A 139,293-nucleotide genomic window follows, 5' to 3' on the forward strand; every position below is an offset into this window, starting at 1 on the left:
TGATGAAGAGTGTTGCCCAAAATATACGAGGAACTCAAACTCAACAATGAGAAAACGGACGCTTCCGGGCCCCACTTGTGTGAAGGTTATGAGTGTCTCCCTCTAGACCCCACCCCAGTCCTACTGGCTGCGAGAGTTATACGCTGTCAAAACTCATCAAATCCTTAAAATGGGTGAAGCTTCTTATATATACATTGTACCTCAACGAAGCTGAATAAAAAAATGTAAAATTCAAGGATATACATCAGCATTCGTTATTATGCACAGAGAATGCCGTTACGTACAGCTCCATGTAATCTGTGCTACACGTTTGGCAGGATTTTTTATTAAAAGAAACTATGTCAAGAAAAAAAAGAAAAAGAAATAACAGATCAGATGCACACATAGCAACCCAGATGGATCTTTAAGAAAAGAAGTGCTTAGTGGAAAAAAAGTAAAAACCAGAATGAGATATATAATTTAGATAAATTTAAAATATATCCCCTTGGTCATTGTACTGTGGTTATAGAAGATGCTCACATTAGACGAAGATTGCGAAGGGTGTAAGGAAACTCTCTATACTATCTCTGCAACTCTTCTTTTTTTTTGGTTAAAGAAGAATAGTTTTTAATATTAATTAATTAATTAATTTTGCTGCATTGGGTCTTTGTTGCTGCGCGCGGGCTTTCTCTAGTTGCGGCGAGTGGGGGCTACTCTTCGTTGTGGTGCGTGGGCTTCTCATCGTGGTGGCTTCTCTTGTTGCGGAGCACGGGCTCCAGGCACGTGGGCTCAGTAGTTGTGGCGCATGGGTTTTGTTGCTCCACAGCATGTGGGATCTTCCCGGACCAGGGCTCGAACCTGTGTCCCCTGCATTGGCAGGCAGATTCTAAACCGCTGCACCACCAGGGAAGTCCTATCTCTGCAACTCTTCTGTAAGCTAAGATTATTTCAGAATAAAAAACTTTCAGAAAACACTTCTTTTTTTTCCCCAAGAGCACTTACAAACCAAAAAAGGCACATTAACTAAATTAGGATAGTTGCTTATAGGTTGGTGGGAGGATTACGGGGATAAAAGAGAATAAATAAACACATAAATAAGCCGGAATGGGACACGCGTGGGCCAACGGTGATAACGTGCCAGACTCCAGTCCTCTACTTGCGGAAAGAAGAGAGCGTTTACCATCAACAGACTGAAGGACTCAGAAAAATGCACTTCAGGAAGAAGGAAGGAGGCATGAGATGTATCAATAAGATGACGTGCTGTGATACGGTGATTTATAGTAAGAAACATATATTTGGTCTTCCTCCTTCTCCTGGCACAGAGTTCCCCAAACCCTTGGAAATTACTAAGTGATGACAGCTTAGAGGAGTCTTTCGTATGCTAAAGAGGTGACTTTTGGACCACCAGAGGATGGGGCTGGTTGCCAGGAGAACTAACCTTGGTATCAGAGGGCTGGAACTTTCAATCCCACCCCCACCTCGGGAAGGGAGAGGGGCTGGAGGTTGAATCTTCTGCCAAAGGCCAGAGAGTTAATCAGTCGTGTCTCTGTAATGAAGCCTCCACACAAACCCAAAAGGATGGGATTTGGAGAGCTTCCACGCTGGTGAACACGTGGAGATTTGGGAAGAGCAGGTGTTGAGAGAGACCTTGAGAGCTCCAGGCCCTTTTCCCGTGCTTTTCCTCTGCATCTTCCAGCTGGCTGTTCCTGAGCCTTTCCCTTTTATCACAAACCAGTGATCCAGCAAGTGAAATGTTTCTCTGAGTCCTGAGAGCTGCTCTAGCCCATTAATCAAACCCGAGGTGGGGGCGTGGCAACCCTCAACCTGTAGCCGGTGGTCAGAAGCACAGGTGATGCCCTGGACTTGAGATGGGCGCCTGAAGTGTGGGTTGAGGGGGCAGCCTTGTGGGCCTGGGCCCTTAACCTGTGGGAGCTGGTGCTATCCCAGATAGATGGTCAGAACTGAGTTGAATCAGGACACCCAGCTGCTGTCTGGAGCATAGCTTGTTGGTGGTGTGGGGAAACACCCCCCTACACACCCGCAAATCGGAACTGGGTGCAGAACCCGGTTAAATGGTGAGCAAAGAAACTGTTACACACATAAGTAAATATAACCAAATGTTGCTTATTGTTTTACAAAGATGATAATAGTGTCTAACTGATGGCAGTAAAAAAAAAAATACAGGACGAAAATCATAGAAAATGTTACCATGTAAGCCCCAAGAAAATTATTTAAATGTTCTGAGGTCCTTGTATTGTATGAAAGGGGGTAATATATTGATAAATTTTAGTCCTTGTTAAGTTATATAACTGGTTAAATTTCAAAGGTAAGCTGAAAGGGAATAGAAAGAATCTGTACAGTTTACTGACCAATAAAAAAGTGGATTCAAACTAAATATTTTAAAAATGTAATCACTTCAAAAAAATCAAGAAAGAGGATTTTTTTAAAAAAAAGGTAGAATGAGAGCAGGGCCAATATAGAGCACTAAAGTAGATGGGACACAAGCCCAAAGAGGTCCGTGATTATAAAAAAATAAGTGAAACACCAAGCCCAGAGTTTGTGCTTTATAACTGAAAAACAAGAACAAAAGAAAAGAGAGGGCGAAGGTGCGATTCAGACAACGAGGGGTGACAAAGGGGACCCAACTACAGACACGTCAGAATCAAAAAGCAACAGGAATATTATGGGCAATTTAATTCCAATACATTTGAAAACTTAGTTGAAATAGATGAATTTCTAAAAATACCTGCCTTACTAAAAGTGACTCAGGAAGAACCAGAAAGCCTGAATAGTTCTGCAATTAATGCTGATGAGCAGGACTAGTTAAGGGAGACGGAGAAGAGAGAGGGGGAGGGGGAGGGGAGGGAGAGGGAGGAGGAGGGGGAGGGGGAGGGAGAGGGAGGGGAGGGAGGGGAGGGAGGGGAGGGAGGGGAGGGAGGGGAGGGTGGGGAGGGAGAAAGAGAGAGAGGGAGGGGAGAGAGAGGGAGGGAGGGGGAGAGAGAGAGGGAGGGAGAGAGAGGGAGGGAGAGAGAGAGGGGGACAGAGGGAGGGAGAGAGGGAGAGTCAAGAGAGGCAAATCCCTGGTGTAAAGGGCAGACAGGCGGAGTGGAGGGCGTCCGGGCACGGGGAGGGGTGCGGGGAGGGGTGCGGGGAGGGGTGCGGGGAGGGGTGTGGGGAGGGGTGCGGGGAGGAGTGCGGGGTGGGCAGGTGGAGTGAAGAGAAGCTGCTGTTGCCCTCCGGCCTGAGACCCGCATCAGGGCCAGGCTTGGGTGCAGGCGAAATGCACGTTCAGTTGTGCCCAGATGGCCAGCACAGTGTTGTCACTCCACTACCTGCAGGCCAGTCTTCTGTGAAGGCGGATGATAGGAGCAGCATGTGCCCCGCTGCCACCACCCCTCAGTCCCAACAGACGGTCCTGTGATGGCTCTGGTCCTCGTTGAGGTCCACCCGCTCCAGGAGCCTCTGCCAGGAGCCCTGCACCCACCGTCACCGCCCCTGCAGGCCTGGCGCACAGCAGGCACCGCGTCGATGGGCCAGTGAGACCAGCGGAGCAATTTGCCTGGACTGAGGCTGCCTTGGCTTCGAATGTCCGGAGCAGCCCATGCCCTGGAGGCCTGGACGCCGGCCTCTGCCTGTCCTGCCTCACTCTGCTGTCCCCCTCCTCTGGCGCACGCCTGGAGGCAAGTAAAGGTGGTCTGGGGACCCTCCCCAGCAGGCTCCAGGGGCTGCTCCCCCAGGTCCTCTCAGGCCCCCGCAGCTGTCTGGAGAGTGGATCCCGGCTGCCTGCTGGGGTTTGGGTTGGCCCCTGTCCCAAGGGGGACCGGACGCCCAGGCCAAAGCCTGATGCAACACGCGGGACTCTGGAGAGACTCAGGACCAGGGAGGGGCAAGGACGGGAAACTCCAGCGAGACTGGGCCAGGAGAGCGTCTGGCAGCCGAGGGCGGAGACTGCTGGGGGCTGGCCCGCCCTCCCGGCGTGGGGACGGGACTCAGTGTTTCTGGGGCTGGCCGAGCAGCAGTCCTGGACCCAGCGTGTGACCCGGGCCACACCTCCCTCTTAGCCACTAGGTGGTGACCTGGGATGGGCCCCAGAAGGCTCCTCATTCCCCAGGGCCGGGGTCCAAGAGTGGACTTTCTGTCCTCCCAAGTGCTTGCACCCACCAGCGGGCCCCAAGTCTGTGTTCAGGCGGCCCACCTGGGTGTCCAGCTCCCGCCCCACCGTGCTGCGGGCTCAGCCTGTCCCGTCCTCCAGGAAGCCTTGGTGGCTCACGTCCCTGTCCTGGCTGCCCCCGCCGGCTCTCAGGGTCCCATCACCAGCCGGCCTCCCCTTCCTCTCCTCTGAAGAATCGGCACCCCAGCACCTCTCCGTCCCTCCTCTTTCCTGTCCGGGACCCCTGCCCCCCCACCCCCCTCTGGCGCAGAGGCTGCCTTTAGGAGAGACTGGGGTGGAGTCTGTCAGCTGCTTCCCCTCTACGGGTTGGGGGACGCTTAGCCTGGAAAGGATCTAGCAGGACACAGGAGGTAAGGCGTGGGGATGGCAGATGAGGACAACTGCGAGGGGACGGGGCCCCTGAGGCCACCACCACCCACCATCTGCCACCCAAGGAACTCGCAGTGGCGGAGGGAGGAGGGAGCTGCCGGAGGAGGAGGGAGCTGTCGGGGCGCTGTCTTCTGCCTCAGGCTGACTCCCGTTGGGGCGGGGTCCACATAGCTCCCGGAAAGCATTCTGAGCAACACCTCCTCCGCCTTCCTGGGCCGGCTGGGCCCCACTCCCCCGCGGCGGGCCGTCTCCATCCCTAGTCGGGGTCCCTGCTGGCTGGGAGGGCGGCTGGGGCTGTGGGTGTGGGGAGGGGGCAGGAGAGGGGCCCTCCTGTCCCCTGAGCTGGGGGGAGGGGTCTGAACTTGATGGTGCTAAGATTCCACAGTGTAAAGGCAGGTTTCCAGACCATTCAATGTAGGTTCTGTGTTTTAAATTCCGGGAGCCAGTGCTTTTTCATCAAGCAGTGGTGCCCAGCCCAGGCAGCCTCTGGGCATCCAGCCTGAGCCCGACTTCCAGGACCCCTGGGCCGCACCCCGCCCCAGGCCTGACCGCCTTCTGGGAGAGCCCTGGGGCTGGCATCCCTGGGAGGAAGTTTCTGGAGCTGCACAGCTGGGAGCTGACGTGAGCAGTGCCAGCTGGGGGCTCGCTTCCGACTCTGCTGAGGCCTTATTTGGAGGTGCTTCCGCTCCGAGTGGGGCAGCGACTGGCACAGTCAGGAGTGTTCAGAGACACCCCTCCTCTCCTGGTTATTTTTAGGGCCTGACAAAATAACTCGGGAGCTGCTGCTACCCACGCGCGGAGACGCATGGAGTCAGACTGCGGGCCCGGAGGGGTCTCAGCAGCTCAGCCCTGCTCCCCACACCGCTGCGGGGGAGACCGGCCTCTCTGAGCAGACCCGGCCAGGGGAACGGACGCCCCAGTGGGCAGCGGTGCAGCAAGCGGGACGCATCGGAGGACGTCCTGCAGGGGTCAGACTCACCCCCACCATCTCCTATGGGTCTGCAGGGAGGGGGCTGCGGAATCCCCGCTCTGCGGGGCGTGAGAGACCTCCCCGGCCGCAGACAGCAGGTGGCAGAGCTGAACCCTCACTTCCCTGACTGGTGCACTCTGAGGTCTGGGGGCAGCTCCAGGCAGGGCCTTGATGCCCTCCCCAGGGCCTGGGAGTGAGAGGATAAAGCCTTGAGCCAGGACACTTGTTGGGGCCTGGGAAGGATGGCAGGCAGCTCAGGCCTCCAATCTTACGTTTATCAGAAAGAGCGGCCTGGTCGCCTCCCAGGGCGGCAGATGGCCGAGATGTGGCACTTTCCGGGCTTCTTCAGTGGGACCCCAGCTGCCTTGTCACCTCGGGGTGTCACACAGCGAAGGTGCAGGGAGGTGGCAGCTCTCCCAGCCCTACATTCTCCGACACAGGGCCTGGTTTCAGGAGGTCACGGTGAGCTGGGGACGGATGGAGCAGGGCTGGGAAGGACACTCCCAGCTGGTGGGAGATTCTGGAACAAGTCCTGGAGCATGAAGCGCACGGTGGATTTGCTGTGGGAAGCCTGGGGGGTTCCGTCTTTCCTCTTGAATGAGACCTAGAGGAGCCAGCAGAGGCTGTGGGGTGCCCTACTGGTGGTCACGGAGCAGCCCAGACGGCACTGAGGGACTGGTTGCCAGGCTGCAGGGAGGGTGAGAACTGAGTGCATGTCATCTAATGCGGACACGAAGCTTTCCCACTGCGGCATGAATTTAGACACAGGAAGGACTTCCCGACAGAGAGTGTGTTTGTGACTGCGTGAGGCCAGGAAGTAGGCGCGGAGAGGCGGGTGACCAGGTTTGGCCAGATAATGTCTCTACCTGCCTGAAGGGAGGGCCGCCCCAGGGAAGCGGGGGGGACTTCTTGGGTCTCCCTCTGCTCCTGCACTGTTGGCGTCGGTGACACAAAAGGGAGTGAGCAGGTGGAAGCCAGGTGAGGAGCTGCCTCCCGTCTCAGGAGTGTGGGTGCTGATGGAATGCCAGCACCTGGCAGCTGCCACTCCTGGTGGCTCCACCCCCAGGTGACTCAGAGGCTCTAGGCACTGTCCTTATGCATCCCTCCTTCCACCTACCAACCCATTCACCCTCCACATGCTCCCAGTCTGTGGGCGTTGGGGACAAGGTGACCTGGTGAGATCCTATTTTCAATCCCAGAAGCCTCACCATCAGCAACATAGATCATGGTGGCTGCCATCTTAGGCATAATCAGCACCAAGATCACTCAGCACCATCACTACTTCCATCTGCAGCTCCACCAGCACCATCAGCACCACCAGCACCACCACCACCATCACCACCACCACCATCACCATTACCACCATCACCACCACCACCACCACCATCACCACCACCATCACCACCACCACCACCACCACCACCACCATCACCACCACCTTCACCACCACGACCACCACCACCATCACCACCACCTTCACCACCACGACCACCACGACCACCACCACCAATACCACCACCACCATCACCATCACCATCATCACCACCACCACCACCACCACCACCACCATCACCACCACCACCACCACCACCACCACGACCACCACCACCACCACCAACACCACCACCACCATCACCATCACCATCATCACCACCACCACCACCATCACCACCACCACCACCACCACCACCACCACCACCACCATCACCACCACCACCATCACCATCATCACCACCACCACCATCACCACCACCACCACCACCACCACCACCACCACCACCACCATCACCACCACCATCACCACCACCTTCACCACCACGACCACCACCACATCACCACCATCACCATCAGCAGCATCACCACCACCAGCATGACCACCAAGACCTGCAGCTCCATCCACAGAACTGTTACCACCACCCTGGACTGCACATGTCCCTGCTCGTCATGGTAACCACACCACACTCAGCCCCCACCCCCCCTTGGGCATGGTGGTGCTGCTGATGGCAGATGAAGGGTAGCAGAGGACGTGTTCTCAGCTTCACCAGTGACAGGTGGCGTGGCTGCCCTTGGGTAGTCTACCCATTGAGGGGAGGATCCAGGAATTAGAACCAGGAGAGCTGGGTTCAGACGCAGTCCCACCCTCACTACACGTGAAGCACCGGCAGCATCCCCTCGCCGCCATGAGTTTCAGCTTTCCCATCTGCAGATCCATCAGGACCAATGCCCTTGTCCTGCGTCGGGAGCCCAGCAGTCTGAACAGCTGGATGAATACAGAGGCAAACCTCAACCTGCAGTGGTCCCTGCCCCAGTTCTGAGCACCTCACTGTCTCTGGCCCGAAATGCTGCCCAGCACAGGGCTCACCACCAGAAGGTGATGGAGGACCCGAGGCAGGGCCCGAGGGTTTTGGCAAGTCTTGTGGGAACATCCCTGGCAGGCTTCTTGCAGTGAGAGCAAGAGAGCAGAGAGCAACTTCTGTGACTGGTCACCATGCCAGGCTGTCACAGAGCATTGAACCGCTGTGAACGTGGGGCCCAGGCAGAACAAAGTGTGTGGCCTATCTCAGAAAGACACAGTCTTCTTGCAAAGAGGACCTAGGATGGAGGGGAAATTGGAGTCTGGTCACAGAATGATTCTGACCTGGTCACACCCTGAGCCCTGACCCTGGTCACATGCTGACCCTGACTTTTGTTCCATGCTGAGCCCTGACCCTGGTCACATGCTGAGCCTGACCTTTGTTCCACGGTGAGCCCTGACCCTGGTCACATACTGACCCCTGAGCCTGGCCTCTCACTAAATCCTGAGGCTGGTCCCACGCCAAAGCCCTGACACCAGCGGTTCACACCACCAGAGTCACTCCTTTTGGAGGCAGGGAGTGTGTGGTTTGGGTGCCTCTTGTCTTTTTTGTTTTTCTTTCCGTTTTTCTTTTGCACGTGGTGCTGGGCATGAACAGGGCAAGGGAGGTCAGGGAGCTGGCAAGACCTCGCGCTGGTCACTCCGCAAGGACGGTGGCGAGCCCTCTGCAGGGAGCCAGCCTCGCAGACCCTGGCCTGGTGCTCTGTGCTACCTTAGCAGAGGGCGTCGCTGGGGGCTCGGGACATCGTCCACCTGGACCCTCTGCTCCTAGGTACCCTCTGGCTTCCTTCTGTAACAGCCAGAGGACGAGGAAGCCAGCGCAGGCCACGGCCCTCATCCGAATACCCCAGACCAGATGGGCTCGGGTTTAGAGCTAGTACAGCGCACATGTGAGATTTCACCGAACACCCCGGGGGACACGCTAAAATGTGCATGCGTGCGTTTAGTGGTTCAGATGAGCTGTAACAAGCTTCAGTTGGGGTCGGGTCTTGCTGCCAAATCTCACCGATTTTGGCTTTTTGAAGTGTTGAGAATCGGACTCAGACACCATGTGCCCTCGTGAAGCGCTGGTTCCCGAGCGCTGGCCGCGTGACCGGAGGGCTTAGCATCACGTCCTCCTGCTGCTGCTGCTGTGGCCACACTTCCCTCCCTCGCTGTTGTCCACTCATGTAGGGCCACTTGTGGTCACGGTCACTCAGCCCCTCCCAGGCACGCGTGGTCACCAGTGTCTCTCTCCATCCTCGGTCACTCGTGATCACCCGCGGGCACTGTGGTCACTCACACAGGAGGCAGCACCCAGCGGGCCCCTCCCCATCCCATCGTCACCTGCTGGTGAGGACTCTGGATGGGGGGTGGGTCACAGGCGCATCCACGCCCGGTGAGATTCCCTCAAGCTGAGCCCTGAATGGGGAGAGCAAGGCCGCCATGGGAACCCCGTGCTAGGCAGTGGCCCCGGCCTTTCTGCTGGGCCTGCCATCGGTTTCATCTTGGATCACATGGTTGGGGGCCCATAATCTCGGGGTGCTGGGCCTCCAGATGGCCCACCTGCACACCTCCTCTTTGGACAGGCGGCCTCTGTCTGTTGCCTCTCGGAGCCCAGGGGTTCTGTCTGGCTTCCCGGGGCGGGGTGCACAGCCTGAGGGGAGGGGATCTGCATAGCCGCCCTCCACCCCCAAGCCTGGAAGTTCTCCAGCCAGCTCCCTGCGGCGGCTCCGGCTGCCCCCTGCTGGAAGCACGGAGGAGAGGTGGGATCCCGCACTTGCACTCTCGGTGAGCATTTCAGAGCTCAGGCTCAGAAATGGGCCTGACCGCAGGCGGGGCGCAGTGCCCATTAGGCCTCCCCAGCACCCCCGGACCCAGGGACCGAGGTCAGCAAAGACCACCCCCAGCCCGCCAGGGTGCTGGCTTGCGTGCTGGACAGAGGAGGGCCACACAGTGAGGACGTGGGTTTTTAATTCTTTTTATTGAAGAAAAGAAAAGGAGAGAAAAAATAGATTCCCCACCCCTGCTTCTTCCCGGAGTGGGCTTCTGGTCCTGCCCCTGGGGTGGTGTAGGTGGGAGGGCTGTGCTCTCCGCCTGGGTCTGGGGAGGGGCCCCTGGGCCCTGGAAGGGTGCAGGGGGGCTGGCTGCTTCCCGAGGGGTGGGGGGGTCTAAAAAACGGTGCCAGGCTGGCCAGGCCAAGCAGGCTGGTCCTCTGCTGCAGCAGCTCAGGTGGGCACCCCAGGGATGCTGGCCGCACCCGGCCTGGCCATTGTCCACGGCGGCCTGCCCGCCCGCCGGGGCTGGGCCGGAGGAGGGCAGAGTCTGAGGCACCTTTGGGCCTCTGGAGCCCTGTGCCCACCGGAGCCGCCGCCTCCTGTCCCGTCTGGCTCTGGTCCCAGCACTGCGGGCCTCTGCCTGGCCGCCGTCCGAGCGCCCTGAGGCCGGGGCGCGGGTCTTGCCCGCCGCCCGTGAGCGTGTCTGTGCCCGTCCTGTGGCAGGAGCGGGCAGAGCAGCATCCCTCCTCCGTGGCCCGGTGCGTGGCCGCCGCCCGCCCGCTCAGACCTCGGTCTGGAGGTCAATGATGTCCTGACCCACCAGCGGGATGGTGGCGCCTGACTTCTCCCACTCCACGCTCCGCAGCTCTAGCGGTGATGGCGGCAGCGGCTCCAGCTCTTTCTTCACCCAGGCGGGGGGCCCGTGCGCTTTTCGGAGACTCTCCCAGGGCCGCTTGTTGGGCGTCTGCTGCTTTTCTGGCTGCTGGCCGGTGGGCAGCGGAGGGGGTGAGGGCCCCGACGTAGAGACACAGAGCAGAACAGATGGGGAGTGGAGAAAAGAAGGCGAATAGTGAGGAAGGGACCAGACAGGTAGGTGCGGGCGGCAAGGAGACCCCGGCACGGACGGGTGAGCGCAGGCGCAGAGCCCTTCCTGGACCGCGCGAGGGTCGCGACCCCTGCCGTTGGGTGAGTCGGGCTGGCCTGCAGGGAAGGGCAGCTGGAGGCCGCCTCCCACCCAGCACCCCTCGCTTGGCTCTGAGTCCAGCTTACCCAGGCTCCCCCAGCCCAGCCACAACCCAGCTTCTAGATGGCCCCTGGGACAGACCCATCCACCTGCCCTGTCCCTCTAGGGTCTAGCATGGGCTGGGTCAGGCCAGTCCTTGGGAAGGGTTGAGTGAAGGAACAAATGAATGAACGAAGTAGGGCCGGAGGAAGGAGAGAAGAGCTTACCTAAGGGCTGTCCCACAGCCCCGCCCAGGCTCTGCCCCTGAGACCCTGCCCCCCACCCCTCCCCACCCTCAGCCCCGCCCTCCAGACCTTGCTGTCCGGGCCCAGCGGCGCATCCTTGTCCTTCTCCGCGGCGTGCTGCAACTTCCGGTTCAGGTCCTGGAACATGTCCTGGTGCCGCTTCCGGGTGTGCATGATTTTCTGCAGGGGGAGGGGGGCGGCGGTCCTGAGCCAGGAGAGAGGCTGCCCTGCCCCGCCCCCGCCCAGCGTAGGCTCCTGGGGACTGGCCTCCCCGTCAGGGCAGGGTCCTCCTCCCCAGCCCCTCCCTGCCTGTTGGAAGGCCTGGGCCCAGGTAATCCGGACAGGGCACACCAGGACCCACCTCGAAGTCCAGTTCCGCATAGCGCGATTTCCGCCGCTGTGGGGAGAAGGGTTCATGCACGCTCGCAAGCAGTTCCCCAAATCCCCCAGCCCACAAGCTCCTGCCTGAGGATGAGGGAGGCCAGGGCCCCCTCACCCCCGCCCACCCTTGGTCCTGGCAGACACACCTCTGACTACACTGAAGCTATCGGTCTCAGTGCCCAAGCCCCCTGTAGGCCAGCCCTGCCCGGAGACACCGGGAACCCAGCCGGGGGCCCTGGAGGAAGAGGGTGGATAGAAAGAAGGGCCACTGGACGTAAGGAAACAGAAGCCCAAGGACCCAGAAGGCAGGGGCACCCTGTGGGCGAACCCTCATTCACCTTCTGTGCCACCCTGAGGCCAGTGCCAGGGCTGGGCAAGGGTGTCCAGCTCAGGCGGCCCAGGACACGCTCCCAGGCACAAGGAGACCTGGACAGAGGGCCGTGGCACTGCTGGCCGGCCACAGAACTGGTACCCGGGGCTGCATTCACCAGAGGCCATGAGCCAGGAGGTGGGAGCCCAGCCTGGGGAGGGTGGGGCTCCCCGAGGGTGCTGGGTCTGGCTGCTCCCCACCCCGCCGTCTCCGAGCCCCTGTCCTACAGGCTGAGCAGGGCTCGGGGGTCAACTGCAGGTTTTAGGTTGGTCTAAGGGAGCCTTGCTGCCGCTGAGTGCCCAGCCATGGAAGGAACTAGACTCAAGCCGCTTCAAGTGTAGCTCAGTGTCCAGGCCGAAAGCTCTCGAGCCCTTAAGTGATGGCTGAGACCAGCACCGAGGGCAACCACCTGACAAGTGGCCATTTCAGCACAGGCGCAAGCTCCCAGTCACGGTGGCCCAGCAGGCCCGGCGGTGCGGGGAGCGTGGCTGGAGAACAGGCAGATGCTGCCCCCTCCAGGCAGAGCCCTGCCACTCGCCCGCAGGGGAAGGGGAAGGGGAAGGGGAAGGGGAAGGGAAGGGAAGGGATGGGGAAGGGATGGGGAAGGGATGGGGAAGGGATGGGGAAGGGATGGGGAAGGGGAAGGGGAGGGGGAGGGGGAGGGGGAGGGGGAGGGGAGGGGGAGGGGGAGGCAAGTCCTCCCCTACACAGGCCTCAGGTTCCCTTCCTGCCAACAGGACTCATTCCAACAGGGGTGATGCCGGCCCCGGGCTTCCCAGGCCTGGGCTCCTTGAGGGTGGCTGCCAGCCCCACCTGTGGAGCCACCGCCCAAACCTGCAGTGCCCACAACGCACCTGTCCCTTGTCCACTAGCCCCCAAGGCTGCCCTTACCTCCAGGGAGCTCGCGGACAAGGTGGAGACGTTCTCATTCTTCGTCCCGGCCCCCGTGCTGGGCCCCGGGTGGGCAGCGGGGTCCCCAGCCTCCCCCAGGCTGGGGGGCGCTGACTCCAGGGCGGGGGGCGGGGGCAGGGGCTGCTGAGGGGGCGGGGGCGGCGGGGGCGGGGGCGGGGGGGGCTGGGTGGGGGGCGCCTCGGGGGGCTGGCGGGAGGGCGGGCTGCGGGCGGGGAGGCCGGCGTCGGGCGCCATGTTGAGGTGGATGAGGCGCGTCTGGGGCATCTGGTCGATGTGGATGCTGTACTTGGGCTCCTCCTGGGGCTTGGGCCGCAGCACGGCTGTCGCCGTGGGCAGGATCACGTAGCTCGTGTCCAGGGCCTTCTCCTGGGCTCGGCTCAGCTCCGAGTCCAGCTTCTTGAAGATGTCCCCATCGCCGACAAAGGACGACTTGGGCACCCTGTCCTTCTTGAGGGTCAGCGAGTGGTTGGGGAAGTCGGGCAGCGGGCCGCCCGGGCAGCGGGGCGAGCCGTGCAGGTGCAGCTTGGACACGTTGGCCGGCAGGCTGTTGAAGTTGGGGGGCGCCTTGGCGTGGGCTAGCTTCAGCTTCTCTTCCTCGGGCACAGATGGTCGCTTGAGCGTGCCCGTGATGGTGGCGGTGCGGCAGGCTGCAATGTCTTTGTTCAGCACTGTAGGGACAGGCGAGGGGGGTCAGGGCGGCCGGAGGCGGAGGGGCTCCGGGTCCCGCTGGGTCTGACCTGCTGGCAGCTCTGGGCACCCGCCCTGTGCTCGGTGCTGCCGCAGCTTCTCTGTCCTTTCAAACAAGGCTGGGACGCAGGGGCGCCTCTCTGTCCTCTCCACAATCCACAAGAGGACAGATGACCTCCACCCGCAGTAGCTGGGAAGGGCAAGTGAGAGGCGGCCCGAGCCACCTGGAAGTGTGGGGACCCAGCCCCTCACTGTGGGCGGGACAGCCGTTCCCAGGGGCTAGCCTCTCTTCTGTTCAGCAGTGGGGACCAGGCTGCCTGGACCTCCGACCTGGGCTCAGGCTTGCCAACTGCCCGGCTCGCCCCTGCCAGTCAGTGCAGCCTGCACTGGCCCACAGAGGGCCCAGAGCTGCAGTCCACAGCCCACTCGGGGCTGATCCTCTGGAAACCCTCTCACGCTGGCACTGCTGGGTGGACAGGCCCCCACGTCACACCCTCGCCCGGCCTCCAGAGCTCACCAGCTGCTCCCCACGGCCCACCTCCTCAGCACACACCCTCCGAGCTGCCCAGGCTGCTGGTCACTTGCCCGCCCTGGTCCTCCTCCTCCGCCTCCCCGATGGCCAGAGGTCTCGGGCCCCTTCTCTTCTCCACCCTCCGGATGCCAACACCAGCACCCAGGTCTGCAGTCCTGCTCTGCCCCCAGTCCCCGTGGCCCAACGAACCTACCATCTTCCCTGCCAAACCTGCTTCCCACCCCTCGCATCAGGGTCAGGGTCAGGGTCAGAAAAGGCTCCCTCCCTCGCTGCCTCTCCCTTGTGTGTCCCTTCCCGCTGGCTGTCTAAGTCGGAGCCAGTGTCGAGCCCCGTGGGCCTTCCCTGCTCAGATCCAGCTGCAGGAGGCCTCCTGTGCGCTCGCCGGGGCCCCCAGCTGCCCCGTGCCGGTCCCTGCCTTCTCTCCACCCAGCACCACCCACCCACAGCTGCAGGCCGCTCACTCCTCTCAAGCCCAAGGGCCAGGCTGGGCCATGTTACTAATGACGAAGGAACTGGAGGCTCAGAGAGGCCGGTACTACAAAGGGCTGTGCCCAAGCCCCCAAGGCCCCTAAGTCTTGGGGTCACCTCTCCTCTCAGGGAGGTTGGCTGGAGCACACAAGACTAAGATGGGGCAGGAAGGATGCTCTGTTCACCTCCTGTCCAGCCCAAGCCAGAGGTCACCTCCTCAACGAAGGCTTCCTGGGGTCCACCTGGCAGCAGCAGACACTCCCCACCCAGGGCTGTAAGCCCCTCCCCACGGCTATCTCTAGGAAAGATGCTCCACAAATATCTGACAGAGCAGAGGAACCCAAACCAGCTAGTCGTCCACAGCCCCAGACACGGCCTTCCACTGCCGCAAACGCCAAAACCAGCTAGTCGTCCGCAGCCCCAGACACGGCCTTCCTCTGCCGCAAACGCCTGACTCATAAGAAACGACGCCTGCCAGCTTCCTGCTATTAGGCGGTTGATTCCCTTTTTGCACTTTCTTCCAAGAAGCTCATGGCTAGCCTGGGGCTCAGCAGCGGGTCCTTCTCACTGCTCTCCTCCTGCTTCCACTAACGGCCCCCAATCTGAAAGCTCGACCAAACCCTCTTCCATGGCTGGAGTAACAGTGAAGAAAAGGAGGCAACACAGAACATGGGCCCTTGAGGGAGGGCAGGCAGGGTGGGGGAGGCGGGGCAGGGGGCAGGGCAGCTCCGGGACTCACAGAGCTGGCCCAGCCTCACTGTCCCTACAAGGAGGCTGGTGGGCTGAGGGCTGGGGCGTGCTGAGGGAGAGGAGAGGGCCAGGGCTGGGGCGGGGGAGGCCCCAGGTGGTTCCTTCCAGCGCTAAGGGCTCCACCACCACTGGACGGGCCGCGCACCTGCCAGGCCTGAGCCCCAGGACAGTCTTCTGCTCCTGCCCCCACAGACCTGCCGGCAGCCTCAGGGGAGCGGCTGGGGGATGGGAGGCATGGAGGTGGTTGGCGGGGGTGGGATGAGGACAGACAAGCAGACGGACGCACGGAGAAAAGAAAAGGCAGGGGGCCCGGGGAAGGGCCACCTGTCGCTCTCACCTGTCAGGCGCTCACCTGATCTACAGGCCAGATCCACATCCTTCTCGAAGTCGGTCTGCAAGGCAGAGACGGGGCAGAGTGAGTCCGAAGGCGAGTGGGCAGGGCTGGGCTGCTGCCCCGCACACCGCGCTGCCTGTGGGCTGCGGGCAAGGGCCGCCCTGGAGCTGCAGCCACGCCTCGGAGCGGCGCGTATGATGCCGTGTGTGGGCGCGCGCGCGCACGCTCCTGAGGGCCGAGGGTGCCCACGGGCTGACGTGTTCACCCACAGCGAAGCCCCGTGCGCCGCGTGTGCACAGCTGTGGGCGTGTGAACGTGCACGCACGTGTGAGCACGCGCTCCCTCCAGTGCATTCGTGGATTAGGCAGAGCTCACTCATGCCCTTGGCCTCGAGTCCCTCCAATGGGACGGGGCACACAGAGGGCCCCACGCCAGAGGCCCTGCTGCCCAGGCCACCACCACCCACTGATGTGCCGGGAGGGGGGGCCTGTCCCACATCACCCCTTTGGTCCTCACCACAGACCTGGGGACGAGGAAATGGAGACCAGCTGGCCCAGCAGAGGCAAGTGTCCAGGGCCAGGGTGGGACCAGCTACCCCTGGAGCAGCGGCTGCAGTGCCTGCTGCAGCACCCGCCCCGTCCCAGGCTAGGCGCTGCGGGAGGCGGAAGTGGGTGACCTCGGCCCCGCCCTCAGGGAGCTCGGCCGCTTGGGGAACCCAGCTCGGGCCACCCCAGGCTGGAAGGTGGCCTTCTCCAGGGACTGTGGGGCCTCAGGGGATGGTGGGGCCCTCAGTCAAGCCTGGAAGTTCCTTCCTGGCAAACGCAGACGTCAGGTTGTCGGGAAGATCACAAGATCTTTGCCCAGAGGCCAGGGATCAGGCCAGGAGAAGTGTCAGGAGGTCCAGAACCTGGCTTCCTCCCACCGTGGGCCCCCGCCTCACCCTTGAAAACGCCTCCCTGAGCCTGGCTGCCGGCTTCTGCCAAGGCCCTGCCTGTGACCCTCACAACTGTCATGAGGTGGCCAGCAACCTAAAGACCGAAGGAGCACCTCCCACCTGTCAGGGGGCACCCAGCGGGCCGCAGGCATCAATGACAGCACAGGGGATTCCCCCAGCACGTTACCAATGTCTGAACAGGTGGCCTGATGGGGGTCAGGGAGGGCTGCCTGGAGGAGGTGACACCTACAAAGTGGGCAGCAGGAACAGACAAGGGTGTGCAGTGCCTGGGGCTGGACAGTGTGTGTAATGCCAGAAGACCAGGGAGTCAGGTCCTTAGAGGATCTGGTTGAGGACGAGGCCATGGTGGGGTGGGGAGTGAGTGGACAGGCTAGGGCCCGTCCCGGGTGGAGCGCAATGAGAAGTCTGGAAGACGTACAGAGTGGGGCAGGAGCCGAGATGAGGGCCGGACACCCAGAGAGTGGTGTCTGGCCAAAGGGCACAGCTGGTACCAGGGGGTAAGCTTGGGTGGACGCCAGCCCCGCCCAGATCCCTCGTCACCTGGACCCTGCCCATCCTCAAACCCTGGACTGGGGACTTCACCTCGGCGAGCCTCCGTTTCCCCAACCTTAAACTGGGCTTGGAGGTCCTCCTAATTGGGCTGCTGGGGCCTGGTGGAGACGCCCAGTGGGGGTGCCAAGCAGGGGCAGCCTGCGTCCCGGCCCCGAGCCCTACCATGAGCTGGGCGTGGCCATTCTGGAAGGAGCCCCCCGAGTCCCCGTTGCCCTCCTCCTGGCGATCCACCACGCGGCACTTCACAGCGTCCTGGACCTGCGGAGCAGAGCAGAGGCGGTCGATGGGCAGCCCGCCCCCCGCGACCGCGACGGCAGGAAGGGGAGGCTGAGTCCCACCAGGGCAGCATTTCAGCGAGGGGCAGCCCTGCCCCCCGGACGCACACGGGCCCACGTGCCGTGGGGAAGGGCCTGCAGTGTGGGAGGGGGTGCTCCCAAGAGCACAGGCTCATCAGCGAGCTGGAAAAGGGACAGCGGCTCGGGGCAGCCTTGCCAGCAGCCAGCCTTGGGGCCCAGCCTCTCCTCTGACCTTTGACACCTTCTCTATGCCCGTTTTGGGTGAAAACTCAAAATCATGGAGCTCTGGGCCCCTGATAATACGCTGCAGGCCCTCCTAGCCGGAATCTGCCGTTAAGAGCCCACTGTTGGCCTAAGTGGGTCACCTGGTGTCCAGACCTGTCCTGAGTCACCGTGACCTGCACATCCCTGAATGTCCGGGGCAAGCTGGGTTCAGGCCCCCACTCCCTTATCCCTGAGACCAGCGTGCTCCACCAAAGGGAAATGAACAATTACGGCCTCGGACTTTTCAGAGGGGATGGTAAGGGAGGCTCCAAGCGAGGGGCCGCGCAAGCAGCCAGCCCAGAGCTGGTCAACAGAAAGGAGCTGCCAGAGGAGGAGGAGGAGGCCCGTGTATCCAGGGACGCTGCCGGTCAATGCGGGCAAGAGCCACGGGTGGCACCTCCACCTGCCATGGAAGGCGCCGGGCACTGGGGGCAGCAGTGAGCAAAGTGCCCGTTCTCAGGGAGCCGATGCTTCAGAGGTCACAGAGGGAAGCAAAGGGAATAAACGAAGGGGCAGCCTGCTCAAGCACGGAGGGTGGGGTGGGCTGAGCACAGAGGGCTTCCTGGAGGAGGCGTCCTGAGTGAAGGTGGGGAGAGCTGAGAGGAGGGCTCCCAGTAGACCCACCATGGACCCCCGGACTTGGTCCCACTCACCCCGGCCACTGAGTCTGTGCTGCTGTGAGGGACTTGGTCAGAGGCAGGGCCAGGGTCTTGCCGGCCTCAGAGCTCCGGACACTCAGAGCAAACCCACCACAGGTGTGCCTTCCTCCCATCCTCGCACTTGCTGACCCGGCTGACAAACACCCGCTAAGCCCTGCCACGCGCCCAGCAGGGGTGGGCCTGCACCCAGGGGACGGCAGACGTGAGAGCACGTCCTACGCTGGCCTGAACAGCAGTTGGGGTTCCCCGATGCCTAGCGTCCCCACTCTGCCCCCCTCAGGACATCCAGGCTCTGCTGGCGCAGACGAGGACCCTGCTTGTCCACCTGCTGGAACGCTCCATGCCCCCGGGGCCGGCCTCTGTCTGCCCCTCCTGGCCCATCTTCCCCGGCATGGCCGAGCTGGCCCAGGCGGCAGGGCCCCTGAGCGTGGCCCCTGCACACAGGACCCTAGAGCTCACAGAGGGCAGACAGAGAAGTCTGGCCCGCGTGTCCTCTGGCCCAGCCCCCGCGGGCGTGCTTGGGGTCTTTATCCCGACCCCACCTTCTCGTTTCCCGATGGAGCGGCCCGGTGCTCCAGACACCCCCGCGTCCGTGCTGGCACCCGGCAAGCCCTCCCTCTGCACCTCCTGTTCTCGCTCGGGGCTCCTTCACCCGACCCCACCTTCTCATCACTTTCCGTTTTCCACCTTCCCTCCTTTCAGGGACACGGCCCCTGTCTGCCCCGTCTACTGAGCATTTCCATTCCTGCTCTTGTAATTCTACAGGCTCTCTTTCCGTTCTCGGGGTGTCCTTTCGTCCCAGCTGTGGGCCTTGCTTCACAGAAGCGAGGCAGCTGAGAACCACGAGCCTGGGTCAGCCCCCCTCCCGCCCCGTCTGTCCAAGGGGAGCAGGCAGTAGCTGCTTTGGGGGGCTGTCCTGAGACTCCCTAATGCGAGGAGGTCGGGGGCCGGGGGCACGAGGGCGTCAACGTGGGTCTGTGAGGTCGCCTCCTCCTGGGCTGTCTCCGTGACTCCAGTGCTGGCGGATCCGCGGCTTTCCCGGGGAGACTCTCCTCAGGCCCTCAGGACTTGAGAGTGGACGCTCGGGACCGGCTGGACATTCGCAGGTGGTGGAAACGCCGTTTCCACATGAGAAATGTCAGGTCTTCACTCCTCCTGTCTTTCCTGCAATGGGAGCCCCTGGAGAGGGGTGGCCCGTCTCCTCCAGGTGTGAGCTGGGGGGACACTCAGCTGTTCCCAGCGTGGCATCCCCATCTTCAGCTGTGCAGGCCCCCAGGCCAGGGCCCTGGTGTCCACCCCCTGGACAGGAAGTTCCAGGCAGGGGAGGCTGGGTGGGCAGCGCTGCCTCAGCAGACAGATGCCCAGTCGTCCACTCCAGACTCTCCCTTGGCATCCGGGGACGCTCCGGCCTCATGCCCCTCGGCTGCCCTGTGCTCCCCGCTGCTCTCCCCACGACCCTGAAGCGGGCTCCCACGCGCCGACGTCCAGAGGCGTGGTTTTTCACATTCCCACCCGCCTCACATAGGGGCCCATCCCGAGCCATTGCTACCGGTCAGGGAGCAGTCGGGATGGTTTGGTAAAAACCTTCTCTTGAACCTCCTGGAGAAGCCCAGAAAACGCCAGAACGGGAGTCTCAGGTGCCACAAGAGCTGTTCCCACCTCCGGCGGCTCCCATGCTCCTGGGCCCCGGGAGGACAGAGCCCACCCGCTACCTTGGTCTGAGCCAGCGCGGGGCACCAGGGCGTCTTCTAGAAGAAGCTGTCACCTTAATGAGTGACCATTCCTGGCAGCCGTGGCCGCGTGCTGGGCCCAAGTCCAGCCTTGCGGAAGAGTCTGGGCCAAGGAAGCAGCCCCTCCCCACTAGCGGGCCTCCTCCCAGAACCTTCCCGCTGCAGCACGTGGGGAGGTGGCGCCTGGAAAAGGCTGACTGCCCGCCCGTCGGCCCACCTCTCTCCGCAGGATGCAGTGCACCATCACGATGACGAAGCCCTCCAGTGAGTCAAAGACGGCAAAGAGGATCTGGAAGAGGGCGGATCGGCGGTCGGTGACAGCGAGCACGGCCGACATCCAGGTCAGCGCCAGCAGCGGCAGCACCACGCAGGAGCTCCACAGCGAGGCCCTGCGGACGGGGCGGCGGGCGGGCGGCATGAGGGCTGCCCTGGGCCCTGCCACCCACGCCGTGCCCCTGGGAGGGGCCACCCAGGCCGGGACCCGGCCTCAGCCCGACTCCCTCACCAGGGCCGGGGCCAGGGCCAGGCTGCCCGTCCCACCTGGGGCACATCTCCCTTGGGGCCCCACTGGGCCTTCCCTGCCCTGGGCTGCATCCTCTCCTCCCCATCCCCTTAGAGACCCTCTCCTACTCAGTCCTGCTGCCGCCTCTCCTGGGGAGCAGAGTTCTGCCCCAACACCCCCAGCTCGAGGGCTCCCAGGGCGGCTGGGGACTCAGGACGGTGGTCCCAATGGGCTGGGCAACAGTGAGGGTGGGGGTGAGATCTCTGGAAGACGAAGGTTCCTGACTGTCCAGGAGGCCCCAGGGAGCGAGGCACACTGGAGGGAGGGGGGACAGCTGGGGGAAGGGGGAAGAGGTTTCTCCTCCCAGAGCCCTCAGGCCCCCAGCCAGGGGTCCAGGTCCAGAACTGCAAGATGGCCACAGGGGAGGGCGTTTGGTGAGGCCTCTGAGCTCTGGACAGAGAGAAGCGGGGTGGGGGGTGGGGAGAAACCAGAGAACTCCTCAGGGAGAAGGAAGGAAGAAACCTGTGAGGAAAGAAGACAGATGACAGACAGACAGGGCCAGGCAGGGAGGGCATGGGGCGGACAGACAGACAGACAGGAACAGAGACGACAGGCGCTTCCTCCTCTTGGCGGGCCCTGCTCTGCCCTCCCCAGGGGAGGACCTGCCTTTGCTCCGAAGCCTTTGCCCCTTCTTCCAAGTAGTGCTCCAGGAGCACCCCCAAGGCAGGCATGGCCCTCTGCAGTCGGCCCCTCCCTGCACCGCCCACACACATGGCCACTCTGAGCCTGTCTCCTGGTCCGCACAGCAGGGACACTACGCCAGCCAAGGGGCTGCGTGGGGACAGAAAGCGCACCCGCAGGATGCCTGAAGTACAGTGTCGGGAACCTGCCTGACCCACCCCAACCCCATCCCCGCCGCTACCACCAGTCTCAGGGCCACTGCGGCCTGAGGACCATAGCCAGGGTCAGCTCTGCCCCCCGGGCCGGCGACTGCCTGCAGGGGCTCCCGGTGTTCCTGCCACTATCACCGGGGGGGGCATCGGGACCCCCTCCTCCCTCATGGATCACCCTGGTCAAAAGGAGAGGCAGGAACAGGTGGGACAGAACCTCAGGGAGGCCACCAGGAAGGAGCTGGGGGCACCGGGGCTGGGGGGAGACAGGCTGGTATCCGGCCAGGTCAAGGACCCCCAAACCAGCGGGGCCTTGACCGGGGTGGGGGCAGAGGTCCCCCCCAGACTGTACACTCTGTTTCTCCACCCTCTCCAGCCTGGCTCAGCCACTGAAGCCGTGTCACCCCTGCAACTGGACCTGCAAGGGGCCCAGCCCCATGGGGAACTTCTGCCCTCCCGCCCCTAGGCAGGGCCCTGGGCCTCCACGTCCGCCTCAGCTCGTCTCTGTGACCCGGGTCCCCCGTCCCAGGGCCAGCCCCGTATCTCCTCCAGGACGCAGCCTCTAACCCTGCCCCTCCCAAGGCCTGCCCCAGCTCAGGGGACAGCTCTCCAGCCCCTGCCCGGCGGCTCAGGCCAGAGCCACCGCTCACCTTGAGGCACCCACGCCTCTTCCCTGGGCACAGCACGGGCCCCAGAACTAGACCGCGGACCGCTCTCCTCGCCTCCCCTTCCAGGGCCCTGCTGCCCCCCGGCACTGAGGACAGGCGATCCAGGCGGAGGCCTCCGGGGCGGGGTACCTGCACCTGCGGGCGTTCTCCCCTCCATACCTGCTGTGCCGCACCTGGCACAGGGCCTGAGAGAAGGGGGCCTTCCCGTGACGGCAGCCTGGCCTCAGTGTGCCCACCACGGCGGGTGGGGCGCTGCAGTCTGTCTCCTCCCTTCCAAAGCAGGCCTGCTCGAGCCAGAGCCCTGGACACGGCTCCTCGTGTTCTGAGCAAGAGGCGCAGACCCCCCCCCCCCACCACCGAAACTTCCCATCCCACCGTGAGTCATCTTCCCTTGGGCCTGAGGCCTGGCATTTACTGCCTGATGCTGCAGCAGGCTGGCAGATGGCCGGGGCTTGGGGACCGTAAATTATTCAAATTCTTGCAGCCCAGCCTCTGCAGTTTCTGAAACATTTCTGCAGAGAGCCTTGTGGAGGGGTCACGCAGGTCCAGGCGTGACTGCTGGGGAGGACAGGAGGCGGGTGGGGGAGAGGCCCGGCAGCTGCACCACCCGCCCCCCTTTGGAAACTCAGATGCCTCTGGGGGAGGGGCTTTGAGTGTGGATGGGGGCAGGGGGGCGGGCAGGGCCGCTGGGAGGCTGTGTCCTCCACCCCACAGGCCTGCGTGTGTAACAAAGGAGACCCAGGGCGTCTGGGCCGTGGACCCCAGCACGGAGGAGCAGCCCGCCCTCCCGGAGGTTTCTGGCTCCACCGGACAAGTCCCCACCCCGGAACCGTGTCCACCTCTGCTCACTCGCTCCCCGCGGCCAGAATGCCCTCTCCACGGGGCCCCTGAATCCCAGGAAGCAAACAGGAGGGTCCCAGGGGACCTGTGTGTCTGGGGACAAGACGACCACTCTCGGGTCATCTGAGCCAAGGTCCCTCCGGATTTGGCATCCACCCTGGACCCCAGGTCGCACTGGCCCTGCCCTGCTCACAGACCCCTGGTGGCGGCCCGGGCTCAGCGAACAAGCCAGCTGCCCCAGCACGTCCTGTTTCCAAGGTCACGCCTGCCTCTCGCGCTCCCATTCAAATTCGTGACCGACACGCACACGCACACACGCCGCACCCCTGCACACTCATGCCGAGCGCTGCGACCCCAGCGTGACCACACGCTGATGACGGCCACCAGCTGACCGTGTTCTCGCGGCCCGAGGCCTGGCCCGGCTCCCTGCCCTCCGGTCAGTCTGATACCGCGAGGCCCCGGAGGATGGACGGGGGGAGCCTGGCCGGGGAGGGGTGGGGGCAGGGCAGGAAACGAGGTGCCAGAGCATGGGGAGGGTGGGCAGGGGCTGCCTAGGCCCCCTGGGGTGGACGGCAGAGATGACAGAAATGACAGAAAAAGCTTAAAACAAACAAAATGTAACTGAGGCGAGCAGAGCCCGGCGGGCGGGCGGACGGGCGGGCGATGAGCGGCACTAACATGGCGTTACTGGCGGCTTCGGAGGTGGCGGCGGCCGCAGAGAGGGCTCCACACTCGGCACATTTGAGGGCGCGCCCGAGGGGGGCCCGGGGCAGCTGACTGCAAGTGAAATTAAAAGACTGAAACGAAAGCAAAACTGTTCTCGCAGACACGGGGTGGGGGCGGGGGGCGGGGACAGCAAAAGCAACCAGATGGCGTCCAGCCCGAGCCTCCCCCGGCGGGGACAGGGTCCCGGGGCGCTGTGGGCGGGGACGGGGTCCTCGGGCCTCTTTCCACCTGACGCACCCGGAGCCCGGCGGGGGCAGGGGTGGAGAGCGGGGCGCCAGCTCTGTGGCTGGACGCGGCTGGCCTGAGGGCAGGGCAGGGCTGGGACCGTGCGCGTCCACGTCCAGCGGGAGGGTGACACTATCCGCCCACATTCACACAAAAAAGCAGGACATCTGGGCGCAGCCACTGTCCCTTCCCTCTGGTCGGCCCACATCTGGTCTGACCAGGCACTGCCCCCGCCAAGGAGCGAGGGGTTCGCCAGACGGTCAACGGGGGCGTCTGTGAGCTACCTTGGCAGTGGCCTCCCTGCCAGCCCTGAGCGTGTGCCTGTGCGCGTGGGCACAGAGAGCACGGGGTGCCTCCTGCCTGGGTGGGAGCAGGGCTGCTGCGGCCTCACGGGCGGGTCCGCGCGAGCTTCCGCGCCGTGGCACCGCTGCACCTGGGGACGGGGCCCAACGGGGCAGGGGGCCGCCCGGACACACTGGGCTCTGATTCAGCGCCCAGCCCTGCTTCACCAGCCGCTCCCAGGCCTCAGCCTCCGTCTGCTCGGCTGTGAGTGGGCACAAGACAGCAGACCCTGCCTCAAGAGTTACCGCAGGGAGCAAATGAGACGGTGCTGCGGGGTGGGCGCGCCGCGCCTCACTGGCGCCCTGACCCCCTGCGCACCCCGGGGCCTCCTCCGTGTGTGACCCACTGTTCTGGGAGCACGTGTGGGTGGCAGTGTGCGCTGGGCTGGGGGGGTGGTGAGCCTGCCAATCCCCACTTCACAGACTCAGAGAAGAGGCCCAGAGAGTGTAGGACCCAGGCCCACAGACGGCCAGGACAGGCTCCCAGCCACCGCAGGCTCTCCAGGGTCACACTCCTCCCCCAAAGCAAGTTTCTAACCAGGACAGAACCCACCAGGGACCCAAGGGGAAGGATTCCAGAAGCTCTCGTTCCCGGGGAAAAGCAAGAGCAGGAAGACAGGGGGAGGGAGAGAGACAATGAGAGACAGAGACCAAGCAGGACTGGCACGGAGGGGTGGTGGAGGAGGGGGTGGGGACCCCCACGCAGACACCAGTCAGGGCAGAGGGACAGACAGAGCAGCGGGCAGAGGCGAGGTGAGGACGGCTCAGTGCTGGGGCAGGAGAGAGGGGGCCTGTCCCAGCCCACAGTTGGCCCCACCCGTGATGGCAGGGCCGCCGAGACCAGGGTGCTCCTGTCCCCTGGCAGCCGGAGGAGAAGCGCCCTTCCAAGCTTGCTCCTCCCCCAGGGCTGGGCACCACAGCCACTCAGGACCGCCCACCTGCAGTGCTGTGCGCCCTCTGGCCAGGCACTGCCCTCTCTGAGCTCAGCCTCCCAGGTGGGAGGAACATCCGGCCCGGCCTCTGCACTGTCCCCATGCTGAAGGCATCACAAGGATGGGCAGGCCACGTCCTGGTTCAGGGTCATCCAACCCCACGGTGGGGAAGGGAGAAGCCCGGGGCACCCTCTCCCTACTCTGGTGGGCCTGGGGTCTCCAAAAGTGATCAGTTCCACCGTTTCTGAGAACTTACGGAGGCCCTGCTCTGTCATGGGGCAGATGGGGAAAGTGAGGCACAGAGCAAGGCGGGGCTGGCCACGCAACCCTCCGCGCCTCCGTTTCCTACTTGCTTGGGAGGGGGGTGGGGCTCGAGGGTGGCTGGGCTCTGGGTCGTTTCGACTGCAGGTGGGGCGTGGTGCGGCGGCCCCGTCCTACCCTGCTCTCTCCTTCAGCTTCTTGTCAGTGATGCCGTCCTTGGACACGAGCTTGTTAAACACCAGGATGCCGATGACCATGTTCACCTGCGGGGCAGGGAGGGGCGGCTGTGGGGGGCCCCCGGGTCAGGAGAGGGACCATGTTCACCTGCGGGGCAGGGAGGGGCGGCTGTGGGGGTCCCCAGGTCAGGAGAGGGACCATGTTCACCTGCGGGGCAGGGAGGGGCGGCTGTGGGGGGCCCCAGGTCAGGAGAGGGACCATGTTCACCTGCGGGGCAGGGAGGGGCGGCTGTGGGGGGCCCCCGGGTCAGGAGAGGGACCATGTTCACCTGCAGGGCAGGGAGGGGCGGCTGTGGGGGGCCCCCAGGTCAGGAGAGGGACCATGTTCACCTGCGGGGCAGGGAGGGGCGGCTGTGGGGGGGCCCTCACGCTGTCGTCCCTTTACCCCGCCGTCTCCTCCCACAGCCCCAGCCGCTAGGTGGGGTTCTCCGTGCCACACGGTCCCCCTCCACCCCGCCCAGGGCTGGGCACCGCTGCTCGAGCCTCCCACATGACGGGTCCCCAGGCCCATGGCCATCGCCACTGGGGTCGGCAGTTTATGAAGCTGGGATTCCATCAGGGATGGAGTCCAGAGGTCAGAGGTCGGGCTGGGGTCACGGTGAGGCTGTCCCTGCCCGGAGTGGGACTGACCAGAGCAGTCAAACAGGCGAGCGGGCTGGCCGAACCACGCTGCTGGGGCACTTGTCCCACTCAGACCACAGAAGGGACCTCAGGGGACCTCCAGTCCAGCCGCCGCCCACGCCCAGGCTCGCCCCGCGTCCCCTCCTTAGCGCCCCTCGTGCGCCTTCCACACACGAGCTCGCCCAGCTCAAGCGGGACCTGACGCCTCGGGACACCTCCTGTCTGGCTCTGCCGGGGCCACACTGCTCTCCGCACCGCGCAGCCCTTTCGGGACCTTAAGCCAGGGCTGCCACCCCACAGGCGTCTTCCCTCAATCCCCCACCGCGGGGCATCCGGCCCTGGAGGTGCTTCTGGGTGTTGAGGCTACTCTCCTACTGCCCCCCAGACTGCCGCCTAGACAGAGAAGCTGCCCCAGCGTCCCAGCCATCCAGCTCCTCCACGGCCTGCAGGCCCTGGTCTCCCCTCCCCTCTGGCCTCCTCGCCTGCGTGGAGGGGGCTCCCAGCGCACATCCTCACTCCCCTAGGGCTTCCACTCTGCACAGAGGCTGCCTGACCCCCAGCCACGTTCCTGCGTCTCAGGCGGGGACGGGGACTCCATGGGTCCCTGGACCCAGAGGTCTGGGGAGGCCGACTCCCCGCAGCCCCCCAGAGCCAAGCTCGTGGCCGCACACACACCCCAGCCCTGCCTCCTGGCCGTCTGGGTGAAAGCAGCTTTCCCGGGTGGCAGCGCTGGGGCGGGAGAGGGCAGGACACCAGTGGCCGCCGCCCCGCCTGCAGCAGGCTCTGTGCCTGCCTTTCCCTGCATGTCCCCGTGTTACGGGAGGAGCCCCGGGCAGGAGCGCACGGCGGGTCAGGACCGGCCCTGCCCTCCAGATGCTTTGTGGGAAGGGACCTGGGGGGCTCCTGCCTCTGACATCCCCCCTCCTGCCCCTCCTGGGGCGCCTGCCCTTAGAAGGCCCGGCCCACTGCCTAGTGGCATTCAAATGCCCGGCCCACTGCCGCTTCCCTGCCCGCCGTCTTCTAGGAATAAAGGAGCTGGTTCCGGCTGGGGCTGGCCCACGGATTCTGCCCACTAACGCCACCCCCACCCGGCTCCCCCAACTCATGCCCCCTGCAGGCTCAGCCTCCCCTGGGTGCCCTGGGCTTCTCTTTCCTCTGCCCTGTCCAGCCTGCGCCCAAGCCTGGCTCGGATATAGCAACAAGGAGGTGTGGCCCTGCCCGGACAGCAGGACTCTGCAGATGTGATGCCCTTTCCTGGGGGCAGGCAGCAGGGGAGGGCGAGATGGGCTCTGAGCCAGGCTTGGCAGAAGCCATCGATCTCGGGATACCCCCCAGCCTCGCCCTGCTCATCCGTAACCGGGTGACAATAACCCCGTGTGCGTGTGGCACCGTCTCTCAACCCTCGCTGAGCGGACGTGGGCACAGCAGAAAAAAACATCCGCTGAGGGTCAAGCAAGGGGAGGTGCTTCCCTCCTCCGGGGGTGACGGGCTCCCCATCGAGGGAGAAGTCCCAGGCCCAGCCGCGCCCTGCGGCCCCGGTCGTCCGCCTGTCCGCCTTCCCCGCCCTACGGTCACTCGCTCATCAAATCCGGAAGGCCTCCTGGCAGGTACACCGCCGGGGTCCAGCCCTCAGGCAGAACGTGCTCAGAGAAGCACAAGGCTGCCAGCCCAGCCGCGCCTCCGCACCCCTGCGGCAGGTCGGGGGCGATCTGTGGACACCACCCACCCCTGGTGACCAGGGCAACCCTGATGGGGCAGCAGGTAAAACCCAAGTCCGACCCAGGGGGAGGCGAGGGGCTCAGCCTGGGATGTCGGGACGGGGGTCAGTACCAGCACGACGGCCGCGGCCGGTCCCACGAAGGCATACAGCAGTCCCCCCTCCAGGGAGAGCCAGCAGCTGGGGAGGGAGACAGGCTGGTTAGCGGCCAGGCGTGAGCCCCCATCCAGTCACACCCTGGGCACCACCAGCTTCCCAGGAGGGCGGCGTGACGCTGAGAAGCGGCAGGAGGAAGCCAGGTGACCGCACGTTCTTTAGCTTCAGAACCCACGGGAGCCCCCAGGCAGCTGACAGACGAAGTTTACGGATGAAGAAGCAGGTCCAGAGCAGGGGACCACACAGCAGAGGGCCAGGCCGCCAGAGGAAGGGACCCTGACCGTCCCCCTCCCCCGACTCTCCCCCCAGGCCTGGGCTCCCCAACTTGCCTCACAGACCCTCCCCGATCTCACGTGCAGACCCTCTTTCCTGACGTGATGCCAAAATGTTGGGCTGGGTCCCCGGCCTGGACTTCCACCCACCCACTCAACCCAGGCCCTCTGCATCAGGGCCCCTGCTCACACCATGACCTGGGCCCTCCACCAGACTCGGTCACTAGCCCCAGCCTTACTTCCCCAAATCTCCTGGGCACCACCCAGGGCGTCCACAGGAGCCCTGAGCCCAGTGAAGGCTGCTCGGTTTCCTGCACGGCCACACCACGTGCCAAGTGCACAGCTCTCCACCCTTCAGAACCCGGCTGCGACACCCCGCCTCCTCCCGATGCACCCCTGAGCCCGGCAGGCTGGGTGCTCCTTCCTGTCAGCCCTGGGGATGGTGTTCGTACTTCCTTCCCAGTACTCACCCCACGGGTCCTCATTCGAGTGCAGGGGGCGCCTCAGGGCCTGGTCACGTCCTGTCCCCCTGGGGCTCTGCAGTGGGCCAGGCCTGCGCAGCCCTGCCGGCCCCTCCTCCTGGCTCTCGCTGCCCGTTTTTCCCCACATCCACAGCCATGGCCCCCTAGGCTTTGGCTCCTTTCCCCCCGTCTTGGGAAGCCACACGGCCTCCAGGATAACCCTGAGCTTCCTGGCTTGGCATTCGAGGCCCCTGGAACTGACCCAGCCGACCCTTCAGGGCCTCAGTGACTTCATCTGTGAAACGGGCACCCCCACCTGCCCCGCCTGCCCAGGGGCCATACAGCCCCCCTTATCCCCACACCGGCGCAGGGGCGCATCCCCTATCGTGCGGATGGGGAAGCTGAGGCTCTGAGAGGCTAAGGCATCTGTCCAAGGCCATGGAAGGAGGAAATGAGGCTCCAACCGCCCCAAGCCCTGTTTCTCTTCACCCCGCTGCCCACTGCCGGGACGAGCTGGCTGATGGGAGGCAGGTGCCTCCCCAGGGCCCGGCCTCCAGCTCCCGGGGCCCTCACTCTCGCCCAACCTTGACTCTCTCATCTGTGAGATGGGCGCCCAGCCAGCCCTCACCTCCTAGGGCAGGGGGAGGGTCTGGGGGAGCCGTGCGGCCTCCACCACGTCCCCACCGCCCCGACTCACTAGTTCATCGTGCTGTACCCTCTGGCCTTGGTAAATCCCACGGAAATGGCCACGACCAGCGCAGGAAGCCCTAGGGGAGGAGCAGAAAGAAAGGGTCGGTCTCCCCACTGCCCAAGGCCCCGCCCGTCTCAGGAAGGGGAACAAAACGCACCTCTGAAGCCCCTGAACAGAGGGTGACACTGAGCATGTGAGAAAGGGGACAGGAGGTGGACAGGATGAGGACCCACAGAAATGGGGGGGGCGCCGGATCAGCAAGTAAGATGGGACGCCTGGCCGCGTCTGAATTTCAGATAAAAAATGGGAAAACTTTCTATCAGAAGTATAGCCCCAATACTGGATGGGGCGTCCTCATACCACAGAGTTATTGCCTCACCTGACATTCAGACACAACGAGGCAACCCCTTGGAGTGGAGGCCTGGAGGGAAGCTCAGAGGAGAGAGAGCTGCCAGGGGCCAGGAGGAGGGCCGGGTCAGAGAGGGGGGCCCCGCCGCCCGTGGGCCCCGTGGCGCTCACCCCAGCCCAGGCACAGGAAGCGCTTGCGGACCAGGCGGTTCCGGAGGCGGCCCGTCACGGCCATGTAGGACTGCCAGGCCTCGGTGAGCACCCAGCAGAAGGAGGACAGAAAGAAGAAGTGCAGGAAGGCGGCCACCAGCGTGCACACCACCTGAGCGGCGGGAGAGGCGGAGAGGTGCTCGCTCACCCGACCCCGCCTGCCCCGGCGACCCCGCCTGCCCCGGCGAGGGCCCAAGTCCAGCGTCCGCACAGTGACCAAATCAACTCCCCAGGTAGGACGCCAGCCAGCGCTCACCCGCTCCACCACCCTGCGACGGGCTGTGGTACATCGCGGTCCTGGTGGGTGCTTGAGCGACTCCACCCACCAATGCCAGGGACAGACACCCCTCTCCCCGGCTTCCTCACCCACTCACACATGCACCGAATGCCGCAGGAGCCCACCCAAAAGCCCCGGTGTGAGCCCACCCGCTCAGCAGCTGGTCCCCCGGAGGCCACACGGCGACAGCCTGGTACTGATGGTGTGCCGGGGCCGGGGCTTGAGCGGGCTCGTGTCAAAGCGCCAGTCCAGCTGGAGGCTCCAGACACCGAGTCCCCACCCCTGGCCAGGTGACGGGCCCCTCCGGACTGAGCCACGCGGCTGCTGCGGCCAAAGGACAGCAAAGGGGTCCGCACGGCTGTGGCACCCTCCTCCCTAAGCTTCTGCGTGGAGGCTCACATCACCGCCACCGGCGCCCCCCAACCTGGGACGCGGGGCGCGCGCCGCACAGCACAGGCCGCTTACCTTATTGCGGGTCTGGGTCTGCCCGATGAGGATGAGAGCGTTGGAGGAGATGATGGACAGGCAGAAGTTGATGAGGATGACGGACCGCTCTGAGCGGATGTACCTGTGCGAGAGGGTGGGCGGCCATGATCGGCGCCCGGAAGGGTCTCAGCTTCACAAGAACCGGGGTGCTGTGGCCACTAAGGCCAGCGCCCCCTCCTCCCTGCAGGCACCGCTGCCAGTACCAGCACCGTCATCCCCACCATCTCCAGCTCCACCACCACCACGTTCCCTCTCAGGGTCGCCGACTCCACGGGGTCCCGAACACAGCTCACAGGGAAGGAGGTGTTTGAAGACCGTGGGCCAAAACCTCAGAACCACAGCTGCCTCGGGGGAGGGGCTGGGCCAGGGGGCCAAGCACGCCTCCAGGGGATTCAGGACGGATGGTCTGGGCAGGGGCTGGTGGGGGGGGCACTGGATGTTTCCGGGTCGCTGACCCTCTGGTGCCTCTGACCTTGGGCAGGATGGGGTGGTGGGGGGCAGGAAAGCAGAGGCCACCCCTCCCCCAATGGCCACATCGACCCCTCCTCGCTGGCCTCTGGCTGACATCGTGCTGCCCTTGGAGCTGACACACTGGGAATCCGGCTGGGCCCAGCGGGTGGCTGCTGGGCGGGTGACCTTGGCTTGACCCTCCCTGTCCTACTGTCCCAAACCCCTGCTCCTCCGGGCCCAAAGTGGGACGCTTGGGGGAAGGGAGTCTGTGCACACGTGTCCCTTGCCCCAGGGCTGGCGACCGGCAGCGACGGGGTCGCCCCACACCCCAGGGGCCAACACTGGTCAGACAGCACCCAGGGCACAGGGGTCTGTGAAGAGGCCTTGTGGCCTGGGGGAAGGGGTGTGGGCAGGCGGCCCAGCAGAGACCCCCATCCTGACACTTGACCCCGGGCTTGGGGAGTGACCCTGCACATCCACGTGACGGAACAGACAACAGGCAGGGAAGTCATGATCTTGGGGTCCCCGTGGTCACGGGGCAGGGTGCTCAGCTGGGGAGTGGGCTCGGGGCGCACCTGCCAGCCCCTGTGAGCGGTGGTGCGGGCCCAGCGCCATGCAGGAGCAGGCAGGCCTGGCATCCCTGGCCTGCACCTGTGCCCCCGCCATCAGCGCCACGCAGCCTCCACGGAGCAGCCACCAGGGCGGGCGGGGTGGTGGCGACGACGGAGTGACAGGTGCTGCTAACTGGGAAGCTGGGGAGGAAGGATGCTGGGTCCCCGCCCCCCACGGCTGCCCTTGATGGGAGAAGGGATGCGACTCGACCCCAGTCAGCCCCTTCCTGGGAAGTGCCTGCACCGCCCGCTCCCCTCCCCCTCCGCTCCCCTCCCCCCTCCCCCTCCGCTCCCCTCCCCCCTCCCCTGGCCCGCCGGAAGCAGCACCTCCACACGGACACGTAGATGATGATGAGCATGAGCAGGGTCAGGGAGGACACGCCGCAGCCCACGATGAGCGCCACCGACGGCACGATCGCCTTCTCCATGTTCTGGTGGGTTCCGGAGCCGGGGACAGAGAACAGGGTGAGGGGGCCCAGGCAGACATGCAGACTGAGGGTCCTGCAGGCCGTGGGGGACGCCGGGGGAGCCTTCCCCCTCCACCCCTGCAGCCTCCGCAGGCGCCCCTGCCCAGCAGCCCTCGGCTGCCCTTCTGCAGCGCTCTGAGCCCCCCCCAACGCCAGCACCTTCTGGCCTGGGCTGTCCCCGGCGAGGGGTCTCATCCCCTGCTGAGGGCAGGGTCTTTGTCTGTGCCCCGCCCCGGCCCCACTGGTAGAATGAGTCGTGTGCCCAGCCTGGCAATACGCCCCCCTACCAATCCCAGGGAAGGACTCCCCCACCCTGAGTCACAGGTGAGGTCACGGAGGCAGCAGGCCCAGCGCCCCGCCACGGACAGCTCTCCCCGGCTCCGTGGCTCTGCAGTTCTGGCCGCGGGCAGAAGCCACCGCTCTCTGAAAGGGGCCCAGAGCTCCAGCTGCATCTAACGGGGCACTCAGCGCCCACCCCTCCAGACCTGGCCCCTCCCTGACAGCCGCTCCACCCACAGCCTGCACCAGGCGCTCATCCACCTCCTCCCTCCAGTGGGCCCCTTCCGTCTGGGCTGGGCCTCTGCCCTCCATGCCCCCAGGCCAGCCCCCGGGCTCTTCCCCAAGCAGGAGCCAGTCTCAGAGTCTCCCATGCCACCCCACCACGGCCCAAGCTGTGTCCGAAGGCCCCAAAGGCCACCAGGTCTGGCCCTGCCCCCCTTCAGCTCTTGAGACCAGCCCCCCGCACTGGGCTGCCCCCTCGTTCCCACTCCGCGCCTGGCTCAGCCATGCCCTCTGCCAGGAAGCCCTGCCCAGCCATTGCGTGGCAGTGCCTCGGGCCATTCTGGTCTTGTCCCCTCTCAGAGGGGCCAACGGACCCCACTGCTCCCCACCACGTGGCCCAGCGCAGCCCTAAGCACCGCTGGTCCTTGCTTACGCATCCCTGTGTGCCCCCCGACGTGACCGCGGGAACCACGGCCACACCACAGCCCAGTGCCCGACACACACGGCAGGCGGACCGCGTGTGCTTGCCGAGGAATGACCCAGGTCCCTCTGTGTCCAAAACCCGAAGACAAATGGAGGGACTGGAGAGAGCGAGTGCCCACCGCTTCCAGGGCTGGAGATGACGGGAAAGCTCGGCCAGGGGACAAGGGGCTGCTCGTGGGCTTCCCCACCCCAGAGCTGACACCTTCCTGCCCGTCCCAAGTCTAACTTGGCCGACACCCTTCAGACCCCCTGCTGACCCCAGCACGTGGCAGAGCGAGACTCCCACCCACTTCCTAAAGCCACGGTGGCCCTTTCCGCCCTCAGATGCGACCTTCCACCTTCCTTGGGAGCCTAAGGTCCCGGGGCTCCTGCACAGGGCACCCCAGGGCCCCCCCCACTTGACACAGCTGCCTCCCCCCCCCCCCACGGTGACCGTGCTGTGCTCCCCATCCGAGGCCTGGACTGCCCTTCCCCACACCGGAGGTACCACCTCCCGCCCCAGGTCCCTCTGCTGTCCCTCTGTCCCAGCCGTGTCCCATGGCTGGGGGTGCCTGTCTGTCCCTGCAGCCCCGCCTCCTCATGTCTGTGAGCCCCCCGTGGGCAGGCCTGGCGTGGACGCTCGGTCAGTGTGACTGGCTGGATGAATGGAGACCAGGAAGGCAGCGGCTCCGGGAAAATCGAGAAAGTCGTTCAAGGTCACCCAGGCATCCGCGATCCCTGGGGGCCTGGCCCGGGTGAGGCGCCAGCACAAACTTCTGCGTTTCCAAACAGGCAGCTGGAGGGCGCCGGGTTGCGGCCAGCACCCCTGCACTCACCCGGTAACCTCAGAGGCCCGGCCAGCCATGCAAGTCATGGGTGGCCGAGTAAGTGGCTCAGGCCTGCTTCGTGGCTGGCTCCGGCCCCGACCTCCGTGGCCATCTGCCTCCATCTGCCCTCATTAGGCCTGGCAGCCGCACGCCCGCCAGCTCGCCCACCTGCCCTCCTGTGCCCTCCTCCTCCTCTCCGCCTGGCTCATCCATCACTCCTGATAGGCCTAGCCCTGCAGGTTCTCAACAATGTGGACAGGGGTGTCAGGGATCTCAAGGTCTTGTTCGGAGGGCTGGACCGGAGACCTTAAGGGTGAGAGACTGGTCCCAGTCCACACAGAGATCAGGCAGAAGCAGGCCGGCCTCCTGCTGGAGACTGGCTCCCCAGCCAGGCTCCGAGCCACCCCAGGGCCTTTGCACATGCTGGTCCCGCCACCCAGCGCTCTTGCCCTGACCTTCACACGGCTGGCGCTTCTCTCGCCTTGGCTGTCACCTCCGCACACAGGCTCTCGCTGGACATTCAAGCTGAGCCAGCCCCTCATCTCTCTGCCCGCCCCCTTGTCTTGAGTCTCTTCAGGGCACCAGCCCCCCCCCCCCCCGCCCACCTTTACTTGTTTGTCATTTACGTGGTTGTTGTCAGTTTCCACCACGTGAATTCCCTACCTGCAATCTTCTCCCAACTCTTACATGTCTCATGTGCCCTAAACACTGATTTCCTTCCTATGGTGCTGTCTTTATCCCGTCTCCGCTCCAACACCACACGTGGCTCACAGCTACCCACGCGAACGAGCCCTACTCCACAGTGCCTGACCCCTGATCCCGGGCACACGCTGAGCCTTGATTCTGGTCAGATTAGTAGCCCAGTTTGGGGCACATCACAGAAGCGATGCCTCCAACAACTACGCCTTACAGACTGTTTACTACACGCCAGGCTGTGTGGATGCTGTAAATACCTCACCAGGTTCGGTCCCCACCAGGCTGAGGCAGGTGGCCTCGCCCCCTCAGATGTGACTCAGAGCAGTTACTCAACCCTCCGTGGTCACAGGCCTGCAGCGGCACAGCGGGACCTGACACTCCGGCTGCACGCAAGCGGGGGCTGCCTAGGCCTCATCTTCCTCCACTCCATGCCCCCGGGTCTAGCCCTTCCCTGGCTCCTGGGCTGTGACCACAGCACCCCTTCCCTTCCGTCCTCTCTGGGGGCCTTGCTCTGGACTCCCGTCCCGAGACCACTCCATACCCCGAGATGCCAGCGGCCTCTGCCTGCTCAGACTGAATCCCCACGCCCCACGCACACACCCGACTCTGCGGGTGGAGACGGGCAGCATCCGCCCCCACCCACAGCCCAGCTCTCTGCTGCCACCACCCCACCTGCTGGTGGGTTATTCTGCCCTCACGCCTGCTGGGATCCCTCCAGGACCCAAGCCCACCACCTCCCAGCCACCCAGCTCCCCGGACCTCGGGCTGAAGCTCTAGCTCGCCGGGCCCCCGCCCTGCCTGCCCGCCGAGCTCCACCCGATCTTCCGCTTGCATCTTCGCCCCGTCCCTGGGGCGACCATCCCTCCTCCCCGCCAAGCCTGCTGGGAACTCCTGCTCACCCCTCAGGGCCCTACTCCACACCTCCTGCTCGTGCCCGTCTCCCAAGCTACCCCTGGAAGGAAGGAGGCTGGCGCCGAGCCCCCAGAGCACCTCCTCCCTCCAGCCTGGGCTTGTCTCCCCGTCAGGCCCCGTGCCCCTCGAGGGCCCAGCCGCAGGCACTCAGAGGGGTCGGCACAGCGTGATGGGCTGCAGGCCAGCAGTCTCTCTCTCCCTCTCGGCCCTTGCCCGCTCAGCATCTCTGGGGCCAGAGCTGGCTGGGAGAAGAGAGGAAGGTGGCGATGGCTCTGAGAGCAGGTGAGCACAGGCGAGCAACCCAGCACAGGCCAAGCCCCCCCCCCCCGCCCCGCGCCCTCCCAGCATGCTCCTCTGAGCCACGCCCAGGCCTTCAGGGGGTCACAGGGTCAGCCAGAGCCCACTACTGTGCCATCGCACAGAGGAGGAAACCGAGGCTCCCAGCGGCCAGGCAGCCTGCCCTTGGTCCCAGGGCCAGTGGGTGGCTCTGTGGCCACTGACGGCTCCCGAACCCTCAGACTCAGCTGCCTCTTCTGGGATGTGGGGATGGGGTGCCCCGACCTGCCAGCCTGCGTCTCACCCTCCCGTGCAGATCAGGCTGACACCAGATGCCCCTCTGACTGCAGCTACTGAGCGCCCTGCCAAGCAAAGCCTTGAACCCTTCAGAGACCAAAGCTCTGCCGGCCCATCCTGGCACAGGGCTCCCGTCCGCGCACCCTCAGAGGCACCGCTACAGGTCAGCCCTTCCGAGAAAGGCCCCCTGGGCATCCCACTCCTCCACCCCCGAGTTCCACCAGCGTCAGCTGCTCACCCCTCACCCAACACGCTCTCCGTGCCAGGTGGCCCTGGGCTCAGCCCCCGAGCGGGATGCCACCTCTCGAGGATGCAGTGGCCCTGCCACGCTCCAGGCCCCGTCCAGGAGGGTCCCTGTCAACCGGCGAAGCCCTCGCAGCCACCCGGAGCAGCATGGGGCCATTTCCATTTTACAGGTGAAGAAACCGAGGCTCAGAGAGACTGAAGGCCAGTCTAGGGTCACCGTGTGTAAGGGACAAGCCTGCATTTCAAGATTCGACTGGCACTGACCTCCTACAGGCCAGACCCTGGGTTGGGAGAGGGGATCTGGGCATGTGTCCCGCTCTGGAGCCCCCCCTGCCCCCCAAGGAAGGGCAGCCCCCAAGGCGGGCCCTGCCCTGCTTGCTCCGGCCTCGCAGGGGACCCAGGAAGTCCCAGCCCCACTGGTTGCTCCCCTGTGCAGAAAGCCATCTCCTCTGGGGAGCCCCCAGCCTGGCCCCGGCTGCTGCCTTCAGGGGCGGGTTCCCAGAATCAGTAACACCGACAGTCCTGTCACAGGGACAGCCTGAGGGGGAGGGCACACTGGGATCTGGGCCAAGACCACAGACCCCTCCAGCAGAGTCACCCCAAGACTCTGAGCAAGCCCCCCACCCCAAGCCTCGATTTCCCTGCCTGTCGATAGAAGGGTTAGTGGCAATGACCTCTAAGGTCCTGTCCAGCTCTGACCCTCCAGGGGATCCTGGCTGACAATATCGCTCTCTCCCCCCACGTCTCAGAGGACAAAGGAGGGGGGCAAACTGTTCTCAGAGAGGCCTGGGACCATCTTCCACATGGAAACTGGGGTTCCATGAGCAGAGAGCTGCGCTACCCCCATCTGACGAGGGCCAGCCACCCCAAACACCCCCAGATCGGTGTCCCACTCCCAGTCCGCCCTCCATATCTGCCGCCTGAGGACACTTCCACACCAGGCCGGGGCCAGGGGCCTCAATGAGCAAAGACCCCTACCCTTTCCCTCCTCGGGGGGCCTAGTGACCCGGCTGGGGGATCCGGCTTTCCTAGATCCAGCGAGTGCGGCTTGGCCCTGGGCAGGAGCGCCCACCAGCCCCAGTTGGCCGGCCCCGGCCAGCAAGCTGGCCCCAGATGCTGTCGCCATAGAAACTGGCAGCCCCCACAAGAATCACGAGAACAAAAAGGAGGCCCCTGAGATGATGGGGCCTTCCTGGGGAGGGCTGCCAACCTGGGCCAAGCCCAGCACCCTCTCCACCCCCGGGACCCGTACTTGGGGACGCAGCTGCCTCCAGAGCCCACGGTCCACTTGGGGTGGGTGGGGAAGGACTCCAAGGAAGGTGGCAGCTCCTCCCCCTCCGTGTCCCAGGCAGGCCAGGAGCCTGCAGCCAGCTGGGGGAAGGAAGCCCACTAAGTGAAGGTGTCTACCCGCCTCTGCCAGGCCAAGCCTTCCTCCAGCCCCTAGGGCCGGGGGCCCAGACTGCCCGGCTCCCCTGAGGATCGGCTTCCTCCAGGGTCCTAGGCCCCCAAAGAGATTGGGTGGGGGACTCACTCACCCATCAGTCACTCTCTGGGCCCCGGCCTGGCTCCTCCCAGGTCAGTCCCCAACTCCACATCGCCACCCACTCAGCTCCCACCCGCCCTCTCTAGAGGCCCGGGTCCCGCCGGCCAAGCCACGGGGGGCGGCGGGGCGCAGCCGCCCTTCCCCACGCCGGCCCCGGAGGCGACAGTCGGCCCCGGAAGCCCCCGCCCCGCGCGCCCCCGCCCCGTCCGCCCGCCCGCCGCGCGCCCGGCTGGGGTCTCACCGCGTCGGCGCTGAGCTGGGCTAAGATGGCGAAGGTGGAGAGCCGGTCACAGAGGCAGCGCGTCCGGAGGGCATCGAGGGGCACCGTGCGGCAGCCGCGCCACGACCAGGGCCCGAGCTGCGGGGGGGCGGGGGAGGAGGGTCTGGGGGGCGGGACACACGGGGGGAGGGGAGACAGGGGCGGCGTGAGCGGCTGCCGGCCGCGCCCGGGCCCCGCGTCCCCGGCCCGCGTCCGCACCTGCGCCCGCCGCCGCGCGCGCCCCGCCGGCCCTCGGAGCCCTGCGCCCCATGGCCGCCGCCGAGCCACGGGAGAGCGACTCGCGGGAGCGCGGGCCTGCGGGGCCGGCGGGGTGCCGAGCCCTGGCCCCGCGCCCGGAGAGCGCCCCGCCCCAGCGCTGGGCCGGGAGGGGCGCGTGGGCGCACGTGGAGCCGGGCGCCAGCTGGGGGGCGCGGCAGCCTGCGGTGCGCGCGCGGGCCGGGGCGGGATGAGGGGCGCCTCTGCGCCTCCGCCCCCGTCCCCCGCGTCGCGCTGGTGACCTTGGGACCACCCCGCTCCCACAGCCACCTCCCCCGGCCCCGATCGGCCTTCTTCCCGCTCCCCCCCCACCCCGGGGGTTCGGGGAAGCAGCCTGAGCGTGCCCCCTGCCGTCTGACCCAGGGCCCTCCTGCTGTTTGCCGCTGGGGTGGCTCTGGTTCCCTTGAAACCAGCGCTTTTTAGGGCCTCAGTGCGCCGGACTGAACTACTCTGCGAACCAGTCGCTGTTGATCTAAGTCCCCCACCCCCATGCCGGCCCACTTGTCTGGCAGCGTCCAGCCAGGCGCGCCCGCAGAAGGTGCCCATGGAGTGCCCTCCCCAGGGCCCTGGGCCTGCAGGCTGGAGGGCTCCAGGCTGGAGACTGAAACCGCTGTTCGGGAGCCACAGCTGGGAGTGGTCTCCTTCTGACCCCAGGGCCGAAAAAGCCCCCTCAGCCCCCAAATAACTCAGACCCGGTGTCTGCCCCGGGACTTTGGGGGGGAAATTCCAGGTCTCTGCGGCAAGGGTCCACCCCCCGCCCGCCCTAGATCCCTCAGCCCCAGCCCCAGAAGGAGGGAGCTGTCAGCCTGTCTCCCCCATCCCAGGCCCTCTGTATGGAAGGCGGGCTGGGGGTGTGCACTCCCAGGGGAGCCCTGACCCCCACACTCTGAGCGGGCGTCTGCTCAACACCTGGATTTGCAAGCAACCATCCTGGGCTACCTCCTGGCTGTGTCACCTGGCAAGTCAGCTACCGGCCCTAGCTTCAGTTTCCTCATCTCTAAAATGGGGAGGAGACGGTCGGGAGGTTGACGGTGGGACACCGTAAAGGCCCCCCTGCCCCCCAGCCCAGCACCTGCAAGAACGTCTTTAGGAAAGCTTAGGGTCTCAGCTCTGGGCATCCCAGAACCCAGAGCTGCTTCTGTTGAATTTGGGATGTTATACAATCTCCTCTCTGAGCTTCAGGCCCCAGGGGAGAAGGGACACACTCTGGGCCGGTCGAGTCTGCTTTTCTCTCTTCATTTTCCCCCCAAGGGAAGGGCCTGCCCCTGTGTTACAGAGGAGAACTGAGGCCCAAGGTGACAGCTAGGCAGAGGCTAGGCCCTGGCTCCGTGGGGTGCATCAGGGCTCTGTGGCATCCCTCTCACTAGCACTGGCCCCTGAGCCCATGGGGGCCAGGGTTTGGGGGGCCCAAACCTCAACCATCGCAGGGGCCCTCATAAAGAATGCCACGGGAGGGCCCCCGGGGCTTCCACCTCTTCGGCTCCCGACCATGCCTCCACCTGAGCCTTCCCACCTTGGCCCACCTGAACCCGTGCTGGCCCCGGGAGGAGCCGAGGTGTGCCTGACTACACAGCACAGCAGTGCCCAGGCAGGGCCAGGGCCAAGGCCACAGCCTTGACCGCAGCCCCTGGGATGGAGGCCAGGGGCTCGGCTGCCTGTGTGGTCCCACCTCCTGGGCCGCCATCCCGCACACCCGGCGTCCCTGGCGTGGAGTGGAGCAGAAGTCAAAAGCTATTAAGGGCCCGGTAGAGACCTCTTCTCCCCTTCCTTCCTCTGGAAAAGAAGACCCCAATGACCACAGAACCAGAAACAAGACCTGGGGGATGGAAGGATCAGGAAAGGGAGTGCGGGGCCCTGGAGAGTCCTGGGAGATCCAGCGTGGTCCCCCCGCACCCTCAGCTGTGCTGCGCACATCGCACTCCTGTCTCCCCTCATCCCCCAGCACTACGCAGAATGGGCACAGAGTGCTGAGCCCCAGCTGCCCTTGGTCCCTCCCGGCCCCAGAGCACCCCATTCTCACTCCTGGGGTGCGCGTGCAAGCCACTGACCAGACGCCAAGATGGCCAAGGAAGTGCAGGCCAGGAGTCCCCAAGACCCAGGACGCTCCGGGGAGGAGGCCTGTGGGCTGTTCCGGCCTGGAGACAGCGCCTCCCTCTCTCTCAGGCTTGTCCACGACATTGGCCACGTGCCCGCTCCTAAGAGCAGGAGTCTGTGGCCGGCCGGTCCTGGGTTCAAATCTCAGCTCTAGTGTTCTCACAGTCCAGCCACGACGCTGCCTCAGCCCTCCTACTCTGAGTGGGGGGGGGACCCCGAACCCATCTTTTCCGCCTGCTGAAGGCTGCTGGGAGGGTTGGGAAGGGACAGCACCCCAAGGGCCGGGGTGAGGGGAGCCAGGCTGGCTGGGGCCGGTAGGCTGGCAGGTTCCCAGGCAGTGCTGGCGGGTCTGCAGGGCGCCAGGCTGACGGCTGCTGGCCACCTCCTGGGAGAAGTCCAGCCCAGCCTGCTGGTTCGCCCCACAGGACTCCTGCTATGGGCACCAATTAGCTTATCAGTCTCCCAGGGGAGGCGACAACAAGGAGCAGGGCCCACCCTGCTAACGGGTTCGCCGGGGCCTGCCCCTGCAGCCTCAGGCCACGGAGGGCACGAGGAGGCGTCCGCCCCTGGTCCAGAGGACCAACTGCTGGGGCTGGCAGCCTGGGAGGTGGGCAGCTCCTGGGCTCACCCAGACCCTGCAGGACCTCTGCAAGCTCCCTGGCCTTGGCCCCTCCCCACTCCATGGTCCCCCTGGCTCTGGCAGGCCATTGACACGCGACACAGGGACAGGGACCCTCTCCTCGTCCCCTCCCCCACCTCACCTCAATATTAATCGCTTCCTGTGCATTTTATCATTTAATCTTTGCAATAATCCTCAACTCAGCTGTGTAGATAGAGAAACTGAGGCTCTGAGAAGTGGTGTGATTGCCCGAGGCCATGCAGCAAGACAGCAGGAGGGCCAGGATTCCAGTTTTTTATCTGTCTGACCAACCTACAAGGCCTACAGTATTTGAGCCACTGAACTCTGCGGAGCAAATCTGAAAGGGACCCTCAAGGATGGCCCAAGGCCCAGACCAGGCGGAGGGGGGGGGGCCTGCCTCAGGCCCATCCCACACCAGGGCAGAGCTCGGTCAATGGAGCTCTCCCAGGCCATTAGCTGTGCTTTCTGTGTTGCGCCGGGCATCAGTTGAGGGCTGGCTGGAGCAGGACGGGTGGTCCCTGACCCGTGGACCCTCGCTTGCATCGTAGGCACACCCTGAACTGGGAGAGGTCGGGGACCCTCAGCCCTCTTTCTTCAACAAAACCTCTAGGACGTATCCTCTTATACCCACAACATCTGGAAGTTCTTCACCGTGTCTGACCGAAATCCCTTCTGCTGCAGGTGACACCTGTTACCATCTCTGCAACACAGGCAGGCTGTTCCCTCCTCACACACACTCCCACATGTGGGAGACCATTGGTCGCCTCTCAACTGAGCTTCAGAAACTTGGAATATCTGGGGCACAGAGCCACGCCCCCTCCCAGGCCCAGGCCCGAGGAATCTGGGTCAGTGACACCCACCTGCGCCTCCCCACCCCCAGGTCCAGGGCGAGAGAAGGAGCTGGAGCCGGGGCCCCTGCCAGCACGAGGAGGGCGGGAGCCCCTCCCTGCCTGAGTTGACGGGAGGTTGCAGGGGGCCCTGGGCCCCTCAGGTCAGAGCTCCCAGAGAAAGCCTGTGCCTCCCCCATCGACCAGGGCCCCCAGGAAGGTCCAGCCATCACCCACCCCTCTGCAGGCCACCAGGTCCTCACCACAGGCTCCTCCCACCCTGCTCCTAGCAAAGCCCCCGAGTCACCAAACCCAAGGGACAATTTCCCGTCCCTTTTGCTCCACTTCTGAGCTCTGAGCTGGCACCCCTCCACACGGGCCCCCACTGTGCGTCCTGACCCCGAGCTGAGACCTGAGTTTCCTCTGCCACCCCCGACCCCTTGGACGCCTTGGGGTCAGTCCTGAACACACGGTGCATCCTCCCTCCACCACCACGCCACCCTCACCCACCCACCTCGCTCCCTGGGCAGCTGCCTCCTGCCCCGGCCTCCCCGGCCCCAAGTGCTCCTTGAGAAAGTGTTAGGCCAGTCACCGCCACGGTGAGCACGGCCCCACCGGTGGCTGTCCGTGCCCTGCACACCGGCCAGCTGGGCCCGGCCTGGACGGCTCCGCCTCCACGGCCACAGCCACGGGCCAGCGCCCTGGCTCTCACGGCGAGGCCGTCCCTGACCCGTGGCCTCCATCCGTGGGTCCTGCCGCCTCGGCCCGGTTCTCCCGCCACGTGTGATGGCCTGATGCTCCCACCTGCATCCTCCTCTGGGAGGGCAGGACTGGGGCCTGGCTGGCTCACCCCGCTGCCCGCACCCCAGTGGGGTCGGAGTGCTCAGCCAGGACTTGCTATGGGTGGACAAGCAAGGCCCCTCTTTACCGCTCCAACCTGGCGGCCGCCTCCAGGACCCTCCCTCCCTCCTTCCTTCTCATACCTACAGACCCATCTGCAACTGACCTTCTTTGCACGATGCACTGAGAGTCTCACTTCTGCTCCCCACGCTGTGGCTGCCACCCTGGTGGGACCCACCACTGCCAGCCTCCGCCCTGCCCTCCACCGCCTGTCCCCGCGCCACCATTTGAAATATCCCAGGACGCGTCATCCTCTACTCAAGACCTTCCCCCGGCTCCCTCCTCACTCAGGGACCCACAGCCCCTGGGGACTGGCCACCCCCTCCCTGAGCCTCCCCGCTCTCCCCCTTGAGCCTCCCCTCCAGCCACGCTCAGACCGCGAAGCCCAGCTCCCCGCAACTTGCGCCCAGTGCAGACCCGCCTCACTCAGCGCCTGTCCCAGAGCCACAGCCGTAACCTGGTGCCCAGGTGAGTGGCTCAGAGCAGGCAGCCGGGCCCCCGCCCCGCGCAGGAGACCCCGCAGGGACCTCCCCTGGGGCCCAGGCTGGGTGGGGGCCAGGGCATGTCGGAGGCCCTGGGAGGAGGCTCGGCCTATGGTGCCCCTCCGTCCCGGTCCCTGCCGTGCCCGGACGTGCTCGTCCATCCCCGCCCCGGGAGGAGGAACTGGGCACCTGAGGCCTGTTCCCACCTCTGGGCCAATTCCCTACCGGCCACTCAGAGCTGAGCTGCCTCCCCTATGAAGTGGGCATAAATCCTCCCCCACATGCTGTCCAGGGAGACCACAGGGACACAATGCCCAGCACAGGCCCCAGCACACTCGTGGGACATCAGGGGACAGTAACAGAGGGTGCGTGGAGAGCCCCCCGCCGGCCCGCTGAGCCAGGGCCTCCGCTGCATTCAGGATGCCTCCTGTCGGCCCACGAAGCAGGTGCTATTATGGGACTGTGTGCATCAGGGTCCCCTGGGGTTTGATGGGCTAATTCACACTGGAGTGTGAGTGACTCAGGTGTCCCCCCACACAGCAGAGAGAAGCCAGAGTGGGCACAGCTCACCCCAATGAGGGAACAGGGAGTGGGCAAGGTGTCTCTGCAGGCAGGGGCTTCTAGGAGCCCCTGAAAACTCCTCAGACTGGCCGTTGTGCTCCCCAAACCATGCATTCCAGGCACAAGCCCTGCTGAATCACACTTCACACATCCAGGGTGCCTACCTCCCACCTCCGCCTACTGACCTCTGACCCACAGACCAAGGCTTGTGCTGAGCCTCCTCTTCCAGGGAGCCTGCCTGGATAAGCCGTGAGTTCCTGAGTGCTGCACCTGGCTCCTCCAACAGGTCCTACCCTGCCGCCGTGCTGGGGCTCCCTTCTTGGGTCCTACCTCACCCAGCGGCTGGAGCTCATCATGACTCCCAAGCACCCCCTCACCCCCACTATCCCAGCCCTGGCAGCCCTGCCTCCATGCGCCAGCCCAGAGGAACCACCGGTGACTCAGAACGCAGGCGCCCTCTCCTGCCTCCAGGCCTTGATCTTGACCAGTCCCTCTGACCACACACCCGCCTGCCCCCTGGCTGACTCAGCCTTGTCCTTCGGGGCTCCCCCGGGGCATTGCCATCTCCAGGAAGTCTCCTCAACCTCCTGCTCTGTGCCCAACCCCCTGAGCTGAGACCTGAGTTTCCTCTGCCGCCCCCGACCCCTTGGACGCCTTGGGGTCAGTCCTGAATACACGGTGCATCCTCCCTCCACCACCACGCCACCCTCACCCACCCACCTCGCTCCCTGGGCAGCCAGAGTGGGCACAGCTCACCCCAAGGTGAGCTGGTCACTGGCCTGTGAGAACCCCCAGGGCAAGCCCAGGTCAGCTCCATCCCCTCTTGGCTCAGGGCCCGGGGGCAATGCCTGTGGCCCTGGGGACGCTGGGGGATGGATATCCACCTGCCCTGGGTCTTGCTGAGTGCATCGCCAGGTGAGACCCATGCCCCCGCAGGCCTGCGTCCCTGCGCATGTGGGGCTGGCTCTCGCGGCGCTGATAGTGTCTCAGGCTGGCTCAGCATCTGTGGCGCTGTGACCAGGGCCTCCAGGGCTTCTCACGTTCCCCACGATGCCAATCTCCTGGCTCCCACCTGGCACCAGCCACGCTCTGAGTCAGGGCTTCCGGCCGCAGGCCTGCCCCCAGGCTAGCAACCTGGCCATCCTCAGGGCTCAGCGGCTCTTCGCCTGGCCCACCCCACCCACCTGGGCAAGGCCCCTGGGGCCCCTGAGCTCCCCAGCCTCGCAAGGAAGTCATCTGGCCTGGGAGGGCCAGGGTCCCGCTAAACCCCAGCCTACCTGCCACCTCCTCCCATCTCAGAGCCCGGCACCCCAGGAACCCTCCCTGAGCCCTCTGCCCCTCACTCAGACCTTCGCCTGGTGCACCTCTGGCCCAGCTCTGTCCAGCCTGTCACCTACCCCTACCAGCTGAGGGGCCAGCGCCTCGACACCCCACCCCCTCACGCTCCAGCCGCTGGTGCAGCTGGGGCTCAGGCTGGTCCATCACTCACTCATTCAGCAAGCGCGTCCCTCGCCCGCCTGCTCAGGCCCTGTGCTGGGCACTGGGCACCTCCACAGGCACTTCCCTGGCTCCAGGAGACCCCAAACCTCACCACCCTCAGCTGGCCCAGCTTTGCCTCCTCCAAGACACCCTCCCAGACTGCGTGGCCTCGCGAGCACTCCCCTCTACCCTCCACCCCGCCCTCTCATCTCCTCGGGCTGGCGTCTGACCCTGTCTGCTGCAGTCTACCTCCAAAACTGTGCCATGGAAGCGTCCTGGTTCCCATGGGGGGGCTTCAAATCCCCCAAAGAGCTGAGACCACCACCACCTTAACTGTCACCACAACCTCCACCCTCATGGCTCTCACTGAAACTACCACCAACATCAATAACATCACCATCACCATCACCACCACCATCAACATCAATACCAGCACCACGTACCAGAGAAACGCAAATCGAAACTACAGTGAGGTATCACCTCACACCAGTCCGAATGGCCACCATCAAAAAATCCACAAACAATGCTGGAGAGGGTGTGGAGAAAAGGGAACCCTCTTGCACTGCTGGTGGGAATGTGAATTGATACAGTCACTGTGGAGAACAGTATGGAGGTTCCTTAAAAAACTAAAAATAGAGTTACCATATGACCCAGCAATCCCACTACTGGGCATATACCCTGAGAAAATCATAATTCAAAAAGAGTCATGCACCCTAATATTCACTGCAGCACGATTTACAATAGCCAGGACATGGAAGCAACCTAAATGTCCATCGACAGATGAATGGATAAAGAAGATGTGGCACATGTATACAATGGAATATTACTCAGCCATAGAAAGGAACAAAATAGGGCCATTTGCATGGGCTTCCCTGGTGGCGCAGTGGTTGAGAGTCCGCCTGCCGATGCAGGGGACGCGGGTTCGTGTCCCGGTCCGGGAAGATCCCACATGCCGCGGAGCGGCTGGGCCCGTGAGCCATGGCCGCTGAACCTGCGCGTCCGGAGCCTGTGCTCCGCAATGGGAGAGGCCACAACAGTGAGAGGCCCGCGTACCGCAAAAAAAAAAAAAAAAAGAAAGAAAAAAAATAATAAAATAAAATAAATAGGGCCGTTTACAGACATGTGTACGGACCTAGAGACTGTCATACAGAGTGAAGTAAGTCAAAAAGAGAAAAACAAATATCATATAATATTGCTTGTATGTGGAATCTAGGAAATTGGTACAAATGAACTTATTTGCAAAAACAGAAGTAGAGACACAGATGTCCAGAACAAATTTATGGAAACCAAGGGGGAAAGAGGGGGTGGGATGAATTGAGAGATTGGGATTGACATACACACACTACTATGTATAAAATAGATAACTAATGAGAACCTACTGTACAGCACAGGAAACTCTACTCAGTGCTCTGTGGTGACCTAAATGGGAAGGAAATCCAAAAAAGAGGCGATATATGTATACGTGTAACTGATTCACTTTGCTGCACAGCAGAAACTAACACAACAGTATAAGCAGCTATACTCCAATAAAAATTAATAAAAAAATACAATTACTACATTGAAAAAGAAACAGCATTACATTATCAACAGCCCCACCACCAGCATCAAGAATGACACAATAATACCACCACCATCCACATCATCAGACCATCATTACCACTGCGTCACCACCATTGCCACTACCAACACCACCAATATCATCAATACCACCACCACTTCCACTCCATCGCCACCATCCCCACTACCAACACCACCACCATCACCACCACCAACACCATCAGCACCACCATTACCACCATGTCACCACCATCAGCAACATCATTAACACCGCCACCACCACCAACAGCACAATCATTACTACCACCACCACCACCACCAATGTCATCAGTACTGTCATTACCACACATCACTGCCATCGCCACTCCCAACACGATCAACTTCAACACCACTATTATATTATCAACAGCACCACCATCGTCAGCATCAAGAACGACACAGTCATACTACGACCATCACCATCATCACCATCACCATCATCACCATCACCACCATCATCACTAAGACAGTCATTACTCCCACCATCACCATCATCACCATCACCAACATCACCACAGTCATTACTCCCACCATCACCATCACCATCATCACCATCACCACCACCATCACTACAGTCATTACTCCCACCATCACCATCATCACCATCACCATCACCACCACCACCAACATCACTACAGTCATTACTCCCACCATCACCATCACCACCACCACCAACATCACCACAGTCATTACTCCCACCATCACCATCACCATCACCATCAATATCATCATAAGTACCGCTACCATTTCCACTCCATCTCCACTATCCCCACTACCAGCAACACCATCACCACCACCACCACCACCATTATGTTATCAATAGCATCATCATTACTACCACCCTCACCATCATCTCCACTACCAACGCTAACAGCAGCAACAATAACACAACCATTATTACCACCATTGCCACCACCACCACCAATCACACCATCAGCAGCGACACTACCATTGCACCAACATTATCATCACCACCACCGTCACCATCTTCACTACCATCAACAACACACCATTTCCAATGCCGTCACTCTCACCACCAATACTACCACCACCAACAGCACAATCATCACTGCCATGTCACCACCATTTCTCCATCTTTTTGGTCACCACAATTACATGATCACCATGGTCACCAGCCTCACCTCCGCTGTTAGCAATACTACTCTGACTGCCATCACCTCTGAACCGGCACCATGTCTGTGGACCAACACTAGGGTGATGGTAACCCCCATCACCAACACTCAACCCGCCACGTCCAGGGCACCGTGTAGGCGGGACCCGTCTTGCAGGAGGCCTCACCACCAGCCCCATCAACCATGATGGGCTGAACCCAGGCAACCACGCCATTGCCATTATCCATCCCACCCGTGTCCACACCCCACCCTCCAGGCATCTCCTAGCTCACCTGCCCCCCAGGATGAACCTCAAGTTTGTTTCATCATCCCCCATTTCCAGGTGCCTCTGCACCAAGGCCAAGACACCCACGGTCACCCTGCCCTCTCTGCCAAGTTTTCCTGTGTCTACCCCACATCTTGCCCTCCCGCATCCCTAGTCAGCTCCCTGCAGAGATGAGGACATTAGTCCCTGCCCTCCCAATACCACACCAGCAAACCACTGAGCCGCCTGGCAAGCTGGTTTTTTTTTTTTTTTTTTTTGCGGTACGCGGGCCTCTCACTGCTGTGGCCTCTCCCTGTTGTGGAGCACAGGCTCCAGACGCGCAGGCTCAGCGGCCATGGCTCACGGGCCCAGCCGCTCCACGGCATGTGGGATCCTCCCGGACTGGGGCACGAACTCGTGTCCCCTGCATCGGCAGGCGGACTCTCAACCACTGCGCCACCAGGGAGGCCCCAAGCTGGGGTTTTGATTAAGACTTTCCTGCCTCAGGAAACTAGCAACTGCACACCCCGAGCAGAGGGGAGAAAGTGTCTCGAGGGAGGAGGGTCACCATGCGCCCTCCAGGCCCGCCCCAGTGGCAGGGACCCTGCAGTCCCCCAGCCCTGTCCTCACCAGGCCTCTTCAAGATCACTGGGGCCATCCGGGTTCAGGGCTTTGCAGGGTCAGGACCCGCAGGCTGGCTGTGGGACCCGCGCAAGCACTCTGAACCTCAGGCCTCTTGCGTGAGGTCTGGGGCCTGGTCTGAACTTGGAGTGAACTTTTGGCAGAAGGACCAGGCCCAGAGCAGGTGCCCAGGAAGTGTCACTCTGTCCTTCCAAAACCCAGTCCCATTCTGCCTGTGCTTGATTACCTCAAGGCCAGAGAGCTCACCCCTCCCTGCTCCTAAAAAGAGGAGCTGGCGGAGGCCCCCAGGCCCCCTCTCACTGGACCACTTGTACCCCAGCACCCCAAATGCTCTGCCTCGGTGCCTTTGCACATACTGCGCCTTGGGCATGGGGGCCCTCTACCACCCTCCTGCCCCGGGACTCCAGCTCATCCTTCACCATCAGCCCAAGCTCCCCCTCCCCAGGAAGCCCATTCCTAGAGGTGGCCCCTTATTCCCAGCACGTGGGGCAGCCGTGCCCCTCCCCCCCGCCCCCGAGGGCACGTGCTTTGCCTGAGTGGCTCACTGCTGTCCCCCCGCAGGCTTCTTGGAACGGGGCTTGGGGGGGGGGCGGTAACGACAGCGTCTACTTGCTGAGCATTTCCTGGTCCAGCTCCTTAACACAACAGCTCATCAAGGAATCGCAGCCGCCCCTTGGACAGATGCAGAAACTGAGGCTCAAGGAGGCTAAAGGGCTCGCCCACAGTCACCCGTCAGTGAGAACAGGGCCAGGACTGGCGTCCAGGCTGGAGGTTAGAGCTCTGCCCCGCACCTCCCATCTGACACAACCGCGCAAGGAGCGGATGGAACGACCCTGGGACACTGTGGGAAGAGCAGGGGCCAAGGCCTGGCAGCCCGGGTGTGCGGGGGACTCCGGGAGGATGCGAGGCAGACGGGGGCCCTGCGGGAGGTGGCAGGGTCTGGGCAGGGGCAGCCCCCGCACTGACCCCTCCTCCTGGGAGGACGAAGGGGGCCCAAGTGCTGGGCGTGGGTGAGTGCTCAACCGAGGGCTGACTATGAAGACACGGAGCTCGGGAACATCGAAAACAGAAGGACAGACAGACAGATGAAATCCCTGCCAGGAGCAGCCTCAAGTACCTCTGTCTCCAGCCAGGCCTGGTCCTTCCCGGAGAGGCCCCTGCTCTGTCCTCACCTGCGCCCTCCCTGCACCAAGTGGCCCAACAGGCAGCTGTCCCCCTCCCCCTAGGCGGCCCCTCTTGGAGCCCCCAGGTCTCAGTGGAGGAGGGAACTGAGCACTTCCTGGCACTGCCCCGTGCGCTCAGGGCCCGGCACTGACCTCCCTGTGGGCGCCCCCTCCTCCCTGAGGGCAACGCCAGGCTCTCCTCCTTGTCTCCCCAGCGCCGCCATCACCAGTGCGGGCACAGGAGGCAAGGAGGAGGCGAGGCTTTGAAGGGGCCCCGCCCAGCCCCAGGCCCCGGCGGTGCCACACTCCGCTGACCCCTCGGCCACTTGACCAGGGAAGACAACGTGGTTGACTCAACCTGCCCCCACCCGCAGCTGCCCGGGGCACCCTGGCACCCTCCCAACCCCAAGCCACCCAGCACTGCCCGGCGTGGCCCCTGCTCCCATCCAGCAGCCCCAGGGAGCTCAGGGCTGGCCACATCCTGTGCCTCCCCTGACCCATCAGCCCTGGCGCCTCACCCTCGAGTCTCCATGGACACCACACTCATAGGGGCGCACACCCACACCACTGATACAGGGGCACCCAGACACACGGGGCCCCGCATTGGTGGGAAAGCACAGGGATGGGACGCAGCTGGACACGCCTAGCAGGAGACTCGTGGGCCCTGACTCCGCCCCGGAAAGCCCCCCACACTCAGGATTCCCCCGCCCCTGAACCTCGAGCACACGTCTGTGATGCTCCCAGCCTTCTCCTGGCACCGGACCCTGCCCCCCTCCCCAGACGCGCCTCACCAGGGCGCCACTGGCCCAGCAGTGCTCTTTCCAGCAGGAAGAAGAAGAGGGCGAGGGCAGGGGCCGTTAGAATGAGCCCTCCCGAGGGCTTCCTGTGTGCCCGCTGGGCGGAGGTGGCCGGCTGCATGAGGAGACCCAGGCCCTGCGCGCGGCGGGCCTCACACTCTGCGGATACACGGAGTTGCTGCAAATGGGGGTCGGAGCTGGGAGGAAGGGGACAGGGCTGGGGATGCAGAAAAACAGGCAGAAAGGCCTCCAGGAGCAGGTGGCTTTTGAGGCTGGAGAAGAGCGCACGGGGACCACGGACAAAGGCGCCAAGTGTTCCAGCGGCACCAAAGCGGGGAGTGGCGAGGGGGCCTGTGGGGCGGCCGGCGGTGGCTGCGGAGCTGGGCTGCCAGCAAGGCAGTGGGGACGCTCACTGCCCCAGGTTCAGAGCACAGCTGCTGTCCCTGGGCCGTGACCTCATGGCTGTCTGTCCCTTCCAGCTCCCAAACCCGGCAGGGAACACGCAGGCCCGGGGCTCAGACGCCCCTCGAAGAGAGGGCAGGCCCACCGTGGGCCTCTGCCAGCCTCCCTGCTCCCCAAGGACGAAGTAGGGGGCGGCTCAGAGAAGGGACAGGCACTGGGGAAGGGGCTGGGCTGAGTCCAGAGCAGAGGCTAGGACGGGTGGGTGGTCTCGCCTCTGGGAGCAGCTCTGCACCCCTCCCCCAGCCCCAGCCCCCATCCAGGTGGGGGGAGCAGAGCACATCCCCCCACCTCCCTCCCGTGCTCACTGGTGACGTGGATCCCGAGGCCCTACCCAGGCCACCAGGGAGGCCTTCTGTGTCGAGCCGTCTCCTACCCCATCCCCCTCCGTGTCCCCCTCTGCCGGCCTCCTCTGCCCCCATCAGGAACCAGCCGGCGTGGGAGAAATTGGGCTGGGAACCGGCTGCTGACAGCGACCTGGGGACCCTGCCAAGACTCCCTTCCGCTTGCCCCCCTCGTCCTGGCCCCTCACCGCCCTCTCCAAGGAAACCAAGGATGGGGGAGGGGCACGGTTCTTAAAGGGACCAGGACACGTACTTGGGCAAGGACCCCGGGGAGGGGGCTGGGCCTGGGTCCTCAGCGTCCCCCAGGACAGCTGCACCCAGCAGGGCTGGGGGTCGGCACGGGCAGGGAGAGGGCGACCCTGGGCTTGTCACTCTGAGCCCCGGTCCTCAGCCGGACAGAAAGCTTGTGTGAGTAAATGAGAGGGTTCCGAAGGTGCCTGGAGTGGGCTCAGGTTTCGGGAAAGGACCCCACAGACTCTGCGGGAACATCATGCCCTCCACCAGCCTGTCCCAGCGTCTGCTCTGCCGGCTCAAGTTACAGAGTAAGGGTGCCAAGCGCCCCACCCGACTGAAGAGGCTGTTGCAGGACTTCTCAGAGCCTTCATAGCTGACTTGAGTGTGGGCCCGGGAGCCCAAGACACAGTGGGCATAGGACCTTGCCCTCCCTGGAGCCCACGCGGGACTGGTATCGGGCGAAACACCTCCCGAAAGAAACGCTGGCGTAGCAGGACGAGCACCGTGGAGCGCGTGTGGCCCAGGCCTGGCCTGTCCTGACGTCCCCACACCGGGCCTCAGCTACACCATTTTCAAGCGAGGGCAGAGCAAATGATTTGAGGATCTTGCCAGCTCTGACTTTTATGCTCTATGTAACACTTGGCTGTTTTTAAAAAGGAAACTGCAAAACATTTGCAGCTTCTACCAGTGAGAGATCCAGGGAGCTGTCCTTTCAGAACCACAGAACTTAACTCCAAGGATGTGCTCCTGCCCTTCATCAACCCCCGTCACCACCAGCCCATCCTCCCTGCACCCATCCTCCATCCACCCACCCATCCACCCTCCATCCATCCATCCACCTACCGACGCCCCCATCCTCCACCCCCCCATCCACCCCTCCATCCCCCTAAACATTTGAGAATTCTGCAAAGTCCCCCTTTCCCTCCTTAACAGCCCTGCTCCCAAGGCCCTCATTGCCACTGGTCAGGCTGGCGTAGGGGTGTGGGGGTGGGGAGGGGTGGCCTTGAGCCTCACTGTGAGCAGTCGCCTCGGCTGTAAATGTTGTCTGTGTGTGTGTACAGCTGGGGGCGAGGTAGGAGGGGGTCTGCCCTGTGGGTGGAAGCCTCTGACTCAGACTTTCCAAGACGACTGTGTCACATGCTGGACTGTTACGTGTGGCTGGAAGAGGAGGCAGCCCTCCACGCACATGACACGTGAATGACTACACGTGAACATGCGTGATGACTCCAGATGAGACACAGGGTAGGGCTCAGCGTGGGACCAGGGTCAGGGATCAGAGTGTGACCAGGATCAGGGCTCAGCGTGGGACCAGGGTCAGGGATCAGAGTGTGACCAAGATCAGGGCTCAGTGTAGGACCAGGGGTCAGGGCTCAGTGTGGGACCAGGCTCAGGGCTGAGAGTGTGACCAGGGTCAGGGCTGAGTGTGACCAGGGCCAGGGCTCACAGTGGGACCAGAGCCAGGGCTCATAGTGGGACCAGGCTCAGGGCTCAGAGTGTGACCAGGGTCAGGGCTCAGCGTGTGACCAGGATCAGGGCTGAGAGTGTGACCAGGGCCAGGGCTCAGCGTGGAACCAGGGTCAGGGCTCAGAGTGTGACCAGGGTCAGGGCTCAGAGTGTGACCAGGGTCAGGGCTCAGAGTGTGACCAGGGCCAGGGCTCAGAGTGTGACCAGGCTCAGGGCTCAGCGTGGGACCAGGTTCAGGGCTCAGAGTGTGACCAGGGTCAGGGCTCAGAGTGTGACCAGGGTCAGGGCTGAGAGTGTGACCAGGCTCAGGGCTCAGCGTGGGACCAGGGTCAGGGCTCAGCGTGTGACCAGGGCCAGGGCTCAGTGTGACCAGGGTCAGGGCTCAGAGTGTGACCAGGTTCAGGGCTCAGAGTGTGACCAGGGTCAGGGCTCAGAGTGTGACCAGGGCCAGGGCTCAGAGTGTGACCAGAGTCAGGGCTCAGAGTGAGACCAGGGTCAGGGCTCAGCGTGTGACCAGGGCCAGGGCTCAGTGTGACCAGGGTCAGGGCTCAGAGTGTGACCAGGGTCAGGGCTCAGAGTGTGACCAGGGTCAGGGCTCAGAGTGTGACCAGGGCCAGGGCTCAGAGTGTGACCAGGCTCAGGGCTCAGCGTGGGACCGGGTTCAGGGCTCAGAGTGTGACCAGGGTCAGGGCTCAGAGTGTGACCAGGGTCAGGGCTCAGAGTGTGACCAGGCTCAGGGCTCAGCGTGGGACCAGGGTCAGGGCTCAGCGTGTGACCAGGGCCAGGGCTCAGTGTGACCAGGATCAGGGCTCAGCGTGGGACCAGGACAAGGGCTCAGCCTGGGATTGGGAAACTAGGCTCCTTCAGTGACTGGGGCCCAGTCATGGGTCAGAGATCACTACTTCTCAGCTGATGGTCACTGACGGCTCTCACCCCCCACTGGCACGCCCCCCACACACAGAATTCTGCAGACACGTGAGACCCTTTCTCATCCAAACACACACAAACACAAGCCCACACCAGCACAGACCTGATCCCTGGGCACACTGGTGGAAACAGACCTGGGGCCCTGTCCCTGGTCCCCATTTCAGGTCACCTGGGAAACCCTTGGCTCCTTTGAGCCCATTTATGTGAGAAGGGGCCCCGTCCTGCGGTGGAAGGAGGTGCTGTTCCGCACAGAGCAGGGGGGAGGGCGGGGGAGGGGACAGGGCCAGCCCCCCTCTCCCGTGGCCCCCCTCCCCCACTGTCAGCCTCTGGGTCCCAGGCTGTCCAGTCTGCATCAGATGCCTCGTCCCCACTCTGAGCTGGACCACAGTCCTTCTGGAGCCTCAGATTCCCCAGCGGTAACAGGAACAGTCAGCAGGGCTCCCAGGGCTGCACCCAGAACTGAACAGGGAGCTTGTGGGCAAAATGCACTTCAGGGGGCTTCAAACACAGCACAGCTGTTGTCACCTTCCCACTGTCCTCGGGGCCCTGGAGCGAGGTGCAGAGAGCTTAACAATCCCATCTATCCAGAGGTGACCAGCGGTGGGCAAAGCAGGCCTGGGGCAGTGGGTGGGCTCCCCACACCTGAGGGAGGAAGGGCAAGTGGAGGCCACGGCCAGGGGTGAGCACCCCACGGACCTGGCCGCTGTCCTTTCCCCCACTCTGCTCTCACACGCAAGCAGGCAGACTCCGCCATGGGGATGGAAGGCTGAGGCTTCTGGAGGGTGGAATCTGCCCCAGACTATGCAGCCCCAAAGGACAGTGAACTTGACACTGGGCTGGCCAGACCTCTCACGACCTGCTGCCCTGGGAGAGCAAAGGGGACGGGTCCACCTCTCTGGAAAGCAACTTACTACCAAGACCTTGAAATGGTCTGGGGGACTCAAAGCCAAGGAAAAAACCAGAAATGTGAGCAGCGCTGTCCAAGCGAGGATGCTGGGCCGCTGGGTGAACCGGGCACTGCCGGGGAGCTGCAGGCAGCCTTTGAACAGCCTGTTGGGAGGGTTTCTGGGCTGTGGGGAGGGGCTTGTGCTGACATCAGGGATGCAGCCGCTGCACAACCTCCCACGATGGCCAGGGGGTCCAGCCTGGGTACTGTGAGAACGTGGGCCCTCTTTCTTGTTTTTTCTTTTTTCACCCTTTTCTGATACCCCATCTTGTACAAAGAGTTTATGCCGCTTGCGAAATCCAGAGAAAAACAGTCGACGACAACAAAAGCCAGAGGGCCAGTTTCCCAGGGTTCCAGGGTCCGCCCCAGCTCTCCCCCAGCCCAGCTCCCGGCCCCAGATCCTGTCCTCACACCCTCAGAGCCAGAGTGGGAAAGGGCAGTGCAGTCTGCCCTATGGCCTGCACACTCCCTGCACACACGGGGCCTTTGCACTGCCTGTTCCTTCTGCCAAAATGCTTGTCCCCAGACACCCATGTGCACAGTGCTGTGTCAGGCCTCTGCTCAAACACCACCCTAGAGAGGTTTCCGTGAACCTGCTCTGAAAGGCACCTCACCCCACCTGCCACTAGATCTACTGCCTCCACTTCCTGGCACGTGGCACGCCCTGACAGTTTCACAGGGATCTATACGTTCCTAATTTCCTGTTCCTACTCATCAGGCACAGGAGGAGGCTGAGGGCCAGGACCTTGTAGAGGAGTGCCTTCTCAGTGGTCAGTAATCACTGGGGGATAGGTGGGTGGGTGGGTGGGTAGATGGGTAGATTGGTGGGTGGGTGGGTGGATGGATGGGTGGATAGATGGATGGGTGGATGGATGGATGGATGGGGGGGTGGATGGGTGGATGGATGGGGGGGTGGATGGGTGGATGGATGGATGGGTGGATGGATGGGGGGGTGGATGGATGGGTGGATGGATGGGGGGGTGGATGGGTGGATGAGTGAGTGGGTGGGTGGATGGATGGGGGGGTGGATGGGTGGATGGATGGGGGTTGGATGGGTGGATGGATGGGGGCGTGGATGGGTGGATGGATGGGGGGTGGATGGGTGGATGAGTGAGTGGATAGGTAGATACGTGGGTGGGAGGATAGGTAAGTGGGTAGATAGACGGATAGAAGGGTGGGTGGGTGGATGGATAGATGAATGGGGGATGGGTGGATGGATGGGTGGGTGGAGGATGGATGGATACATGATGATCACATCCCTCCCCAACAGTTCCCATAGTTCCTGACACACTGCCCCTACAAACTGGCCCCATGGCCCTTGCAGCCTCCCTGCAGCCCTGCACCTCTCTAACTGCCTGTTCTTCCTGGCCACGCTCCATGTTCCCCCTGTACCTTCCGACCTCCACACTTCTGCTCAAACTGTGCTTCTGCCCGAGACCCCTCCCTCACGTTCTTTTCAGGGAAAAGGTGTCCTCCTTGAGTGTCAGCCACTCCGGGAGCCCCCCCTGACCTCCTGGGACGCACCTCCGTCACTGCACTGCCCATAGTACGAGGGACTCGCCGCATGTACCCCCTGGCCCGGGTGCTGGCCTGGGGACTGGCGGTGCCAGGGCTGAGGGAGGCGGGTGGTAACAATGACACGCAGCTCTCTGACTACCCCTTGGGGGGAAGGCCCAGCCCTCCCCAGGCCCACCTGGCCCATCAGGAGCCTGACGTTAAGCTCTCTCCTGCCTGGTCTCCCCAGATTCTGACCCTCCTCCCCTCTGAGGGCCGCCCCCACTTTAGGGCCTTTGCAAACTCTTCCCTGTGAGTACACGAGACCCCACCCACCTTTCCCTTTGCCTCCTTGTGTCTGGGAGGACACCCTGCGCTGGGTGCCCACACGGCCCCGTGACCCGAATCACAGCCCGGCCAGTCCAGACCGATGCCCCGCACCCACCTGTGCTCTCCGCACCGCGCGCAGGCCTGCGCCACGTGCCGCACAGGAAACTGGGCCCGGGACCCCAGAAGCCCCCGCCTCTGCTTCCTCTCTGACCCCTCTGGGTGTCACCCAGCTGCCCCGGTCAGTGGCGGCGCTCCTGGTCCGGGGGACTTCCACACCCCTCGGGACCCCTGACCGTGGACTTCCCTGGGAAGAGTGTGAGGCCGGCTGGGTGGGCCCCCTGCTGCCTCAGAGCCTGAACTAGGCGGGGAGAGACCGTGCTTGACAGACGGGGTCGCGGGGACGGTCGGAAGCCCGGAACCCGAAGCCCGTGTCCCTCCCCTACTGGGTCAGCCTCCTCCCCCATCCGCCCACCAAGTCGGGCCGAGGCCACAAAGCCCAGATGAACTTACACATCCGTCTCATCCCACAGGATACAGGTCTGGTTGGTGGTGCCCTGGAGAGAGGGGAGGGGTCAGGCCACCTGCCGCCCTATGAGCCGCACCCGAGGGTCACTGTGGGGTCCACCCGTGGGCGTGCCAGGCGCCCTCCCTCCGCTGTTCCCCAGAGACAGAGTTTTAGGAGGAGGAACTGAGGCCCAGAGCAGGGAAGGGACTGGCTCAGCCCCTAGCCCTGCTGTGTGGCTTTGGGTATCTTCTGTCCCCTCTCTGAGCAGAGCTGGGCAGCAGCGGCCGAAGCCCCACTCTAGACGCCCCACTGACCAGTCCAGCTGAACGCAAAACGGGCTAACGCAGAAAGCCTGGGGCCGGGGGCACAGGTGGGGCTCAGCAGACACCCCCATCCCGAGGGCTGCGGTGCGGTAACAGCAGGGTTCCCACTTGTAAGGGAGGGAAGCCAAGGCACAGAGAGGCTGAGCAAAGCCCCAAGGCCTCACAGCGGGAAAGTCAGGCCCGGCTCTTCCCACAACCTGGCCCGGCGCTGCCCTGTCCTGGCTGGGTAACCGGGGCGGCTCCCGGCGCTCGGCTGGTCCCAGGGCTTCGTGGCGCCGGCTGCTCTGAGGCCCGAGGGAAAGCCCCAAGGAGCAGGGTGTAGAGGGTCCGTGAGGCCGGGGCAGGTGCGTTTCTCAGCAGAGGACGACTCTCTCTTTCCCGAGGGAACGGCCAGGCCGACGGGGCTGGGTTGAGCTCCCACACGGCCCTGCTGGGTGACCCTGGGCAAGTCCCCGCAGCTCTGCCAGCCTGCATCCCCACCTGTCACTTGGGCGTAAAGGAGCTCTCCCTCAAGGCTGATGCGAGGTGGGGACGTGTGAGCACGCACCACACGTGGGATCAGGCAGAGGGGCACGCGCACGCAGACGTGCACACGGAGGGCACTCACGTTGTACATGTGGGCGAACTCGATCTCCAGGGGTGTGAGCAGGGAGCGGGGAGGGGGCTTCACGGTCACCGAGATGACCTTGGAGTTCAGGACGGTCGTGTTCCTGGGGGAGAGCCGGCGGGCCGTGTCGGGGTCGGGAGCCCTGCGCCCTCACCTCCCCCAGGCCTGGCCTCCCTGACCCCCACCCCGCGTGCCCGCGGTGCCCACCTCTGCAGCGCCAGGAAGCTGCCCAGGTTTCTGTAGAGCACGGTGCCCACCACGAACACGGACGAGTCATCAGCCTCTGGAAGAGAGCACCGCGGTCACCCTCCTCCCGGCCACCCACAAACCGGGACCCTGCTTGGGCAAGGGGAGTGTGTTTCCCCCCACCGACTGCGGACGCAGCACTGCCTGGAGCTGGGGGGACTGCCTGGGTCCCCCTGAGTGACTCCTGAGACCCGGGGGCTGGCAGGGCACAGTTCATCTTCCTGGGAACCAGAGTCACCTTCTGTGTGACCCAGGCAAGACCCTCTCCCTCCCTGTGGTGAGGGCGTCCATTGGTCCATTCAGCCAAGATTGCCTGGGAGTCTCCCAACACAGGGAGGGCAGGGAGGGCTTCCTGGAGGAGGGGGCAACCTGGGGAACACTGAGAAGAAACGGACGCCACCCTAGCTCTTGAAGCAGCAGGCCAGACTCCAGAAGGAACTTCCTGGGGGGTAGCCTCGGACCCTGGGGGGCCCCTCCCACACCCCGAGGCTCCTCACCTGCCAGCCCCGTGGAGAAGACGCTCTTGGACACAGTGACCCTGTCCTCTGGCACCTTGGCCCAGTCGCCCGTGGCCCGCCAGCCCTTCATAGGGAAGCTGATGTCCGTGGCTCCACTGGCCGGGAGCTTGTGGATGCTGAGAACTGGGGTTCGGGAGGGAGTGAGAGACGACAGAGACGAAGGGAGACAGAGACAGTGAGACGCAAAGCCGGTTCACGAGAGGAGCCTCGGCCCTGGAACGGGGAGGGGGCCCTGGAGCCCAGGACCATGACACGGGGGTGCTCCTGGCTCAGAGTGGGTGCAGCGCGCATGGGGCCACCCAGCCAGGCGGGAGCCTGACGCCAGCCTCCCCATGAGGTCCAGGGCCCAGGTGGCTTCCTGGTTCCTTCCAAGCCCTCAAATGACACTCCCACCCCAGCAGGAGCCCTATGGCCCTTATGAGGACCCAGGCCTGGACCCAGTCCCCGTGGCCCCAGAGGTGCCAGAGACGGGTTCTGCGGGCAGGTCTGCGGCCACAGAGGGACCCACAGGGCGTGGTGTCCACCTTGGTGCCCCTCCCTGGGACACTGGAGCCCAGCCCTCCCCCTTTGGGCTCTGCTCTGTAACAGGGACAGGGACAGATCCCCCCTCACAGGGCCGGGACTGTAAAGGGGCCAACAGATGGACCAAGGTGGAGTGGGGACCCGGGAAGGAAGGTGCTGGGTGTGGGGAAGGGCTCCACTCAGGGTGGAGGGGGACGGGCTGCGGGGACACAGCACGTATGGGGAGAGGCCAGGGCAGGGAGAGCTGGCAGCATGTAGCTGTTTCTCCCGAGCTCTCCCTGTGGGCGCCTGGCAGGCCTCCTGAAGACACCAGCCCCAGTGGGCTCTGTCCAGCCCGCCCCAGGCTTCCCAGAGGTGGAGCGGCAGACGGGCCTGGGAGGACAGGAGCGGGTGGGGTGGGGTCCCATCGTCTCTGAGCCCCTTCATTCCAGGCACACTCACTCCAGGCAGACACTGCTCCCCTCACCCAGCACCCACGGCCTGGGTTGGGGTCTGCACCGGGGCGGCCTTAGATGTAGGGGGAAGGGGTAGGGGCTTAGGAACCAACAGCCTCACCTGCCCGGCTGTCACCTGGCCTTCCCCCAACCCTGGGCTCTCTTCCCCAGCAAAACCCCACTGACCAGCTGATGCCCACCTCCATACCTTTGCTTGTGCAGCGCCTGCCCGCACTCCTGTACCCCTCCAGGCCTGGCTTACCCGGACGTGCCCCCCTCCCCCACTGGCCATGCCCTCCCTGCACCTGTGTGGTCAGCTCTGGGGCCCAGGGCACCTTCCCTGCAAGAGGGACGGGCGCCCCTCTCTGGGCGCCCAGCCCAGCACATGGCTGGCCCTCTGTGGCTGAGGCCCTCACCAAGGACAGAACGAAGAAGCAAATTCATCCGCGCCACACGCTTCCGAACCCCAACCATGTGCCTGGGACTGTTTTAACGCTGAGGATGCAGAGGAAAGCGAGACCCTCTCCCAGAGCTGACAGGGAGCGGAGGAAACAGACAGTGACCCAAGTAGGGAAGAAATAGATGGACTGTGGTCTGTTGGGCAGTGATGACCCCTGGGTGGGGCACTTCCAAACAAGATGGTCAGGAAGTCCTCCCTGAGGAGGTGGCCTCCGGAGGCCCCTGGAGGAGGTTAGGCTGCTTGGATTCCTGGGGCAGGTGTTCCAGCAGCAGGGCGTAGGGAGTGTATGATGTGTAGGGCGCATGGGGTGTACAGGGCGTATGGGTGTGCAGGGTGCGTGGGGTGTACAGGGCGTATGGGTGTGCAGGGTGCGTGGGGTGTACAGGGTGTATGGGTGCATAGGGTACATGGGGTGTGTGAGTATATGCGTGGGGTATAGGGGGTGAATGGGGGTGCATGGAGTGCACGGTGTGCGGGGTGCGTGGGGCGCACGGGGTGTAGGGTACACGGGTATGTGAGTATATGATGGGTGTAGGGGGTGAATTGGGGGTGTAGGGTACACAGGGTGCATGGGGTGCACGGGTAATGTGTAGGGTGTGTAGGCGTGTGGGGTACATGGGTGTGTGAGTATATGGGGGGGCTAGGGGGTGATCGGGGGTGTGAGGGTGCGTGGGGTGGGATGGCTAGTGAGGACTAATGGGAAGGACTCCAGGGCCTCCTTTGGTGACAAAGGGTGGGCCCTGAGCGCCCCTCCAGGGACCACGGGCGGGGCTGGGCGGCTGGGGAACCAGACTCCACAGTGAGGTCCTGGGCCAGGGGGGCTGAGAGCCGCAGTAGCCACCCGGTCCCATGCCCGCTCACGCAAGGCTGCATGAAAGCCCTCCCCTCTCTGGGCCACTCCCATCTCACCGTGAAGAAAGGCCCAGTCAGCCCAGCGAGGAAGGGAAGGAAGGCAAGGAAGTCCCAGCCGGCCTGGTGCCACCACTGATCCCACCTGCCAGGTGACCTCCATTAGCACCTGACCCCCCAGGCCCAAGTCTCCCCACCTGCGAGATGACGGCTGTCCCTGATCCCCTGGCCTCAGAGGTCTCCCCAGCTCTGGGGTCCTGAGCTCTAAGGCAGAAAGGCAGGGCCAGCCAGCACTCTGGGAACCTGCAGTTTAGCAAACGTTTGTCCCGGCGCAGGCAGGTCCCCAGGTGTGTGCTAAGGCAGCCCAGCTGAGCTAGGATATGTCACTAGAGGCCCGAGTGTCTCTGCAAGGGATGCGACAATCTCCCTCCTAGGTGCTGTCAGGACCACAGCCGGGTCCAGCGCCCACTCCTGGGTTCCCCACCGTGAGGAGGAACCCTGACAATGGAGACTGTCGGGGGAGGCACCCCAAAACAGGGAGGACTTGACAAATGAGGCCCAAAAGAGCTATTTAAGAGGACGCGGATGACAATCGTTAAACGTAACTACTCTAGTATTTGTGCCGACGGTCGCCACCGAGCTCTCAGGTCCCGGCCCACTTACTGCTCCTTCGGACCCACAAGGCCAGCGCCCCCGCCTTCCCATCAGAGAGAGTCGCTCAGTGCCACGGAGCTGGGTGGAGCCAGGCCCCTGTGACGAGGCACTTCGGGGAGCGGAGGACCACGGAGTCCTGCCTTCAAGGTCCCTGCACTGGGGGCCCCGGGGCGGGGTGGGGACAAGTACAAGTGGGCCCCCAGCCCCAGGGAGGTGGAAGCAAGGGACTGGCTGTGGCTGGGACTTCCTGGTGTGTCCCACGATTCGAGCTCTCCAGGACCTTGTATGGGTCTGAGAGCCCCCACACCGACCCCCTCCCGGGGTCGCATCAGACCATCATCAGGAGACTCGGGTCTGTGCACCTGAGGATACAGAGGTCACCTTAGAGCCCGGCCCGGGGGTCCCGCAGGAGGCACCTGGCGCTGCTTGTTTACAGACAAGGAGACTGACCGAACCGCCCTGCCCATGACTGCGGGGCAGGGGCCTGGAGGTCGGCGCAGCGAGGGCTGGGCTTACCCAGGTTGTCTGTCACCTGGTACGCGTCCCGCAAGTCCTTCATGCGGAAGCCGATGACGTCCACGAAGTCCTCCACCAGCCGGAACAGCTCCTTGGCGTTGGGGCCCATCTGGAGGGGAGGCGGGGGTCAGGGACATAGCGGGGAGCAGCCGCGCCGAGAACGCCGACAACCGGAGCTCAGGGTCCCCAAAGACCCCTGCGCCCCAGCAGGGACACGCCCTCTCACTGCTCTGCCTCCGCCGGCCTCCTTCCCTCGTCTGTTCCCTCCTCATCAGGGTCCTGTCGGTCACTCCCTAGCCCCGCAGGGCTCTGGACCTGACTTGGGAAGCAGACGGGGACCTGAGTCTCCATCGCCACTGTGTGCACGGGAACCCTGAGCCCAGAGGGGCCGCTGCGCTCCAGCCCGGTGGCCAGGGGTCCAGCTGGGAGGAGAGCGGAGGGTCTCCGGCCACTGCGGTCCCCACTCCGGGTGCTGCCCTGGGCACAGGAGTATTGGCAGGTTCCAGGTCAGCCTGGGAGGAAGGGAGGCGGACCAATTTCTCCAGATGAGAAAACGCCACGTCCCGGTGTGTACCCCACGGCCAACACGTTTTCTCATGCCCCTCCCCAAGCCCCGCGTGGTGCGTCCTCTGACGGGCGGGGAAGCCGAGGCCCGGAAGGATAAGTGACGTCCTCAAAGTCACGAGACTGGCAGAGGCTGTGCTGGGATTTGAACCCAAGACCCCACCCTGAGCTGGCCTGGGGCTCAGGGAGCCACCAGAGAGGCCCGCGCCCATCCTGCTGCTCTGGCCGCAAGGGTCCCGGACTGGCATCCCTACCAGCTGGGCCTCCTCCCACTTGTCCCGGTTCTCCTCCGCCAGCAGGTTGCTGATGATCTGGACAAAGTTCTGAAAGGAAGAGGGAGAAAGGCCAGTGAGCAGAGGATGAGGCACAGAATCACGGCCCAGACGTGACCAGGGTCAGGGCTCCATCTGCGGTCAGGGCTCGGTCTAACGCTGCGGGGGAGGACCGCCCTCCTCGGCGCCCACCTGTACATCCCCCGGGGTGGGGCTGTAGTACGCCCTCCGGAAGATCTCTGTCATGTTCCTCAGGACATCGATGGTGGAGAGCAGGTCCCCGCTGTAGCTGGTCCCGTCCTGGGAGATCTCTACCAGTGTCTGGATGACCTCGGAGACCCCCTCTCCGGGCAGCCCGCGCTGAGCCTTTGCCAGGTGCTCCCGGGTCTGGGGAGGTGGAGGGTATGAGTGCCATGATTCTGCAGGTACCAAGGACCTCCCATGCCCAGAGGGTCCTCTGCAGCCCGCAGCCAGTGGCCGTGGCTGACTCACGTCCACAGGGTGTGCCGCTGGGGACACAGGGCTATGTCTGAGGACGGAGGGCAGAGGCGAGCCCTGGAGTGACGGGTGGGGCGGGAGACCCCGGGGCCGGCCTCACCATCATCTGGATGTTCCGGTAGTCGATGGAGACACAGCGGATGTAGGTGGGGGGCTCCCAGTAGGCGATGCCCACCTCGTCCAGCTCACAGCGTCGCAGGATGAGGCCTGCGGAGACGGGGGGTCAGCTCCGTCTCCCACTTCTCTGGTAGATGCCCGTGTCCCGGGTGGGAGGCCCACCCCGGCTCCCAGGCACAAGCCCCTCCGGATGAGACCCTGCAGCCCTAGGGGCAGGGACTCGCCTGTGGCCTCATTCCAAGAGCAGAGCTGGCGTGGGGGCCAGGCATCCCTTAGTTTCTTTCACTCAAAACATTTCTTTTTTTAAGTGTTTGTTTGTTTGTTGCTTTGTTTTGTTTTGTTTGGCCGTGTGGCTTGTGGGATTTTAGCTTCCCAACCAGGGATTGAACCCCGGCTCTCAGCAACGAGAGCTCGGAGTCCTAACCACTGGACCGCCAGGGAATTCCCTCACTCGAAGCATTTCTGAGCAGACGCCACAGGCCAAGCACTGGCACCTGGCAGGAGCCAAACCTGCAGGCATCCCACCGGCGTGGAGGCAGAGCCCTGGGCCGAGTGAGGGGCTTCAGTGTCCAGCCCAGGGCCTCTCCTCGGGCCCCTTCCTATCCAGAGCCCCAGGGAGAACCCAACGGCCCGGCCCCTGCCTAGCTCCACCCCTGGGATCAGGGGGCCCCCGATGGCCCGGGTGTGCTGCGGACACTGGGCAGCCTCGGGGCTGACTGGCATCAGGTGTCGACGGCCTGGAACACAGGCACAGCCTATGACTCAGAACTTACTCCCAGGGAGCCAGGCACAGCTGTGCACACAGAGCGGTGATGACCTTAGGGAACTGCCACAACCCTGTCACCCAACAGGAGCCACGGGGCAGGACAGGACACCACACCTGCTGCACAGCATGGCGCAGAGTCCAGACGAGAGGTCGCACATGCAGACAAGAGGCCAGGGGAGTCACACCAGTCCGTGACGTGTATTTATTCATTTGGCTTCCCTGTATTTGTAAGACGCTACCCAGAACATGTATTATTCTGGGTAGGGGGGCTACAACCACAGCTGGAAATACACAGCCTCTACCACGTGGACCAGCCCTGTCGGGTGGTGGGGAACTCACAACACACTTGTTTTACAGAAGGAAAACCAAAGTTCAGAGAGGTTTAGTCACTTCCCGGATGTCACACAGCAAACAGGGGTACAAAACTGCATGCACTCCTCAGATAAGAGGGGCAAAGAAAACCAAGCCAAGCTTGATGCGTCCGGCCCCTTCTGGGAGCCCACCCTGCTTCTTCCACACCTCCCATCACTCCACAGGGCTGCACGGGGATTAAGATGACCGTGTTCAAAGCCAATTTCCTACTTAATGGCCCCCAAGCCCAGGGCAAGTGTGTTAATTCCTCTGTGCCTCAGTTTCCCACGTGTAAATGGGTGACTTTGTGGGACATCGCACTAAAGGGCTTCATGCTGGCGCTGGCTCCTGGTGAGCTCTCAGGACGCGGCGGCCCCGGACCCCCGCCTGTACTGTGCCAGCCTCTGTGTGCACAGGGCTGCCTGGGCAGGGTCTGGGCCACGTGCCCTGAGCTGACAGCTCCGTGGGCGGGCCTGAAGGGGCATCTCGGTGCCTCCCCTGCACCTCTGTGAGGAGAGGACAAGAGCCCCGCACAACACCTGCCCCACCGGCCCTCACCTGTGGCGTTGCGAGGACACCGCACTGCAGCCACCTCTCCGGCCGGGGTCTCCTTCCAGATCACAGCGCCCAAGCTGTCCTCAGCGCAGATCTCATGCGGCTCTGCCAAGGGGCTAGACACGTGAGTGGGGGTGGGGCACGGGGGGCGGGCCGAGACCTGGCAACAGGGTCAGGAAGGCCAAGGCCCTTGCGAGACATCTACCCTCACGAGGGGGAGTCCTTCCCCAGCAGAACTAAGCTCCAAGCTCCCTCCCCCGCCACTCAGGAGGCCCCTCCCCAGAGTCCAGCGGTGGGGTGGGAGTGCGGGACGCTCACCGGGACACCGCTGGGCACTGCACTGCCGGTATTCATCTTGTGGGCCCCGGCAGGCTGCTCCCCCGAAGAAGGGCCCCAAGCAGGCGCGCTCCCGCCGCTGCGTGCCACCTCCACACGTGACGCTGCAGCCGCCCCACGGCGTCCAGGCCTGCCACTTCCCGTCCACTGTGGGACACGGCCATGCACAGAGCCACGAGGATGGGGGTGAGGAGGGTGCGGACACAGGGACGCAGGGGCAGGAAGCCACGAGGAGAAAGAAGTCGAGACCCAGGGCGGGGAAGCCAGAGCCCAGACTGATACAGGATCAGACAAATGCCTCCTGTGCACTGGTCCCTCACGGTCACCCCCCCGCCCCCCACACCCCCAGGGCCGTGTACAAGGGCCCACCAGGAGCCCCCCGAGGTCTCACCCCTCCCGAGTGGCTCACGCCCACCAGATCCCCCCACCCGCAGGCCCTGGAGCATGGCCCTGACCTGGACACTGCTGCAGGAAGCAGTCTCGCGTTTCCACCCAGTGGCCCTGGCACTCGGCGCCCCCGTACGAAGGCCCGTTGCACTCGCGCGTGCGCTGCTGCCGGCCCTGAGAGCAGCTGGCGGAGCACGAGCTCCAGCTTGACCACTCATTCCAGTTTCCATCCACTGCCCGGCCCAGGGGAGGAAGGGGACAGGAAGGCAGCGTGAACACCCAGGGCCCACACCCAGCCTGGGGCACAGGTGTGAACACCCCACAGGTGTGCCCCCCCCCACGAAGTCTGAGGCATGGGTGTGACACCCAAGAGGGCCCATCACCCCAACGCCCACGGTACGCGAGTGAGAACGCCCCAAGGTCTCCAACCTTCAGCCTGATCACAGCCTGAGCTTCCAACCTGAGCCCCCTAGCAGGTGGGTCTGAGCGGGCAAAGCGGGGCTCCCAGGGCAGGGCTGGCCGGTGGCCCACTGGGCCCTTCCCTTCCCTTCCCGCCCCTGTCCCACCTCACCCAGCGCCCTCCCTCTCACCTACCAGGGCACAGAGCGATGTTGCAGAACTTGGTTTGCTTCTCCGGGCCCTCACAGGGGTTGCCTCCAAACTGGGGTGGCCTGCAGGTGCGCGTGCGGTCCCGGAAGCCGCGGCCGCAGGTGCTGGAGCACAGGCTCCAAGGCGACCACTCGTCCCAGGCGCCATGCACTACGGAAGGAACAAAGCACTCTGCGACCCCTGTCTGCCCGAGCCCGCAGCCCGGTCACCCGCCCCTGATGCCCCGCCCTCTGACCCGGACGCCCCGCCCCCTGCTCCTGTTATTCCCCCGCCCCCCACGGCGCGCCGCCCACCTGGACACACAGCGGAGTTGTTGCACAGCCGCTGCTCCCGCAGGGGCCCGCTGCACTGCGTGCTGTAGGAGGACGACACACAGAAGCGCGTGCGAGTCTGCCAGCCCTCACCGCAGGTGCTGGAGCACACGCTCCACGGGGACCACTCCTCGGCCGCGGGGTCACCTGTGGGCCCAGACCTACAGCATCACAGGCCTGCTGCTGCCCCTGCAGCCGAGCTACGGTCAGACCGTCAGGCGGCCGCAGCAAAGCCCTTGAGCACCCCACCCGTTTTTTATTCTCGACAGTCGCCTTCTCCTCACACCACTTCCCCTAAATCCAGTGTGCCTGGAGACAAGAGCCTGGCACCTGAGAGGTTAGTCTAATTATGGAAAATTATTAGTCATTACTTAGAAGCAACAGCAATTAATAACGTATAGTACTTGCCCAAAGACCTAGTCCCCTGAAACCAACTTTCCCCACTTCCCAGGGTTTTAGTGCATTTGCGTTGTCAGCCCCGCCCAGCCGCTGCCACTCACCTGTCTGCGGGGCAGGAAACCCAAACTGCTGCAGCTCGTCTCCCAGCTCCTCGCGCCGCCGGGCATCCGTGGACCGCAGGGACTGGCTCCGGGAGTTGGTGCGCCCGGCGGCTGCAGGGCGGGTTCAGGTAAGCGTCCAGGCCGTGGCCTGCAGCCCCCGCCCTGCAGCTCTAGAGGGGCGCTCTCGGCCCTTGGTCCCTCGGTCCCCAGCCGCAGCGGGGTCCGGGCTTGTCAGCACCAGGGCCACTTGGCCGCACCGGACAGGTGGGAAACTCGGGACCAGGGCACCCTGGCCTGGCGCCAATCCCTGTCTGGTCCAGTCTCCCCTGCCCTGCGCCCCTCCCTCTCTTCCTCCGGGGCCCGCAGGAGTCACCTGCGGGTCAGCACGTCTGAATGGCTACTGCTCTCCGCTGCTGAGCATCCCGGCAGCGATCCTGCCCCCCGCGGCCCAGCCCCGACACCCCAGGGCCCTCTCCAGGCTTCGGAGATGAGCTCCTCTCCCCAGGAAAGTTCGTCGGGGAAAAAACAACCCGAAGAATGACAATCTCATTATAACTTGATTTAATTTTATGGAAGCAGCTAAAATATGCATGAGGTCATTAGAGAGCCTTATTAAAGAAATACATCCTGGAGGCAGCATCCGGCTGGGACCGTCGGGTCTGGCCAGGGCTAGGGATGGCGGTGGCGGAACAAGCCCCTCAGCCGGCTTTCCACGTGCACCCCAGAATTCCCAATCCACAGTTGCTAAGAAAGGCCCATCCAGTCCTAACACCGGGTCCCACCCTTCCTCCTGGGCCCTTACTTCTACTGGTCCCGCCCCTGGAAGGCTCCACCCTCTGACCCCGCCCCTGTCCCAGGTCCCGCCCCTCGTAGCCCAGGCCTTGCCTGGCCCGGCCCCGCCCCGAGCGCCCTCCCTCCCTCCCTCACCTGGCCAGGCCCTGCCCGCCCCTCCCCGCCCTTTTCCCCGCCCGGCCCGGCCCAGTCCGGGTTCCTGCCTCCACCTGACCCCGCCCCGAGCCCCTCCCTCCCCCGGCTCCGCCCGGGACCCGCCTGTCCGCGCACTCACGGCCGCAGGCCTTGCGGTTGCACAGGCGGCCCTCCTCCAGCACCCCCTCGCAGCCGCCGCCTTCAATGCCCGGTGCGGGCAGGCAGGTGCGCGTCCGCGTCTGCAGGCCTCCCCCGCAGTCCCGCGTGCACTCGCCCCACAGGGACCACAGCTTCCAGCCGCCTGGTGGGGACCAGAGGGCAGGGGTCAGGGCCAGGGGCAAAGGGCTGCGGTGTCTTTCAGGGAGTGACCTCTAGGGGTCTCCCAGGCAGGGATCTGGGGCACAGCAGCCCCTGCGAAGAGGCCTCCGCGTCGGAACCAGCATAGCACCCTGGAGGGTCAGCTAGGAGGCAAGTGTGGGCCTGGACGGGGTTGATGATGGAGTGTGAAGCAGAGGCCGACAGGGCCGGGAGGGGCAGAGGTGCCAGGCAAGTTGTGGTCCGGGGCCCACCCCACTTCTCTCTGGAGTCTCTGTGCTCTCCGGCTCTGTCTACAGGCACCTGGGCCAGGGTCTCCACTGGCTTTGAATCCAGGTCCCCAGTGTGGGGCTGGACACAGAGCTGGAGCCCCAGGTGGGTCTGGAGAATGAATGAATGAATGAATGAATGACACCCCTGCCCACCCCAACGGCTGCCTTATATCGAGGGCCGGGTGATGGGCTGGGGGCAGAGGGGCTCTCCTGCCTGGCACCGAGCCTCGTGCCCTGCTGAACCCCCTCCCCATGGTCCTCAGTCCAGTATCCTCTGAGCCTCAGTTTGCTCATCCCCCCATCCCCTGCCATGACCCATGTGCTCATTCCCCCAGCTCCCGCAGGGACACCAGAGGTGACCGAGGTCCCACCCCTGGTAGCCGAGTGGGGTCTCACACCCAGGGCCCCGCCAGACGGAGCGTCCCCCAGACCCAGCAGACACTGGCTGCTGAGGGCCTCCAGGCCCCTATGGCCACCCTCCTTCAGCCCTCTCAAGGGTCTTCTCCATCCCGGCCCCGTCCCCCCAACCATCATGACCTCGTGCCCCTGAAGTTCTGAGCCCCTTGGTGGCCCCAGTGCCACCAAGGACACTAAGAGGGACAGCCTCAAAGTACTGGGGAGCCATTGAGGGGTGAGAAGCAGGGAGGCCACACATCTTGGGCCAGAGCTGGAGGCTGCACTGATTCGCTCAGGAAGGGGCCGCTTCATCCAGGCTTTCTGTTCAAAGGCCACACTTAAGGTGCCCAGATCACTCCTGCCTCGAGGGACTCTGGTGCCGCCACCCCATTTGTCCTGGAGAACCCCAGGGCCCCTACACTCCCAGCATAGCAGGGTCAGGGCAGACTCAACAAGGGCACGCAGCCTCACCGAGCACCTACTTTGCGCCGGGCACCCTGCACACAGCCAGCCCCCCCGACACGGCACCCATGTATGAGGAGGCGAGGAGATGGCATTGCCAAGGCCCAGCACTGGGAGCTGCACTAGAGCTGGGCCACTGCCCCATGCTGCCTGCTCACCCGGGGCTGGAGCAGGGGAGCCAGGCTGGCCGAGGGCAGGTCACACCTGGCCCAGCAGGAGCGTCCCTGATGCCTCCTGGAGGCTGGCTTATCTGGGGAGCACATAGGGTGGGAATGAGGACTGTGCAGATCCTGGAGGGTGGGCACTGGAGCCGAAAGGCCAGGTTCACATGGTGGCCCCAGCACCCACGACCATGGGATGGTTAAGTCCACCCTGCCCTGGCCTCACACCCCTCGCCAGAGGACGAGGGCACTACTTCCTAGGACTTACACCTGTGAGGGTAAATGGCAAGAAATGGCTGGGCGACGACAGGTGTGGGCGTCACTGGGGTCGGAGTCGATCCCAGAGAACTCTGATTGGCAGCAACTTGGGCGTCCAGGTGCTCTGGTCTGTGGAGGGCCGCTTGAAAGGTGCCAGAGCCCCTCCCAGTGGTCCCTGCGCCTGTGCTGGGAACCGACCAGCAGGGGGCGCCAGAAGCAAATGAACGGGAGGCGGGGGAGGGAGCCCAATTTCCCCAGTTTGGAAGGCGGGGCTCATTTCTCCCTCCACGCCCCCAAGCCCTTGAGGAATCTTCTCTCCCCTTGCAGAACCCACCCTCCCATACGTCTCACTTCCCCCTGAGCCCAGAGACGAAGAGCATCAACGGGCCAAGGGCACACAGAAGTCAAGCCTCCTGTCCTCCAGACTTGCCATGCTGGTGGGTCACGCAGGTGGGTGGGGCAGGTGGGCGGGCCGACGCACCCAGACAGGGACCCGTAGCGGGGGCCGGCTCGGACCTTAATCGCTGTCGTCTGGGGGTGGGCGTGGACCCGGCTCTGCCCCTCGCGCACGCGCAGTAACACTTGGTTCCTAGCCGTGCAGCGGCGGCCCAGGGAGGAGCGTCTCACTCTGTGGGAGCCCGACTGAGCTTTGCAGGGACCCTCGCTTCAGGGGGCCGAGGGGCCCGGTTCTGAGCCCCTTCCTGGGTCTGGGCGTGACGGCTTGTGCTCCCACAAGGGAGGCCTCTCTGCTCCCATTGTTCAGATGGGAAGATCGAGGCCTGCCCTAGTGACGGGATGCGCGTACTCCCCCAGTTACGAGGGGGCCGAGCAGGAATCGCCCAGGTTGTTGGACCCGGCCCATACACCCTTCAAGGACGGTTGCTTCCCTCAAGGCCGGCTCTCAGGGCGGCATCCTGGGCAGGCGAGTACTGACTCCCCCACCCCTGTCTCCCCCACTCCGTGCCAGATGCCTCAGGAACCTCGAGTCCCAGTCCACCCAGGAACCAAGTGCTCACCCCACTTACAGCAGAGCAAACTGAGGCTCAAAGAGGGGTGGTCCAGACAGTCAGGGGCTGGCGATTCCCCCCCCCGCCCCCGGAAGGAGGATCTGCCCTAGAGTTGAGGAGGCATGGAGGCCCGAGCCTCAGAAGACAGGCGCCAGGGTCCCCAGGGCTGAGTAAGAACCAGAAGTATGGAGGACGCTACACAAATACGACTTCCTTGTGGACAGAAATGTCCATGCCCTGGGGGTGAGAGACAAACAGGCCAGGGCCCCAGGGGAGGGGGTGGGGAGCCCCCAGGTGCACACGGCAGGACTGGTGGGCAGGACTGGTGAGCGGCTCCGCCCTGAGGCTGCGCAGATATGGGGCCCTCACTGCTGCCACTCTAGGTGCCTTCACTCTGGGGACCATCAGCCCCGCAACCACGCTCACCTGGCAGGTGCAGACAGGGAGGCCAAGTTACCCACCGGGCGGACAAGGAGAGGAGCTGGGACTGGACCCATGATCAGATTCCAAGCACTCCCCCTACACTGCCCCCCAGGCAGAGGCTGCCCGCCAGGACCACCCCCAGCCTGGCACTCCAGGCCTCAGTGGTCTCACCTGCTGAAGCCACCCTGTCCCGTCATACTGAGACAAAGGAACAGGGAGGCCTGGAGTCCAGGGAGACAGGCCTGCCGGCAGGGACAAAGTGGACACGTCCTGCCTGGCCCCCCTTGCTGCCCCAGCCCAGCCCCCGCGCGGAAGCCTGAGTGACGCGGAAGCTGGAAGTGGGTGGGAGAGAGAGGGTGTCCATGCTGGCTAATCGCGGGATGCCACTTGGTTCCCATGGCAACTGCCGCAGAGCTCAGTCTTTCAGGATAGACTCAGGTTAGGCCTCCGCTGCCAAAACACCCACAATTTCAGGGCTGGTTACCTTGGTGACCCAGGGGGTGGGGATGTGGTGGGGGGAGGGGGAGGAGAGGAGGGGTCATATCGGGAGAGGCCAGGCAGGGGGTCCACTGGCTCAGAGCACAGACTGCCCCCCAGGCCTAGCCCTGACCCTGACCACACACTGGGCCTTAATCCTCTTCACAGATTGCCTTCTGATCCTGGACACAGGATCCCTGATCCCCTGTCACATACTGAGCCCTGATCCCAGTCACGGACCGATCCGACCTTGGCCGCACTCCCACCACCGATGAACACTCGGTTAATGGTAGCTGCTATCTCTGTTATCATTTTTATTTTTAACGTGTGTCCCCCCCACGGCTGACACCTGATAAATGTTTGTCAAGCAAATGCAGCCACGACCAGGGAATTACCCAGGCAGGGCTCCTGGGGCCCGCAGCGCTGGGCACAGGGGAACTCAGGCCACCCTTTCCTGGGTGGCCACGGTGCTCCTGGGCCGGGTGGGCTTTGAGGGGGCAGCAGAGGAGTGGGCAAGGCTGGGGGGTGGGCTGCCCCTCCAGGCCCGGAAAGAAGCCGCCATTCTTCCCGGGCTCAATGCCCCCTCTGTCTGGAAGCCTCATTTCCATCTCATTAAGGGATGAATAGAGCCAATTAATGGCCGCCAGGCAGCCTTGGCCGCCCAGGAGAGAGAGCACACGGAGAGGGGGGCTCCTGGCCCCCTTCCCACCCCGGTGCCCCAGCCTTCAGGCCATGGCCTCCCTGGTCCCTGCGCCCTCAGTCAGCTGGGATGAGGGCGCTGGGGGGGAGGCCCTCTTCCCGCTGGGCCTTCCCGCCTCCTGGGTCCCCTTTGGAGGAGGGGAGCGGTGCACTTCCCGTCTCCTCCAGCAGAGGTCTCCCCAGTCTAGCAGGTCAGGCAGCACCCGGCTGGGGGGTCAGCCCCTGCCCATTCCCGCCCCGCCCCTTCCCCGACCGTCAGGCCGGGTTCCGTGCACATCCACCTCGGCGAAGTCCAGCCCCTGTGCGGACCCCTACCCCCCACCGAGTGAAGGTGTGTACTGCGGCTTGCAGGCTCCTCCTCTCAGCCCCCTACATGGATGTGCAAATGAGGACCACAGGGAAACTGGACAGCTCCCTGAAGCCCCTCTCCAACCCAATCCCCAGTCCACAGCGCCCCTGGCTCCACAGGTCCAGACCTGGTGCATCCTTCACCAAGGCCTGCAGCTCCCACTATCGGGGCCCGAGTGACCAGCAGTCTGCCCAGCTGCCGCAGGCACCCCTGGATCTCAGGACGGGCTGAGAGCCGTGCCCACTGCCCACGGGGCCACTTGCCAGAGAAGGAGGACAAGGGGGTCTCCTCCAAGCGTGGCAGAGGCGCCAAGACCCTATGAGCAGGAGCTGTGCCATCCCTGTTTTCACAGAAGGGAAGCTGAGGGGCGACTTGGCCCCGTCTGCGGGGTTGCTCACTTTCTCAATGCTGCTTTCCCTGAGCCAGGCAGGTGCCCCCTAAGAAGGGTGCCCGTTACAAGCTCGAAGGGCTGGGTCCCACCTGGCTTTGCCCTTCGGCGCTGGATGACCTGGGCAGGTCTCTTCTCCTCCCTCAGCCTTGGCTATACGGCCGACAGCGCTTCTCCCCACCTTTTAGGGAAGTGGGACCCCAGCAGGGCCACAGCTTCCAGTCTCCCTGGCCACCGGGTGGTGTGGGGTGAGCTCTGGCCGCTCGTGGCAGTTCCTCTGTGGGTGATGCCCCGTGCGTACTTATTGTTTTCATGGGGTCACATCTTGCTATTTCCATCTGGAATGGGGGCTGTCTACAATGGAGCCTGAAACCTTGTTTTCCAGATTTTTCTAAATTGCCCCTTGTGCAAAAGCGCAGCTCCCCTGGCTGGGATGACAAACCCAGTCCTGGCAGGGAGGCCCTAACCCTTCCTACTCCCACCCCGACCCTGCTCCCCACCCCCAAGCGCCCAGTTGCCCCCAAACTCCAGAGACACGCCCTTCCCCCTGGGATTCCCCACTCGTCCCTCCCCCCAGCCCAGCTCCCCTCCACAACCTGCAGGCCCCAGAGAGGGCTCGCAGCCTCCCCCTGAGGGAAGTTGTGGGGCATTTAGGGTTGGAAAGACTCCAAATCCCTTGGGGGGGGTTTCAGGGCAGGGGCGCCCCAGCTGAGAGGCGAGGGGCCTGGAGGAGGCGGGTGGAGCGCTCGGCATCTCCCCTGGCGTGTGGCCTTGGGCAGGTCACGGCCCCCAGGCCGGCATCGCGGCCCAGCACATGCCCGGGATGTCACACACTCACACGCTCAGGCTCCAGCCCACCCCCCACCCCCCGCCCCATGCAGGCATATGGAGGGGGCACATGGGCACACACACACAAGGAGACACACGCACGCTCACCCCCAGCCCTCAGGATGAGGCTTCTTCATTATCTTACATGTCACTTCTGCAATAAAATTCTTTAATTAAAACGTGAATATTTAAAACAACCCTTGAGAGAAACGGCACATCTCACCAGAGGCAGAAAAACGCAGAGAGACTCTGGGAGGGGGAAGGAGGGACAGCCCGAGAGCACGCGGGAGCAGGCAGGCAGCGCAGAGGGGCAGCCGGCGGGGCAGGGGAGAGGGAACAGTTGCTCTGGCCTGAGGAACGCTTGCCAGTCGGATGCGTGACGTGGCCATGTGGCATTTGGACAGGCCGGGCGGGGGCAGGGCTGAAAATGGGCCACGGGCTGGCCTGGGCCTCCTGCTTGCTCCGGCTCCGGCTCCGTGGCTATGGAGGGACGCGCCTGACCCAGCCTCCCCTGGCATGCGTGAGGGGACGCAGCTCCCTGGGCACAGGCTCGGCAGGCAAGATACGGGGTCTGGATCTGCTGTGTGTCTTCTGAATTACTGCTGGACCTCTCTGGTCCGTATACCACCCCACCCCTACGCACACATGAACACACACACACACATCCTCTCCTTCTTGCAGGAGAAGCCCCAGGCAGGACCACCAGGTGACCAAGAGCTGGCTCTGCTCTCTGTCTCCCCCTTACAAGCTGTGTGACCCTGGCTGCTGCCTTAACGTCTCTGTGCCTCCTTCCACTCAACAAGAATTAATCAAGGGCCTGCTGTGTGCCAGGTACTGGTCCACACACGGGGCTTCGTCAGAGAGCAGGGCAAACTCCCCTGCCCTGTGGTGGGTACATCCTGGCAGGGGCGGAGAATAAGGACACAGGAAATTCTCCAGTGCTCACAGGCGATACCGTGTGGGAAGAGAGAGAAAGAGGGAGAGGGAGAGAGAGTGAGGCGACAGCAGGGCTGCGGCTGCTGCCGCTTTCCGCAGCAGGGCCAGGGCGTCTTGAGAAGGTGCTATCCGGGCAAGCACTCGAGGGAGGGGCCCTGCGGGCACGCGGGGAGGGCGTTCCAGGCCAGGGAGCAGCCCACGCAAAGGCCTTGGGCAGGGAGGCAGGTGCCTCGCTGGGGAGCCATCTCTGGGCAACTGGCAAGAGCTAACTGGTTGAGATGTGGGTGCTTCCTGCACAAAGGAAAACGCAGAACGCGGCTACTGCCACTACTAAGATCAGGTTTACTCCCAAGGTCTCAGAAGCATCAGGACCTTCTGAGTCCAGGGCATGGGCACGGGGTCTGAGCTGCCTGTGGGCCTGGGCGACCATGTCCCGTGCCCCCCGCCCCGCAGAGTCGAGCTCCTCGCTTCATGGTGGCAGCCCCAGCCCTCATGCCCTCCGAACTGTCTTCCACGAGACTGCCAGCCCTGCCTCGTAGCCTGGACTTCCGCTTTGTCAGGATTGCTGAAATCGGCTCGCACAGAGCCAGCCTAACACACACACACACACACACACACACACACACAGCAAGTACATACCACAAGTGCACACCTGCACACGCTCACATGCACACGCGCACAAACACGACGCACTGCACACAGGCACGCACACATGTATACACCAACCATACACTCATGCACAGACTCACACACATGCCCGATGCACTGCACACACGCACACACACACCGTGCACGCACAGCACATATACTGGCAACGTGCATGTGAACACATAATACATGCCGCGTGTACACACACATGCACGCACGCACACGTGTACACATGGATGCACGAACACACACATGCTCACGTAACACGCGGCAACACACATGCACATGGGCGCATGAGCACATGCACACACACACGCACGCCTGCCCACCCCTTTCCAGCACCAGTTCCAAACATGCCCATTCTCAGAATCTCTGTGCAAGCCCGAAGCACCCAGCTGTGGTCTCCAAACAGCTCCGCTCCTCCAGTCTGCCTCTTTGCCCCCCAAGCCCTCTAGATCCTCTACCTCATAGTAAACACAGATAGTGGCATTGCATCACTGACGTTGCTTCTGCTTAGAAACACTTTCACCCCAGTTCTCATTCCTCATAACAATCAAGAAAAGAAGACTTTTTACTCTTTCCATTTGAAAGACAAGGCCGGGGGACACAGCGAGTGTGGGGCGGGCTGGGATTTGAACCTGACCTGGTCCTATCCTGGGGCGCCAGGTCCCAGGCTCCCTCTCAAACGACATTCCCACCAGATGACCCACGGGCCTGTCACGGTCAGGTCCCGCTCTGTCCTCTGGATCTTCCACCCCAGCCCGGTCCTCCCCGCCACTTCCCCACCTCGGCCGAGGTCCTCACTCCTGGCCAGAAACCTGGGAGGGGTCCAGCCGTCTCCTGCCTCCACGCCCACATCATTTGCATCAGCAAGTCCGTCAGCTCCACCCCCCCCAAGATCCTCCCGCTTCCTCCCACCCAGGCCAGCGTCTGCTCCCTCCTGGATGCCTGCAGTGCCCTGTCCCTGCCCCGGATTCCCCCTCTGAGCCAGACATTGCATGTACAGCCCCAGCGATGTCACCCTTCTGCTTAAAGCCCCCCATGGCCCTTCAGCTCTCATGATAACATGCAAACTCCGGCCAGGAGGCCTGTCCACCACCGTACCCGACTCCAGCAGCAGGGCCTGCTCCCTCCAGCACCAACGTCACAGCACCACAAGCTCCTGCCACTTGCCACACATGTATCACACCAGCCCCGTCCCCTTGACCTTCTCCCGCAAGCTCCACACGGCTCCAGCTGTACCAGGTATCTACCCGGCACGGTCACTGCCCCGAGATGCTAACAGAGAGCAGCTCTTGCGCTTTGGTTTCCAGTGTGGGCCAGGCCCCAGGGCAATCAGGTCTGAGGTGACTGAAGAGTCCCTCAAAGCACTCAGCACTCTGCCAGCGAAGACGCTGAGGCTCAGGGGCAGGTGACCACTGGGGAGTGGCTGAGCGACATGTCCGGCCAGGCCGCTGCCCCACTGGTCCTCCTGTATCCGCCCACCTCCCAAACTAGCCGCCGGCCCGGCATCTCTGCTCCATCCTCCTCCCTGCCACACCCTGAGGACCACTCCCACCACCACGCTGCGGGGTCTGCCCACGCCAAGGTCACAGTGACCTCTACCTTGCCCAGCCCGAAGGTCAGCCCTCCCAGCCTCCCACGCCATCGCTGGGGGCCCTGACACAACTGATGGAAGATGGGGCTTTTCTGCCGGCTTCCTGGACACCACACCGCCTCCACCTCCCGGGGCGCTGCCCGTCTCTTCCCTCCTCTCCTGATCCCCTCCAGCTATGCTCACCGCTCCACGGAGGTTTCTAATCTGGGATCCACGGCCCGGGGCCCATGAATAGAACCATGTTCCAGGATAGCTGGTTTCCTCTGTAACCCCACGTAGCTTCTCTGATGCCTTTACAGACGTCACTCGGAGGAATCCATCGGCCTTACTGGCTCCGGAGACACCAAGAGCCCTGGACCATGTCACCTGGTCTCATGGTGACCTGCCCGCATGAACGCCCAGCCCAGCCTGGCCCCGGACGCCTGGCACGCTGTCTGGTGTCTCAAACTCCACGTTCGGTGAAGAGCTGTCCCCTGACGCGGCCCCAGCCTCTCGAGACACCCTGGGCGTCCCGCTCCAAGCACGCACAGGGTCTCCCTCCTGCCCGATGCCAGGGGGCCCGCTCGGTGTCCCATTCCACTGATGGCGCCCTCCTGTGCAGGTGGCCGTCTCACCGAGGAACCCAAACTGCTAAGAAGGTGGGACCAGCTGAGCACACGCCCAACCCCACCTTTGCCCTGCCCTGCCCTCTGACCCACACGGGGCTCACCCGCACCCCTCCCAGAACCTCGAACATGGCCCCCTGACCTCCAGGTGACATGCAGCCCCGCCACCAGGGTCCCTCCCCCTGCGGTGTCTTCATCACCACCTGACGTGCCTGTTTCTTGTGCTTTGCCGTTTAACACCGCCCAGACCCAGAAGGCAGCTCCACGAGAGCGAGAGCGGGGCTTTTGTTTTGTTTTGTTTTGTTTTTGTTGTTTCTTGTCTTCCTTGCGTGTCCCCGGCGCCTAGAACACCTCACAGGCGCTGGGTAACTAGCTGCTGCTTGACGGTTTGCATGGCTGTAACCAAGTGCAAGCCCCACACTGCATCTCCTTGACCACATGAGTCCACTCTGCTCACTTTTTCTCCCGTGTCCCAGGAGGCCCCTGCAGACCCCGGCCACAGGCCACAGCAGCCTGCTGGCCCATGAGAATGGTCCTGCCTGCGAAAAGGGAGGGACCGGGAGGGACCCTCCCCGCAGCCAGGAATCTAAAACTCCCTCATCCTGGGAGAAATGAGACCCGCTCTTCCTTCCTTCCCTCCCTCCCTCCATCCCTCCCTCCCTTCCCTGAGCACTTAGCAAGCACCACCCATGAGGCAGGCACCCCAGCACCCTGGGGGCCAGAGGCAAGCACCCAGGCTGCCCATTCTCAGCGAGCCTGCAGAGAACTTCTCTCTTTGCACTTGGCTTCCCCGAAGTGCTCGGGGGATCGGTGGCCAGGGCAGCCCTGCAGAGAAGACCCTTCCCACCCACCGTATGCCCAGAGAGCCACCCCAGGGCCTCTCCTAGCCGTCACTCACCTGGAGCGCCATCCCCGCCCCGGTCCTGGGTCAGGCTGGTGAGGCAGTTCTCGGGGCCACCAGCCACGCCGTCCCTCAGGCAGACATCCCCGCGAGGCACCAGGGAGCCGGAGGCAGGGTCGCCGGTGTCCCCGCCCAGGCAGGCACAGGGGGTCTGCATGATGCCACAGGGGTGTGAGCTGCGGCTGCCAGCCAGACAGGCGTCCAGCCAGCGGCACAGCATCTGGCAGGCGGCCCGGCTGGGGTTGCGGTTGCCCACGACCAGGTACTCCACAGAGAAGTCGTCGCTGGGACCGGGGGGCCCGTCCTGGGGCGCGGGGCCGTCGTCCTGCGGCGGCCGCTGCCGCTGCATCTGCAGAAACTGCTTGCTGGCCTGCAGGAAGGCCAGGGGCGCCGAGGGGTCGCAGAGCCTCAGCACCTCGTCGAAGCTCTCCACGCCCAGGTAGGTGCGTGTGGACTCCAGGAAGGAGTCGAACTGGTAGGTGCGGACGCGGCTGGGGCCGCTGCAGGAGGGCGCCTTGGCCACCTTCACGTAGAGCGTGTAGCGGCGCGGGTCCGGGTTGCGCAGCGTCCAGGAGCAGCGCGAGGCGTTGGCCGGGAACACGGCGGCTGCCGAGAAGTACCCGAAGAACTTGCCCTGCACCAGCGTGGCGCACGGCTCGGCCCCGGGCCCCGCGTCTGTCCCCGCGGCCGTGCCCGCCTGGTGCCCCAGCAGCAGCAGCAGTGGCCCGAGGATCCAGAGGGCGCCCGGGGCGGCGGCCTGGCCCCTCATCCTAGCTCGCGGGGCCGCCAGGGTTCCGCCGGCTGGGCAGGCAGGCGCGAGCCAGGCCTTGACATGCCAGGGTCCGGCAGCAGCGAGCGGAGCGGGCCGGGGCCGGGGGCAGGGCCTTCAAGCGAGGGCAGGAGGAGGAGACGGCTTCAGGCGACTGAGTGGGCAGGGGCGGCTCCTAACGTCCGGGGCCCCAGTGCCTGCCTGTGGCCGCCAGCAGCAGCTGGAAGAGAAAGAGCAGAGAGGGTTCGTGTGAGCCCCCGGGGGAGGCTGGGACTTGGCACGCTGGGGGCAGTGCCCGCCCCGGGCTCTGGGCCCCCGACATAGGCCCTGGCCTCGCTCTCAGGCACCTGCTCTGCCCACCTGTCTGTCTGCCACCTGCCAGCATGTCCACCTGCAGGGGCAGGAGCCAGGGGCCGGGGCCCCTCCTCCCCCACCAAGCCTGAGCAGGAAGCGGTGGGCTGCCCTGGCCAGGGCCGCAGGCCGCAGGGGCCTCGGCTGTGCCCGTCTGGCTGGGCAGCCTGGCGTGGCTCCACGGTCTCTGGGCCCGACCGCCTGCCGTGGGGCGGCCACGGAGGCCATTCTGCCCCTGGGCCTCTGTGGCCTCTCAGACCGTACCCCTCTCCAGCCCTCTTTCAGGGAAGCGTCTGCAAACCCAGCCAGAGGGGAAGCAGGGCAGGGGAGCAGAGGAGACAGGTCATTCCTGCCGTTGCCCAGCTTCCCTGCAGCCCCGCCCCTCTGGGCCTTGCCCGGTGCAGGTGCAGAGACCCCTCCCACTTCTGCTTCGTCACAGCAGGAGTGACCAGTTTTTGGGGGGTGAGGGTAGGATTGGTGCCCCGTCTCTGGGTCTCTGGCTGTGACTGTGACATCCACCCACCTCCTATTGCCCCCCCTTCCTGCTCACACAGCCACTCAGGTGCCCCCTTTGGCCCACCAGCCATGTTCCTGCCAGGGAGCCTCCCTCTCCCCGCCCCGGAGTCACCTGCCGCCACCGGGACCAGGCTTCGGCCTGCCCCTCCCCACTTAGCCAGGCCGCTCCCTGCCTCCCATCTCACGATGAGGAAATCAAGGCTCAGACGGGGTCACAGGCAGGGGGCGGCAGTACCCACACTTGAACACCCCCAGATTGACCCCAACCTTGTGGCCCTGGGGTCACCTGCGCTGCACCAGGAGTGGGCACTGGCTGCGTGCCGCCGGCTCACACCTGGGGTGGCGGCAGCTCCCGGGCCAGGTCAGCAGGGACACAGCGGAGCCGTCCCGGGCCCGGGGAGCCAACGCTGCCCGTCCTGACGCGCCTCCACGTGGACCCTGCAAAGCTCCTTCTGCCTAAACCTCAGCTTCCCCACCCTCCCCCCAGAGCCCCTGCTGGGCGTCGTCCGGGCAGCAGCAGCTGAGCATGTGGGCAAAGGGGGGGGAGCCACGGCAGCCCCCCGCAGCCCGCCTGGCCTGGTGCCGGCGCCTCGGCTCCGCCGACCGTGCGCACGCCAGCCGCCTGCCCACAGGGACTCGCTGCTTCTCGCTGCCTGGGCCCAGCTGGCCGGCGACACAAGGTCGGTCACTGCTCTGCAGTCCCCTCCTGGCGTCCTTCCTGGCAGGCCTCGTCGGCAGAGCAGGGAGCTGGGCGTGGGCGGCCTCGGGCTGGCCAGGATGGCTGGACACGGGCTGCCCCGCTCATGGCAGCGTGGACTCGGCCAAGGCCCTCGCTTCCCAGCCTCATTCTCCCGGCATGAGGTCAGCGCTGGACCTGCGGGTTTACCCAGAGATGGGGCAGCAGGCGCCCGCGGCAGGGGCTCCGGATCACCAGGGGCGGCCCTGTGGGGCTCTTCAGTGGCCAACGCTCAGGTCCCCTGAGGAAAGGACTTGCAGACCCCTCATGCAGACCCTGCACTTGGCCCCTGCCTCCAGGAAGCCCCTCTTCTGGTCGCGCCTCTAGGCCATCCGGGGGCCAGCCTCGGACGCCAGCATAGCACAGCCGCCTGCCCTGGCCACCCACTGCCATGTGTGGGAACCGAGAGGCTGGGGCCAGGGTCCCACAGTCAATCCCAGACCTAGGAGGCTGCCTGCAGGGGTGGCCATGGCATCCGAAATCTCACCTGAACCCCAGCCCCGGCTGCAGCGCCCCCTCCCTTGGTCCCAGGCTGGGACCTAATGCAGCCACCAGGCCCCCAGCTGGGGCCCCAGCCCCGGGACAAACCCTCTCCGATGCCCCGGAGAATCCCAGGTGGAAGTCGGCAAAGCCCAGCAGAAACCTTGATCACAGTCGGGCGTTTCCCCAGCACCACCCTGACCCCCGCCACGCGACAGCTGACTCCTTCTGACTCATCCCCCTTGACCTGGGGTCAAGGCCACCCCAAAACACAGCACCTTCCCCAGAGGGGCCTGCCCGGTCCTGAGATGGCCCAGGCCGGGCCCGCACTCTCCCCTCCCCACCCCAGCCCCTGGCGGCCCACGCCACAGCCCTCCCGTGTGGAATGTGGGTACAGCCTGGCGCACACACCCGGCCTCAGGTGTCTCAGACACTCAGCCTCAAGGCTGCACAGCTGCCTCCACCACCCTGTGGGCTCGCAGGCCTGGAGGGGCGTCCCAGCCAGGCCCAGCGTGGAGGGAAAGCACAGGAGAAGCAGGGCTCGTGGCGGGGAGGGGACCAATGTTGGGCTCGATCCTGCGCGGGGCACTCTGTCTCCGTAGGAGCAATCCTGGGGCCCCTGCTATGGCGCGGTTGTGCGGACGGGCACGTGGGGGCCACAGACGAACAACCTTGGTGGGGGCTTGCTGGTGCTGGGCGCCTGAGGCAGGGTCTGGGCCCAGGTCTGCCGCACAAAGCCCCTGCCCTCTGAGAGCTGGCACTGCCCTAGGCCCGGCAGAACCGGCCCTGATCCTGCCCCTGTCCCAGGGCCCGCGGGAGCTGGGCCGAGCCGGGGCCCTCCTAGCATCCCTGCTGGCTGGCCCTCATCCACGCCAGCTCACTCAGCTCCTTGAGGGCCTGTCAGGGGAGCGAGGCCCAGCCCAGGGTCCCGCACAGCGGGCGAGAGGGAGAAGCGAGGATGAGGTGCGGGGCAGCGCCCCGTTCAGAACTGCCCCGTAGAAGGGCGGCAGCACAGGGCTTGGCCTGGGGGCGAGGAAGGAGGCAGGGCAAGGATGTGCAGGACGCAGAAGAGAGCGGCCCCGGCCCCGGCTGGGCGCTGCGATGTGGAGGCGACGCTGCTGGCCTGGACCCTGGGGAGGCGCCCATGGGGACAGGGGCTAAGTGGCAGCTCAGGACGCCTCACCCCCGGGACTGAGGCTCTGCTATGAGCCTTCGACAGGCTCCTGGGGCCAGGAGACGGCCTAGCAGGGCCCGCCCATGGGGTGTTCACACAGGGTTCCACAGCGCCGACCACTGGGGCCACCAGGGGCCAGGCCTCCTCTACGCCTCCCGGGCCTTGGGCAGGGCTCTGCTGGCCAGAACGCTGCCCCAGCTCCGAGTCTGAGTGCCACAGAACTGGCCTGGCCCTGCCTCTTCTGGCTGGGTCTCGGGGCAGAGCTGGGCAGGAGGCCCAGGCCGTCAGCACGGACAGCTCCCGTGCCTGCCAGCGGTCACTCACCCTCCACCTGCCCGCACCCCACACCCTGCCCTCCGCCCCGCCCCCAACAGACCCACAGGTGCTTTCCAGAGGCTGAGGCCTCTCCACCCCCATTAACTGCCTGCCTGAAACCCTGCAACAAGGCCTTGGATAAACGGCTCAGAGGTCCCCTCTAGCCTTGGTCCGGGGGACGCCCGTGTCAGGCCCCAGGTCACACAGCCGTGGTGGAGGCCGCCCAGTTGAATCCCTCCCAGGCCCGGGCAAGCAGAGCTGAGACGGGGTGGGGAGTGCAGGGGAGCCCCTGACCCCACCTGGCACCCAGGGATAGTGTCCTGGAGGGGGCAGTGCTGGGGAAGGGTCCCGGGATGAGGGGGACAGCGTCGACCTTCACTGGGGGATTCCTCTGATGGGGGAGGGGGCACAGGCAGGGAGAGCCGGGGGGAGGCTTGTGTGGTGTCTGGGCTGGGAGGGTGGTCAGAGGACAAACAGGGTCATGGAGGTGACCAGGCCTGTAGCTTGAGCATGTGGGCCATAGGCGGTGGGGACCCTCGCTGAGCTGGGGGGAGTAGACGTGTGCCGTACATGTGCACGCACGTGCGTGTGCAAACACCTACGTCTCTGTGGGCGCACATGTGTGTGCGTGCCTGCACTGGGTCTGCACACACGCACACGTGTAGTAGCACGCTTGTGCAAGGCTCCCAGCAGGAGGAGGGCTCAGCGTTTAATCATGGGACGCGCAGGGCAGTGGGACAGGGACTGGGGCTGGGAGAGGAGTGCTTGCCTGGAGGGGGAGCCCATGGCCAGGACGGAGCCCCACGGAGGCCAAGGCAGGGCCTCAGAGAAGGGCCAGGCCGGCAGAAGGCCGGCTCCACACTGGGTGCAGGTGACTGGGGCTGTGGCTCCCCCGGGCTGGCTCACGCCTGCTCCCCTCGGCCACACCCAGCGCCCAGGCCTCCGCTGGGGGTCAAACTCTACAAGCCTGGCGACCACAGGTGAGGGGCCTGGAGGAGGCTCCTGGCCTCGGGGCCGGGGTCCAGCGAGGCTGCGGGTCGCTCCTCTCCAGAGGTGCTCACGGGGGGACTGTCTCCCTGGGGCTGCAGGCCCCCTGTCTGGTCCTCGGGTTCCCATATCCCAACCTGGGTCATTGCGGCATCCATCACCCCCTGCCCATCTTGGGGTCCCAAGGACGGTGGCCAATTAGCACCCAAGCCCCCTCAGGCCCCCGCCTCTCCCATCACCTTCTCAGGGCCAAACTGCCCTGCTGCAGGGAAACCCTCCTGGTGTCTGGCCCCCACCCCTTTGGCCAGCCTCTGCCCCGAACCTACCACGCGGCCTCTCAGAGCCTGCAGGGTGGCCTCGGGGTGAGGGGTGGGGGACCCCAGAGAGCCGACCACGGCAGGCGGAGGACGGGGATCTGGAGTCACGGCGACGAGAGAGGGAGACGGTGGCTGGTTACTGAGCGCTGACCGCACACGGGACCCCAGGAGGCAGGAGCAGCAGCGGCCCCACTTCACAGCTGGCAGGGTCGCCGCCCGCTGAGGGGTGACGCGCCCTCCTCCCACCACCGTCCCAGACGTATCTGCGCACGGGGGACCATCCAGCCCCTGGCCTCGATCAGAAGCCCTGGGCGCCTCAGGGGCGTGGGCTGGATGCCCACCCATCAGCCTCCAGAAGCCTCCAGCCTCACCACAGTCCGTGGGATTCCCCCCCCACCACCACCCCCCCACCACCCCACCGCAACTGTCCAACACACAGGCCTGACCCAGGCCCTGCCTCCATCCCTCCCCACCCACCCCAGGCCGCCAATGGCATCCCCCGACACCAGCCACAAAAGGCGCTCTGTTGTCCCGCCCGGCACTCTGAACAGTGCCCGCCTGTGTGTCCTGGGGAAGGCTGCACTGGGGGAGGGGCGCGTGGGCATCCGCGGCTCGGAGCCGGCGGCCGGGTGGGGCTGGGAGAACACGCAGGGGAGGCCCCCCGGCGGCACCTGACCGCCCAGCGGGGGCCGCCCTCCTGGGCCGTGGCAGGTCAGGCCGACAGGCAGAGCCTCCGTTCATGAGCAGAGCTGGGGGCGCCGCTCGGAGATCCTGCCCCCAGCCCTCCTGACTGGCGTGTGGCGCACCCCAGGCCTCCCCCAAGGAGGCCCCGGCCATGTTCCACTCACAGCAGAAAGGTGGAGCTTGACAGTGAGGTATCCCCCGGGGCGGGAGGGGCCGCCTGGGCGGGGCGGGGCTGCCGGCAGGGAGGCCTCCTTCCCCTGCCTACCTGCCTGCCTGGGCACAGGGGCTGCCAGGGGAATCTGGCCGGAGGCCAGGCAGAGCTCCCCAGGAGGAAAAAGAAAGGTGCCCCGGAAGGTCCACTGCTGGGGGGTGGAGGGAGGGCCCTCTGGCTCTGCTCCAGGCCTCCCCGTGCACACCCTCACCCTCATCACACCTCTTCTTGCCCAGGAGCCTGTTACCCCAAACCACCTGTAGGCCTTGAAGACACCCCGTGCCCTCAAGCTCCCGGGCTGCCCCCGCTGCCCTGGCCCCTGCCCAGCAGACACCCACCTGTCCTTCAGGACACGGGCCAGATGGCTGTCCTAGAAGCCTTACCTGAGCCTGCCGGCCCCCTCCCGCTCTGAGCTCCACTGCGTCCTGCGCCCCGGGCATGCGCACACGTGGTTGCATACACACGCACACGATGCCCTCGCGTGCACACAGACACGCTCTCTGGAGAGTCCCAGGCGGGGACAGTGAGAGCGTCTGCCCCATCAACTGGGGCAACCCCCGGAGCGGGGAACTCTCCTGAGGAGGGGAGGCTCCTAAAATTCTGGGTGTGACATACGTCACTGCCCTCTCCCCTCTGTGTCCCCCTGCTCGGTACCCAGATTAAGCCCCTGTTCCCAGAGAGGGAGACACACCTTCCACGCCCGCTCAGCGGCTGGCCTACAAGTGATGCCTACCCACACCCCACGCCAGGATCCGTGCCTGAGGTTCCCAGGAAGGGGGGCTCATCCAAGGTCACCTGTCCAAGGCCACACGGGGAGGGTGTGAGGACGGTGACAAGATCAGAAGAGGCGGTCAGGAAGGGCCCTGGCGGCCGGCAGACAACACTGAGGTCCCAGGGACGTCCCGGATAGGCCTGGCCAGGTGGGGACGCAGAGGTCCTGACAGCATGGAGTGGGGAGAGGGGGGATGACAACAGAGGAAGGGGGTGCTTAGCCTGGACGTGCTTCAGGAAACCCAGGTCTCCTGGCTCCTGACGTCCCCTGTACCCACCCTAATGGTGCCAGCAGCTGTGGCAGGACTGGCCGTCCCAAGACGTACCTTGGTACCTGGTGCCCAGAGGTATCAAGGCTCCGGACCTGGGCCTCCCCGAGACCCACGGGGCGCCCTCTCCCCTCTCTCCAGGACGGCCGAGGTGAGCGAGGGTGGCAGAGGGCGGGCCCGGAGGAGAAAGGGCAAGCCAACCTGCAGCCCACGGTGAGCGCCGGGGAGGTGGACCCCAAGACCAGGACAGGACTGCGGAGGGACCAGTGTGCGTGCGCGGGGGCACCTATGCACACGCGTGTGCAGTGCGTGAGGGAGCGTGTGCGCGGCAGCAGGGAGGGTCGCCGTGTACGGGGTGAATGTGTGCAGGTGTGCACGTGTGTGCGTGGAAGGCTTTCCGGAGGCGCCCCTGCGCGCTGGGACCCAAACGGTCAGGGCTCTGGCGGGGAGCAGGGACAGCGCTCTCTGTGTTCTGAAGGCACTCGCATCCCTCTGGGACAACTGGGCCCTCCCCGAGACCTGCACTGGCAGCCCCGCCCCCCAGGGCGGCACCCTCCCGCCCGCGGTGTGCTTTCCCCGGCGGCGCCCGTCCTCCCCTACCCTGGGAGCCAGGAGGACACTGGGACGCAGGGACGGCTCCCTAAGAGATCTGAACCCAGGGGTTTACACTCAGCTGAGGCCACAGGCCCTGGGGTCTCCCTGCGAAGCCCCGCCCTGCAGGGGGCGGGCCTTGTGCCTCTGTCGCCTGCAGCTGCGCGGAGGCAAAGGCCTGGAATCAAAGTTCCAATGGGAAGCTCTTCCCCTCTCTGGCCTTACTTTTCCAACAACCGTAAATGGGCAGTGGGTGGGAAGAGGGGCTCTCCCGGTGCCCTGCAGCCCCAGGGTCCTCGGAGCGACACCATGTCCCCGGACATGAATGTCCACCTCGGGGCCCAGACTCCAGGGCAGCCCACGCTCGCGTTCTGTGCTGTGCCGTGGGCTGTTTGTGGTGCGCACTGATGGGGCTCTCGGGTGGTATCAGGGTGATGGCTGTTCTGTGGTGACAAGTGAAGTCTGGAGTCCAGCGCAGTTGTGGGCGGGGCAGCCCCATGCAACCTGGCTGCCCCTAGGAGCACCCGCTATCTTTGGCGTGTCCATCAGGCCAAGTGATCACCTCTGTTTACACCCCCCCGTGGCCCCCACCACTCCCAGGACATAGCCCGAGGCCTACAGGGATCTGCGGTCTGGCCCCGCTCCCTCTGAAGCCCTGGTCCTGCCATTCACCTCTTTTCCAGCTCCTGTCTACGCCTCACACCTGCCACAGGGCCTTTGCATGGCTGGTCCCATACTGAGACCCTCCTCATCGTCACCACCACCACTGCTCTTCTCCCAGCTTAGCTGCCACTTCCCCGTGGAGGGTTCTCGGGGAGCCCCACCTCTGGGCTCCTGCAGGCTGCTGCCTTCCACCCCCAGGGTCCATTCACTGAGCCGAGCAGGGTCTCCTTCCTCCCGTATTCCCACCAGCCTTCACACCGGGTGGGGGGCATGCCCTCTTCCTCGTCGGGGCTGCACCACTAGTGCGAGTGTGTACACGTGGGCACCCACACATACAGTATGTGTGTGCGTGCAAGCTGTGCACAAGGGTATCCAGGCCGTGTGTGTTTACACAGAAATCACAGCTCTGACCGATGGCGCAGCTGCAGCCGTGGAGGCTGGAGGCCAGAGGGTTCCAGAGGACAATGGGATAGTGTGGGTTTGCTGGCTCGGATAGAGTTAACAAAACCCTCCAGGTTTGAGGTTTGGGGGGTGGGGTTAGAGCTTTACTCCCAAGGGTCCACCTCTTGCACACAGCCAGTTACAGGACCTGCCACAGGTAAAATGTGGTGCGGTTAAATACTGCCATCCAGGGCGCACATCCACACAGACCCGCTCCGCGCCACACACACACACGTGGCAGTTTGCGTGCCTGCCCACACATGCCGCCAGCCTGCCGGCCGGACACACACCTGCACGCGTAGCACACATGTACACAAACATGCTCCTCACGCCCGTGCACAGGGCACGGAGGTCCGGGGGCCAGGCGAGCGTGGAGAGACACAGGTCACAGCGCTCCCGCCCAGACGCGGGAGCGGAGGGACCGGCGGCACCGGCGAGAGGGCGGGGGCGGCCAGGGCTGCCCAGGATGGGGCGGGCGCCTGGGCCACGGAAGAGACGGAAGGGGCGGGCAGGCGGCCGGCGGCGCGGGCGCCCTCTCTCGGCCGAACGCGACAGCGCGCCGCCCTCCGCCACCGCCACCGCAGCCCTGCGCCCGCCGCCCCTGCCTGAGCTGGAGGCGTCCCCAGGGGGCGGGCTTGGGCCCCAGGACTCGTTCCGGAGGCGGGGCCGGACCGGGCGGGCCGGCCAGGGGGGCGAGGACTCCACGGGAGGTTGTTCGAGCCCCGCTGCTCGTCTGGCTTTGCCGGGTCCGCCTCGTGCCCGTCCCCGCGGCCGCGCGTCCGCAGGCGCCCAGCTGCCTCCGGACCCGGCCGGTCGGGACGCCGCAGACCCAGCACGCTGCGGGCCCAGCACGCTGGACATCGGGACGAGCGCCGAGGGCCTGAGCCGGAAGGGCTCCGAGACCCCCACCCTCGCCCCCATTTCACGGACGCGGCCACAGAGGTCCGAGAGGGGCCGGAGCCGGACAAGGGAGGGCTCGACAACTTGGCTGCGTCCCCTCCCGGCCCAGGGTCTGGAGGAGACCGGCGTTATGCCGAGGGCGACGAATCGTCTTTTCCGCCCCCGCGCGGCAGCGTGGCGGGGACAAGCGCCCTTCTCCGGGATCGGAGGCGGCAAACTCCCTGCTCGAGCCTCCGCGCCGCGCCCGCCCGCGGAGCCGCGCGCCGCCCTGGCGCATTCCCGCCGGCCTCGCGCTCGGCCCCCCGCCGCCCGGGCTCCGGTGATCCCAGGCCGGCCCCCCCCCGTCCCCCGCATCCAGGAGCAACAAGTCTGAAAGCAGCGCCGAGCGCCAGCAAGCTAGCCGGGAGGAAGGGCACCGGGCCGGGCGCGGGGCGCTCCGGGATCCCGGAACGCGCGCAACGTCCGCCTCCGGGGACCGGGCGCGGGCAGCGGGCTCTCGGGGCTGACTCGGTGGGCGGCCCACACCCCCTCCCAAGGCCCCGACTCTGCACGGGCGGGGGCGCGCCCAGGAGCCCCCGCCCCTTCCTTCGCCTGCTTGACCTTGCTCGGGTACTCAAAGCAGGACCCGGCGGCACCCGGGCGTCGGGACGCAGAGTTTCGCTGCCGCCTGCGGTAGTGAGGGAGCGGCTCTCTCCCTCGACCTCCCTCGCTGCCTCCGCGGCGGCGGGGGTCGCCAAGAAATGGAAGGCTTCGGGTTCTAGGAGACGCTCTGGCCGCCTCCTCAGACCCCAGATACACCGTATGCCACCTCCGGATGTGAAAAGGGACCCCAGCCTCCCGTTTGCCCTCTCCACCCCGCCCGCGCGGCCGCTGCTCGTAGGGGGCGTGTGTCTGTGTAGTGGCGGAAGGCACTGGGGGTCCCCGTAGGTCCCGAAGGTGGGTTGGGAGCGCAGACCTCCCGGCTCCCTCCCCACCACGTTTGCCAATCCGCTCCTCTGGGGCGTGGGTGCGCGCCCCTTGCCCACCCACACACCTGCACACCTTTCAACTCCTCGGTAGTTGCCGCTAAGGAATCCTCGACCCAGACCCGGGGGAATGGGACGTGTTGGGGAGCGCGCGGAGGGAAAGGGTGCTGAAGGAGGGGCGGGTTAGGACTCGTCCGGTCCCATCCTGCCTCCCTGCGCTCCAAGAAACTTGGAAGCCGAAAATAAAAGTGGGGAGGGTAAGGTGCCCAGCGGGCCGGGGTTTGGGTGCCTGAACGGGCGCTTTCTCTAGGCTGCCTGGGAAGTGACCCCAGCAGGAGCCGCCGCGGCCCGGCAGAGGTACTGGGGCTGGGAGCCGCATCCTCTGACGAGCCTTCCTGGCCACCTTGCTTCGCGGCGATTTTCAGCTCCGCCGCCCCCTCCCGAGGCAGGCCCGAGACGCGTTCTGCCCTGCCCAGGGGGCCGCGGAGACTAGTGGGAGAGGGCACCCGGCCGGGCCCAGAGCCCCAGCCTGCCCGGGAGGGGGCGGGGGCCAGGCTCATTCCTCGAGGCAGCTCCGCGCGGCTCCAAGCGAGCGCGGCGGCCGCGGAGGGCCGGCGGCCTCCGCCCGCTGGGAATGGGGACCGAGGAGTGCCCGGCGCCTGGCCTCCCCGCTTCCCGCGGAGAGGGCACAGGGCCGACCCAAAGTTCGGAGCGGCTTATCCGCGCGGCCTGTCCGAGCGAGCGGAAAAGAAGCCGAGAACGGAACGAGTCAGGGCTTTCGTGTGTGTGGAGGGGGGCGGACGGGCGCTAGAGTAGCCCTCCGCCCGATCTGGGGATAAGAGAACCTCCGGGGAGTGTCCACCGCCAGTGCCGGGTCTACCGTGAGGCTTCGAGGGAGGCACTGTGCGTGGGGGAGGACATCTCGGGCCCCTACAATGTCTGTAGGGGCTCTGGCTATGATGAGGGGAAGGGGGACACACTGGGGTGTCCCTCCTGAACCTACCTGGGTCTGCGTGTGGCTGTGGGGACATCTGGGGCTCCCTGAGGCCCCTGCCAGCGTCCGTATGTGGTGAGGACACAACGGGAACGCCTTCCCCAGCCTGCCCTGGGTCTGTGCCTATGACGGGGAGGGGGTGTCTTCCCCAGCCTGGCCTGCCACCCCGGCCAGGCTGCGTGTGTGTGGACTGGGGGCAGGTGAGCAGCGCCGAGGAGCCTCTCCCACGTCCAGGTCGCCCCCTCCTCAGCCTCCCAATGCGGGCGCGCGGAGACCTGCCAGATTCCGTCGCGGCCGCTGGAGGAGGCAGGGGGCGGGGGGAGAGGGGGGTCCAAACTCCGGTGCTCCGAGCGCAAACCTCGGAGCTGCGAAGCTCCAAACGGCGAAGTTAAGAAGTCCGGGCGTCCGCCCCTCCCCCGGCCCCCTCCCACCCTCGCTGCACCCCCTCTCGCCGCGCCCCCAGCCCCCAGCCGCGCGCCGGAGCCTTCCTTACCTTCCCGGCAGCAGCGGCCCCGCTGGCGAAGACTTGATCCGGCGAGTTGCAAATACCCAGGAGCGCCGCGCGTCGCCGGCGGCCGAGCCGGGCGTCCGGGCGGACGGGGGGGTCCTCCTGCCTCCGTCGCCCCCGGCCCGCTCCAGGCCTAGCAGCGACGTCCCCGGGAGCGCACCCGCCGGCGCGCGCAGGCCCCCTCCCCTCCCCCCGCCTGCCGGCGCCCCCCGGGCGCCGGGGAGGTCCGGATGCCCGGGCTGCGGGCGATGCGGAGCGCGCGGGCCCGGGCCCGGCCAGGACGCGGCGCGGCCGCCTGTGTTCCCGGCTCGCCGGCTCCACGCTCGCTCCGCCGGGGCCGCCGCCAACGCCGCGCCCGCCGCCGCCTGCGCCCGCCGCTCCCTCTCCGGCCGCCGCCGCCGCTCCGCTCCTGTCGCCTGCCCCGCTCCTCTCGCCTTTTTTCCCCTTCCTGGGGGGGGGGGGGGCGAGCCGAGCCGAGCCGAGCCGGGGGCGGGGCGGCGCGGGGAGGAGGAGGAGGAGGCCGAGGACGAGGAGAAGGAGGAGGAGAGAGGCGAGCTGCTTCCCCCCACCGGGCTGCCGGCGCTCCCCAATCTCTCCCTCTCTGAAACTGGATCCCGAATCGGGAGCCAGAGACTGCATTACGGATTACATCAGGCTTTATAGAGCTTCCAGATCACACATTAGAGGGGAGCGCGAGCGGGGGGCGGGGTGTGGGGGAGGGGAGAGAGATAACGGGGTTGGGGGCACGGGTAAAACGCACACAAGCGCGCACACCGAGGAAAGCCCAGCTCCTGCCCCATGCAGCAGGAAAACCAAGAGTTGGGTCTCAGCCCTCTGCCTCTTCCAGGAGCCGAGGAGTGGCTGCCGCTGGCCGGCTGGATAAATGGATGGGTGGATAGGTGGACAGGGGGATGCATGGGTAGACAGAGGGCAGATGGATGGAGGGAAGGAAGTTATATGGGGTTGTGCATGAACAATGCACAGAGGTCCATGAGAGGATGGGATGTGTGGAAGGGTAGATGAGGTAAGTGGGTGTAGATTGAGGAGGTGCTCCGGAGGCTGGGTGGATGGACAGATGCCTAGAGAGACGGGTGGGACGGTAGATGGAAGGGTGGAGGGTGGGTGGATGGATGGAGGAAAGAGGCGGCTGAGGATGGGCAGGGTAGGTGCATAGATGGATGGATGGCACATGAGTGGAGGGCTGAAGAGATGGGGTGGGCCGTGCAATTAGAAGGGTGATGCATGGATAGGTGGATGAGAGTGGGTGGGCGGGTTGGATGGAAGATGGAATGAGTGATGGGCAAGAGACAGAGTCAGAGGCACAGACTCTGGACCCCATCCAAGAGGATCAGAGGTTGGCGGACGTGGGAAGGGCCAGTTTGAACTGCCCAGGTTGGATTTGTCGAGTCTCCTCAGGGGTACTCTGTTCTGAGAGACGCTGAGGGAGGGGATGGGAGAAGAGCCAAGGGTTTGAAAGTGAGGTCCAGACCACCATTTACCCTGTGGAGCTGTCCTCAGCCATTCCATCCACATTCACATCCTCCATGCATCCTCCTTTGACTTGGTGACAGTGAGGACATCCCAGTCGCATATTTAGATTTTGTTTTCCATAAGCTGATGGAAATGGCCCCTTTAGCTGCTTCATCTCCCATCTTAAAGTGGCAACAGTCCCTCTTCTTCTGAGACCTTTGGCCAGATACCCATAGGGGGCCTCCCTAGAATGAAATACAGAATCTTGGAGGAATGACCTCAGGGAGATTACTTCAGGGTCCTTCTCTACCAGGATGTTTATGCCTCCCAGCCCCTTGCTTCTTTTTCATAACTTGTGGTCCACTCTGAATGCAAAATCTTCTTTGGGTCCGCCTGAATATCCAATACTATATACATTTATCATCTTAGCAGTCCACTAATGCCTTTGCTGCCCAAGCCCAGCATCTGGTCCAACCGTCTGCTTTTCTCAGCTTCCTCCCAGGAGGCTCCAGCAGGGTGTCATCGCTGTCACCACCAAACATTAATCCGCAATCATTGTCACCATTCTCAACCTGAATGTCAGCAGGCACCCCCACACTGCTCTCTCCACGACCATTGCCACAACCCCCGGACAGAGCCACTACATCAGCGCCACAGTCAGCGCCATCTCTGGTCACTGCACATTGCTCCCCTCATCAGGTGGAGCTCCGTCCAAACCAGTCCCTCTCGAAAGGCCAGCCTGTGGCCTAAGCCTCTAGGGGTGTCCTGAGGGGCTGGTCGGAAGAGCTAGGGAGACACAGATCCCAAGGCAATTGGGAGGGCAGGGGAGGCCCGTTTCCCAGTCAACCTCCAGGCCAGCCTTATTCTTCCCCCTCCCTCCCGGGGAAAGGACCTTCTTCCCAAAGTCTTTGAACTGGGGGAAGAGATGGGGGTGGTGCCCCCGGCGGGGTGGGGGTGAGGTGCTGCCCCATCTGCGCCTCCCACCCTTCCTAGCCCAGATCCTCTCTGCCCGCTGCCCTTGCTGCCATCTCCTCCCTGCACTAGCAGCTCGTGGCCACCAGGGGTCCTCTGGTATTAGGCCACAAGGCCCCGCCAAGGGTGCCGGTAGCTCTGAGTCAGGATTTCAGCTGCCGCTTTGCCACCAACCTTTCTCCCGTGGATGGGGGAGGATAGCAGCCAGCCCACTCCTCTGCTTTGGGACCCCCGCCTGGGGTTCCCAGGGCAAGGCTGGGACCCCCTCCACCCAGGCCATCCAGCGCAAGGTGGTGTCCCCTCAGACGGGGCTTCTCAGCAGGGCCATGTCTCCCCCTCCCTGCTCTGGGGCTCCTTGCCTCCCTCCATTACTTGCCCCTTTTAGAAAAGTGTCCCCTTGCCCCAGTTCCTGATCCAGACCCCAGACAGTTCCCCCTCCTAGAAGCAGAGGTGCCTAACTGCCCCCATGCTCCTCCTTGAGGAGGGAGCAAAGTCAGCAGGGCCCCTGAAATTCCAGGGCAGGGCTTCTATCCACTGCCCCAGGCCCACACCCAGCTGAGTGCCCTGAAATGAACAGAGTCACACCGGCCCTGCTGCAGCCTCAGTGTCCCGATGGGCGCGTGAGTACCGGGACAGAAGGGTTCTGAAGGTTTCTTGCAGCCCAGACACCCCAGGATTCTAGAACTCTAAGCCAATGGCCACTCTTCCAGAGATTTGCTACCAGTTTACATCCAGCACCCTCCACCAAAGCTTGTGCAAACCCTTGACCATCTCACAGCCACCTGAGGGCGGGGCCACAGCTTGAAGAAACCCGGAGTGGGCTTAGCACAGGAGGTTGAAACTGACGATCCCCTGGCAGGTCAACCCTATCCAGGTTCTAGAACTTCTTCCCCCAGCCGCAGAGAGCGCATGACATTAAAAGCCCTCTTCATGGCCATGAACCAATCCCTCACCACAGCCACTGACTCACTGATCACTGACCCTGGCCACACATTGACCCTGACCGTGGTCACACGCTGAGCCCTGACCGTGGTCACATGCTGAGGCCTGACCCTGGTCACACACTGAGCCCCGACCCTGGTCCCATGCTGAACCCCTACCGTGGTCCCATGCTGAACCCCTACCCTGGTCCCATGCTGAACCCCTACCCTAGTCCCACTCTGAGCCCCTATCCTGGTCACACTGAGCCCTGACTGACCCTGCTCACACGTTGAGCCCTGACCCTGGTCACACTCTGAGCCCTGACCCTGGTCACACACTGAGCCCTGACTCTGGTCCCATGCTGAACCCCTACCCTGGTCACACTCTGAGCCCTGACCCTGGTCCCACTCTGAACCCCTACCCTGGTCACACTCTGAGCCCTGACCCTGGTCATACTCTGAGCCCTGGCCCTGGTCCCACTCTGAGCCCCTATCCTGGTCACACTGAGCCCTGACTTACCCTGGTCCCACTCTGAGCCCTGACCCTGGTCCCACGCTGAGCCCTGGTCCCACTCTGAGCCCTGACCCTGGTCCCACGCTGAGCCCTGGTCCCACTCTGAGCCCTGACTGACCCTGCTCACACGTTGAGCCCTGACCCTGGTCCCACGCTGAGCCCTGGCCCTGGTCCCACTCTGAGCCCTGGTCCCACTCTGAGCCCTGGTCCCACTCTGAGCCCTGGCCCTGGTCCCACTCTGAGCCCCGTCCTCACGGCAGTCTTACGCATCCAGTTCTTTATTCCCAGGCCTGAGTGTCCACGCTCAGGCATCCCTGAGGGATGAGAAACAGGAACTCTGTGGGGGGCTGGGGGGACCCCCAGTGGAGCAGCAGGAAGCATACCTCGAGGCCCTGTCTATTTCCAAGCATTTTCGTATAGGACAGTCCTCTCCTCAGGGGAGAAGGGGGGACCTACGTGCGGTCGCGTGCGGAGCAGCGTGGTCTAGAACCAAGCTCCCTGACTCCTGGCTCCTGGGACAGAGGTGGAGCGAGAGCCCTTAGCATCTGGCAGCCCTTCTCGGGCCTTCAGAGGCCACGTGGGGGCTGGGCAGTAGGGGACTGCACAGGATTCCCAGCCTGGGGACATTCGTGGTCCTCTCCAACCACTCCGTGAACTTTGCCAGCCAGAGTTGGGGTGGCGGGCGCTGAGCATGGTGAGTAATTAGCTGATTCACATGCACATAATTAGTTGTGGATGCAACATGCCGTGATTAGCCTCCCAGCCAGGACACAAAGGGCTTGCACTGCCACTCAGCAGACGCGAGGCCCCGCCCTGTGGTGGCTCCGCCTTCTGGGTCCCCCCTCCTTCCCAACCCCACTCAGCCCTGGTCCCTTCAGGCTGTGCAGCTGTGAGGGGAGGAAAAAGAGGAGGGATGGTTGGGGAGGAAGGACAGCAAGGCCAGGGGCTCCCAGCTCCTCCGGTTAACCACGGGTTCTAAAGGGTGAAGCTCAGAAGGGACCCTCCTCCAGGAAGTCCTCCATCCTCCCCGGTGATCTCATCGGCAGGCATGGCCCCTCGCTGTATCCCGGGAACACACCGGACACATCTCAGCCCATCCACAAAGTCAGACAGTCCGAGACCCTCCCTGGGCCCAGTGACAGTGACGGGACCCTCCACAGGGGCTCTGCACGCCAGGGCCAGCCCAGAGCTGGGTGACTGGGCCAGCACATGGTGGGTCTTGGGCAGATGTGCCGCAGCTTCCATTCCGTGAAGTCCACGGTCCTGCGTGGACCATCACCCTTCACCAGCCCAGGCCAGGTCTGGACACACAGCAGCGACCCAGTTGTGGTCTGTGTTCTAGCAGACTAGGTTCAGGGCCAGCGTCAGGGTGAGTTACCAGGAGGTGGGCAGTGAGAGGGCCCAGGGAGGCCGACCTCCCCTCCCACCATCCCCTTGCCCCTCTCCCCAGGCTGCCCGCCTCTGGGCCGGGGGCGGGAGTGGCAAAGAGCAGAGAAGGCCGGTCTCCAAAGATGGCCCTACAGAGCTGTCCAACAGAATGGATGGTGGCCACGTTCTGTGTTGCACCGTCCAACACATCCACCACTGGCCATGTGTGGCTCCCGAGCCCTTGAAATGTGGCTTGTGTGCCTGAGGAGCTGAATTTGTAATTTTACGTACTTTAGACTAATTTCACTTGAAACAGCCACGTGTGGCTGGTGGCTGCCCTATTGCGGCTGTGGCCGGCCATCCCTGCCGGGGTCTGGCATCCAGGAGTCCTGAGGCTCCCTTGGGAGGGCGAGCATGCGACCTGCGGCTCCAGGCTCGGCCGCAGAGCTCGTGAGCCGCCCAGCACCTCTCCCCTCCACACATCGGGGGTCCAGGTGAGAGTGGGGTGTCCTCAGGGCGTGCTGGTGCAGTGGCTGCAGCCAGACGGGAGGCTGGGTTGTGTCCTGACTGCTCCACTTTCTAGCTGTGTGACCTCAGGCAACTTACCCACTCTGTGCCTGCTTCGTCTGTAATGGGGACGATAATAGTACCACCTATGTGGTCTTTGTCAGGATTAAATGAGTAAATCAAGGAGGGCCTGGCACAGATGGCAAATACCAATGGAGGTGTGGGCTCCACGCCAGAGCCCCAGTTTTCCTGCTCTCTGGTGCCAAGCTTCCTGGCTGGGGCCCAGCTCCTGCCCCACGCCCGCTTGCCTCCCTGCCCTGACTCAGCCCAGCCCACAGGACAGGACCCCCTCCCTGCAGCCCCTTGGGGTCAGGCGGCATGACGGCAGCAGACGGCAGTTGGCTGCCCATGGCTTTGTTCCCTGTCTGGCCCTGACGCCTTGAGCTCCTGCCACCCGCCCCCAGTGCCAAGGAACGAATTTCCCGTGGACCACTGTGCACACCCTCAGTGTGGCCCTGGCCCCGGGGGTCCTCTGGGGCCACCACCCACACCCGGGCTGGCTGGCTGAGTGATGGGCCTCGGGAGTGGAAGGGCAGGAGACAGGAGGGAAGAGCTGGCCCATGATTCCAGCTGTCACTACCCTCAGCCCTTGGAAGTTCCTCCTACGCCTGACCTTAAGCTCTCTTGCTGCAGCACGGGCCCCGGCGCTCCACCTGCTCCCCGCTCACCACCTCTGCCTAAGGCCCTGGAGAATAGCAGGCCTGCTGGACGCAGAAACCTCAGGTTGAGGGTCACTCGGGGGGACACCAGGCCTGGAAAGACAGAGTTCCCTTCAGCTTCTGTGGATGGCATCGAAGCCATGGGGGCACTGGGGTGTGGGTACCCAGGAGAGGGACATGCCTCCTGAGAGGGGGAGCAGGTGGGCAGAGGTGAGGGGCAGATCGGCCAGTCTTACTCTGGACCCTGCCGAGCCCGCCTCTGCGGCCGAGGCTGCCCTTGTCGGCTGGGCGGCATCGTTTCTTTGAGCTCTCCGGGAAAGGCTCAGAGCGGCGAAGGCGCTGGAGGGTCTCCATCAGGCGGGACTCAGGCGGGCTTCTGGGGGAAGGAGGAGGAATGGGGCACTTGTTTGGGGGACTCAGGACCAAGGGATTGGAGAGTTTCGTCCACCTGGTCCTCATGCCCGGGAAAGACTGCGCGGCCAACCGTGCCCCGCAGCTTCTGCCGGGCCCACAGCCCATGCCCTGCCCGCAGGACCTGTCCGCAGGCCCAGGACACCTGGCTTCCCGGCCATGGGGCTGAGCCATCTGCCTTCTCCCGGGGAGCCTGGGGCGCCCAGGGTGCCGAGCTTATGTAACCGGAGCGTGCTGCCCATTCCTCGGCACCCCTCGCCTGCCCTGCCCTCCCTGGGGAGGACGAGGCTGGGATAGTTTCAGACTATTTTCAACCACTCGTTGTCACAACTCTTGACTGAGAACCAGGTGCGAGTGGCGGGTTTCCCTCCCCACCCCCCACGGGGCCGGCAGAGGAAATGCAGGTCAGGGAGAGGTGCGGTGGCGCCAGCCCGCAGGTGGCACTGTTGCTGCTCTGGGGACCCGGGGTGGGGCCGGCTGGGGGCGCCCAAGGGCCTTCACGGCCCTGCAAGTGGGCAGCTGAAGGGCACCCTCCTGACATGTCCTCAGCAGCTGTGCTGGCCAGCCCACTGCATGCCCGTCTCCATCTGTAACCCCCAAAGGCTGCAAGGCGTGGGGCCATCCTGGAGCTGGGCAGCTCGTGGTTCAGAATGGTGATGTGACTGGCCCAAGCTCACACAGCCGGGCACTAGGATTGGCACCGAAGCCTTCACTCCGACCAGGTGCGATCGAGACTCATGGACTCGTTCTTCAAAGGGGGTCTTCAGGATGGACAGGGCAGAAAGGGAAGGAGGGTCGTTACACGCAGTTCCTGCCTCCGGCCCTGGACACTTCTGAAGCACCACTTCCAGTCCTCACGACGTCCTGACTGAGCCCTGGTCCCGGGCGTACTGATCCCTAGTCCATATCACAGACTGAGCCCTGACCCTCCCCAGGCACCCCTGAGGGTGGCTATCAACGGCCGCCATTTGACCGGCCTCCTCGGGCGCCTCCCGTGGGCCTGGCACCTGCTGACACCGGGCCAGTCCCCACGCCACCCCTGCCGCCCCGGTTCCCAGGGCAGAGGCCGTGTGGACTCAGGGCCTGTGCCAGTAGCCGCCCGGCTTCTGTCAGGCCTTCCCCTGGGCTTAGCAGGCCCTTGGGACTGAGGACGCCGCTCCGCTCTCGGAGCTTTCAGTGGAGGGAGATTAAGCATTGAATAAACCGTGCAGTGAAAATCAGTGCAGACAATCGCAGGGATCACAGAGCCGAGGGAGCTGAGGCTCGAGACGGCCCAGCGGCTTTGCACACCTGCCCACCACACCTGGCGCCCCGCGGGCTCCAAGTGGCACGGATGAGGCGTTGGCCCCCCTGCAGGCGCAGGCCGAGTTCTCCCCCGCGAGCTGGTGCCCTGCCCAGGCCCCCAGGACAGGTGCACGACCCCACTCTCACCACCCCTGAGTGCCAAAGAGGCCCCAGGTGTCCACAGGGACCCTGGACACCACCTCAGCCTCCACATGGGTCCTCCCCTGCCCCCCCGGGCTCTGATGTCCCATCCCCGTGGCCCCAACAGGAGGTCTCACTAGCTGACACTCAGGACACAGCCCAGCCCGGGTGGTGGGTGGCCAGACAGACAGACATGTGGAGCGTGGCAGACATGCAGCTCCACGCCAAGGCTTCTCAAGGAGTAGCCTCGGACCCCCGGGGGACCATAGGGTGACACTCTGCACCGTGAGCTGGGACTGCGGGGCCATGGCCTCTTGTTAGTCTCTCTCCTGGAGCCCAAGTGCCGGTGGTGGACACCAAGTCCGGGGCCTGCAAGGGCCCCCAGGGAAAGTTGGAGGAAGGACAGAAGGGAGGAGAGAGAGGAGGGCGGAGTGACGGGGACGGATGCCACGTTTGAGACGAGGGAGGGAAGCTTGCAGCTCCGGAAGACGCATGGGTATTTTGTGGAGCAGAGACAGGGCGAGAACATGGACCTGCTGGGTGCTCTGTGACGTGTGGTGTTTCCAGGCCCCTCCTTCCGCCTGGAACTCCGCAGCCCTGTCCCTCCACCACCTGTCCTGAACAAGAGCCAGGGCAGGGCAGCCCAACCAGGACCAGGTAGGGCCCTCCGGAAGGAGGAGAGGGAATTTGCTTGTTCATTTGCATGTTGTTTGCATTCCAGTCAAAGGTGGCGTCAATCTTCCAGCTCCTGGGGTTGGTTCCTGGAACCTCACACTCCCAGGACCTGGTAAGTGTGTGGTTGCTGGGAGGGGGGGCAGAGAGAGGGGCTCAGCTGGGAATGGAATCTACATGCTGAGAAGAATGCATAACATTTGCTCACCACTCTCAAATTTACGTAACACCTTCAAATAGTTCAATTTATTTCACTCTCAAAACAACATCGAAAAGTAGTGGGGTCATGGAGAATAACCCTGCTCTCAAAGAGCGGGGAGCTGAGGCTCAGAAATGACAAGCCAGTTGTGCGAGGCCACATGACAAGCAAGGACCCCGGCAAGGATCTGGATCCCACAAATCCTCTCCTGCTCTTCCCGCCGACTCCTCAATAGCCCTGGCTATCCAGCTGCCTGCTCTGACGTACACAGTCCTCTACCCAGAACCTAATGTGGGAGGAAAATGGTGGTGGTGGTGATGGTTCTGGTGGTGCTGGTGCTGGTGGTGGTGATGGTGCTGGTGGTGGTGATGGTGATAGTGGTGATGGTGGTGGTGGTGGTGGTGGTGATGGTGGTGATGGTGCTGGTGGTGGTGGTGATGGTGGTGATAGTGGCGGTGGTGATGGTGGTGATGGTGGTGGTGATGGTGGTGGTGGTGGTGATGGTGATGGTGATGGAGATGGTGGTGATGGTGGTGGTGATGGTGATGGTAGTGATGGTGGTGGTGATGGTGATGGTGATGATGGTGATGGTGGTGGTGATGGTGATGGTAGTGATGGTGGTGGTGATGGTGGTGGTGATGGTGGTGGTGATGGTGGTGGTGATGGTGGTGGTGGTGGTGGTGATGGTGATGATGGTGATGGTGGTGATGATGGTGATGATGGTGATGGTGGTGGTGGTGGTGATGATGGTGATGGTGATGATGGTGATGGTGGTGGTGGTGGTGGTGATGGTGATGGTGATGATGGTGATGGTGGTGATGGTGGTGGTGGTGGTGATGATGGTGATGGTGATGGTGGTGATGGTGGTGGTGGTGGTGGTGATGGTGATGGTGGTGATGGTGATGGTGGTGATGGTGGTGATGGTGATGGTGGTGGTGATGATGGTGATGGTGATGATGGTGATGGTGATGATGGTGGTGATAGTGATGGTGGTGGTGATGATGGTGATGGTGATGATGGTGATGGTGGTGATGGGGCTGGTGGTGCTGGTGCTGGTGGTGGTGATGGTGATCATGATGGTGATGGTAAGGGCAGTGGTGATTCTGATGATGTTGAAGAGCGTGGGCCTGCCCGGTGTGGATGACTCATGAAGCCAAAGTCAGGAATCTGTGCCTCTTTCCTCGAAGATTCTGGAGCCAGTGGCTGGCTTATTTTATGCCTCTGTCCTTCTGCCTGTGGCTAGTCCACCATCCCCTCCTCATCTGGAGCTCTGGGAGGGTGGGGAATTGCTCCTTTCTCAGTGCTCTCCCCATATCCTGTTCTCCCAGGCAGCCCCCTCAGGCTGTGCTGTCTCTCTCAGCACTCGGGTGGCATGGCCTGGGCATCCTTATTTCTTCGTTTGTCTTGGCCCCTACCTCGAGGAGCTGCCTTACTTGGCCAGTGTGTGATGAGTAGATGCCTGAATGAGTCCAGATGTGGAGATACGATAAGACAAGGGAGCAGCTCCTTAGACCCCAAGAGCCTCCACCCCTCTGCGGCCCTCTTCCCTACCCTGCCCATGACCACGTCCAGGGCCAGGCAGGCACCTGCTCCTGCCCCTCTCTGCCCTCGTCCTAGAACCTGGCTCCACAGGGCCCGCAGGGCTCTGTTGGTTCCAGGTTCACTGCTGGTCTCAGCCTTGTGCACACACACTGGCACACAAACGCAGACACCAACCCCCACCCCCCCACTCACACACGATCACACACACCCACATCCACACACGACCCAGCACGCAGGCCCAGATCACGCTGCCAGGCAGAGCAGAGCCAGTCCGGGGGTCTGTTCTCCTGAAACCAGGATGTGCTCACCCTGCTGCACCCCGTGTGGCCTTGAATGCCACCCCCGAGCCTCCACAGGGTCCAGCCAGTCTCCTTATGGGTGTCACCCAGCCGGACTTGTACATTCCCAGGGAGGGAGCTGTGGCTGCAAAGGATCCTTTCTGAGAATCAACCAACTTGAGCGCCCCTGGGAGCTGGCGGGGTCAGTACCGCAGGGAGAGAGAAAGGGGGGCCCATTCTCCCTGAGCAGGTTGGGGTTGGTCCCTAAACTCTTCAGACGGGCTTAGATGTAGACTCTGCCACCTTGGGAACCAACCCGCTGAGATGTTTGCAGAGGGTCCAGGAGGAGCTCCACTCTGAGCCTGCCACCTTTGCTGGTCAAGGAGCCCCATGGCCCCCCATGAGCCCCTGTTCCCTTTAGGGAACGCTGCGCTTGCCCAGAGCCTCCAGGGCTGCTGGGTCATCAGCATTTTACACCTTCATGGTGAGGAGTTAATAGATGCATTTTTCTCCCTTGAAACTTATATCACTTTTTTTTTTAAAAAAATATTTATTTATTTGGCTGCACCGGGTCTTAACTGCGGCACGTGGGATCTAGTTCCCTGACCAGGGATCGAACCCTGGGCCTCCTGCATTGGGAGCGTGGAGCCCTAGCCACTGGACCACCAGGGAAGTCCCTATATAACGTTTCAAGTATGCTGATAAGTATGGGGGGGCAACAATTATGGGGGAGCCCCGGCCCAGGACCCAGCTTCATCAGAGCTTAGTGTTTGGCCTGAGATCTTTCTGGTTTTAAGGGGAGAAAACCTCGCTAACGTGGACAGGTTCTCTGTGACTTTCCCAGCACACGTGGACCCTCTTCTGCCCGTGTTTGAGCCAATCACACCTCTGCCTCGTTCTCTACATCTCCGGGCGGTACGCACTTATCCAAACAGTGAACTGACGCGGTCTATGGGCCCCTGAGACATGGGTGAGTGGTGTCCCAAGCTAACTCCTTTCAGCAATTAACTCAGCCCTGTGGGGAGAATGCACACGAAGGTTGTAGCCCAGTGCTGCCTCATCCTCCCGGCCACGAGGTGCTCCATCCTGGATGGGGCCACGGGCTTTGTATCCATCCTCTCTCCCATTCCCGGAACTTCCGTTTCCCCAGGTGCGGCTCTGTGGACAAGCTTCAGCAGGGCCTGGCTGCCGTCTCCACAGCAAGCTGGGTGGAACGTCCTGCGGGTGACCCCTTGGTGCACGGGGTGGACTTTCTCTGGGATGTGCATCCAGGAAGAGAAGCGCTGGGCCAAAGGGCCCGTGAAGCTTGAGCTGTCCAGTGTGGATGAGCCCTGGGGCACACACACCCTTGGGGAACTGGCCGTCACCTCCCCTGTCCTTGTAGCAGGTCCTGCCTAGGGGCACGAATGAAATCTCACACGGTGGCCATTCGTCATTTCCTGTCCCTCAGGTGTTCCGTCGGCTTTGGAAGCTGAGTGGGAAGGGACAGAGATGGGCAGGTTGGAGCAGATCATCAGTGAGGACCTGGAGAGGCCTCAGATCCGCTGCCTGGAGGCCCTGGGACTGGCAGAAATGCCCAGGCCAGCGCAGGCCAGACCCTGGTCCAGGTGTAACCCAGATTCAGGTTCCTGCTCTGAGCAGCGGTGAAGTGGCAGCTGTGACCCGTGAGAGAGACCCCAGGGCCTGGGGGCTTGTCTTCACTCCCACTGCCTCAGCTTTAAGCACACAACCTTCCTGGCTTCAGAACCCCATCTTCCAACACAGCTCATTTCTGAATCCCTGGAGCCCCTCCTTCCTGGCCAGCCAGACACTTTTTGGACCAATGAATGAGCAGATGACCCATGAATGCATGAATGAATGAATGAAAAACAGACTAGCTGGAGAAGACTTCACTTGGGAGGCAAGATGTCCACTGACTTAGGGATGTTAAATCACCTGCAGCCAACTGCTTAAGGTAATGGGTTCCAACATGGTCTTTGGGCGAGTGGGGGTCTGAGGTCCCCCTGGGTGAGCCCTCCAGCCTCATCAGAGCCAGGCCTGGCCAGGGGACACAGGGCTGGGGCTCCGGCTTCCCGTCCTCTCAGGCACCCTTGCTTCAAGCAGGCCGGGTGCCACCCCTCACCTGTCACCTGTCAACTCCTGTGACCTGTGGAACGTACGGCCAGGCCCAGCAGCTTGGTGGGCAGGGGAGAGAGAGCAGAGTGGCAGGCCCCAGGCCGGGGTCAAGGATGGCAATGCAGTCGGGTGTCGGTGGTCTCCAGGGAGGTGACAATGGCCTCTGAGTGGTCTGAGAGGAGCCACCCAGAATGAGGTCCGCCTTGCTGACCAAGCCCTGCAAAGGGGAGGAGGGGCCAGAAATATGCCCACGGAGACCAAGAAGGGGCAACTGCTACCGGCCTGGGGGCCTCTACCCGCTCACCTGCTGACAGGCCCTCCTGCGTACATGGCCCGGCCCTGGAGAGAGGAAGGTGAGTGACGCTGGAGCCCTCGGGCTGGCTTTTCGGGGCCAGTGCTTGGGGCCAGGAGCCGCCTATGGGATTCCTTGGCGGTGTCCTGCGGCCTCTCCAGGAAAGGACACCACTGGGGGAGGGCACTGCCACCTGTCCCAGGCCTGCCTCCTGGGAATGCGGCCCCGAGCCCTCTCCCCACGCAGCCCCTGGCAGTGTGGGCGGGGGCCGGCGTGCCTGGTGAGCTGGAGTGTGACTCAGCGGAGGTGCATGCCAGTGAGTGGCGGAACGCTGCCTGCCAGACTAAATTAGGTGCCTCAGAATTAAAACTACATGTTTATTCTAACCGGTCGAGGTGTTCGGAGGGAGATGAAAGGGAGGGGAGATGAAATATTACAAACTAGATGATTAAGACTGCAGCGAGGTGCGTGTGCTGGGATGGGAGCCGGGAGGGTGAATTGTGAATCCCCCTCTCGTGCCAGTTTAGAGTGAGAAAAGGCAGTTTGACACAAAGAGGAAGAAAATAAACAGGAAACCAACACCCAGCCCAGCCATCCGAGAGGGTGCGTTAGTGCTCATTCTGGGAAGGGGAGCGGCCAGCTGAGCGCACAAGGCCCGGGCACCGGGCGGGGGGAGTGCGAGCCCGGACAGCTCCAGGTGAGGCTCACCTGGCACCTGGAGCAGGGCCCGGCCGGCCGCAGGCTCCGAAGAGTATAATGTGTACTGGAGGGTCCCGCGCCCCGAGGGAGAGCTCGCCATCCGTGGGGAGGGGAGGGCAGGAGGGTGATGCCGCCTACGGGCCTGGTGAAGGTGGAGCTGGCGGGACAGGTGTGCCGCTGGCCGCCTGTGCCCTTCTCCCCGGTGCTGCCGCCACAGTGTGTGACGCGACAGAAGCACAGCCGGGGGTGCTGGGGCTGCAGGGCGGGGTGCTTGTTACGAGGAGGAGGGCGTGGCGCCAAGGAGATGGATGGCAAGGTGGCTGGTGGATTGGGGGCTGGGTGGTGTTGCTGTCAGGCGGGTGATGGGAGTCCCCAGCCGGGGCGGGGCTTAGATCCTGGCTCTGAGCCCGAAAGGTCATGAGGCCTGGGGCCGGTCACTTCACTGCTCGGTAGGTCGTCTGTGTTGCTCGACCTCTGACTTTTCCTGTTTCTGCAGCCAGACTCTTCCCCGAAGGCAAAGGCGGCGGGGGTGCGAGGGGACGTGGCAGGCGGGGCAGGGTGTCTGGTGGAGCTGACGGACAGAGGGCGCGGAGGCAATGAAATGGAGGGTCCGCCCTGGCCTGGGATCACCCCGGGGCCTGGCATGAGGGGCTGCCTGGTCCGGCTCCTGCCCAGGACAGACCCAGAGCTTCTCAGATGAGGTGTGGGGAGAGAGGGGCCTAGGGGACACGCCCAGGGGCCATCTATAAGGAGAGCAGGCCAGTGCGTGTGTGTGCGTGTGTGCATGTGTGTGCATGTGCATGTGTGTGTGTGTGCATGTGCGTGTGCGCGTGTGTGCATGTGTGTAAGGAGTGATGGTCTCAGCACACCCCCACCCCCATCCCCAGAATCACATTGCACCCCGGGGGCGGCATCCCGAGTGCCATGGGCGGCGATATGGGTCACAAACAGGGTCGGGGCTGTGCAGCTTGTCCCTCCTGGGCTGACCTCCTTAGTGCCCTCGGCGCCCGCGACCTGCCGGCCCCAGATTTAGACGCGTGAAGATCAGCAGCTCCCCAAACCCTGAGAAGGTGGGGAAGGCCATTTCCCAACTCATAAAAGGAGAAAAGACACAGGGCTTCTCCCCGCCCCGCCCCCTCCCTGCCCTTGGAGCCAGAGCGCTGATCTGAAGGTGGGTGGTGCCTTCACCTATGTGCCCACCCCCCAAAGCACGGCACCCCTGCCTCCTGGTGCAGCCAGCCGGCCTGGACCCACCCTGCCAAGAGCGGAATCTGGGTTTCCTTGGAGGGGAGGGGCTCGGCTCCTGGGACCTCCACTGGCGCCGAGGTCCCCTGGGTCCTGGGAAGGAGCCGTCTGGCCTCTCCCAGAGCCGAGATCAGGGCCACAGCAGAGAGCTCTGGGGCTTCAGTTCCACCGTCCCGAGTCTACGTGCCAACCTCCTGACTTGCGGAAGCCTCGCTTCAGAAGGCGAGGGCAGTGGGCACCGTCCCGGCATCGGGCGAGGTGGGGCAGGGCCGCCCTGACTGGAGGGCTTCTTGGTGTGTCCACAGCCCACGTGTCCTGCTTTCCTCAGAGTCCGCGAGGGAGACGGGACACTCATTTTGCAGACGCATGGTGAGAGGTGACGCGGTCTGAGGATCTGGACTGAGCTCAGGCATTGCCTGGAGGGTAGGCACTGAGCTGGATTTCCTGACATCTGCCCCTGGCCGCAGCTGTGCCCAGAGTCTGGTCAGTGACCCCTACGGCTCTGCCACAGTGGGGGCCTGAGCGGGGCGGGCAGGACACCCCTCAGTCCAGGCCGGGCCTGGGCCCACCCTGTGCCACCCCCAGTGCTTCTGTCACGGCTGACTCTGGAGGGAAAGCAGGTGTATTGGCACGTGCCTGTGTGTGCAACCCACGTGTGCCTGCATGTACGCTGGTGTGTGCACACACGCTACGCAGTGCAGGTGCGCATGCACAGAGGCACAGGCACGCACACCACACCCATGCATACGTGTGCACCCACGTGTATGCACACGGGCAAGGCCACAGGTATGGTGCACTGCACAAACACAGCCGGCGTGCACACGTGTCACACACGCGGACACCCATGCATGCGAATGTAAACACAAATACACGAGGTCTGTGCAGACCTCACTTGTATAAGAGCGCGGGCACGTGGCTTTGTCACATGTATGTGTGCCTGCCTGCCACGTGCTGTGGCCAGACGAGGGAGGAGTGGCAAACCTGTCTGCCCTGGAGAAGCTGGTGTTTGTCCACCACAACTATCAGGATACGAACAGTCTCGTCCCCGCCAAAACTCCCCCAGGCTACCCGTCCGTGCTCACGCCTTCCCCTGACCCCTCATCCCTGGCCACCACGTGTGTGTCCTCCATCGCTACAGTTTTGTTCTTTCGAGGCTGTCCTGTCCGGGGACTCACACAGCTGCCGAATTCTGAGGCTGGCTTCGTCTGCTCCGCGTAAAGCTGTGGCGATCCACCCGCACTGTTGCTGTTTTCTTTTTCCTGCTGGTGACCGTTCCACTGCACGCAGGTACCACAGCTGGTTTAACTATCATCCTTTGAAGGACATCCAGTTATTTCCAATTTGGGGTTATGACAAATAAAGGTGCTATGAACACTTGTGTACAGGTTTTTGCGAACATGAGTCTTGGTTTCACTTGGGTAAATTCCTAGGGTAGGTATCCACTTACCAGGAATCTTATGGGCCCCGCATTATGTGTACGTCTAACTTGATAAGAAACCACCAGACTGTGTTTCAGAGTGGCTGTCCTAGTTTACATTCTCACCGGCAGTGAACGTTCCTGTTGCTCGACGTTGTCAGGTATGGTTGGTATTCTTTATTTCAGCTGTTCTAATAGGTATGAAGTGGTACCTCAGCACGGTTTGAATTTGCATTTCCCTAGTCACTAGTGACGTTGAATATTTTCCCATATGCCTGTTTATAATCCGAATATCTTCTTCGGTGGTGTGTCTTTTCAAATCTTTTGCCCTTTTTATTCCCTTAACTTTTTATTTCAAAACCATGATAGACCCACAGGAGGTTATGAAATTTCCACAGAGAGAGAAATCCTTCATTTGGGAATGTCTTCATTTCACCTTCATGCCTGAAAGGTATTTTCCCTGGACATAGAAGTCGGAACTTCAGCTCTTTCTTTCAGCGCTTGGGAAATACTGTTCTCCTTCTGTCTGGCCTCCATGGTTTCTGATGAGACAGCAAAGCCGTCTGGGTAGTTTTCCCCTTATAAATAATTCGTTGCTTTTCTTTCTGCTTCATTTGTCTTTAGTTTTTAGCAGTTTGATCTTGATGTGTCTGAGAATGAATTTCTTTGGTTCGTGGATCTTCCTGAATCTGTAGGTTTACGTATTTTACTAAATTTGGGGAATTTTCAGCCATTCTTTCTTCAAATATTTTTTTCTGCATCACAATTTTTTGTTTCCCTCTGGGACCCCAAGCCTGTGAAGATTAGACCTTCTGATATTACCCTACAGGTCATAGAGCTCTATTTTTCTTCTTTAAATCTATCGTCCTCTCCTGCTCACGTCAGATACTTTCTATTGATCTGTGTTCATGTTCACTAGTAATTTCTTCTGGCATCTCCATTCTGCTATTGAATTCATACCCTGAGTATTTTTACTTTGGTTATGTACCTTTACTTTGGTTATGTATTTTTCAGTTGTCATGTCTCCATTTGGTTCTTCTTTATGTCTTTTTTTTTTGCTAAGGCTTCCTATATTCCTGTTTATTTCAAGACCGTTTGCCCTTACTTGTTGGAACATTTTTATAATGGCTGCTTTTAAGTCTCTGTTTGATAATCCTGATGTCTGTGATATCTCAAGTTGGCTCCTGTTTATCATTTTGTTCCATGAAAAATGCAAGTTGTGATTTTCCTGTTTCTTCATATGCCAAATCATTTTGGATTGTATCCTAGAAATTTTGAATATTATTTTATAAGGCTCTGGGTATGTTCTAAGTCCTGTGGAGATGTATGAAATAGACACTTAGACTTTAGCAGGCAATCAACACAGTTGGGTCCAGGCTGCAGGTTCCGACCCGTCTTCAGGGGTTGTGATTCCCACCTCAGGTCAGAGTTTCGAGCATTTCAGTGCTATTCAGATCCGTCCTGTGTGAGCATCCAGTGGACATTCTGGGACTGGGCGGTACCTACCCTGAAGCTAATTTCTCAGAATTTTTGGCTCACCGTTTGGGGTCCACGCCCGCTTAGCTTGGGGTGATCCTCAGCGATCATAAACAAGTAAGGGGGCACTTTTCCAAGCCCCCTCTCTGTGTTCTCCCGATCGCTTGTTTCCTGGGATGCCTCCCTTTGGTCTTCTGGCCGAAGGATGGGGTTTTCACTAGGACACTCTGCTATCTACTTCCCATGTCTGTGTCCACATCCAGGACCAAGTGGAGTGAGGAGGGAGTGAGAGACAAAAAAAGTGGGTCCACCTGGCCTTCTTGAGAGCACAGCTCCTGATTAGGGAGGGAATCTCCCCTCCTTTAGCACACTTAATGCCCTCGGGCCTACTGCTGTTGCCGTTGCCAAGCTGGCCACTGCAAGGACTGCCTGGGGGCTGGGTGTGGGACTGCAGAGAAAAGAAAAATAAATTGGGCACCTCTCCCACTCTCTTTCAGTGTTAGTAGTCCTCTTCTTTGAGCCATAAGTAGGGAGATTTTCTTTGAACTCTCTCTGGTGGCACTGATGCCCATTCCAGACTTCAGGCGGCCTTGATCTAAGCTGGAGGACATGAGGGAAAAAGGGGGGAACTGGCCAGTGAGTTGAGGGTGCTTCAAAGTCCAGTTTTCTTCCCAGGCACCTGCTAACCTTTACTTGCGAGAGCCCCTCACACTGCTGCAGGCGCTCCTTCTGGGTTTGCAGCCACGATCAATGAGGGTGTGTGTGTGCCTGCACCGTCCTACCCGCAGCTGGGCCCCCGGAGACTTTAACACCAACCTCCCTTCCCCACGGCCTCAGCCTCTGGGGCCCCCACCTGTCTCCAAACGGGAGGAGAAGGCAAAAGGGGATGGGGTTCCCCCATTTAATTATCTGTCTTTCCAACACAGAGGAGTCATAGACCCTCCATCTGGGACACTAGGGAGGGCCTAGGCTTGACCCGCCAAGCCAAGCACCACCCCACGCGCAGAAGGCTGGGGTGAAGCGAGCCAGGCCACACGACAGGGTAGGCAAGATGCGAAGCCCTCGCTGGCCACTCGGCCTGAGTACGGCTCCCAGAGTCATCCGGAATTCAGGAAGGACAGGTGGGAGGAGAGTCATCGTCTGACCTCCTGAAGGTTCTTGGACTCTCCCTGCACTGCCTAAAACTAAACTTACCTCCTCGACCCTTAAGAAAAGCCTTTATCTTCTCATGAGATGCTGGCCCTCTGTGCCTTTAGATGTTTGTTCCAAAGTTTGCATCCTTTTCTGTCATCAAAGGGGTGGAAAAACCAAACGTCCATTAGGCGAAGGACAGAATTCCCAGGCCTGAGAGCTGGTGGGCCTCGGGGGTGGGGGTGGGCGATGGGGCCGAGTGTTGGTGACTGCACGGTGATGGCAGCAGGGGGGACGTGAGGTGGCACCACGCACAGCAGTGACCGCGGGGACAGCGGAGTTGTCGGTGGTCCCATGGTGACGGCAGGGATGGAGCCCGCAGTGAAGTGAAGGCAATGGCTGACGGTGGTGCGGACATTTGGACCCGCGCCCAGCAGCGGGATCCCCACTGTCACAGTCACCGCACGCCTGGTGCATGAGCCCGACCTGACATCAGACGGCGGAGGCTGGACGGTGGCCACGCCTGCCTTGTGGGACCCGGACAGGAGTTTGGCCTAAAGCTGCTGGGGGTGTCGGGTGGAGGGTATGGTCTTCTGCCCGCTGCATCTGTCCTCCGATTCCTCCCGCCCCTGCCGGAATCAGGAGTGGGGATGGGCCATCACCCGGTAGGATCCCGTCACAGTCTGGGGTGGGGGACGGGAGGTGCTGGTCCACAGCTAAAGTCCCGTCTCTGGGTCCTGAGAGATTTGTCTGCTGGAAGTTTACTGTGGAAAGCAGACGGGAACAGCTCCTGGGCTGGCGGGGGGTGGCTGACCCGAGGGAGAGACTGCACTAGGTGCCCTCGACCCAGAGATCTCAGCTGGCCTCACAGGAGGGGGGACGACCCTGTAGAGCTGTCCCAAACTGGGCCTCTGCAGAGTCTATGCACCAGTCCTGGGCTGTGGGCTGCCCTGCGTTGGACGGCAAGGAGGCTCCTTCCAGCCAGGCTGGTCCCACAATGGGAACCGGATGGGGCTGGCAGCACCCTAACGCTGGAGAGCCGGTGCCTGGCCTGAAGGAGAATCAGGGGGTGTGTCCCCGGAAGCCACTGCAAGCCCCGTGGCCCGGGGTGGGGTCATTGCTGACCTCGCTCCTCCCAGCTCGTCCCCAACATGGTGACTTCGTGGGGCTGAATTCAAAGCAAAAATAGTTGGTGGGATGGAGCTGGAGAGGAAGCTTTACCCCTGGAGGACAGGGCTGGGGGCCTTCGACGGGGAGGGCCAGCAGGGTGCCCACCTTCCACACAGAACTGCTCTGGTTGATCGTGAGGTACTCGCCAGGAGAGTGACTCGGAGGGGATCCAGACCCAGCGATGCTTGCTGGGGACATTCTCACAGACTCCCAGGTTCCCAGACAGGACCTGAGCGCTGCTCCTCCTGGGGTTCCAGGACCGTGGGAGACCTCCCACTTCGGGGCCAGACTGAGACCCAGCCTCGGCGCGCGCTGAGCCCTGAACCTGGTCACAGGCTGACCCTGGTCCCAGTCTGAGCCCTTACCTCACTGGACAGCCCAGTGGCACAGTCCTTGGCCACAGGGAAGCCTGGGGAGGAGAAGCAGAAGGGCAGTGGTTATGGGGACCCCACCCTGAGCTGGGCACGTGGCTCTACTGACATCCACCAGCAGGTCTACACCTTGTCCTGGGCCCATGTGCCCCTACTCCCTCCCCACTGCCCCCGAGACCCCGACTCCTGGCGGGAGAGGCAGGGACCACGCACGCTCGCGGTGCTGCACGATGACTCCTGCAATGCTCCCTCACTTTATTTTTATCCCCATCAAGCCCTATAAATACAGCAGTGATCACCAAATACAGTCAATGTGCCCAACGCCTCCTGCCCGCGGTGTTGCCACCCACACAGCCGGGGGCCCGGGGCAGAGGGACAGACACACGAGGCTCTAGGGGAGGTGTGGCAGGTCCTCAGCTGGGAGCCCTGGGACAGACCCCGTCTCCCCCACAGTGGACATGCTGGCGCCTCTCGTCTTTCTTTTCATGTGTGACGCCAAGGACATTTTCTTTCCCTGAGATCTCTGGATCTCAGTTTTTCCATTAGAGAAATGGGGGTGACAACCTGAGTGGACATCGTATGTGGTCATTTCCCCACGCCCAACGCCCACTCCTGGAGGGGACAGGGGCTTCGCTGGTTTCAGTCTCTTCTGTCCCCAGTGCTTGGTCAAGACCCTCTGTGAATGTTCGTTGAGTGAGTGGATGGATGGATGGATGAATGGAAGGAAGGAGGGATGGGTGAGTGGGTGGGTAGATGGATGGAGGACAGGAAATAATGGCCCCACTGAGTACATGATGGGGTCAGTGCAGCCCCTCCTCACGGATGGGGATCTGTCAAGGCATGGAGGGAGGAGGGGCGCTGCAGCTCACCTGCAGGACTGGTGGGAGGTTGCCAGGCAGGGGCAGGACGAGGGGCCCATAAATCCAGAAAACCAACGTGGGTGCTGCTCCCCCGCCAGGAGGCTCTGCTCTGTCCCCCGAGGTGACGGTGCCCCCAGGTGAGACCTGGAATCAAGGCCAATGTCTTCTTTTTCCAGATGGGAAAGGAACGTCCGGAAATGCTGATGTGGCTCAGGACATGGGGAGTCAAGGTCAGGCTGGGGCTTGGTCTTCCCTGATCTCACCCCACTGACCACCATTCCTGGGCCTGGCTGGCCCTGCAGGGGCCTGGGCACTTGTCCCCGGGGCACCGCTAAGGGCTCGGCCTGAGCCGGGCACAGGGGAGCCGCTCTGGCACCGTGTGCCGCCCCTCCCCCAGGTTCCCCCATTACACGGGGACTGTGCTGGACCCCCACGCGGCTGGCCTCTGTAATCATGCCTTGTTAAACACCCACCTTGATGGAAACAGGGGAGACGCCTGGGTTGTCTGCTCCATGGTCAACACCAGGATAACTCCACCCAGTACCTGTGCACTGCCCAGGGGGCTCCAAGACCCTCATCCCATGGCCTCATAGGCCCTGGGAGCTCCCTGCAGATAGGCCGAGGAAGCAGCCCACTGTGGTCCAGCCTGGATTCCCTTCCTCTAGGCCTCCTTGACTTCTGAGGGGCCAGAGACGCTGTTCGTTCTGGTGTCGGACACCTCCGAAGGTGAAGGCGTGCAGGGCCCACCAGCTCCAGGGAGAAGCCCCCAGCCATGCTCTTAAGCCCCCCAGCCCACCTGTTTTCAGAGCCCACAGCTCGGCCAGGGGGCAGGTACCCGAGAGGGAGGAGGGATGGTCATGTGTCTGCGCTGAGAGGGAGCTGATGGAGCTCGAGGGTCGTGGGGACCCCAGGAAAGGGGACAGACCATCGTAGCAAGGGCAGAGCCCCCAGCCCTGGGGATGTCAGCAGTCAGAGGAGGAGGGAAGGGCATCGGACGGGAAGGCTCCAGGCCCAGTTCTGCCTCATGGCTAGGCAGCCTTGGGGGGCCACCTCCCTGCTCTGGGGCTCAGTTTCCCCCAGAACAGGCCACATGACCTCCAAGACCTCTTCAGCTCAGCCACTCCGTCTGTCACTCATTCACTCACTCATTCCTTCCTTCCATTAACACACAGTGAAAAGCAGCCACGTGACAGATGCTGCCGACAGGTCGCTCTCTGTATGCTGGGGTTGGGGGCGGGGGTAGAGGCATGGACAGTGTGATCAGTGCTGTGAAGGAGGCAAGCCCGGGGCCGGGGAGCTCGGAGGAGACCCCAGGCCCAGGCTGAGGTGCAGGTGTGTGGGAGGGACAGCTTGAAGGGTGGGGATGTCACCTCCCAGGCAGAGAGACCCGGCTGGGCACAGGTGAGAGGATGCACCTGGAGAGTTAGTGGCCGTGGGCTTGCGGCAGCATCCGGCAGGGCCTGGAGTCTGCTCTCCCACTCTGCTACCTCGCAGACCCCTCTTACTTCATCAACTACCCGGGAGGTGGGGCTGGCGGGTGCTTTCTGCCCACACACAGCGCTGTCGTGAGGTTTGGCAGTTCACTTGCCGGGAGGTGTCCCTGGAAGCACAAAGTGTTTTGATTTTGTAAAATGCAGTTCTCTCTGAGCTTTACCTTTGCTCGTTAGCATCTCGTTACCGCGGTTCCCTGCGCGTGGCGGGTGGGGATGGGGAGGAACACACTGAAATCAGTTCTTGACTCTGAGTGTGAGAATGTGTGTGACTCTGTATGAGTGTGTGGGACTGTGTTTGTGTCAATGTCAACGTGTGCAGGGAGGAGAGGAGGGGGAAGCAGGCAGGAGACCGGGCAAACCCCCATGTGTTAGGTTTGGGATAGGAGTTTGGGCAGAATCCGACACAGGAGGTGGACATGGTGACCTTCTTCAGCAGCCACGTTAGATTCATACCGTTCCTGCTGGCAAACTCCTACTCATCCTTCAGCACCCAATCCAAATGCCCCTTCTCTGGGAAACCTTTCCAACACCCTGTTTCCTCATACAACCTTCTAACAACAGACTTACAGCCCAGTAGGTGATTCTTTGGGCCTGTCTGTCTCCTTCTGCTCCTCTGAGACACCTTGAGGGTGGCATCCACATGCTCTTGGCCCTGGTATTTGGCACTGGTGCTCAGCACGCACCCAAGAGATCAATGACAAGTCAGACAGGCCATGTGCTCACACGTGCCCAGGGTCTCCAGCGGACCAGGTCTGGGCTAAGGGCAGTGAAGGCTTCGCAGGCGTTGGCCCCCACAAGCCTCACGTCAGCTCCACGGAGCAGGGAACACTGTGATCCACGCCGCAGATCTGAGGAAGTCAAGGCTCAGGGCAGGTGTCGACGGGCCGCCCCTGCTGGCCAGTGGTAGAGCCGGGGGAGGCGCTGCAGGGTTGGTGGCCAGTGTGGCCAGTGATCTGGAGGCCCAGCTGGAGGGAGAAGAGGGACAGGGAGAGGAGAAGGAGTCTGTCTGTCCCTAAACAGAGACTTGGTACCAAAAGAACAAGGTGCCACGTGTGCAGAGCACCTCAGAGGAAATCAAGGCGGGGTGCGGGCAGCAGCCACGTGGGTCCCGGCATGGGGATGCCTCGGGCCAAGAGAACTCACCACACTCCTCCCAGAGGAGCCCAAATGCAGGCCCAGCTCCCAACACCCTACCTGGGGGTGAGCCAGACCCACGCGGGGTGCCGGAGGGGCCCCCTGCTCCCCTCCCCCTCCCCTACGCCCCCTGCTCTTTACTTCTCTTCCTCCCCCACCTGCCAGCTCCTCACCCCAACTCCCTGAGCCCCTGGGAAACAGCGCTGGGCTGACGCACCCCCTTCCCCAAACCCCAAGTGCTGTCTGGGGCTCGGCTAGCGGTCCAGGCCCTGCAGAGGCAGTGCCTTTTCCTCTGTCTGCTTCCTGTAGCCCCACCTTTGTCCTCTCCTCTCACACTCAGTAGCCCATGGGTGAGAGAGCGCCTCGGCCCGGGGCCCTTCCCTCCTGGGGCCTGTCCGGCATCAGCTGGAGGCCCTCAAGCCGGTGGAGCTCCTCTACGTCCTGGTGACAAGGGGGATGACGCAGGACAGCGGGGCAGGCTTGGTGCAGCTGGAAAGAGGCGCCCTCACTGCTGCTCCTGGTCTTATGTCTGGGGCCAGCCACGGGGCCGCCAAACTGCCCAGGAGGCCACAAAATGTGGGTGTGTCCTGGGCAGAGAAGTAAGCACCAGTGAGCACTGGCTGCCTTGGTTGGTCCCCAAGGTGTCCCCTTCAGTGTCTGTCTTCCCGTCCATTCAACTCTCTCCCCCCACGTGAGTACCGCAGGCTGCCCAGGGGCTGGGGGTGTGGCCAGCACGCTTACGGCCCTCATGGGCTCCAAGTGTCACCTGGGCGCAGGTGTACTGCCCATCAGTGCACACACCGGGCACAGGTAATCAGGCCAGATTGTGTGTGGTGGACCTTAAAGGGAGAGGTAGACGAGACCCTCCCTAAAGTCCACTGGGCTGGTCTTCGAGCCCACGGCCCATGATCTGAAGGCCACTACATGCCCATGATCTTAAGCCCCGAGGGGTGCGGGCTGTGATGTAGAGGTAGAGCCCTGGCCTGGGCGTCAGAGACAGGCCTGGGGCCCCAGGGCTGCTGAGGCCCCTTGTGGACCTGTGTGTGCCCCTCGCTGCCAGGGCCAGGTTCCCCACCTGTGGCTGAGGGAGCACAAGGGGTGGTCTGAGCGGCAGGGGCTCTGAGGCCATCAGCGGCTGGAGAGGTCAGGACGCCTCCACACAGGAGGTGTGACAGTGGCACACGGATGTCCACAGGCTCCCTGCCTTCCTGCTGGACACTCCCAACTCACCTCCCAGAAACGCTACCCCTCAAGACTCCCCTGTGCCAGGCCTCCTTGGACTTCCCTGACCCCCAGCCCCCTTTGGATCCCCCACGCCCCCGTTCTGCTCCTGCACAGCTTTCACCCAGGTTCCCAGTGCACATTTGTGCGTTTTGTGGCCTGCATGCTAAACAGCAAGCACTGTGACAAGGGCTGTGTCTTGGTGGAGACTATTAGATGGGCCCCATCCTCCCCTTCTTACTTGGTACAAGAGCCCAGATGGCCGCTGGGAACATAGTCCTCAGGAAGACGACATTTCCTAGCCTCCTTTGCAACTAAAAGTACCCAAGGGACCCAGTTTTGGCCAAGAGGGGTGGTGGTGGTGGGGTTGGGGGGGTGTAAGCAGATATGGGGTGTACAGTATCCAGGAAGTGTCCTTAAAAGGATGGGATTGGGGGTGTGTGCATTCCCACTATCCAGTTCTCCTTCCTGATGTTGGAAAGCAGACGTGATGGCTGGCACTTACACAGCCATTTTGTGCCATGAGGCAGAGGCCCCATTCGAGGGTCGAAGGAACAAGATTAAAGGAGTCCAGGGTACTGATGATTGTGAGGCCCACCCTCCCAGCCCTATGGCCTATTTGGACTTGAATGTGTACCACTGAAAGTAAATGTTGATTATATTTAAGCCACTGTTATTGGGATTTTCTGGCATTAGCAACCAAATCTAATTGTGTGGCATCCCCAAGGCCTAGCATGTTGCCTGACATCAGAAGGTTGTTGAATGAATAAATGATGGCAAACAGGATAAGATTTGGCAAGAGGAGAGGGGGACGCTGTGCCAGGTAGCAAGCCTGGGTGCTGGGTGACGGACAGACAGACTGGCTCCTTGGGGTGTGGAGATGCCTCCTCCCATGGGGGTGGGGAATAAGCAGGTTCTGCTACTTCCCAGGAGGGGCGGCAAACTCCTCCTTCACAGAGGTTAGCAAAGACGACACTCAAGTGCTCCTGTCGTGGAGTTTCTTTTTTTTTTTTGCCACTCCTGCTTGGTGATAAATACCTTGGGAGGCTGCTAGGAGTCTCATGTGGAGTCAGTTTTCTAAGCGCCTGAGACTGGTCTCGAACACTTGGGGGTGAGGTGCTTGTGTTGGTCAAGCCCCCGCTAGGTGCTGGGCCTGCGCCAGCCCTTTCCCAGCACATGTCCCCCAGTGACACTGCCCCGTACAGGTGACAGGTGACAGGGTAGCGGTGCGCCACCCTGCCCCTCCCATGCCTGTTCTCCAGCCGGCTCCCACATCACCGCTTTGAACACGCCCGGAGAAGGTGTCACTGCTCAACATCACACGGCAACACAGGGATAGGTTTGGTGTTAAAAGAGAGTAGGCTCTGTGGGGACACAGAGTGAACACTAGGCCCCCGTGAGTGCAGCTGGTGTGCTCGCTGACTTGTCATCACTCCCCGAGGCCACACCACATGCAGGGTGCCCTGCTGAGCGCCGAGATGCAAATTCAACCACATGGGCCTGCCCTCAAGAGGCCTGTTGCACGGTGGGCAGGTCACAAGCCTAAAAGGGTGGTCGTCACGCCTGGATGCGGTTGTAAGGGCTAGGAGGGGTGCCAGCAGCAGTGTGGAGGAAGCAGGGGCTTGTTTCCTCTCTGATGAGCGGGTACAGCTGGGGCGGAGGCTCCACCATGCAGCTGCTCCCTGTCCGCAGCTTGGGACCCACCCCTTTGCTCCCCAAATGGCTGCTCTCCTTGGGAGACCGTGCCCACATTCCAGGCTGGAACAAGAGAAGGCAGAGGGCTAGCTGGCTACTTCGGTCCCTTCTGGGTCTGAAGACTCACTGAGTCCTCTGCCGTCTTCCTCCGGGCCAGCACTACCTTGCTGCCTTGAACAAAATGGGTTCTGTTGGGAAGGGACAAAGGGGGACTGGGCCGCAGGGATGACCTGCTCGCGGGATTTGATGGAGGAGGGTCTGTGGTGAGTGAGTGAGGGCTGCCACGTGCTGGGTCGGGGTGTGGCGGGGCAGAGTGGAAGTGTAAACACCTTCTTCCTCCGGACGGTGCTGGGTGGGCTGATTTCCCGGAGAAGCTGACCTGGGAGCCGGTCTTCAGGGGATAGACAGGAAGGGTGGGGGAGGGGAACTCGCTGCACACCCCAGGTTCACAGTGTTTGACCCAGGGATCTGGTACCACCACGCAGAAGCCCAGGCGGCTACCCCTGTTACAGCGAGCGTTTCTGGGGTCGGCTTTGGTGGGCGCTACATGGAGGCTTCTTCTGAAGACCCCGCGGGCACAGCGAGGATGCAGTGCAGCGGGCAGATGCCCCGTGGGGGCTGCGGCAGCTTCTTCCCTCCGCTCTTCCTCTGGGGGGTCTCTTGGCCATCCCCTTGACCCTCACCCGTCCGGGTCCTGATGGAGGGGGGGCCGTCTCTCCTGCTTCTCCGAGGGGCGGTAGGGGCCCTCGCCCCAGACTAGGGAGGAGGCAGCAGGTACTGAGCACCCGCCCCGGGCGGCCCTGCTTGCGCTAGACCACCCGGTCCGCAGCCCCGGGGCACCCGCTCGGCCCGCTGGGTAGGCGGGAAGCACACTCTGCAGGTGGTCGTCGGGGAGGAGGTGTACTTCGCTTTCCCCTCCTTTCCTCCACACCCGCGCCCGCTGAGGGTGGGGCGTGGCCGGAGCACCCTCAGAGCCCGCTCTCTGCAGACCCGTCCCCTGAGGGCCCTCCGCGGAAAGGCTTTGGGGTGTGGTGACGATCCCGTCTACTCCCCCGCTGGCACGGACCAAGGCGTGGGGTCCGCAGGGCACGGCCCCTCCCGGCAGTGCTCAGCGGCCGCCCTAGACCCGGGCGCTGGCCCTTGTGCCCTCCGGACCCGAGTCCGGGGCCCGCACGGCCACTGCGCCGCCGCGGCTCGGCCTCTCAGACCCCTGAGATCCGGTCGGGCCTCTGAGGCGGGGACCGCGCACTCCGCGTCTGTCACCCCCGTTCCACAGATGGGGGTACTGAGGATCGGGGGTGCGAGTAAGCCGGCCACCTACAGGCCCGGTAAGGCGGCGGGAACGGCTCGGCCCAGCCCGGCAGGCCGGGACGGCGCGCCCTCGGTGGCCCTCGAGGGCCGCGGCCCTGGGTAGCCGCGGGGGGACTCCCGCCGGGCGCAGGCTTTCTGGCCCCCTCCGGCCGCCGTCCCAGGCCGTTTCCGCCGCCCGCGCGGGGCACTCTGGGACTTGTAGTCCCAGGGCTCACGCCGTCCTCAGCTCGTCCGCGGCTCGGCGGCCATTGGCTGGCGCGAGGCGTCGGGGCCGACGGGGCGGAAGGGGGGCGGCCTCGAGGCCCTCGCCGGCGCGAGAGAGGCCGTCACGTGATGTTTGGGTGCCGGCTCCGCCCCCCGTACCGCCCCTCCCTCCGAGAAAGCACGGAACGCGCCCGGGAGCCACCGAAGCCCAGGTGAGGCAGCGGCGTGCGGTGGTGCCGGGCCGGCGGGGGCGGGCCGGCGGGGGGAGGCTGGCTTGGCTGGGAGGGGGCGAGGCCGGAGGCGGGGGCGGCGGAGGCCGGGGCCGGGAGGGGCGCGCGGGGCCCGGGGTGGTCGGGGGCGGGGTGGGGCGGGGCCCGCGCGGCGGGAGGGCCTCCGGGAGGGGCGGGACCGCCATGGGAGGGGCGGGGCCGAGGGGCAGGGTCGTGGGAGGGGCAGGGTCTCGGGGGCGGAGCGCTCGCACCGAGGCCCGGGTGCACACGTGTTGGGCGCCAGGGACGCTGCTCATCACCAGCGAGCGGGAGGCAGCCCTTGAGGGAGAGCCGGACACGATGTGCCTCCTCTCCGCTCCTTTCGGCCTTTTCTCTACGTTTGGCTTAAAACGTGCCTCTGGGGCACGGAGGGTAGGGGCCCTCCCTCCCGTCCAGCTTCCACGTGCCTCTGATCTGTGCTGCCCCCACGGAAGCCCTCCAGGGGCTTCCTGTTGGGAGACTCACGTTTCACTCCTCCTCTGCCCTCTGGGCTGTTTGTGCGCCGTCCAGTGTGGCGGCCACTAGCCAGCGCGGCGCAGGCATGGAACACTCCGGTCATGGCAGAAAATTCTTTGGGTCGAGCTGCTGGACTAGATGGGCCTGCTGCCATTGCAGCCACACCTGGCCTCTTCCTCACCCACCCTCTTCCTGCCCTTGTCTTAGTTCCTGGTGGGATGGCAGCTCACCATCTTTACGGCAGGTCACAGCCCACTTTGCTGACCGCCCTCTCCTACCAGTACCCTGGTTCAGGTCCTTTCTCTTTTCCTTCTCAGCACTTCATGTTTTGTCACTGTCGCTTGTTTGCTTGTTTTCCGCTTTATCTTGGGTCCCCAGGAGGCAGGGATTGGGACTGTTCCTCACTATAGCCCCAGGGTGGACAGTGTCAGGGTGAGGTCCAGGTGAAGTATGTCAGTATTGGAGGGCTTCAGCCTATTAAAATGGTACTTCTGAGTGGTCAGCCTCATATGTTGTAGGTCCTCGGTAGAAACCGGCGCAGCCTGCCCAGGACAGTGCAGGAGCCCAGTTGTGACTGCAGTAGCTGTGGGAGAGTGGCAGTCCGAGAAGGCTTCCTGGAGGAGGCGGAGCTTCCTGGGCCACCTGCACATTTCTCTCCTCCTTTGATTGCTCTGACTGTATCCAGGCTACCTTCTCCGGGCGCTCCTCTGCAGGGCCCTGAGGTGGGCACCTATACACGGGCACTGCCATCTAGGGGTTTGGGGGCTCATGGGCAGATAGGAGTCCTTAAGTTCCCTCCTGCAAGGTGAAGGTCGGGACCCTGTTCGGGACCCTGTTCCTGCCTACTGCTCCAGCCACACCTTCCACCCACTTGCTTCGTGTGCCCTGCCAGTGCACAAGCCCTTGTTTCCTGCACAGCCCATGTCTTTTCTCATGTCTGTGCCTTCCACTTGGAATGCCTTGTACTCCGGTTCTCTTTGGACGCTTTCCTGTCCCCTTCCTCTCCTGGGTCGGTTCACCCACGTTTATGACCACGGCTCACAGCACACAGCACCTTTCTGTGTTACTGAGAGTTTCGTTGCTCTGACTAGTGTTTGGACTAGTGTTTGGGAGAAGCAAACTGTTGGCCAAGGCTTAGATTTTTTTAATGCGCCCAGGCATATCTGTGGCTGTTGGGTTTGTTTTGATTGTGTTATTTGCTACAAATGGAATTTAACCTGGGTGGCTCAGTCCAGCCGTCATTCTTTCTGTTCTTTGAATTGTGATCTGTGCCATGTCTGTAATGACGGACTTGCTGGGCTGTGAAGGTAGGCTGCCTCTCGGATTCCTCTGTTTTCTGCCAGAACGTTCAGCACCGCCTGGCTGCTAAGTGTTTGCTGGACCCCTGAATGGAGGAGTGGGTGACATGAGACTAAGTGAAGCGGGAATGAACAGCGGCAGACCCGAGGGAGGCAGGTGAGGCGTGGATTTGGTGCTGGTCCCAGGAGGGCCAGCCTGTGCCGCGCTGAGAGTCACTTGAAGAGCAGCCGAGACAGGGCTGTGGGGAGCAGGGACCAGGGGTCTGACGTCTGGGGTCTGGGCCGGACCACACGAGGGGTCTGTGGCTAGAGGTGTGCGCCCCCTCCCAGCCCGCAGAGTCCAGGCTGTCGGCCCCTGGGCTCCGTATCGTGTGGCTGGGTCCACGATGGTGGTAGCAGTGCCGTGGACCTTTCCCTGGCGTGATTGCTGGCTGGGGAGAGCAGGGTCTTCCTGGGAACCGGCGCGGCAGGCTGCACACAGTCCCAGCAGCCCTGCGCTCCCGCCTCCAGGAGAGGGCAGCCCGCCCCGAGGTGGACGCAGGAGAGCAGACCAGGCAGTCGTGCTGACCCTGTGAGCCCCCATCTCGGAGCTCCCAGTCGATAAAGTTTTATTGTTTTCTTTACGTGGGTTGATGGAAGACTGTCTCATTTTCTGCCTCTTGATGTCCCCCATGGGAAGGATGGGGACCCAGCCCTGACTGCGTCAGCATCCTGGTACGAACAGTGAAATCCTGCGGACACAGCGTGGCTGAGTCTCAGCTGTGGGGTCCTGAGTCACGTTCCTCATTAGCACGTCCCCGCCCTCTGTCCTTTCTGATCCCGCAGCCACCGGGAGGTGGTGGCATCCGCGCCATCACAGGCGCTGAAGCTCTGGGAGGCGCTGTGGAGTCAGGGGGTGCCCGGGAGGCTGGTGCAGCTGCTCCTCTTCTGAGCAGCCCTCCGGCTCCAGAGACTGCTCTCTGGCCTGCGTTTGAGGTGGGTTAGCGGGAACCCAGGAGAACTGGCCATCGTCAGCCTTTTGTATCATCATCGTGATAGTCAGCACCGTTTATGGACCTAGCACCTGCTAGGTTCCTCATATTCCTAAGATCAGGACACTTTCCGGGCTGAGTAACTTACCCGGAGTCACAGGCGCGTAAGTGAGCGGCCAGGATTTGCCTCCAGCACTCTGGCTCCAGAGCCCGCCCAGCTCTGCTGCCCCGCCCGCCCAGCCTTCCTGCTCTGCTGCTTCCTGCGAGGACCAGATTGGAAGATGCCACCGCCCCAGAGGATGCCTTTTGAGTTGGAGAACGACTTTGGTAGTGGTGATGATTATACTAATAAAGACTTTATCCTGACTTTCCCTCCGTATTGAACTGATGTTCTAAAGGAGTGCCTGGCACGGGTCGAGGGCGTCAGGGAGTCCAGCTCTGGAAGTGTGGTATCTCTCGTCGGGGGCGGGGGGTCGCGGCTGGGCTGGAACTTGGAATTCTTGTTCCCAGTGTGGCCGGATGAAAGGGGGTTACAGTGAGCCCACCATTGGCCATGGCTCCTCTCTGGGACCTGTGGAAAGGAGTCAGGTCCTTAGGGCTTTGGGACCAGGTGCCATGCTCGGGCACCTGTCTGTCCACGTCTGTCCTACTGTTGCCCGAGCCAGACCCTGGATGTGGTCGCGGGGTCACAGGCTGCGCCTGCACCAACTAGGAAGCTGGGTGTTAGGGGTGCGGGGTGGTGGGGAAGGGGGGCGGTGGGATGTTTTCTGGGGAAGACGGGGGGCAGGCACCCCGGGGGATGGCAGGGGCATCAGAGCTCTGTTCAGGGAGTCGGCGCCAGACAGAGCCGGCCAGGGGCAGCCCCCCCGCCTTCCGCCCCAGACACCGCTGGCTGGCTGCCCTCCACCGGGAGCCATGATCTGTTCCTGCCAAGTATTCGGAAAGGGACACAGTTTTACACCGGCAGCCCGGAATCAACCTCTCCCACGTGAACTCGGCACAGCAGCCCCCTTCCCGGGCCTGGCTGCCCTCTCAGCACAGGCTTTCGGTGGCGGTACCACCGAGGAGCTGGATCCCCGCCTCGGGTCTGCCCTCCTTCCCCGCTACGGCCTCGCCCACAGCCAGGGTGCTAATGAGCCTGGGCAGGTGGGAGACGGGCCTGGGCTTGGGAGGTGAGTCAGTTCTGTGTCTTCCGGGTCCAGGGTCCGGAAAGCCTTCAGTCACAGGGCGGACGTCTGGCTGGTCCGCAGCCTCCAGCCTGGACCCCGTAATCCCCTCTCAGTGTCCTGGCTCCTCTGGCCCGGGGGCCGCGCTGGCGTGTTTCCCCGGCTGACCTGTCTCAGGGCGCCCATCTGCAGCATCGGGCCGCCTCCGCACTTGGCCTTTGCAGCTCTCACGGTGTGACCTGAATGTCTCCCCAGCCTCTGGTCAACCTGCTGGGCCGATTTCTCGGCTGCCCAAGGCTGCCCTCTGGGATCAGCTTGGCTGCCCCTCTGGCTGGAATGGCCGGGCGCCAGCGCCCCAGGGGACGTCCTCCGACCGGTCAAGGCTCAGGTCTGTGCGGCCGTGTGGAAGCCTGGCCCGTCCTCGGGGGCCTGGCCCAGGGCAGGGGAGGGGCTGCAGACTGATGGAAAGCCTTGCGTGGCTGCTTCCTCGTTTCCTTGTGGTCATTTGGTGTCGGGCTCCCCGTGTACTCTCCAGGGCCAGGACCCTGTCTGTCTCTGTGGCCCAGCACAGGAAGAGCGCACAGTAGGTGCTCGATAAATGCTCATGTAAGCACAAGCTAGCTATTGGAAAGGGGTATTTCTCAGCTCTTTCAGCTGGTTTCTGGGCATCTGCCGTGCCAGGGGCCACCTGCATCTAAGGTGGGCCGGCCGTGAGCAGGTGCTTCACATGTGTGTCCTGGCTCCTCGGAGCAGAAGGGAGACGGCAGCTTGCAGAGGGTGGGTTGTAGCTTGCAGGGGGCGGAGCTGTGTGGGGATGAGTCTTCTAGGGCCCTGCAGGTGGGTGGCACGTGGAACATGCTGTAGGGACCCTGAGGAGCGGGGCCGCAGCTCCGAGTGGAGGATGTGGTGGTTTTGGTGCCACTGGTCAGAGCAGGGAAGCGGGGCAGTCATTTCCTCTTAGACCTCACGAGGTGATGCCTGTTTTCCCAAGGCCACGAAGTGCAGAGCAGGCTGGGCGTAGGACCTGGCGTGTCCAGCCCTAGAACCTGGGCTTTCCCACTCTGCCCCACAGCGTTACCGACCCAGGGTTGTGGAGAGCTGCTGGACCAGTGGCTTGAGGGGGTCCCCGGAACTGGAGGGGCTCTAGTCACCCCAGCTGGCAGCATCCTCTTCCTTTAGCCAGAGCAGCTCTGATCTCATCCATTTCACCTGGACCTTCTGAGGATGATTGTGTTTGAAGGAAGGATTCTGTAGCTGGGAAAAGCTCTAAAGCTGGTTCAGCCCTCATTCTACACCTGGGGAGGCAGGGGCCAGAGCCGCCTGCTGCTGTGGGGTGCAGCCTTGCCCTGCCTCTTCCGTCTGGCAGCGTGTGCCGCTGCCCACCTGCAGGAGGGGCTGGAGGCCCGTGGAGGGGGGCCCCACAGGCAGCAGGCGGGGTTCTGTCTTATGGGCCAGGAGGGCCAGGTGGGCAGGAGTGAAGTCAGGCAGCAGGTGCAGGCATGGATGTGATTGGATGGACAGAAGTCTTAATGGTGTAGGGTAGGTCTTGCTGCGGTAACAAGTATCCCCCAGGTGCCAGCAGCTTAAAACCACAGAGTCAGCTTTGTGCATTGGGAAGGACACCCTTCCTCGCCGGGCTTCCCCTTTTCCTTGAAGGATTGCCCTGTGCTCAGACAGAGGTTGAGCCCTGTGGGGTCATCTCCCTTGTGGCCCCCATGTCCCAGGAGGCAGGCACTTGGGAAGCAGATCAGGCTGGATGTGTTCTCTGCTCTGGCCACTTGGTGACCTTGGGCATGGAGATTGACAGCCCAGTGTCTTTGGTTTTTGTTTTTTTAATTGTTAAACTTTATATTTTGAGACATTGTGTGTTCACATGTACAACTGTAAGAACTGATTCTGAGCCTTCCTGTGTACCTTCACCCAGTTTCCCTAAAGGTAGCGTCTCACAGAGCTGTAGCACCGTGTCACACCCAGGATACCAGCAATGGGTGCAGTCAGAATGCAGGCTGTCGCTGTCACCTGGTTGCCCTTTTGTAGCCACACCCCCCTCCCTGCTACCTTCACCCTCCTGAACTCCTGGGAGGCCCCAGTCTGTCCTCCTTTTTTCTTATGTCATTTCAAGAATGTTCTACAAATAGAATCATACAGTGTGTAGCCCTTGGGGACTGGCTCTTTTCATCTGGTGTGATTCCCCGGAGGTTTCTCAGGGTTGGCACATGTACCTGTAGTTTGTTTGTGTTGATCACCAAGTCCTGTTCCATGGTGTGAACGGACCACGGTTTACCCGTTCCAGTGCTCTTGCACTTTTTGAGTAGTGTGTATGGTTCAAAAGTAGAAACACACGAGGAAGCGTCCAGTAGAAAGTTGAAAGTCTCCCCATCCCAGCCGGCCCGGTCCTTGTCTCCACATGTGACCCTGCTCTTGGTCTCTTATCTATCCTTCCAGATACGTAAGAATGCGATTATCTACCACATACAAATCTACACTTTGATATTTTTCCTTTTTCTGTCACAAGTCATGTTATAAATTTCTTCTCCACCTTGGTTTTAATTTTTCCCCCCACTAACCAAAACGTCCTGGAGGTCTTCCTATATTAGTACAGAGAGCTTCTCTTTTTCTCGTTGACAACTGCAGAATATTTCGAGTATGGGTATGTCAGAATCGATTTAATGTAGTCTTTTGTTGATAGAAATTTAGGTTATTTTCAGTCTTTGCCTATTACAGAATGAATGACCTCTTCGTATGTCATTTGATGCATGTATGTAGGATGTATGCTCTGAGTGCAGGTGCTGGGTCAGAAGACTCAGACTTTCCTCATGAGGACACACCCTGCCAGCCCCCCTCCGAAGGGGAGGCACTGGTCCACATACCCATGGAAAGCTGTCGCGCCCATCCCCCAGCTGCTCGCATGCTGAGTGTGATCAGGCTTCAGAGCGGGGACACATCTGCATTTCCTTTCTGATGGATGATGGTATCGTTTTATGTATCAAAGAGCCGTTTGTGTTTTAGTTGTGAGCTTTCTGTTCCTTGACATGGTCCATGTTTTAAAAACTGCGTTGTTGCTTTTTCCCTGTAGATTATGGAGATGAGTTCTTTGAACGTCAGATGAATGCAGGGCATTTGCTGCTGCCTTTTGTTGTCCTTTCGTGTAGTCAGATCCGTCAACTTTCACATGTGGTGTTTGGATTTTGAGTCGTAGTTAACGAATGCTTCTTTTCTTCAAGTTTAAAAAGAAGTCCTGTGTTTTCTTCTCATTTTCGTTGATTTCCTTTTAAAGTTTTTATTCATTTGTCTTTTGTCCTGGTGTGTGGTGTGAGGTACGAGTCTGACCTTAATTTTTTCCCAGATGGTCTACTAGTAGTCCTGTCCGAGTTATTAAAGAACCCGTTTCTTCCCCCACCGGCTTTAGGTTCTAGCTTAGTCATGCCCTAAACGGCCATCTGTACTTAAATTTTAAAATAATGTATTTATCCTGGTAACAGCCCTTCACGTGAGACCTGCCCCCTTCGCAGATTGAAGTGCACAGTACAGGACTGCGTGCACAGTGCAAGTGCCGCGTGCTGTCGACCAGGCGCGGCGTTGCCCACGCGCGCTCTGGAGCCCCATCATGTTGCTTGTGCGTGCTGATTAGCAGCTCTGCACGTCCCCTGCCCCAGCACCTGGCAGCCACCGTTCCACTCGGTAGTTCTCTGAACTGGACTATGTTATAGATCCCTCGTATAGGCGGAGCCATGCAGTGTCTGTCCTTCTGTGACTGGCTTATTTCACTTTGCATAATGTCCTCAAGGTCCATCCGTGTTGTCACGCACTGCAGAATTTCCTTTTTAAAGGCTGAATGATATCCATTATATGGATATGCTGCGTCTCCTTTACCCATGCATCTGCAGACAGATGCTTCGGTTGTTTCCATATCTTGGCTGTTGTGAATAACACTGCAGTGAACATGGGGCACAGAGTACCTTGGAGATCCTGATTTTAATTCTTTGGAATAAATGCTCAGAAGCGGTACTGCTGGATCACATGGTAGTTCTATTTTTAATTTTTGAGGAAGCTTCATACCGTTTTCCATAGCGGCTGTGCCGTTTCGTGTTCCCACGGTCAGTGTACAGGGTTCCAGTTTCTCCACATCCTTGCCAGCGCTTATTCTCTCTCTCCCTCTTTTCTTCTTTTTTTGATAATACCCATTCTGACAGGTGTGAGATGACATCTCATTGTGGTTTCGATTTGCATCTCTCTGATGATTACTTACGTTGAACATCTTTTCATGTGCCTCTTGGCCATTGGTATGTCTTTCTTGGAAACATGTCTATTCAAGTCCTTAGCCCGTTTTATAATTGGGTAATATATTAGTTTTCTTAAGCTATTGAATTGTAGGAGTTCCTTATATGATTTGGAGATTAACCCCTTATAAGATGCACACAGTCGTATACTTAGCATGGTTCCTCTTAACGATTTTACAGTTTTTTTGACGTTTCATGGTGTGAAAGTGATACACATTCAGTAGAAACCATGATTCGAATTTTGAATTTTGATCTTTTCCTGGACCAGAGATGTGGGGTGGATACTCTTGTGATGCTGGGCAGTGGCAACCACAGCTCCCCATCAGCCCCGAGGTCACGAGGGTGACCAGCCGGTGCCCAGACAGCTATTCTGTATTCAATTTCAGTACAGTGTTCAATCAGTCACATGAGATAGTCCACACTTTAGTGTAAAATAGGCTTTGTGCTAGATGGTTTTGCCCACTTGTAGGCTAATGTGCGTGTTCTGAGCACGTTTCAGGAAGGCCAGGCTAAGCTGTTACCTTCGGTAGGTTCAGTGTTTTAAATGCATTTTCGACTTACCTTCAGTTTACCGTGGGTTTGTCAGGGTGCAGCCCCATTGTGAGGCGAGGAAGGTCTCCCGCTCCGTAGGTGCCTTTTCGCTCGATGACTACTTCCTTTGCTTTGCGGCAGCTTTGTAGTTTGATGTAGTCCCACTTAGCTGTTTCTTGTTTCTGTTACTTTGTGCTTTTGGCATCATACCCATGGAGTCACTGCCAAGCCCAGTGCTGTGAGCCTCTCCCCTGTGCTTTCCTCTAGGAGTTTTACAGTTTGGGTCTCGTGTTTTAAGTCCTTAATTGATTTTGAGTTGACTTGTGTGCGTGGTGTAACATAGGGTCCAAGTTCATTCTCTTGCAGGTTCAGCTTCAGTTTCCTGGCATCATTTGTTGCGGAGACTGTCCTCTCCCCGCTCTGTGTTCTTGGCACCCTTGGCAGATCCAGTGACTGTGTCGATTTCTTTCTGGGCTCCCTATTCTGTGCCATTGGTCTGTGTGCTCGTCTTATGCCAGTAGCATACTGTTTCAGTGACTGTCACTTTGTAGTATATGTTGAAATCAGGATGGGTGATGCGTCCAACTTTATTGTTCTTTCTCAAGATTGATTACGTTTGTTTGCCTGTAAGCTGTTCCACTGTCCATGTGTACAGTTGTAACCTCTCTTTTAATTTTTTTTTTTTTTTTTTTTTGTGGTACGCGGGCCTCTCACTCTTGTGGCCTCTCCCATTGCAGAGCACAGGCTCCGGATGCGCAGGCTCAGCGGCCATGGCTCACGGGCCCAGCCGCTCCGCGGCATGTGGGATCCTCCCAGACCGGGGCACGAACCCGTGTCCCCTCCATCGGCAGGCGGACTCTCAACCACTGCGCCACCAGGGAAGCCCTTAATTGCATGTTGATCAGAGAATGTTGACTATTCTCTGTCGAACTTTTTGGGTTTTATGTGGTTTTTCTTGTGGTTCTAACACGGAGTCAGTTTTCACCATTGTTCCACAGGCACTTGAAAAGGAGATCTGTTCTCTCTTTTGGGTGAACAGCAGTTGACGTGTGTGTCAGTCAGTTTCACCACCTGATCGTGTCGTGGGTCACATAGGTCATAGTTTTTGTTTGCCTGCTCTGTCGTGGACTGAGAGAAGGGAATTGCAGTCCTGCCGTAGGTCTGTTTCTGCCCCTTCCTCCTGTGTCTCCTGTGACTGCTGGCGTCTGTGGTACAACTATCGTTTTTATTCGGAATTGCGTCCTTTGTTTCGTCTCCACGCGGCCTGACTTCGGGATCATGGTGCGCTGCCCTCCCTCTTGGTTTGCCTGGCGCGCCTTCTCCATCCTTCTGCCCGTCCCCTCCTGCGTTCCTTCGTGGGTGTCTGTCTGTTCCATAAGCATGAGGTTGGATTTGCTTTGTGATCCAATCTGAGAATCTTTTTTTCTTTGACTGGAGAAGTTAAACTCAGTGCCGTTAAGTGACGGCCAGCCGGCTGTCTCTGGGCCCGTTGTTCTCAGCACCGCGGACAGCTCCTAGGGCGGGGCCTCCATCCCTGCAGCCCATCCTGCCAACGGACACCTCCTCCCTGCAGGCCTTGGGGCAGGGCTGGAGGCCCAGGGCTGCCCTCGGGTCTGAGCCACTGGCCTGCCCTGGCATCAATACCAGCGGGTTGGTGGGCAGTCAGGGCAGGGGCTGCAGGGTGCTACTGTGGGTTTGGGGCTGAGGGCAAGCTCTCCTTTCCCCAGGGGCCCCTCCAGCTGGGTCTGCACTTTCAGGTCCGGGGCAAAGAGCGTGGGCTTTGGGGGTCCAGCCCACGCCTCCTGCCTGTCACTCTGAGCAGTGACACTTGTGGCTTACCTCTGCCATCTGTAGAAAGGGGGACCCCGCGTCTTCCTGCCGCCACCCCGTCTCCTGCAGGAGAGGTCTTGCCCTCCTCATTAAAGCGGCAGACAACAAGCTGTCCAGCAGCCCCTGCCTCCTTGGCCCTCATCATGCTGTCCTCTGCGAGGGAGGAGGTGGCGATGACCTGGGGGGTGGCAGTGGGGCCGGTGGCTCATAGGAGGACAGGGCTGCTGCTGAGGGTTGGCCTGGCGATGCTGCCACTGGGGGGGGCGGTACCGAGGGGTGGGGATGGCAGTGGAGGTTTTCCGGTGGCCAGGGTGGTGTGGTGACACTGTCCGGTCACGCTGCTCCTGGCGGGGTGGTGTGATGTGGTGGTGAGACTGGGATGCAGCTGCACCCTGGACACTCAGGTGGTGACGGTGGCTCAGAAGAAGGCCCAGATCTCAGCGCACTAGGCCCCCTGTCTCCCCGCTCCCTCTGCACGGGGCTTCCCCACGGGGCCCCCAGCGTTCGGCACTGGCTGCCCTCCGTAGCGGTAGTCAGTATGCGCCTGTCTGCCTGGGTGGGGGTGAGGGGGGGCGAGGCAGGGAGAAGGAGCTCTGGGTGTGGGGGTCATGAAGCCTGTGCCCTTAGGATTGAGGCTTCAGGTTTGTGCCTGCCCCCTTTCCCCGCGACCGCTGGGCTCAGCAGCGCCCTCAGCCAGCCTGTTCTTAGGACGTGGCAGCTGTGTGGCAGCCCCTCCGCCCTGTGGCTCCCCACGAAGGGCCGGGGGAGAGTCCTGGGGCTTCTGCTGTCTCGTCGGATGACCGTGGCCGTGCTTGCCTCGCTGGCCCCTGTTGGGAGAGCTGGACTGTGAGCCTGGTGTGGCCTGAGCTGCGGCCTGCTGCTGCCGCCGCTCTGGCGGGGCCGTGGCCATGTGGGGTGGGGACAGCACTGGCTTTGCCCAGAGACAGACCTGGGTCTGGTTCCCACCTTGGCCTCGGATCAGCTGGGCTTCCTGGGCAAGTTCCTCACCTCTCTGAGCCTCAGTTTCCTGTCCATGGAGTGTGACAACGAAGGTTCCTTCCCCACAGTTAAGTGGTGACCACGGGCTGTGAGTCCAGGGCCCGCTGGGTAGCCTGTCCCTGGAGAGCCGGGCTGCCTGCTGAAGTGGGCTGGCTTCCCGCCTGCGTGGGCCGCGCCCGGGAGGTCGGGGCCTCCAGCTCCGGCTTCAGGCCGTGATCCTTCTCCACCCCACGGCCCGGGGAGTCTTGGGGTCTGAAGGGGAGCTGGGTCCTGGCCGTGTGCGGCTGTGCTGTGGGCCCCGCCCTCGTGACTCAGGCACAGTCTTGCTCCTTGGCTGCCACCATCCTGGGAGAGGGCCTGGCTGACGGGCAGGCGGCAGGGCGGTGGGCAGAGCTAGGCCCTGAAGCCGGGCCTCCCGTGGCCTTTTCGGGGAGGGGCGTGGGGGTGGGGGAGGGGTGGTGTGGCAGGTGGGATGGGAGAAGGGCATGAGTGGCTGGCATCCCAACCGCCCTTTGGTGCTGTCGGCAGTCCTGCTTCTCCGTGGCCATTCTGGGCATCATTCTCGGGGTGCCTGGGGCGCCTGGCTGGCGCTCTGTTTGACGAGGAGTCCAAGTTGCTATAGCAACACTCCACCGCATGCCACTGCAGCCCCTGGCCCCTCCTCTGCCTTTGCGCACACAGGCACCCGTGCGAGGGGCCCCTGGGGTCTGGCCCAGGTGCGTGCGTGGGGAGAGGCGGCCCGAGCCAGGCTCTGTGCCTCAGGGTCCCCTGTTGGGGTGGTGGCGCATGGCTAGCACACGGATGGAGCGCCGAACACGCCTGGTGCTTTCGAAGCGCTTACGTGTCTTAACTCATTGACTCCCCAGCCACTGGAGAAGTAGGTCTGTGGCAGCTGTCTCCTTGTTGCCGGTGCAGGGAGGCAGGAGGCTGCATTCTCATCCATGGTCTCTTAGCTGGGAGGTGAGGGGCCAGGGTATCCCAGGGTGCGGGCTGGTGTGTGGCCAGGGTCAGGGGTCACCATGTGACCTGGCCCGACCCAATTGCGACCGAATCAGGGGTCAGGCTGGGTCCCTCCTGGGCTAGGCTCTGGCCGGGGATGAAGTCTCCTCAGTGGACTGGTTGGGTCTTCAGCCTTCACCAAGCTGCATAAGTTAACAGAATGATCCTAAACCAAATGGGGTGTGTCCACTTGCCGAGGCTGGCCGGGCAGGACGTGGATGCGTCGGTCACTCCCGGCCGTGTGCTCTGCAGGTGTGGGCTGTCTCAGGTGGTTTCCCCGGGCAGCTCCCAGGGCACCAGGTGGCCCGTGTGGGTTGTTGGCGTGCCGTGGGTCCATCAGCCAGCAAACTACCTGAGGACCTGCTGTGCACTGGTCCACCCCGGGGGCCATGGCCAAAATGCAGCCCTGGCCTGGTGGAGTGCCACCGCTGGCCTGTGCGTCCAGCCCATCAGCGCTAGCATGTTTGCTTGCTGGGTTAAGTGACCACATGTATTTTTCCTGATTGTAAAAGTGACGTGTATGCCTGGCCAAGAGCTTCGGGGGCCCCTGGCTCACACCCCGAGCACGCCCTGGGTCCCGAGTGCAGTGTATCTGCCCGCAGCCTCCGGTGACCCGCCACCAGCCACGGCGCTCTGAGCAGCTTGGTAATCGCCATGGGATGTGATTCACACACCGTACAGCTCACCCGTTACAGAGTACAGTTTAGTGATTTTTAACCCATTTGCCATGTTGTGCAACCATTACCAAGGCCTAATTCCAGAACTTTTCCACACCTGCACAGGAACCCCGTACCCATGGCGGTCACTCCCCATTCCCACTTCTGATTCCCCCTGGCAGCCCGGGCCACGTCCTGTCTCTGTGGATTTGTGTGTTCTGACGTCTCACGTGGACGGGGTCTGGCACCGCGTGTTCCTCTGTGGTGGCTGCCTCCCCACCTCACCGTGTTTTCAAGGCCCTGGTGATGCGTTTCCTTCCAGTCTTTGGTCCGTGCACGTGTGCCGTGGGTCTGGGATGTGATCCCTGGAGGTTCCTCGTGCCTCTTCCCACTGTCGCGTGAACGCGACCACCGGGGGCGGGGGCAATGGGGGGCCTCTGTTCTGGCTTCTCGTGCTCGACATGAGGATTCTGCGAGCCCTGCGTGTGTAGCTCACGTCAGCAGCCTGAGCAGAGGGAGGGTCCCGGCGTGTTCCCTCTCCTGTTGGTGTGCGTCTGGGCTACTCTCAGGGTGGGTGATGATGACCAGGTGCCCAGGAGTGGGGTGACCCTGGCGGAGGTAGATGTGTCTTTATAAGAATCTGCTGAGCAGTTCTCCTGAGTGGCGGTTCCTCCGTCCCTGTGGCCAGGACACGCACTCCTCAGGGTAACTGTGTGTCTTGTGTTTGTAGCATCATTTTTCACCTTGGCGTCACGTGTGAGCATTTTCCGCCCACGACTGAGTATATACTTTTAGCACTATTTAAAGTTGCTTCATCACACCCTGTTTAGACGCCTAACGGGATGTATTTAACCCTATTTAAGGTCGCTTCATCACACCCTGTTTAGACACCTAATGGGATGCGTTTAACCCTATTTAAAGTCGCTTCATCACGCCCTGTTTAGACACCTAACGGGATATATTTAACCCTATTTAAAGTCACTTCATCACGCCCTGTTTAGATACCTAACGGGATGCGTTTAACCCTATTTAAAGTCGCTTCATCACGCCCTGTTTAGACACCTAACGGGATATATTTAACCCTATTTAAAGTCACTTCATCACGCCCTGTTTAGATACCTAACGGGATGCGTTTAACCCTATTTAAAGTCGCTTCATCACGCCCTGTTTAGACACCTAACGGGATATATTTAACCCTATTTAAAGTCACTTCATCACGCCCTGTTTAGACACCTAACGGGATGCATTTAATTGTTTATTGCTGCTGTTTTGGTTGTTTTAGCTTTCTGGCTTTTATTTTGTAATGCTTCTGGCTTCCGAGTGCTTCCTGTCTGGCTCCTGGAGCAGAGCTCTTGGGGTGCAGGGCGTGGTGCCTTCTGCAGATCGGTTTGCCTCTGCACCCCCAGGGCCACCAGCCCCGATCCCTCTGCAGTGGACCCCGGCTGCTTGGGGGTGCGCTCTCGGGTGGGGGACCACTCCTGCTGTGCTGTGATGTTGGGTTTCATCTTCTCACTGAGCCCGGCGCCTCCCTGGGGTCAGGGGGCTGGGTGTGTGGCTCTGCCAGGCGCTGGGCCCTCGCACGTTCTGTCCTGTGTGGGTTTGTCTAGCTGATGTGGGGGGGCGAGCCGTGGGGACTTTCTTTGCAGGGTTCCCCCCCCCACCCCCCACTGAGGGCAGGGCACCGAGGTGGGGCTGGCTGGGTCCCTCCCTCCGCTGCCTGGCCTCTCCCTGCCCCACTGGTTCTGTCTGAATCTCAGTGTCTCTCCCCGATTTCAAATGGTTTTCATTTGCGAGAACCCTCCAGGGGCCTGAAATTCATGGATTTCCCACTTCTAAAGTGATGTGCTTGGAAGCCAAAGTCCCCAGCGAATGAACTTTAGGTTTAATTTCCCTGAATTTTGTAACTAACATCTCGAGAAGACCCGCTCCTTCGCACATTCAGAGGAGGCCAAGGGGGCTCTTCCTTTTTGCTTTTTCATCACGTGGGGCTGTGTCCCTCCCTCCTTTCCCATCTATGTCGAGGCCTCCCTCTGTCTCACATTCTTGAGTCTCTGTCCTTGCCAGGAGGGGTCTCGGTCCCTGCTGGGCTCCGACAGCCACGGGCTCAGGCCAGGTTCTTGGGCTCTGGAGCCCCGGCCCAGCAGGTAGCTGGTGGGTCCCTGGCGTGGTTCTCTGCCAGGCCTGTCCTCGGCTCTGCCTAGCCTCCCCTTGCCCAGCCTGTGGTCAGGAGCCTGGGTCCGGGCACATCCTGGCATGGTCGGGGGGTCATCTCCTCTGAGCCGGGGTCAGTGCTCCTCTGCGGTGTGGTGGTCTTGGGATCCCCCACTCTCGGGGCTCCCCACTTCTCACAACCCCGGCTCCCGCAGTGGCCTGGGACAGGTCCTGGGGGTTGTGGCCGACGGATGGTGCAGGCAGGAGGCCTGAGGCCGCCCTGGGCCTCCTTCCTGGGGATGGCCAGGCTGACTTGTCTTCAGTGCCTGTGTCCTGGTTTCTCAGGCAAGCTGGGGGTGAGGCGTTGGGGCAGAATCAGGCTGTCACAGCCTCCCTCGTGGGTGGGGTGTTTGTCCCCTCTCCCGTGTGTGTGAACTCCGCCGGGACAGGCATTGGCTCGCAGGGCCTTTAAGACCGCCCAGCTGTCCTTTGAAGGTGCCTGCGCCTGGCCTGAGCCAGCTCCCGTGGCCCTGGGTCTGCGCCCTGCGGCTCCTTCAAAGACCAGATGGTTTTCTTCCCCAGGGAGTTGTGCTCAGCTCCCAGCCTGGTCCACGTGCCCCCTGCCCAGTCCTGGGGGCCTGCCCTACCCCCACAATTTTTCTGGGGGGAGACACACGGAGAGGCGTCCCAGAGAGCTTGGGGTCTCAGCAGACTGGCGAGGCAGGGGAGTGCTGGGGCATTGCTGCAGTCGGGATGGGGAGGTGGCCTGGAGGAGCGGAGGAAGGATCCAGAAGCAGGTGCAGGGCTTGGCTAGGACCCGGAAGAGGCCGCGTGGCCTTGGTGAGCATGTGTCCCTTTGACCCCCGGGTGCTGGGGCAGGAAACAGCAGGGACGGACGGGAGCATTGGTTCTGGGGCCTTTTGCACACACAGCTCCCTTACCCCTGCACCCCTTGGGGGGCCGGTGCTGTGGTCGGGCAGTCGTGGAGGAGGAGGCCGGGTGAGGGGAGCGTCCGTGAGGCAGTGGTCACGTGTGCCAGTCTCTTCGTTCACAGCATCTGATTTTGAGTCCTACTTAGGAAACTTGCCCTGCGTACAGGTTGAAGAGGAGCTCTTCTTTTCTCAGATACTTTGTTTTATCCTTTACTTGGATAGCCGTGATCCCTTTAGCATATGTTCTTTTTATTGTGTTAGGTATGAACCACTTTTTTTCCCACGTAGATAGCCAGATGTCCCAGCACCATTTATTAAAAAGTTCTCCTTTGATTTGAGGTGCTGCATTTATTTTATCCTAAACATCCATACATATGCGGCTCTAATTTTAGACTTCCTTTCTTATTCCATTGGTTTGTTTGTGTTTTCCTGCCTGGTTTTAATTATAGAGACTTTCTAGCATTTGTTATGATAGCTTTGTTGAGATATACCTCACGTACCCTACAGTTCACCCTTCTGACACGTACGGTCCAGTGGTTTTCAGTATCTACGCAGAGTTGTACATTCATCACCGCCATCAAAGCCCAGGACGTCTCATCACCCTAGATGAAGCCCCACACCCGTTAGCAGTCACTCCCCTGCCCCCCCCCCCCCCACCCAAGCCTCTAGCAACCACCTGCCTGTGTCCTGTTTCCGTGGACCTGCCTGTCCCGGGCATTTCACAGACGTGGGATCGTGCGCGTGTGACCTCCGTGTCCGGCTCCTCAGTGCAGCGTTTCCAGGATTCATCTGTGTCGCAGCAGCATCAGCACTTCTTTCTCTGGGATTTTTAAGTCTGGGGGAAGCAGTGCTTTTTACCTGCTTGTTCGTGTAGCGTTTTCTTACATGAACTCCCTCGGCCTGTCTGGCTCTATAAAGATGCTGGTTGATATTTTTATTGGGGTGGAAGAAGGGATGTTTTTGTGAATAGGGTCATCCTGTTCAAGGACAAGGATGGCTTTCCATGCGATCCTCTTGGCCTTCCATCTTCTGGAGTGTTTTAAAGCTTCCGCTCAGAGGTATTTCCCATTTCACGTTAGCTTCATTCCTTGATGTGTTACTCTGGTGACGGGTTTTCCTTACGATTCTGTCCTCTAACTGGGTGTGTGTATGTGAAGACAGTTGCTTTCTGTATGTGAGTTTTATGTTCTGCTGCTTTGCCCAAGTCTTTACTTCTTGGAATTTGAACCTTGTCTCAGGGTTTCCCAGTCACCGTCATGCCGTTGGCACTGGTCCCACTTCTGTTTCCCACGTCCTGTTGGTCTCGCCTGTTGACCTGTGTTGCCGACGCCTCCGGAG

The 139,293-nt window shown here is 62.7% G+C and overlaps 2 protein-coding genes across 9 annotated transcripts in view; one reads left to right on the forward strand and one right to left on the reverse strand.

The window, feature by feature from the left end:
- Positions 1-9,793: 9,793 nt before the first annotated feature.
- ADGRB1 (adhesion G protein-coupled receptor B1) lies at positions 9,794-92,924 on the reverse strand. The gene is made up of 31 exons (XM_079901932.1): positions 92,572-92,924; positions 79,942-80,933; positions 69,362-69,523; positions 68,296-68,406; positions 67,778-67,942; positions 67,470-67,634; positions 66,944-67,108; positions 66,471-66,635; positions 66,156-66,257; positions 64,464-64,570; positions 64,058-64,252; positions 63,848-63,916; positions 63,030-63,138; positions 59,574-59,717; positions 59,038-59,113; positions 58,831-58,933; positions 57,906-57,949; positions 38,346-38,487; positions 32,205-32,308; positions 30,796-30,898; positions 30,015-30,165; positions 29,502-29,571; positions 28,029-28,095; positions 25,519-25,604; positions 20,174-20,345; positions 17,170-17,265; positions 15,504-15,558; positions 12,709-13,397; positions 11,428-11,463; positions 11,136-11,246; positions 9,794-10,578 (listed from the first exon to the last, which is right to left on the reverse strand). The coding sequence occupies exons 2-31, from the start codon at positions 80,711-80,713 to the stop codon at positions 10,381-10,383; spliced, it is 4,734 nt and encodes a 1,577-aa protein (XP_079758058.1). The 5' UTR covers positions 80,714-80,933; positions 92,572-92,924; the 3' UTR covers positions 9,794-10,380.
- Positions 92,925-121,398: 28,474 nt separating this feature from the next.
- Positions 121,399-139,293, forward strand: part of TSNARE1 (t-SNARE domain containing 1) — a 77,151-nt gene continuing 59,256 nt past the window's right edge. For 7 of the 8 annotated variants that reach the window (XR_013824513.1, XM_079901488.1, XM_079901493.1 and 4 more), the window contains exon 1: positions 121,399-121,629. The gene's annotated coding sequence lies outside the window, so the exon portion shown is untranslated. Of the gene's footprint in view, positions 121,630-123,485; positions 123,598-139,293 lie in introns of all 8 variants that reach the window. The other variant, XM_079901489.1, reaches the window with a different exon arrangement.

The sequence above is a fragment of the Stenella coeruleoalba genome, assembly GCF_951394435.1.
Source record: "Stenella coeruleoalba genome assembly, chromosome: 17".
Taxonomy (NCBI): domain Eukaryota; kingdom Metazoa; phylum Chordata; class Mammalia; order Artiodactyla; family Delphinidae; genus Stenella; species Stenella coeruleoalba.

Coding starts and splice junctions, on each gene's coding strand:
- ADGRB1 (XM_079901932.1), bottom strand. CDS start 80,713: ATGAGGGGCCAGGCCGCCGCCCCGGGCGCCCTCTGGATCCTCGGGCCA. Junction 58,934..59,037: donor AGCTTCCTGGCGCTGCAGAG/GTGGGCACCGCG, acceptor GCTCTCCCCCAG/GAACACGACCGTCCTGAACT. Junction 38,488..57,905: donor CTGTGGGATGAGACGGATGT/GTAAGTTCATCT, acceptor CCCGCCCCCCAG/ACCCTCCTCCCCCGCCCCCC.